Below are 121,896 nucleotides of genomic sequence, written 5' to 3'. Positions count from 1 at the left end.
GGGTTCGATACAATATTTTTTAATTACAACCGTATTGAGAAAAAATATAATTTTTAATCTAAAATTGATTTGAATACTATTAGGTACTCAATTTAATTGACAAGTTAGAGCTATTATGTTGCCGTGTTTGGTATGAGGAAGGTTTTAATTATGATGAATTGCAGTTATAGGAAACGGCTGCAGCACGAGGATAAAACCGATAATTCCGCCACTTTTTTCGATATCACATACCAGAGGAAAGAGTAAAGAGGGTAGTACAGAAAAAGAATTTTTTTTAGTATCGAAAACTTAGTTACTTAACTGTAGGTATATATAACACGGACCTATATTATACTATTAGACAAGGATGAATTGTGTATAACTAATATACACTGACTAATAACTAATAACTAACTATAACTAATATACACTGATGCATTCAAATCTGACAAGTTACACAAAAAATAAAGCAGCTAGCAAAATATAGAATTTTTTTAAATAATCAGATTTATATGAGCTAATATGTAGTGTTAAAAAGAAAACAATTGTAAAATGTTACATCAAACGTTAATAGCAAAAAAAAAAAAACAGCGATACCGCTCTCTGAGGAAAAAACAGTGTAAAAATGGTAAGTAGCTATAGGTATATAATTCTGATAAAATAAAAATAAATGATTTCTAAGTATATGAGTGTAACAGTATAGTCATCATTTTATTATAAAGTATACATTTTGTTATAAACACAAATAATACATTGAACACAAAAATCACTATATAGATCACGACCTATATAAAGTTCGATAGTAATAATAATAATAATAATAATAATACAGCATTATAACGTGATGATTGATCATCGTTTTACTGGTGCAGTCTAGTCAAAATCATCGGCGGCGTCCGCTTCTATAGATCTGCGCCGATGGTCGTACACTCGCTTCATGCACTTCAGTAGGCACTCTAAGTTGACACCGTGCTTGGCGGATATCTCGACGATTTCGTCGTCAGGCAACCGACGCCTGAGCTCGGCCAAGTTGTCTCTGGCGCCGTCCACGTCTACCTTGTTGGCCACGATCAGCTGCGGCCGGTCGAGCACCGTGGCGGAGAAGCACCGGACCTCGTGCCTGAGCACATCCACGTACGTCCATGGCTCGGGCGCGGACAGGTCGACGACCAATAACAGCGCGGTACACCGCTGTACGTGCCGCAGGAACGACACGCCCAAGCCGCGGTCGCGGTGTGAGTCCTCGATGAGCCCGGGCAAATCTGCCACGACCACAGACTCTTGGTCGTCGTACCGGATCACGCCCAAGTGCGGCTGGAGCGTAGTGAATGGGTACGGGGCAACCTTGGGTCGGGCCCTAGTGATGGCTCGGAGCAGAGTGCTTTTGCCCGCGTTAGGAAAGCCCAGCAACCCGAAATCGGCGATGCTGCTCAGCTCTAGCGTGTACCTGAGTACCTCGCCTGCACCGCCCAATTCGGCCACCTCGGGCGCCTGCTCCGTGTCTGTGGCGAAGTAACGGTTACCGTGCCCGCCCGCCCCACCCCTGGCCGCCACGAACATGACACCAGGCCGGCTCAGGTCACCAACCACCCGGCCATCGCCATCCTTGATCACAGTGCCAACCGGCACGTCCACATACTCATGATTTGCGCACTTGCCGTGGCAGTCCTTGCTGTAGCCCCGCTCGCCATCGGCCGCCTTAAGCTCAACGGCTAAGTGCCCTAGCCCGGTTACGTTCTCGGCCGCTCGGAACACCACGTGGCCACCGTTACCTCCGTCCCCGCCGTCTGGGCCTGCATTCTCATTGCCGAAAAGTTTCATGAACGACACGCGCCCGTCACCGCCACGGCCACCGATCGCACGGACAACCCTCTCGTCCACCAGGTGCTTGGGCGGTGCCCGGTCAGATTTTTTCTTGATGCAACGCAATGGCGAGGCCACTGCTCCGTCTGCCGTCGAGGAATACAACTGTAGGTGATGCTGTTGGTGCTGGAGTTGTTGTTGGTGCTGGTGCTGCCGTTGAAGCAGCTGCAGGTGACGGTTGCACATGAACGCAGAGGTCACTTGGCGACCGATCCGGGACGACGTCCACATTGCGATGATGGATGAGCCACTGACGACGACGACCGGTTTCTTCTGAAATCACACGAACACCAATTTGGCGATCAGACACTCGTGCTCAGTTTGGCGGCGTTGGTGGGTATCCGGTCGTCGCGGGAGTCTTAACAATAATAATATCACATACGCAAGTGACGTAGTCGATAAAACTGGGACCATTTCTAATTACGTTTAGGTTTTTGCGATGATTATGACTGATAAAAACGTCGTATTTCCTATATAATATAATATATCAGTCCAATGACGGGAAATTAGCAAAGGCAGAAATTGTGTGTTTACGAGGATAAGTCGAAGGACAGGGACCAAATGAATAGAAAAATTCAAATAATTTAGATCATTATTATGAGCGATTAAACTAAGCTATAAACTTAAATATAACTATAGTAGAGAAACCCCGAGTCCGTATTATATAGTCATGTTTTATTTTAATGGAAATACAGTTTTAAAACAAACGCATACCTATTATTGTTATACGATATGCGTTTTCACATTTTTTTTTTTTTTACAATCGCTTAAAATATATAATAATGTGAACGCGATACAACTGTTTCAATACGTGTATAGGATTAGGTTACATCGGTGCGTTATTAGATAAGTATACTTAAGCCATACATTTACAATTTACATGCTAAGTGTATAATACCTATAGTTGTATTAAATATACTTATCAACATAATATTCTGCATTTTTTCAGTGAATTATAATATATTACTATTATTATTATTTATAGTCATGCCTATATACAATTTGTCGATTAAAATCAAATCGGACGAACGATATATAATTATTATTACAAACATTAAAACTAAATAATAATTCTTATGAGCAACACAATAATATATTATGGTATAAAAATAATAAAATGAATAATTATTAATTTATGACTGAATGTAATAGCAGTATAATAGCTGCATGTTACATATAATACATAATACATAATATCGTATAATTAAGATATTTATAATAAATTACACTATATATATACATATATCTGTGTGAGTTTATACAGGTATATGTATATCATAAGACAATATCACGTGTAAAGAGCCTCCGACGTTCCTCATCTGAAGACTTCCAACCGTGTCCGACTGACACACGGTTCGATGCGTCTGCGAACACTTTCGACTTCTCTAAATAATAAATTCAATATGTGGTCAAGAATTTCTAAATATCCGTCTTATCCTAAACGGTCTTAAGACCTATCTATATGTACTCTCAATAGTATTATATAATTTGAGATTAGTCATTGTAAAACAGCGTTTTACAACCCTTTTCTCTCACGTCATATACTATACCATACTTGGCAGTGGCACTGAGTTACATTTTTGTAATATATATATATATATATATATATATATATATATATATCTTTAATATCAGGACATTAAGCTTTAGTCATATCATTAATACCAAAATAGTTGAATATCAGTAAATTACTGGCAAATAATTTAAAATTGTGTTAATATAGGTTAGGAAAACTCATGTAAAATCATGTTTTAATTTATTACAAATATTAAATAAAAAAAAAAAAAAAAAAAAAAAACAAATATTAAATGTATTTGTATGGAAAAATAGAGACATCACACAACGATTAGGTACATTACGATAACATTAAAAAATTCAGTCGTATATAGTGAAAAATTTGAAAAAGGTTTTAAGTTTCCATCACCCGAAATAGCAATATACATTCAATGCTTTTCTTGAAATTTAATTTAAAAAATATTTTAACTTATCATCGAAATTTTACGTAAGCGTTATTATTAATAATCATGACATTTCGCTGCAAACCTAAAAATACCTATATAATAAGCCTCACGGCACACCACGCACCAGTTAGGATATAACTGTTGTGAACAAATAAAGCTTAATAGAACATTTTCTATAAGAATCTGTTTAAGGAAATAATAAATTTAATATCTAAATTTGTTGTAACCGTCATATTTATGTGGCTTACCGAGAGCACAAAATCATAATATTCAACAACGTGAAGTAGACGTGATTTTATTTTTTTTAGAACTTAAATAAACTTTTTAAATACAATAGTTTAAACATTTACTGCAACTTAATAAGTAGGTACAAATAAACACACGTACATGAAGGTGTATTACAAAACAGAGATACGAAGTTTAACATCTACTTAATATTTAAAGGCACGTATTTTAGGTCAAAAACCAAATAATATATAGGTATTATAGGTATACATATCTGTTTTTCACTGAGCCGTCGATGTTTTCAAACACATAATAGCTATATGCTAACAATTTATTGTAAATGCGGCATGGTAAAAGCAGTACCTAACAAATCCGACTGATTTGGACGAATAAATTTCGCGTTCGTTAAATTTACGGTAATCTATACACAAGATCGTTTGGCGTGAAACGTTGTATATATGACGTATAATTGAACGAAAGCGTAAGCCAGCGAGTAGCGTAAATAACAGTTGTCTGAACATTTTTTAAATAATCGAGGGGAACGTTAGTTTTTCCAGTAACACCAACACACGTGTCGATGAATAACATAATATAATAATGTAACACCATGGTACAAATGCAAACAGATGCTAATTGCGTATTGTATATAATATAAGATACATTATAATATATACGTATATAAAAGTTGGAAATTGTGTGGTCGGAGTTAATTACAGGTATTTATTCACCTGTCGAGCACGACAAAGTAAACGAGAGTGAATGGTACAGAGCGTACGTACTATATATAATAAGACGCCTATATGGCAAGAGGATAAAATATTTCACCTTTATTTAAACGAGACTATTATCCACATCGATTCGAAATGCAATTCCTATTAACTGTATTTATAAAAGAGATGAAAATCCAAAACCTATCTGAATATGCCAATGACCTTACAAATTACAATAATATAATATAATAATTATTAGTTTTAAATAGTTATGCTTAGGTATGACATAAATATTTAAAAAATAATTACAGTATAGGTATTTATATTAACTGTAAGAGAAAAGGAAATCGAATAAAAATACAATAATCGTTCTTTTAAATCATTAGAACAACATATTATATCAAGAAAACTCTGAAAACTAATTAAAAATAATATGAAAATAATTTGAACTATTACTCTTATAAACTCTTAAGACGACGCTACACCAACCTGTTTTGTCTCACTCTTACAAATGTAAAAACAGCAAAAACTGTTTTACGCGAAAAAGAACCACTAAAGCAGTAGACAGTAGACCAAGCTATAAGCAACCAAATTTTCACACTATAAAAAAGAAAACATTTACGTTACATGACAATGTTTTTATTTTTTGATATCAGAATTAAAAAAAATAGTTATTCAAATTTGAAAAACTAAAAAATTGAAAAACAACGTTCCACAGTTAATGTTTTCATCTTTGTAGTATGAAAAATTGGTTGCAGAGCTTGTACTACAGCCTGGTGAGTGGTTCTTTCCCGCGCAAAACAGTTCTTGGTAGCTATTTATACTTGTAAGACGGAGAAAACAAATAACGCCATATTAATAATAATTACTCATCAAATTTCTTCTTCTCGTATTGGTACGAAATAGTCGAGGCGGTGCGCAGTCTTCTTCGAGTTAGAGACGGAATGTTGTAATTTTTGATTTGCATGAAAACAATGATTAATGTTTGTATTCGAAAAATAATTCTTTATGACGAAAAAACCACCCGCTAACATAATGATTTCTTCAAATCTTTAAGTATATTTTCTGAAGTAGGTACTATCACGGGTAGAACGGAGATTAAGTAGTTTCGTGTACCTATACAACATGTATACCTATAGTATTATAGATCAGAAATCGAGTAGGTATATGGATAATATTTTAAAAGGGTAGTTAAATCATGCTCATAATTTATAAATAAGAAGACAAGAAGAAATTTCCGTAAATAAGACCTACGATAATTTTTTTTTAATGTCAACCAAACAAGTAAAATTCTTTACGCTCAGAATCGATTTTTAAATGAGATCATTTTTTACTGTTAACAATAATGTGTAATACGATATATCATGAATATCATGCAATATATTATAAGCGAAACATGCACCAAACATATTCTCGTACCCTAAAGTAAGGCTTTAGGTATTCATATTTTAATTACTTTATTTTAATTTTATCAAATTTGATTACTTATAAGTTATAACTATTATTATGATAGTAGAAAAATTCTTAATTAAAAAGAAAAAAATTGTAAATAAATAGTTTAAATTTTAAATCAAGAAACAAACAATAGAAGTCCCTCCACCAACCACCCACCTCTCCTTAGTAACTATAGAAGTATTGTCTACATTTAAAACCAAGGAAAATATTATAATAAATATTGTCATTGTTCTTATTTTAAATATAATTGTGTAAAAAAAAAATAATAAGCTAATAAAAAACTATAATACGCGTACCTACTATTAACAAATAAACAAAAGTATACAAACAGTGAACAAACACAATGAGTAAGATGTAATTGATGAAGGTTTAATACACATTTCTTGTATCAGGTACAGATATTTTTAAATTAATACATTCTTTAAAATTACGTATTATTTAAATTACTGGCAACAAATTAATATTATTTTGCACGGAATTTTAATTTATAACTGTAGGTAAAGTTGTGAAGATTTTAAACTAAAATGTATTTCATAACTTATAGCTGATGTGAAATTATTAATTTATAAACTTGTAAATATTTCTATATTTCAGAACATTATATAATTTTAAAAAATAAAAATATAATCGCTGCAATTCTTATTCTTCAAACATTTTCGTTTGTCTAAATTTCATAGAATCGTAGGAAAGTTAAAAACACGACAAAAAATAGTCATATAGTATAGTAATTTACTAGACATTTGGAATTATAAAAAATAAATAAGTATTTATGATATATTATATCATAATATAAAATTATTATGATTCAAGCATATTTCGATTTTTTTGAGTTACTGCTACTAATGTAGAAATAAAAAAGGTACTGACATTTAATCAAAATTTACTTAAAGAAAACAAAAACCTTATGAGGTTTTTTTCTTTAAACAATAATAGTGATTTACTCTTAAGCACAATAATACTCGTATGTGGTGTAAATCCAGAAACACAGATACATAACAGAAAATAATGGTTATAGAAATAATCAGAACGGCCGATGAACAAAAGACATTTTTGTGGGATGTTCGACTGAAAATGAAGTACCTACCTTTGTATAAAAAAGGCAAATCAATAACACACTAAACAAAACTTACAAAACAAAGATATTTTGCCTTTAAAAATGCATAATATCAAATAATACACCTACGAGTTAAATTAAAAATAAATAAAAATACAACGTGAGTCTTTTGACATACTTGGAGACGTTTTATTAGGAAATGGCTTTAAACCATTGAAAATACCTATAACTATAGTTATATAACCATCATTGAAATATCATAAGAAAAATTGCCTGCAGTATGCATAAACAAAAATGCAATCTTTCCACGAATAATTACAGGATTAATAGAACATTTTCTGTAAGAATCTGTTTAAGGATATAATAAATTTAATATATAAATTTGTTGTGACCGACATATTTATGTGATGGCTTACCGAGAGCACAAAATCATAATATTCAACAATGTGAAGTGGACGTGATTTTATTTTATTTTTAGAACTTTAACTTTTTTAATACAATAGTTTAAACATTCAATCCGGGAAAATCGTAGATTTTAAGTAGTTATTATAGTATGAGAACTGCAATATGGTATATAATACAGGCCGGCCTTAGGCAGGGACCGGTGGAGCCCCTGCACTAGGCTTCAAAAATGTATACGACATTTTAAAATTACTCCTAGGTGGCTCTGATATAATATTCCTGATAAACGATATTATATACTTATCATATTAAATCATAATCTTTTTCTAATCTATGAACCAAAAGATAATACAAAATAACACATTTGGTAAACATCAATTTTTATTTTATACAGTTACCTATTTATTTAATATTAATAGCAAAGAAATTTTTTTATAATATTGAAGTATCATAATAATAATTAAACGGATGCTAAAAAAAACAAATACCTACCACCGACGATCGACCTCAGTTATATAAGTATATTTTGAATTTAATATACTGGCATTACTAATCAGCTACCTACTGCTCGTATTTAAAAAAAAATTGATATTTAGCAAATTCCATGTTAGCGTCCTCTGCATTCAGTTTTAATTACGATATAAACTCTTTTTTTACTCTACTGAGGCTCGCATCTGTTGATGTTCGCGTTGTTGTGTTGTAGGAATTATATATAACGATAAGGGATACGGCTTTTTGTCTACAATAAACAATGGAATACTTCTGGCCCCTTGGCTTTCGGCCATTTTTGTTGTTAACATTTCTATTTTTTTCTATGTACCTACACACGGATAAATCTTATTATTTCTAGATTTACGGGCGCGTAAATTACGTCAGAAATAAAACTCGGAAATCGTTCGTCGCGAATTTCCCCTCGTTCCAAAATCATTATTTAAATACAAATTAATTTCTACGCATAACAACAGATTTGGCAATTAATTATCGCACACGAATGCCTCAGGAGTTGTCGCATCTGTTCGTCGTTTTTAATAACAACTGTGTGTGCAACCATTCAAGCCCCATAGAAAAACCGCCATGGACGCTTGTAGAATATGATGCCAGAAATATTATTATTATTTCAATAATAGTGGTTGATGAATTATTCAAAAGCATTTAGAGTTTTCTCGATCTAAACTCGAATTCCAGCAGACACTTTGCATTATGTCGCTACAAGCCGCTCCTTTTTATGGGAGTCTTTATGTCGCTTGGAATATTATTAGTTGTTGTACTAGTATTGTTTCAAATTTGAAGTAAGTATGTGCGCTTTGAGACATATTTGAATATTTTTCAATATTTAAACATACGTTTTTAGTTTCAGGAATGAACAACAATTATTAATCGGAATCGTGGCGGAAAACTGTAGTTATGCGGCACGACAAACACATGATGAATGTATAATCGGTTTTTGCGTCATACACAGCAGACCGATCGTGTTCTTCCCGTTCATAATACTCCAACATTTTGTCAGTTTCATTTTCAGATTATTTTGAGAAACATGTATATAGACATTATGATAGATACTAATTTAAACTTTTAATTTGAAATTTCCAAACATCGCTTGTTTTTATAAAATAGACGACGATAAATATATGTTCATGAACACGCCTTCAATTTAGGTCGGTACAACACAGCTGCATTACTTTAAATTGCGAATATTTTAATTATATACGATATAAAAGCAATGCGGTAGGTTTAAGGTGTAAGTACGTTTACTAATTTGTCGAACAATTAATATAATGTTTACACCACGATTTCTTTTCGATATCTAAGCATCCGAATTTGGTATATATATACTCAAGAGTAATTACGCACACAACTTACATTTATAATTTATAGGCGAATAGTTTTCGATATTTAATTAGATGCCAATATAAATTGAAAACCTTTAACACCTTTAATATTGCAGTTGTGCCTTATCTTTAGAGTGTCGCTCACGAACCCAATTGTCCGGTTTCCAGGCTTTCGCTAAATGGCATAACATATATGTTATATTATACTGATATTATACTACTTCCCTTCGGGTTAAACTTGGTCATTTTATATGATATCACGACTACAATTTTTTATATACATAATCCTAAATGTATATATATATACATATCAAAATTAGAAAGTATATCAGCTGAAACCTCGACAGCTGCTGTTATAAGGCAGTCTGGTATGCATTATTTAAACACCTTATCGGCTTATCGGGTACTTCGGTGATCACTCCAAAAACTGACAATACCTAACTGTACGTGGTGTGAACTGTACTTTTATATTGTGTATATATTTATTATAGTGCATCAGTGGCGAAGCGTCATAGGAGACAAAGAGACAACGTCTCCCCACTTAGAAATTAGAACACGGGACAAACAAATAATTATTTTGTTTTATTTAATATTAGAAAATGTGAATTTTATTTTATATTATAAAATATATTATGTATATGTTTCAGTATTGTTAAAATCGGTTTTTCGTTGTAGTGTTGTACAGTTATGGATTTCTTAAAATAGATTAGAAGCGCGCGATACGGCCGTGCGTACGAGCTGGCGATACGGGTCATTCCAAATATGGTATTATATCTAAGAGACGTTGCGACGCAACGTCTCACAAATATGGGCACGCGGGTACAGGGGATTGTCAATCAGAGTGGGGTTTACTATGTACGCTATGAGACATGTCTCGCCGTTCGTAATTACCTCAATCCTTAATATTTATTATTTAATACGTTGCCGTTGCGATTGTCACACTCACGCCGCGCCATCGTAAACTTGTAGTGTTTTATTTTATTGTCATAATGGCTGACGATTTAATTAATGAAATTTTGAACGATGGAGTTAACAACTATTCGTACGAAAAAAAATTTGAACTAAAAAATAAAAAACCGTGTCCCTTATTGAATTTAATGACAGCTGACGGAAAAACAACTAGAAAATTTCAATTCGTGTGGTATTCAAAATATAAATGGCTTACTGGTAGTCAGGTAAGAAATAAACTATATTGTTTTTATTGCTTATTATTAAGAGGAGAGAAAACCTGGAGCAACGAAGGTATGTCAAATATGAAAAATTTCGAACGAAAAGCAAACAAACATGCTATTTCTGAAAGGCATCTCGTTTGTCAGGAACAATTTAAGTTACTTGGTAAAAATATAATTGATCATGCGCTATCAGAAGGGCGACGCTTGCAAGCCATAAAATATAATGAACAAGTTGGCATTAACCGTCGCATATTAGCTCGATTAATCCATGTTGTGTGTTATTTGGGGAAACAAGAGTTAGCTTTCCGGGGACACGATGAACAAAAAAGCTCATTAAGTAAGGGTAATTATTTAGAGCTATTAGAACTCTTATCGCAAGAAGAACAAATACTCAAAGAACATTTTTTGTCCAACTCTTTATTTAAAGGAACGTCTAGTGATGTGCAAAATGATTTAATTGCTTGTATTACAGATGTTGTAAATACTAAAATAATGAACGATTTGAAAAATGCAAAGTTTGTGTCTATACAAGCCGATGAAACCACTGATGTGTCATGCAAATCACAAATGAGTATTATTTTTAGATACGTTGTTGACAACAACGTTGAAGAGAGATTTATTGGTTTTTTTGACGTATCAAAAGATAAAAGTGCTGTTGGGCTCTCAAATATTTTATTGGCAGAAATAACCAAATGGAATATAAACGATAAGATTATCTGTCAGACTTATGATGGTGCAGCCGTCATGGCTGGAAAACAAAATGGAGTCCAAGCCATTATTAAAAAAACCTATCCAAAAGCCCTATTTATTCACTGCTATGCCCATCAACTGAACCTAATTTTTTTACATGGGTCAAAAAATATTAAGTCCGTTCGTATTTTTATAAGTGACCTTACAATGTTTCACACATTTTTCAGTAAATCACCAAAACGAACTGAACTGCTTCGGGACAAAGGTTTTAAGTTGCCAAAAAGTTGCGAAACAAGGTGGAATTACCATTCAAGAGCAGCAGCTACTATAAGTGCACATTTTAAAGAACTACAAAAAGCGATATCGTATGTAACTGAGGGGGAAGACTGGGATCCGATTTCTATAAGTACAGCTTATGGGTTATTGCATAAATTATCAAATCCAAAATTTGTCTATTTATTATGTCTGTTTCATCGAATATTTATATACTCGGATCATGTATTTTTAATACTTCAAAAAAAATCCACTGCGGATGTACAAACTTGCATAAATGAAATAAAAAATTTATCTACGCAATTATCAGCTATGAGAAATGACCAAAATACTATAACCGAGTGTTGCCAATCTGCAATAGAATTGAATAACGAACTTCAATATACAGACAAAGATGTAAATAGCCTGAAAAATCTTACGTATGAAATATTGGACTCAATAATTATCCAAACTGAAGTTCGATTTCAAGATTTTCACGTTTTAAAATTTATTGAGCTTGCAAACAATAATGAGTTTAAAAATTACAAAAAACATTTTCCAATTGAGAAACTAAATCAACTACTAAAAGTTTTCCCTGGAGTATTCGAACAAGAGAGATTACAAAATGAATTGACAATTATTTACAATGATGATAACAAACATCTCCCACCTAAAGAATTGCTGAATTATATTATTAATGGTTGGTACATAATAATATATTAAATTAAGTTGATCATTTTTATTTTTAAAAAACACTGTAGGTATTAAATTATAATATACTTAATCATATTTGTTTTAGCTGAGTTACAAGAAGTGTACGTAGAGCTTACAAAATTGTTACAATTAATTTTGTGTATTCCTGTAACAACGGCTTCTAGTGAAAGAAGTATGAGTACTCTAAAAAGAATCAAGACGTTTCTAAGAAATACAATGACCCACGATAGATTCTCAAATTTGTGTACTATGGCTATCGAGAAGAAAATGTTGAGCGAATTAGCCACTGACCCAACATTTATTGACAATGTCATTGACTTATTTTCTAAGACAAAAAATAGAAAAATAGATTTAATATATAAATTAACGTAAATTTGTTTTTAACTAGGTATTCATATCAATGACTTAATGCGAGTTGCATATATTATGTTTATGTACAATATATTATGTTATATTAAATATTAATTAATATTATCTTTAGTATATATTTTAAGTTTTTAAATATAATTTAATTTTGTTTTTAGTTTTTGAACATTTATTTTTTACCTTATAAGTTATAGATAATGTCCATAATTGCCGGGCTCAAGCACGAAAAAAAAGGGGGGGAGTCTAGGCATATTAGTGCCATTTTTTTTCAGTGTCTCCCCGACCAAAAACCTCAAGCCTCGCTACTGTAGTGCATAGAGTATAACAATAATCACAATTCACGGAAATATTACAAAATAAATTTCTTAAAAATTTAAAAAGGACATTGTACCGCGCATATTATGCTGTCTCAGTTTATATGGTCCAAAATGTCCAGCAGTTTCAATTTTGTATTGTTTGCTTAAATATTAGATTGAATGTTTTAACATTATTATTAAGAGGACGTAGCACCCACGAGTGTTGTCTCTACTTTACTATACAAGTATGACATACCATATTTTCGTCTACCTGTTACAATAGTATGCTAATAGTTTTGATATTAGGGTGAATTGAACTGTTATAAAATTAAAAGGTAAGATTGTTATCCAAGACCTCACGTATAGTCACGTAAGCTTTTATTTACAATATTGTGTTAAAGAAATTATTATGACCTTTTTGAAACTATTATACATTTTAAAATGATCATAACTTACTAAATAAAATTATCATTTAAAATCTACGTATGGTGCCCTAGATAATAATCGTATCTATTAATTATATAAAAGATAAATTCACTCTAACATTAAATCTGACTGCACCAGTGCACACTTTAGAAACTAATTAAAGAAAATTAACGTATACGTGTGTAAGACGGAGACAACACATACGGGTGCGACGTCCTCTTACCATTTACGATGTTGGGAAAAAAATCCTGGTGTTAAAGGTAATATGCATATATTTATATATAATACGCGTACGCTGTAGATCAGAATAAATATCACAAAAACAGACATTAAGGTTAGGTTGAATCGATTGAATCAATAAAATAAAAATATATCTGAATAATTATTTAACACTTTAATTATTTCAAAGTTTATTGTATTCGTTATTCGTATGAAAAATAAAAATGCTTTGATTGAAATTTCATTACAAACAAAGAGTAATAATTATTATTTTAAACACATCAAGTCCTCTCAGGGCGAAAGTATATTACAACCTCATAGCTGCAGTGACCACCCACATTCGATTAATTCAAATACGTGTACTGAAGTAACATGTTAATATCGTGATTCGTACATATGATGAGCAACACACAGCAAATCGGTAATCATAAAATAAATGGGGAAGACAATAACCGCACAGACACGATAATAATTGACACAATCTCAAATCTGCAAAGAGACGCTTCTATTATTATCCATACATTATACTATACAAGTGCAACGTAAGACATCATCGTCTCAGCGCCGGAGTTCCAGGAAGCCGCGTTCGACCATATCCTATCAGGCACTATGGCGACAGACGATTGGAATTCGAAACAGAACCCACAGAGCACAGAACATGGAGTCTATCAAAATTAAGCGTTTTTTTTAATTATTGGACAATAATTAATTTAAGTTCTGAAACAATAAATGGCGTGCTTTATGATGATAGTATAGGACTCGAACTTTAATGTTACCTAATGATATACTAAATAATATATGCAATATATGTATACTTAAAAGCCAAAAATATACGCTCAAAAAACACAAATTATTTCATTATTATTATTACTATCCTGGATCTGCATAGTTTTACGTTCAAAATTTAAATAAGTATATTATATTTTATATTTATTTAATAACTACATTTACAATAAATTTATGATAGGTACAGGCGTATATCATTATCATTATGAAATAAATATGAGCTCCGAAGCAGTGGTGTAACGCAGGTGTAGGGTTCTAACCCTCCCTGAAAACTTTTTCTACAAAAAAAAAAAATTATTTACTACTATAATCAATATACAGAATAGATTAGTTGTTAGTCATTTTTAATAGATAAATAATACATTTTAAAATGGCAATGATATCGATAACCAATACTAAAATCCTGAGTACGCTACTGCTTAGAAATTTAAATAACACACGGTTTGTTGTGGATTTATAACGTAATACGTGCAGCACATAAAATTACTTTACTGCCTTTACTTTCAATTTAGTTCGTTATCAACACTTATATTTCTACATGAATGAGAATTGTTATAATCACCAAATATATCATCGTAAAATTAAAATATCTATAAGCATGCAAAATTATTAATTTTTATGTTGGATTTGTAAATTTGTGAAATTCATTTATAACCCAGTAATAAATCTAATTTATTTAACACAAAATTTTTGTATTTAAATAAAATACTTGAATAAATGCAATAATTTTATAAAAAAGTTAAAAAGATGAGTGAGCATCAGACTTGGTGATATCACCCTGTATGTAATTTATAAAACGTGAAAAAAAGAAAAACACAATTCAAACTTGCAGCTCTAATGCGGTTAATTTTAAGTTTGGTACGTTGATCGTTGTTCGAAATATAGATGGACAATATATAAGTATAGATAGTATATACACAAAATTGTATATCGATATAGTTTTTAAACATAATTCATAAACTATAAGTAGGTCCCACAATTTATTCTGAAACCTTATTAAGACTGTGTGTTTAATATAGATCTCCATTACTTTATACATTTTCTCTTCGAATTATACATAATAAATTACATAGGTAAATCATAAAAAAGTACTTATTTTCTTTTATTAACATGTATCGTGATAATTTCATTAAATAATTGTACTTACAATTTGTTATTTTACTTGAGATAAGTCTTAAATTGTATTGCTTTAATACTTTAAATATGATTATAACTCACCTGAAACAGAAAATTATTTTATTAAACATTAAAGTAGGTATTAAACCTGCAGAATACACGAATACGATTTAACCGATGCAATGGGTTATAAAATGTAACTTTAAATATCAATCAACCAATCAATATAGTTATCGAATACTATTAATTTGTTGGAACAATATACCAAACTCTATAACAATGCAGACGTTTAGTAAAAAAATGAAAATATAATATTAAATTATGATAACAATCGCACGTCTTTTGCAGACTTTAAAGATCGCGGCGTGACTTATGTAATAGCAAGTCTATAGTTTAAGTCCAAATCTTAATATTTATAATATTATCGTCCACCGGTAAAATAAAACAGCTTTATTATAGTTGTATACGCACATATAACAAAAATCAGTATATTATAGTAAAATGGGCAATTTGTGTTTTCTTCTCCGCTTCATTATAATGTTTATACGAACCGCACATAGGTAAACGACGTCGTGTGTCCCATTTTCTACTTACTATTATAATAGTGGTATCTATATAGATGCACTTTATGAATAATAATAATAGTTCTGATTCAAACCGTACACGATTATACAACGCGGTGTTCGCTGCAGCAGCCGCGGGTGCTACCGCATTAGGTTCTTTTACCTGCACACTGCTGTGGCCCACGCGGTATAAATAAAGGGGAAAAAATCGACGATAAATCAATTGGATAAGAGACGAGCCGGGGACAACTACTACAGCCGTCGATCTGCATGCATACGTTTACGTTTTGCATACACCGAATCGTGATAAATAAGAGGTACCCGCCTACGACACCCTACACACCTAAAAATACCTAAATATATTATAAAATGAGCTTTCGAATCCTGGGAATGCCTGCGTGTAAAGCGTTATTGTATTGTGTACATAAGATTCCAACAGCGGCGGATCTGATAGAGCACGACCGCCGGCGTTGTTGTCATCAGCATAGAGAAGTTGCAGGGTAGGCAGATATAGGTATACGACACTATACACTGTACCTATACGTATGGGCGCACAGTTCCGTATTTGTCGAACTCCGCAGGAAATTCAAATTATTTCGTGCGCGAAACGAAACGTGAGTAGGAATAATTCACGAATCAATTCCGATGGCGTGGATAGGATCACTTTGGCAAGCGGGGAAAAAAAAAGTCCGTCGTACACATACAGCTGTGTATATGTAGTATGTACGCATACTAGGTATATACAAAATATCGCGTAATGTCGCCAAGCTGGAGCGAGACGTAATAATATATAACATTATACAGGAAAAGGTCGTCTATACGGGTTGGTTGTGGTGGGAGGGGCGACGTTTAGTTGGTTTGTGGTCGCGAAATAAGCCGCGTGTAACGGTGCGGTAAACGCACCACGTGCAACCCACAACACGCACAAATCGCATTTATTCGAATATTCACAAAAAAATATTACGACGAAACGTCATACGGACTTTGAAACGTGTCATTGACACTATATTATAAATTACAATAGTGCACAGGTGCACTATCCGGAGTATTTCATGACTTCAATTTTTAAAGAACTATATTTTAAAACGACCGATCATCAAATCTTCCAGATACGCCAAAATAATAATGGCCGATATGTTATTTAAATATTTAACTATAATCTTCTATCATTTTTCTCTTTCAGTAGCGATATTAGTATTCAGTTTGAAGTATTTAAGACACTATATGTATATATATTCAGAGCCGTACAGTTAAGATTTGGCACCCAGGGCAAAATTAAAAATATTCGCCCTATTAAAGTTTAAAATATTATTAAAAAAAATTTTGGGCGCCCCTTTAAACGATACACCCGGGGCGTATGCCCCCTTGCCCCCCCCCACGGCACGGCTCTGTATATATTTTTATAATAATTATCTTTATAAAGTATTATCCACAATTTTTTTTTAATTTTTTTTTTAAATATAAACTAGACTTAGTTTTGAAGTGTCTTTATTATTTTGCGTTTAATTTTGTTAAACTCATTGAAATGGTTAGCACATCAATATAAAATACCAGTCAGACACTAGGTACCCAATGTATATCTTAAATTGTCATAGTTAAGAGCTGAATCGTATTGATCTGAATCCTCTTATAGTCTTATAAAAATTATCACTAGTTCAGCAGAAAATTCTTAAACCTGGCTCAGTCTTTGTAAAAAAATACAATATAGAAATACTTATAACAAAATATGGTTTATCCAAATTGATTTACAGTTGGTTTGCAGCATATATATGTCACTATGTTAGAATATACCTAATAGTATCTCTAAGCCACTGTAAGGTCGAACATTTACGTAACATCAATATCAAATACATATATATTGCGCTCAAATGCAGTAGATCGTCATGTCCACGTCGAAAACCGTTAGGCTTATATATAGGTACGGAAACAATGGTACAGTCCGAGTAGTAGCAAACGAATGGAAAAAAACAGCATCGGACTTTTAGATGACCGGCAAATTGAACAACGCCACAATCGATTTATATTTGGATGTGGATATATTATTATATTATGATGTGCTTTTCTTCTACCGGTTTCTGGTACCACCGCCGGTCTGAATAAAGTCATATTATACGGCAAGACGACTTTAAAACACAATCGACGTAAACGATATTATGAATTATTGAAAATGGTTTGGTTATGCCGTATCTCTCTATAGTTGTTATAGTTACCGTATAGTAGGAAATTCCAAAACATATAAGTACCTACATATAATTATACATTATATTTTAGAGCGAAACATAAAATTTTAGCCAATTCAAATAAGAAAACTTAGGCAAGCGGTCAAAACCGGTAAAAAAAAGCCTTGAATCCAACTATAATAATAAGACATGATATAATTTTATAAAAAGTTTTTACAATAAACATTCGTGATAGTTGGTATATCCTGCAGACGGTTATATAAAAAGTAAACATAATATTTTAAATCCACGTTTTTATCTGACTCGATAAGTAACTGTCAATCATTTTAAAGATAATGTAGTCAATTTAGATTACAATAATAAAATGATAAATTTACTCCTGAAAACTGAATTTAAGTATGAGCGGTTATATTTTTAAATAATCAATGTTTTTATAAACTTTATAAAACTTATAATGGTATAGACCCATAACATTAAATTATACACTAAGTACCGCTTGTCCGTTGAGGGTGGGTGAAATTAAATATTTAAGCATTTCTGTGCACATCTGCGCTCCTACTTATATTGTCAAATATCTTAATTATATAATTTCTTTTATCTCAGAATATGCTTCCTTTTGTAAAATATTGTTTATCGTTGTCGACGGTAACTAATACATCGTTTTCGGTGATTCATCGTTCGTGAGACATACCAAATATGGTCGAATATCATTTGTATGTATAGAAAAAATGTCATTGTTAGTTCAGTCACGGACTTGTGAGTTATATCCGTCAAAATGGAAGGGAGGTCGACTCAAGAAACTGAAAAATAGCCAAGTGCACTTCGAAATGCATGCACGATAGTTATGGCTTGCCTAATATTGTTTGAACAGTCCATTTAGAACTTCAAAGCGGTACCTATATGAAAAACTCTGTAAAACATGACGTATTTATAAACGTGACTATAAATATTGTCCAACTGTTTGTTTTTCTGTTGCATAAGTGTTTAAAACCTACAATATAATAATACATTAATTTTACAATCAATCAATGTATAACTAATTATTAAAATTTTCATTTTACTCCAAACCAATAAATGTATAATATTATGAGGTAAATTGTACACGTTTTCAAGCTTATAAAATAATTAATATTTAAATGTTCACACGGAATAAATTTTACTATCAATGCATGATCGTAATAGATGTAGATATATATCAATTGTTATAATTTTGCAGGATGAATGAAAACCATTTTGCTTAATTTTTTGAGATAATTATTAAATATCCTCAAAAAGGACTTAAGGTTTCAAGGTTTTATATTTACTTAGCACATGTACAAAGAAAATGATTAATTATTTAATTCTGAAGTATAAAAACTAATATAATAGGTAGGTGCTATATAGAAGTGCACTACCTACTATATAAAAATAACTTACCAGTAAGTAGCAGTTAGTTGTATCATAAATGTGTTATAAAACTCATTCTATTACCTCGACATAAAATATTTATCTTCATGCATTGGCTACGATATTATATGATCCACCCTCGACTAGATTGTAAACACAATCTTTTCCTACGATTATTATTTATTTATATTTTATGTTATAGAATAACGACTTTAAATATTAAAGATCTCAAGACGTATAATACCTACGTGGTTACGTCCTACATAGTAAATATGATATTTCATTATTAAATTATTTCACACAGGAATTACTCGAGTTATAGCTCATTATAAAGGAAGTTTTTAGTACTTAAACCAATAATGAAGAACATATTTCATAAATTATTTTACCCTTAAATGTTATACTCTGCCATTGTTGTACTAAGAAACGTGACACATAAAATATGCATGTTATTTACTTTCATAAAATAATGAGCGTGTTTATTTCTTTGTGGCTATTATCAAAACAATAAAATGTAAAATATTTTTATTTTACAAATATGACATTATTGTCATTCGCCCTAAGTTCTACATTCTATTATGTAATATTTTTCCAATCCAAAAAAGAATATATAAAATTTTTGAGCAATTTATAAACCTATTTTATGGTATCTCAAAACATACGTATACACATACCTTAACATACATTATGCTACATTTACACAACTGCATAATATAACATAGGTACCTATAACTATTACTTCAATATTACCACGGTATAAATATACATGTCTTGTGTAGGAGTTCAAAGATAATTCAAGTACCAATGGGTAATAAAACTACGAGTAAAGTAAAATAAATGGTTTTGACTTTCAATTATACATCAATATTAATCGATACAACGAACATTATATGAACTGCAAGTGAAGTGGACTATACAATATATCAGATGTTTAATCGTATAAAAAAACAATTCTGGTATACCACATATATATGTGTGGTGCCTACAGAGGTAGACTTTTTTATTTACAGTTTTTATTTTTTATCTTCTATTGCAAATTTAATCACACTTAAGTTAACAAGGTGTTTTTCTTGTTTAATAATGTTTAACATGATATAAACTATAAACGGTTCTTTGCAGGACGGTATAAACAATGTTAAGCTATTATTGTTAAAACATTTTAAAATCGACAACTATTCTTTCCTGAATTAGTAATACAAAAATATTGCATTGCCTAAATAATGTTTTCACATATGATCTCCTACAACACTAAAGACAGAGGACTACACTAAAATATAATCAATATGAGTTTGTCTTTGCCTTATAACAATAAACATAAGTAACGTGTCTAGGTGTACTTATTATCAATAAATTCTAGCGGACGCGCTCGCACATACTGTCGTTATACAATACAATCGTGTCCCTTTATGTCGATTGGGAAATTTACTTTTACTGCTGCCGTTTTATCGTTGCGCACAGCAATCGTTGAGGAAAACCGATGAAAAACGACTGAGTTTATACATATCTATAACAATAATAATAATATTATTATTTGAGTCGTGATAAGACTGATCGAGCATACCAATATAATAGAATACCGCAATACGCCGTTGACGAATGCTTTGGGTTGACACGCAATACAGATACAGGACCATCATCGTTGTCGTCATCATATTATATATTGTAAATTTGTAATGCTATATCATCTGTGTTCAGCACGCGCTCAAGATAAAATGACAATAGAATATGGCGGCAGCGGACGTCCTCTCACGCAGAAAACACCGCACAACCACGGAACCGTCATCGTACAGAACTTACATATTATACAGGATGTACCAAGCAAATATCTGACATATCCAAATGTAATTTCAATCTAAAATCGTCAGACCGTCGTGAGTCGTGACGCTACACCCAGTGTATCACGCTATATGTATATAAATATACATAACGCACAGTTAACACTTTTTGCGACTGATTTTTCGTTAGTTGATTTCATTACCAATATATTTATATGCAATATAAGTATATTTTTTCATCCTTACTGTGTATTGATCCACATAATAAATATTAACAACAAGCAGGTGATAATTTCTCGATGGATTTTTCTGTCTGCGACGAACAACAGATAGAAGTAATGCAATATAATTTTTGTCGGCGGTCCGTGTGCAATATTTATAATAATATAAATCTAGGTGTGGTAGACCCATGGCTGCAACACTACGTTTTGATTCTGTCGTTTTCCGAATTAGTCAACGCCTCAACGACCTAACAACCCACACCCGACCAATCCTATATAGACTCCTACTTTAAAATACAAAAAATGATTAAGTTTAGACAAGATTTTCAAACGCGAGAGTTGCAAAATAAGTTCATATATATAATATATTATTATGATACAACACAAATGCATGAGTCACTGAATGATTTGTCATCATATATGTTTTACACAAAACTGATTGAAATGTTTATTTTCTATGTTTACATAGGTAGAATGTACATTCTGTATTATAACAAATTGAAGAATATCCACTCATATAGTATACCTACATAAAATATTAAAATAATAATTAACATTGTGTTATAATATTATAATTAATATTCTCAAATATACAATATATCGTATCAAATTAATCATAAACGACATTTTTCCTCAACTAATTATAAAATTAGTTGTATATATATTAGGTTTATTACATAATATGAATTAATAAAAATGTTTGTATACCTACTCGGATTAGTTATATTTTTAAGATCAGATAGCGAATTCACATAACATTAACACGTTTGAGATTTTATTTTGTTCAATTAAGATAGTAAAAATAGATTTTATCAATAAATGAAATACGAAAATTTGGAAATAATTAATTAATTTTAATATTATAGGTATTGGTGATAGTTTCTGTAAATTTTATTTTCAAAATTATATTAAATACAATTTTACTCAATGTAAAAATATTAAAAAATAGACTGATGATACCTAAAACCACGGATATTACAAATATATATAAAATGTGCTCTTAATACATACTTAGAACATACTCAGACCTGGATAGGCCAGGCGAGTTACCCAGTTAAACTCGGTGGGCCGCGTAAAATCTAGGTCGATTTTTAAAATGTTCGTTTCAAAATGGATCTTTTAGGGCCGGTAAAAATCCTAAAACTCGGTGGGCCGATCCTTGTCTATCTGGCCGTGAACATGCTATATAATTCTTAACAATTATTGAATTACATGTTATATAAAAATGAAAACTCGACAGTACGTACGTACCTATCTTAGAAGAGGCAATTTCCTCAAAAGTAAAAACAATAATAACAAGAAATGTATATTCAATTATAATTCCATGATCGTGATCAGTGAAATTTCGTGTGGACGATTTGAGATGTCACGGTAGTATGGCACCCGGACAGCATTCACCTAGCTCTCAGATGTAGATCGATTACATAGCAATTGTTTAACTCTATAATCTCCCCCTCCCCCTACAAATTAATTTCTTGCTCATTCTTTGGATATAAATTGTCAAGAAAGCGAAAGTATGTACGTAAAACTTTAAATAAAATAAAAATGGACCAAAATATATAATATAACTTTTTGCTTAGATAAATGAAATGTACATATCTTCATTTTCTACTATAGTCATAGATATAAATAAAAAATATGAAAAAAAAATGTTTTTATGAAGTTAAAGTAAACTAGGTATTGATCGACCGCATCAAATCAATTAACTACAAAATAGTATAGGTGCTAATCACGATATCTGTCAACTTCGATTGGGGTAGCAAAGTTTATGTGCACAGCACGAGGGTAACAAACACAATATTATTAGCTTACGTGAGAGGTACTTTCGGTCAAAGGGGGAGAGTTTAATATTCTTGAGAGCCCAACACGCTGATAATGATGGAACTTGACATATTTTGGGGGGAATAGTAACTACACCCTGACAACGGACTCTCGTGCTAGTTTCAGAACTATACGTTTACTTCTTACGTTTACGCAAAAATGAAAAATTGGCATAGACACGTGTAACACATGAATAAAATAATGTATACAGAATACGGATGTACGAATTCCATTAAAATGCAGGAATCCATTCAATTCTTGGGTTGTTCAAAATTCTATGTATACAATCAATACTTAAATTATAATAAAACTAATGACAGATTTGGTTCTATAAAAATAGTTTTAAGAATTAAAGTATACAAATATCGATGTTTTTATTACTCACAAATTTTTTAATTTAATTTTAAATGTATAATAACTAATAAGAAATAAATCTATAGAAAATGCGTATATGTAATTTGTATTAGTAAAGTCAAAAGTAAATTGTAATACTGATTTCATTATTTAATTTATAAAAATAACTGATTCGAAGTACCATCATAAATTGTAATCATCGTATAAGATACGTATATCGAAAAACAATTTTGCGATAATTTATTGTTATACCAAATATAAAACTTTGTTTTAGGTATCTAAACCCCGTTGTTCTAATAAAATAATCAAAAAATAAAAATTCCTAATTAAAGATAACGAACATTTGTTAGTGAAATGTACACAAACGTAAATAATATGCACCTATTCTGTACAGTTACATAATATTAAAAGCCTAATTGTATATTTTAGTATATAGGTATGCATCTTTTTTATTGCAATTATATCATAATATTTCTGTAATGCCTATATTATAATGAGCGCGCAAAGAACTGATTTTTTAATCACTTCACCTTATCAATATTGATATTAATATTGATTAATGTTATTATTTTACTATATTTTTTTCATAGTTAACGAACTTCTGTCAGTTAAAAAAAAACAACTTTCCACGTAGACTGCCAATAACAAGCAATGTCAATCGGAAGTTTCGATGCACGTAAATATCCAAGGAAATATGACTCGAGTCAACGGGACTTGACCCCGGCGGAGGGTCTCATGATAAAGATACTATCATCTAATACAAGTGTCATAGGTGGAATTTAGGTGAAGAGAGCTAAGGCTTAGCAACTCTTGTAAAAATATATATTTATATTATATTCCATGTGTGGTTAATTAGTTCTTACATTGTCGATTGTATTATTGAAGCCACAATCAAATTTTTGATTAATCAATCGAAAGATGGGGTTACTCATAGCGTAATCTATAATCATAAGACTAACTGAAAAAATAGAAAGTTTCAACAACCCCAGCTTTTTTATCGAATTGCATCTCTAATAATAAGTGTATTGCAATTATTAATTAACTATAATAAGTGACCCACCTATATTATATGCATACCATATAGTTAATATTTTATAATATAACGTACCATATTTACAGTCCGATCGCGGCGGTATGCGTCTTGGTCGTTTCAACTAAAGTATGTCGTTTACGGTTTCATCGAAATTTTTTGGAAAACTAAAACACGTCAACTCGAGTATTGGAACAAAATAAAAAGCGGTCAGGCAGCACTTGTTTTTGTTAATATAATTATCGTCAAAAAAAAAAAATCAATTAAATCGTTCGTACGTGTTTGCTCATAATATTATTATGTATATTTTAGATCAGAACATATTTGTCATTAATCCCGAACGGTCCGGGATCGCGTAACGAACGCGGACGAACACGTGTGCCGCGCGTGAAACCGTATAACACACAGCTCTCGGAACTTTTCTCACAATTTACCGGTCACTGGTCGCGCGGCGCGTCCGTTGACGTCGGCGGAGAGCCGTGAGGGCGCGCGCGCGCTGAACGCTCCTACTATGCGGATTCGTGAACAACGCGACCAACGGACTTTTCCCCGCTCCGCCACCATCATGTCAAACTTGTAACGTACAATATTTGAAATCGTTTGGCGCACGCGCTCACGCTGTAAGGTACACGTTTTTCTTACAAAACAATACTTAAAGCACCGAAAACTTTTTACTCGTGCGTTAGTTTCATATAACCGGGTGATTCTTTTTTTGAACACTCATTATTTCAAAAATTACCAATGTTTTTGAAAACATTTTTTTACATAGTTTCAAGTTGTTCAAAAACCAACGTTTTTATTAAAAAAATTTATTTTAAAATATTTTTTATCCTTATCATTTTTTAAGTGTTTTACTTTTTTGAATGAAAACATATAGAGTTTTAATTTCATATTCCAAAGCAGAATATTTAAGTATACTAAAGTATTTTGATTCATAAAAATCAAATTTAGGACGAGTAGTATATGAGTTATAAGTATTTAAAGTTTAGATTGGCAGAGTGGAGTGCAGGTACGGGTTTACCCCGCAAAATGTTTGTCCATTACTCCGCTTGTCTAAACTTTTAATACTTATAACTCATAAACTACTCGTCTTAAATTTAATTTTTATGGATCAAAATACTTAAAAAATGCTATAGAATATGAAATTAAAACTCTATGTTGTCATTCAAAAAAGTAAAAACTTAAAAAATTATAAGGATAAAAAATATTTAAAAACGTTGGTTTTTTAACAACTAGAAACCATGTAAAATAATATTTTCAAAAACATTAATAATTTTTGAAATAATGAGTGTTCAATGATAAAAGAATCACCCGGTATAATATCAGTTATCACTTATCACTATATTATTAACAAAAATTATCACGCACGCGGTAATCGAATCATTACAATTTATTATAATGATCGTTTGATCGTATAATACGATACTATATATTATGTTATGTGTATCTACACAAAATATCCCACAACTCATAGGCCACAAATAAATAGGTTTCTATAGATGCACCTGCTAAACCAAATTCCAAGGTAATCGTTACTAAACAACTATAACAATATCATATTATATCGCGTATCGAATATAATAATATTATGTAGGTATATCGTATTGTTTATGTTCCGTTTGCGATCAATGGCTGTTAGAAATGCTTATAACACTACGTTTTGCATAGTATTCATTGTTTGAAATTTTAAATTGTTTAACTTGTATCGTTTTATTTTTTATTTTTAAATATCTGAATAAATAGAATTTGATCCACATCAGAGTGGAAATAGATATCCTCGTCATCATATATACTACGCTTCACTCTACTCTCGTAGTTATAATTCGAATTGCTTAAAAATAAAATAGATAATTATTTATTGGTTAGTTATGCTTATAAACATAATTTTATCAATTAACATAATATAAATTATATGTATATATTTTGGTTTATTCGATGACTGCAGTATGCAGACTATTATAAAATTATATCTAATCTATTAACGGCATAATATACAAAAGAGTTTTTATGGCTCAGATATGATTAAATATATTTTTGTATTAGAAATATATATCTCAAAAATTGTACATCATTATTTAGGTCCATACAATAAAATGAATTTATTTCATAATAAATTATAATACTCCTTTTACATATTATAAAACATATACGTTGCGAAAATATAAAATACGAATTTTATCCAAGATAATATTTAAATTACCAAAGAATGTTAAATTAAAAACTACAATGTATACGATATTTCCAGAAACACTTAGATGTTCTTGTATATTTAGAAGAGTGTAAACATTAAAATTTCACCATGTAAGCAGCTTTTTAGCACCATATAAGTTGAAACCTTCCCTCATTGACCTCTTTTATTTTTCAATTCATGAATAAAACGTTGTAGTTTCATTTCTGATCACGAAATATGTAAATTTTAACTTTTAAGTATAATACAGAATGAAAGATGAGGTAAAATATACCTACTTCAGTATATAACACGATCGTTAAGTGAATAATTGTCACGTGACATGTCCATTCAAACTGAAATGATATTTACACCAGATAATTAATTAATGGCGGTAGACATTTATTAACTCTAGAGTGGAAATTCAAATTTCAGTGCAATGATTTAATACATGGTTTAGTCACGTCATATTATAGTTAATTCATTTTAGCACAATAAGTTATATATGGTATATTAAATTACTATTAATTAATTTGTTCGGTTATAATTTTTGTAAATATATTCTTAATACTTCCATAAAATAATGAGTAAGTTTACTAGATATATTATAGGTAATCTATTATATCTGAATATAATATAATATAATAAACATATCGTATCTCACTGAATTTGTACTAAATTTGTGTAGACCTAACCATTTTTCTACTTATAATTTATTGAATATCAACTACGTAGTCAATCTTCTAAAAAATCCACCCGGTTGGATATAGTAAAGAGTAGGTTAGAAAATGTTATATCATAACTATTTATACCTCATGATAGTTGGATTTGCATAATATATTACACTATTACACGATAAAAATAATATTTAGAACTTTAAATCCCATCATCAAATACAATTAGGTGCCTAGATTCTACGACCTAAGAATAACATACTGTAGCACTTTAACGCTGTAGAAGAAATACAGCAGATTTTATGTGTACCTTCTCGATAGTTTAATAGAAAGTAAAAATTGTATAAAAATTGTCGAAAACAATAATATTTATAGGCGTAGTGTTTCAGGTCGTGACAAAAATCATATAGCCGGGGCGACCTATAGTGTAAATAGTTACATAAAACAAAGTATAATAAACTCGTGGGCGAAATGCATAGCTATTCTAATAAACGTCCGGATTTGGCTACGCGCGTCTCGATATTGCTCTGGAAGTGCGTAGGTGTTAGCTTGCGCCATCGAAGTCGAACGATACATCATAGTTTGTTAATAAACCGGGAATGTATCACTACTATACCCGCGGTACACAATACGTATACAGTTGGTTCTATAGATGCGTGATTTTCTCTAGGTCAAAATCCAAACCTTCAGTGTATTTTTCCTAAATAACACTGAAGCTACAACTTATTCTGCGGACAGCATTCGCGTACCGTTTTAATTGATATTTAATGGAGCGTACAATATTTTATACATAATCAAAATTAAATTAAGAAAACCTGGGATAGGCGAAAAAGATGACGCTCTGCATGTATTTTTTTATTTTTTTTTGTAACGATTTCAGTGAAAGCTTAACGCTAATACCTACATGTATGGGATTTACTACAAAAATAAAAAAAAACATAAAGATCTCAGTCTAAACTATTCTAAAATCTTAATTGTTTCGCTTGTTCTATCATAATATTAAATCGGTATTATATGATCCGTTAATTCTTTACTTTCTTCTAACAGTTTTAACGTTATGTGTGTAGTATACATATAATACAATTCAACGCATGTGAATATAAATCACAGGTACTATAGAGAAAGAGTAGTATTTGATCTGATTATCAAATATATAATATATATACATACATGCTCGGCCAACTACAATATCAATGCGTTACACGCGTACACTTAGGCGAGCCTACATTTAAGATAATATTACGTATTATACTACCATATGCATAGTAAATATTTCCCTGTTAACAAGAACTTACTGCAAATAAAAGTATGAGGTAGCCAAACAAGGAATAACTCTATATTGACATCACCAAACCAATACATTATAGTAAGTATATAACAATTTTAGAATATTAAAATTGTTTTTATTTTTTTTGTGGTTAATGTCGAAACAGAAAAATTATAGTCTAATATTATTGTGTACATACACAATACACATACCGTTCTAGGTATAGTTCCTATTTACTAAACTTTTTTACGAAATTAAAAAATAACATAAATTAACGAACTACGGTTTCAACGCTGCAAAAAATATACAAATTATAATATATTATTAATTAATATTTAGAGTATATAAATAATAAACGCTGAAGTCATATTTAAAAATTAAACAAATACCTATATAATAATTATTTCTATTACACTATAATATTGAACCATATCAATGATTTACAGATTATGATTTATGATTTTTAAAAAAAAAACTGTAAAACGTTGATGTACATATAACAAACATAGGCATGCATATAAGTTTTTTATATCACCCTTCCCATTAAAAATAACTGTGTATCCCCCTAAATTTGATTGAGTTCAATAAATGTCATAATTTGTAAAATCTTAATTATAGCCTACACCATAAGTAATGTAAATTTTAAACAAAAATAATTACAAATGAATGATATCTGCACGTCCCTTTCCTAAAATATAGAAATAATCAATGTAAAAACTTCATAATAATTAACCTTAATGATAAGATACTTTATTAAATTTTGTAATAATATACATTTAAAAAAAAACTACAATAATCTCTAACGAACTCCTGTTACTTATTTTTCAAGCTAATGGTATAATACACTTAACATGTATAACAATTTTTCAATATTTATGCAACTCTGTTATAGGTAAACCAAAAAAAGTAATATTTAGTTATAAACCCTGGAGTAAAAGATATTTGAATATAATATCTTAAATATACATTTTACATTTTAAAGAAAATTAGTTTTTGATTTATTAGTTATTTATTTTTAAACATAAACAATACTGAATACACCATATAATAAATTCATAGAATTTAATTAATTCTTTCGATATAACTTTATTATTATTCCATATTATATGCACGTTTACTTCATTCTTTCTTGTATTTCAAATAACTCATAAAATATTTATTTTTTAAATGTAATAATAATTTTAAATAAGTTAGGTTAATTTAAAAATAAGTTTCCAAACAAACTAATTTAAAAATACACTTAAATCTAAATATATTTTTAATTACTTCAAAACACATACTTAAGATATAAAATACGGGATGAATATTAAATTATATTATACTAATAGGTACATATTTCCCTAGTAAATATTTAACTGCATTCTGGTTTTATTTTAAACGAGCTACTCGATCAGTAGTTAAAGTACTATTGGCCACGCAACATCTGTACAATGTAAATGTATACCAAGAGTTAATTGACTACTCCACAAAGTCCGCATAATGTGTTGACCATGGTTTCCGTATTTAAATTCTATAATAAAATGCATTTTCTGTACCATATGAGGGGAACAAGAGAATCGACTTTCTTATTTCCTCGAGGCCCTGCTGGAGATCCGTGGAAGATCAACTGGGTCAATTATCTTTGACACATGCTTACATTGTTTACCAGCATTATCATATATCATTGTTGGAAAAAAATCACAACAAACTTTCTTCTCTATAACAAATATATAAAGCACATAAATACTGGGTATATGTATATATTAAATGCATTGAAAATAAGTCCAAAAACAAACAATAAAGTAAAATTGTATATTTTGAATTATCAGCTAGTATAAGTGAAAATCGAAAGTTAATATATGTATTCTTCTATACTGCAATGAAAACATAACTTTGAGACTAGATAAATAGTTTTTTAACAAGTGACACGTGTTAACTAAAGATATATTTCAAAGGAACGCCCAGTTATAATATGTATATAGCCAAGAATTGTGTCAACTACTTTATCATTTAATTACGCACATTTCTCTATATGATATTCTTTCCATAAGTAATATGATTTATTGTATGTGTCTAAAATACTATTGTTTTTTTTTTTTGCCTGATATGAAAGTATACTACGATTTCTATGTACCTTATAAAATGTTTAAACATATTATATATTAAAGAAGTGTTTAATATTAAAACTAATGTACATAATGCAGAAATATATTCAATATTTTGATCGCAATATATTGTTTAACATTGCATATAACTGCCAATATAAAATTAACCACTGATTTCAATTCATATATAACTATTCAAAAATATTATAAATGACACATGTAAAACGAACCATTGTAAAATAAAAATATCTAATTTATCTTTTTAGCAATAAATACGATTGTCTAAATAATAATTGAACTACTTCGAACGTATTAAATGTACACAGCAGGCAAATTCAAAGCAATTTTAACCTGTACAAGTTTAATTAAAACATTCCATTCAATCAAAATGATAAAAAATAATTGTTTTAAAAACACAAATAGCATTATTATAAATTTTAATTAAATCGCTTTGCGTGAATCTTTTGAAAGCATGTGCTAAAAAAAGTTTATATTTGTAATAATAATAATAAAAAAAAAATTAAAAATATAAAGGTACCATAGCAGAATTCCAAATACCTACTGACTTACGCGTTGTTGAGGGATTTAAGTTTTTCAGAAAACAAAGTCATAAATTTATATCATTCTTATTCCCTAGAGGATATCTTCCTCAAAAGAAAAATTATAACTTACAGACGTGTTTTATTTATTTGAAGATTTTATACCACAGAAGATTTTATAAAACAGCGATCAAAATATAACATCAAAATTATTGAATTATTATCTGAAATAAATCGGTAGATCTTATATTGTTTAAGTAATGTAAAACAAATAAAATATAAATCAGGAGTACAAACGTTAATAGAAATATCTAAAACTATAAATTGTACTTTTTTATAGTTATAACTATAATCTGCAGTATAAAAGCTAGCTATAAACTATAAATATTAAATAGCTATAGCTACTCTTAATTAGTTATTGGTATTCACTATCTTAACAGTCTACACAGACTTTGGATGATTATCATAATAATTTTAATTATAAAATAGTAATTTTGACAATAACAAAGGCTTCACAGATGATTGTTTAAAAAAGCCGGGGTTCTCCTGTATACAAAGAATGTATTTAATTTGAATTCAGTGATTATAATAAACATTGTACACTAATTTAAAGTCTGAACTATGGATATTATCGTGGATATTCTCGTGTACAGAAACTGCAGTCATGAAAGGTACTATTGTACGTCATAATATTATAAAATATAATAAGTATTACTATATTTTGGTACGTTGAACTAATTTTTGTCAAAAATATATTACATACAATTATTATACAAACACTAAAAGCCAACACGCGTACGTACAGAAGAAATTATGTGAATAGGTTCATGGAATAAATAATAAATTTCTTAAAATGAATCTTTGCATTGTAAAAAAAATCCATTGCACATACACGGAAAACAGCAACATAGGGTACGTGAAGTTTAAAAGTTTCAAATTATTTAAATAAATAAATTTATTTTAATTAAATCAAAATAACTAAAACCTATTTAGAAAAAAAAAGTTTTTGACTTAATTATCAAGTTTGGTCAAAATTTTAGTTTCAGAAGGTATGTAAAATGTATATACTGTCAACGTCGGCCAGTGGCCCTCGCTGCCGAGGCTGATTCTAATAAAAAAAAAATGTATATACCTGCAATGAATTATCGATAATTTTAAATGTCTATAACAACAACTTTCAATGTAACTTGATTCTTATATTTTAAGCTTTTTGACGAGGAAACAAAGAATTTATCATGATATAATAATGTTTATTTATATAAATCAAAAAAATAGCCGAACATGTTAAATGTTTATACTAGCTTAAAAAGTCTCGAAAAAGACTAAAAGTTTTAATTTTTTTACAAATCATTGTAAAACCAATAAATTCTAAACTTATAAAAAATGTATTTGTATGAACTATGAAGATAGATAACATTGTTCTTAATAATTATAATTAAGAGTGGAAACCTTTTTTTATTTATATAACATTTCCAATACTAAGCCATTACAGCTCAAGAGTGGGTGTTGTACTTGTACTCATTAATCGTTGTTAATCGTTGTAATAATGAAACATTTGTTCATCAAGATTCTATTGAGTAAATGTATTCAACCTGAAACACCTTCAAAAATATTTTGATAAAATAATTTAATGAATTTAAAATATTTGAACATTTTGTTAAATACAATTTTATCCAAATCAGATCACATTCACATACCTATAATTAATATAATTATGTATGAATAAATACGATGTACTTAAAAGTAGTTTTATTCAACAACTTATAATCCAATAGTTTCGCTAGGTATAATGTTAACTATTAACATAATTACTTGCATACTTAAATTGGTATCTTTACGAAAGGAACACGCATTCCATTTCTATGCCGAGCGGTCATAGTCGATTTAATAACAAACACAATAAATACAAGTAAAAAAAAACCGCAAAAACGTGACTAATAGATTATAATAACTATTAATATTGTCGATATAAAATAAACAATTAATTTATATAATATAATCTAAATAATGATTAACATAAAATTGTAGAGATGATTTATGAATTTATTTTTACATTCTAATAAGCTATACAGAAAACCAAGAATACAAATACAAGTATTAAGTAGGTATGAAATATACTGTTTACTAAAATTTGGTACGCTCAGCAGATCACGGTTAGCTCCGTTAGTGTAAAATTTAGAGTGAATCGACCTCGTACAAAAATTAAAGGTAACATTATTATCGGATTCTCGGAGGCTTTTTATTATATTTTAATTTTAAAACAAGTTATGAGTATTTTAAAATTGTAAATTGTTTGTATATCTTAAAATACTCATTACACGCTTAAACATTAAAATATGATAAAAAGCCCCCGAGAATCCTTCGATAATAATAATACCTTTAATTTTTATACGAGGTCGATTCACTCTAAATTTTACACTAATAGAGCGAACCGTGATCTGCTGAGAGTAACATTTGTTATGTTACGCACTTGTAAGGCGGAGACAACACATGCGGGTGTAGCATCTTTTAAAATGCATTTTAAATACAAATTAGTTATAAGTAGGACCCGGATTTAAATGCTCTTAAACCATACATATATGCTCAAAAATAGCCAAAAACGTCCTTAAAAAATGCATATTCCCTCAAAAAAGACCTTAAAAATACCAATTATATTTTAATTTGGAATTTATTATTAAAATATATTTATTATTTTATATTAAAAAATACATAAAAATTGGAAAAATTGACTTGATGCTGCTATGATGTTGACACGCATATGTTTTAGGACAATATTATCCATTCTAAACAAAGATACTAAAATATTATATTAATATAAATACGTTAAATTTGTATAGAATATTTAACAATAAAAACATTAAAAACCATAAAAATGGCCAATAATACTAAAAATGCTATTAAAATTAAAAAAGCGAGTAAGTCGTGGATGTCGCTCTGCAGTACAGTAGGTTACAAGTGGAATGGATGGAATTAAATTTGAATCCAATGATATTATATCATTGTATACGAAAAACGATTCTGAGCGAAGACAGTTTATCTGTCTAGGATATATTATAGATTATTAAAAATTTTCAAATCTTAGATTTAAAAAGAAAAATGTTTATGAATTTCTAGTTTGAAATAATTAGCGAATTTTCGTGATTTTCGTGACTTTTACATATGTTGTCAAAATTCAAACTTTGAATGCTTGTAAAAAAAAATAGTGAGTATGAATTTATTTTATTTTTCAATGCTATTGTTAAAATGAGTAAGAAGCCTTGTATTAAATTTTCAAGCTTTTCTACCGAACAAATACATTTTTATCAATATTTATAGAAAAAAAAACTAAAAAAGTTGAAAAATTAAAATGCCAGAAAACAGCTCAAAACAAATCTAAATATTTTGAAAATTTTATCAAATATAGAAATTCCTATGTACACATTTAGTGAAAATTTCAAGTATCTGCAGTCATTTGTTTTAGACTTTTAGAGTTACACCAAAATAAGAAAATCACTAAATATGAAATCCAGTGAAAATTGCTAGCTTAAAATAATTTGTGAATTTTCGTGATTTTGACGTATTTTGTCAAAATTCAAACTTTGAATGCTTATAAAAAAGAATTGTGACTATGAATTTATTTTATTTTTCAACTGCTATTGTAACGATATTTTAAGAGCCTTGTATTAAATTTTCAAGCTTTTCCGCCAAACAAATAAATTTTTATCAATATTAATTTTAAAAAAAACTAATTATGATCGAAAATTTCAAATGCCTATGAATAGTTCAACTTAAGTCGAACATTTTTGAAAATTGTATGGTGGATAGAATATACTTATATGAACATTCGGAGAAAATTTCATGTATCTATGGTCATTTGTTTTAAAATTACATCAAAAACCAAAATCGATTTTGTCGAAAAATGAGTGTGCGTAAAATTTCCCGTTTTTCCCTTAATTTTTAGTTTGTTTTTCTCGATTATTTAGAAAAGTATTAAGAATTTTTAACTGTTGACCTCCCAAGTAACAATTAGATTCACTTTCTGATCGAACGAGGTACTATGAAGTCAAAAATCGAAGCACTTTAAGGTGCGATTCCTATGCACGCGTCTAGAGACGCGCGGCTGACGCGGCGCGATTTGAATTTTGGCCGCGCGGTCATTTATTTAGCCGCGCGATCTAATATTAATTCCTATGTACGCGTCAGGAGACGCGCGGCTAGAACACTACGGGACTAGAATTACGCACGTACACGTAGTTGTGTCAAGTCCTCTATTTGAAACGGTTGTACTTGTATACTCATAAAAACGTGTTTTAAAATATTACAATTTTACTAGTTTAACCATGTCCTTAACGAAAAAACAAAAATTGATCTTAAAACTACTTCTTTTACAACAAGTAGAAGAAGAACAAGCTATCATAAAATACGTTGTATCAAAAAATAAAAATGAAGTGCATGAAATGTACTTAGCCAGGGAAGCTGAGGGATTTTTCAGTGTTCTGATTGAAAAACATTTATGGCGAGACGAAACCAAATTCAGGGAATTTTTTAGATTAAGTTGGGATCAATTTAATTATGTATTGAACCTAGTTGAGGAAGACATAAAAACCAACCCAAGCATCAAAATTAGAAAACCAATATCTGCTGCTGAAAAACTAGCAGTCACGTTGAGGTAATGTATAACATAATAATATATGTTTGTAGTATAATTTATATTTTATAGTACCTATACCTAGGTAATACAAATTTTAAATAATGTGTATAAAAACATTTTTATTCTTAATAAATTGTGTATAACTTCTCGTTTAATAAAAAATAATAACGCAGTATAAAAATGAACTTTTAAAAATGCCAATACATCATAATAAATATTATTACAAATAAACATAAATAAAATCAAACATAGTTTTTAAATTGTAAAGATATAATAAAACAAAAAAATTATAATAATAGTAATGAATGATATTACTTTTTCGAACCCCGAATATTATTGTTGTAAAAATATATTTAAAATAAACGAAAAATTCATCCTTTAATAGAATTAATAAATATAAATGTAACTGTATAATAAACCATAAAATAAAAATAGATACCTACTTATTGAAACAACAAATAAAAATACCTTATCATATTTTCCTTATTCGTACTGTCTATCGTCGTACTGAAGTAATTCATAATTATTATCACCGAGCGATTGAGTCCAATTTCCAGGTTGACGATCATTAGTCTCTGGAAAAACATATTGACTTGGACGATCATATGTTGAAAATCCTGAGTTTGACGATGATTGTATGCTAGGATTTGGAGATGAAAATAAGCTACTTGTTGACTGAATATTTCTATTTGATGTCAATGTAGTGCTGTTATTTTCTATTTCCAAATCCGTAATTATGTTGAACACTTCTTTTTTGGCTTTTATTTTCAAATGTTGAGGAAACGATTTTACTGTTAATGCCATTGTTTTAAAAAATGAATCAATGGGATCATCATCTTCCTCAACTTTGTTAATGGCGTTTATAATTTGTTGTCTTTCTTCATTACTTTTTTTGAACAATGACACTAACTCTTCATTTTGTTTTAGTTTTTTAGTAGGCCTTTTTTCTTTCAATAATTTTGTTTTTTTTGTATTCAAATTATTTTCAAGTTCAGTTTCCTGAACTGTAGTGTTTTCTGTTGCAGACTTCTATGAAACATCGTTTTCATCACTTGAATTGTTTTCATCGTCAACCGTTACTTCTAAGTAGCTATCTTCTTCTTCACTATTGTTCATTTCAACCGTAGAATTAAAATTAGTCAGTCCCCTTCAAAATATAATAAATGAACAAAAAATAGTTAGTTCTGTGTTATTTATAATAGATATTTAGTACAAATTATAAAATTGTGAGAAAAAAAATAATTGTACATTTTTAAAGCATATTTGTATTAATTTAAGCGCATAGCCGCATAGGTGCATTAGTTTCGAACCATAATTATTATTAATGGGCAATTTCTATAACTGTAAGATGAATTGGTTTTTAGGTACAATGTATTTAATATATTATTACTCACGTTCGTTCGTAAGAACATACGTCCATAAACGATAGTGTATCTGCCAAGGCCCATTTTGTTTGTTTATTTTTTGTCGATGATCCCGTCCCTAGTTTCCTACTCCTTTTATGTTTATTATACGTATCTTTCATATTTTTCCATCTCTTTTTACAATCATCAACTGAAATAATAATAATTATTCATTTAAATATTACAGTTCATAAAACTATACAGAAATTAGAAATATATTATTACTATTATTATATTATATCTACATGCCAAAATAAAATAAATATCCAATTTATGTCGGATCAACATAGGTCTAATTTTAAATAAAATATTAATATTGTATAATTTGTGCTTCGACAATACCATACACGCACCAACAAGTTTGTCGACAGGTCGGTGGTTGGCATGTTGACGCTTCGCGAGCACGTATCAATCTGTCTGTGCGACCGATAAATCGTTCCGTGTATGGGGGGGGGGCTCTTTATTTGCAACCAGTTTTAATTATTTTAATACTACTTTAGCAGAAATATCGGATTTTATTATAAATAAAATATATTATATATTATAAATTTAAAAAAATGTATTTAACATGTTACGTTTTTTTTTCTTAGATATATGGCAACGGGAGAATCGCTCAGGTCATTGTCTTTTTCATTCAGAATTTCTCAAAGTTATATTACACGTATAATACAATTAGTCTTAAAGAGTTTAAGTACTCGTCTAACACCAGTCTTATTAAAACCTCCATTAAAAGCAGATTTAGTACGTATTGCTCATGACTTTTGGAACAAGTGGAATTTTCCAAATTGTGTTGGTGCCATAGACGGGAAACACATCCGCATATTTTCGCCAAAGAAGAGCGGAAGCTTATATTTTAACTACAAAGATTTTTTTTCCATTGTTCTTCTTGCGATTGTGGACGCTAGTTGTAAATTTATATTTGTGGACATTGGGTTCTATGGTAAAGAAGGGGACAGTGGAATTTTTAATAAATCTAGTATCTCTAAAACAATTTTAACCGGTGAATATTTTCCTTCCCCTGAAAAACTGCCAGATTCCAATGTATCTTAACCGTGTGTACATATTGGGGACGAGGCATTTCGCCTAGACCGACATATGATGCGTCCTTATTCTAGGATTGAGGCTAGAAAAGATTATCAAAAGACCGTATTCAACTACAGACTTTCCCGGGCGAGAAGAACTACGGAGAATAGTTTCGGGCTTCTAAGCCAAATTTTCAGAGTATTCTATACACCAATATCTCTAAAAACAGAAACGGTGGATAATTTAGTCTTGACTGCATGTTGCCTTCACAATTTACTTCGCGATCGTTACTTGGAGAATACGAACAACTATTATTATAACTTCGATGATAACAAACCTCAACCATCTGAAAATATGATGTCATTGGCAAGAGCAGGAGGATATGCAAAGTTTGAGGGTTTTTTCGTGAGGGACGAATTTAAAAAATTTTTCAACAGTCCACAGGGGGCTGTTCCGTGGCAAAATCATCAATCTAATAGATTAGAATAGATATTCCAGTTCCACAATAACATATTCTTTTAGTTATACTTAGCCACGCAGTTGATATATAAATAATATGAAAATAACATCTATTTATAAATGTACTTTTTTTTCATAATGTAATGTTAACATAAATAACTATTATTCAGTGTATGTTGTACGTAAGTAATAATAACTAAAAATAAATAAATACTTGTGCTTACTTTATTTTTCTTGAATGTTGTAAATTGTTCTATTAAATTGTATTAAAATCGTAAATTAATAAAATACAGATTCCAGTGTTGAGTTCAAACACAAAATAAATATCTAGCTAAAATATATCAGATGACTTACTATATTATAATAAATATAATACGATATTATGTGTACATGTACCTTTTCATTTAGGTTAATATGATAATATGAAGATAGAATATTTTATTTTAATTTAGGTAATTATCTACCTACATGTTAATAATTCAAATTGTATAGACACTAACTAGATACCTATTACTTTACGGTCTACACTGACAGGTATTCAACAAATTAACAATTAATTTTGAAATTTCATTAATATGTTGAATAGGTATACTACTTACCACTTTTATTATTCAGGTTATTTGATATAAGCTTCCATACATTGTCCCTTATTTGTTGATCCTTGTAATTGGCATTTTTTAAGTCATACAAACATGGATGTTCTCTTACAGATTCAGCCAATAGTATGTCTTCTTCTATTGTGAACGACACTTTTGAAGACATTTTGTCACACAGTGTTAACGAAATGTCGAACTTTGAAAATTAAAATATGAATAGCCGCGCGGCTCGTGCGATTTGACTGCCCTCGAAGCGGTCGTCGCCGCGCGGCGCTAGACGCGCGCGACCGCCACGCGCGGCGGCCGCGGTCATAGGAATCGGTTATATTTAAAAACAAGTAAAGTAGTACCTGCGCGGCTAAAATTAAATCGCGCCGCGTCAGCCGCGCGTCTCTAGACGCGTGCATAGGAATCGCACCTTTACTGCCCTAAAACGTGATGACAGACAAAAAAAAACACATCATGGTAAAATCAATACATTCATCGCTCCGCTCAGAATCTAAAAAGCCAAAATATGCAAAAAAAAATGCAAATAACGATGATTCAAATGGCGATCGATATAATCTAGTCGCGTTTACGTAATGATTATAACTTTTAACTTATATAATAGTCACAAATAGTATTATTCTCAGTATTGTCCACAAAGTACTATACTTTTGTGCTTTTGAACAAAATAATTTTATTTGAATCGCGATAATGTATTTTTAAGTTTTAAGTAAACTGAGGATACAAACAATTTATGATTATCATAAATGTATTGGCTATTTAAGACCATACCTTATCTTACATGTGCCACAATAACCTCTTAAATATAAGCAATTTAAAAATCAAGAATGATTAACCAATGACGTTGTAAAAACTTTGTAAAACGGTTAAAAAAATGTAAATCGTTTAAAATTATATAAACGTAGTAATTGACATGTCGATAAAACAAGTTGCACGGATTATATTATATTTACCAATGTATTTTAGTAAAAATCATTTAAATTTGAAGTATGTTTGCTTTCTATTCAATATTCATCGATCGTCGTACGGGTAACGTTGTAAAACGTGTTCATTTCCTATTTGGGGTGCTCCCTAGTTTACTGAAACCCAAAGAGGCTCGTTCAAGGTTGCGGTGTTAAGACACCATACATGACTACCTATGAAAGAATATCTAGTCAGAAACGTCAACACGATGAATAACTTATGTAATAAAAACGATAAAAATTTTAAAAAACAATCAGAACTGAAAAAAAATTATAATCACTTTTATAATTAATTCCTGGGCAAGAATATTATCTATAAGGCATTTCGAAGAATTTTGTTGATATTATTGCTAAGGAAGTTATGACCATTTTTAAATTTTTTTTTTTTGTTCATTTTAAAACGATAATAACTTACTTAAAAATAATAATATCAATAAAATCCTATGAGATTCCCTAGATAATATTCTTGCATTGAAATATTATAAAAGGTACATTAAATCAATTTAATAAAATTATAGATTAAAATGTATTATTGTGAACGTTAAATTTGAGATGTTGTACGTTTGTTAAGACGGAAACAACAAAATATGCCCATGTGACGTCCTCCTTATTACGAAACAATTAATACATACAAAATATAATTTATAAGTAGGAATATAATTACGAGATAGTGTATATTTTTCTTCTATTTTTTGATAATATGCTTTGTCCTTATTAGAACAAAATATAACACTAATACAAACACTTGTTTTTACATAACTATACAGAATGTTATAATAATTAATAGCAGAAGTCTATAATTGATGATTACATCATTATGATGTGAGAATGCAGGTGTAATTCATTACAAACGTCAATGATCGGGTTTGCATTGAGGACATTTTATTATTAAGAGGAGAAAGTGATTCCTACAAAATTAAACAAGTGATTCTTCCAGTGTACCTATTATAAAATTAGCCATTAAAAATGATAAACTATACCTTATGAGGCACCTACTCAAAAAGAGTCCCAAGTTCATGGTTTTAAATCATACATACACAATAACAATGTTCTAAGTGACAACAACAATATACAGCGGCATAGTATCACCTATGTGTACAGTTTTAACTTAAATTTTGAAACACAATGTCTATAAAAGAACACAATACAAAACTTTTAGAAAACTCTAATTATACCTAAAAAGTATTAAAAAACAATAGATTACTCATTGACACTTCATCTAAAAATGAATACTAATCTATAGTATCATTAGATAATCTAAAAATTTTAATTTTGGTTTATTTTACCGTTTTTACATGAATAATTAACAAACACATATTATACATTCAACAAGTTATGTCTTACAAACTAATTTTTTAAATAATATAATTAATGCATTTATTTTGTTTTATGCTGGACAGCAGATAGGTAGATGATTAATAATTATGTACCGCTGTTCCCGATTATTTAATGATCGACTAAAATATTTCAACTTAAGAAGACGCCACACCCGCATGTGTTGTCTCCGTCTTACAAACGTATAACATAGCAAAATCTGTTTAGCGCGGGACAACTGTTCTCCCTCGATATTTATAATAGAATTTTCAAAATTTCACAACTCATGGGTAAGAACTTTATCGGTGTCATAGCGTTGTTATTTTTTTGATAACATAAATATAATTAAAGTTATAAGCTTAAGAAAATACATTTATTTTTTATTTTTTCATTAAATTACTTAAAATTATTGGTTTGTGCTATCAAAAAAATAACGACGCTATGACACTGCTAAAGTTTTTACCTATGCGTTGTGAAATTTTGAAAATTCTATTATAAATATTGAGGGAGAATAGTTGTACGCGCTTAACAGATTTTGCTATGTTACGCACTTGTGTGACGTAAACAACACATGCGGGTGTAGCGCCCTCTTAAGAAAATAAGAAAATGTATTTATTTATTACCTAACAATTCGTTAAAAACTAATATACTACATAAACTATAGTTATGATTTCCAAACTGCATACGAAGTCTTACAATTATAAATACACTTCGGGCTTCGATAAGAGGTCTAATACAATAGTACATACAACATTATATTAGTACTTGCAAGTTGCAGGCGGTAGATACATCATAATATCGCCTTTCTCCTATTAAAACTTCCCAATTTAGGAATCGCGAGGACAGCAGCAAGAAGGACAACGCAGTGTGAATAAATTGTAAGATCATACTGAAATTATAAGTAATTACTTTTTCTCCAGATTGTATCCACGAAATATCCGACCATACGATTCGACTTAAAAAACATTTTTTTTTCGGAAATATTATGGTACCTCGGCTATAATACACATGTATGAAAATTAAATATATACCCAACGATAAAAGCCATCATAATGACCTACAATTTACTTCGAGATAACGATACAACATAACAACACAACTATACATGCACTCCTTTTAGGAAAAACTAAAATATATGCAGAATGATTATTTATTAGTATGACAAATCTGTTGACAAAATATTACATAAATTATGTAAATAAACATATTCAATGGAAAATTCAAATATTTTTAGTTTCTAGTTTAGTTTGACCTCTGGCCATCAAACAAATCGGATATCTATAATAATCTATTGGTAGGTCTATGATCTATCTATCAATTTTTTCTATACTAAGGTACTGTTGAAATATTGAATTAAATGAGGTAAAAGAATAGGGAGACATATTATTATAGATATCTCTCGAGATATCTATAAAATAAACTGATTTTATTATAATCAAAATCGTTCCAATTTATTAATTATTATAAGTCAAATCAAGGTTAGGATAATACCACCATAACAGTACCAGACGAGTGTATCATTTTTATTAATTATATAATACATTTTAACAGTATTTGAGAGCACCGCCATCCTGCAGGCGTCCCGCTCGCACAAAATCGTTAATACGAGACGTAACCTATGTAAAGATCGATATTAGTAATATCGCATTCCTATAGGCGTGCAATTTCCACCACATCGCTATTTATCAATATTAAACTAATTTCGAATAATATCTAATAAGGCAATGACTATTCAGCATTTCCTAAAGATTTGTTTACTTGAAATACGTTATTCTAACAAACGACATAACAAATAATTTATGAAATTAGATTAAAAATACATTTTAAAACAATATTTCATATCATATTAATCGCGACTGATATTTTAGTGTTTGTTTATCGATCACCGGAAAGGATCGAGTATGCAACAAAAACAGTCCATGTTTAATACTAAACGGAAACCGCGCCAAAAGCTGTCGCTGCTGACGATACTATAGCGGAAGAGGCGGTGAAGACGTGCGCCGACTCGCAGCACTAGGCTGCCACTTGCGGCGAAATATTCTTATCAGTTAACACACGAAGCGCGCGAAAAGGCCGAATGATAGAACACGTCGTCCTCTGCAGTGGAAACACAGAATAGATTTAATCTTCGATAGATTTGATCTATTTTGTGGTAGAAATCTAAAAACCTAAGGCACCGTGTAACAATGCACCACATATTTAAACCACATAAGTCTAAAATCGACTTAATTTCATGAAATAATTTAACTGATAAAACAAATATTTTTACAGTCTTACTATCAGCATCCAGGGATCCAAGTAAAAATGATAACTCGCCTATGGACACTAGACTATAAAATTTACTATTTACAACATTACAAATACAGTCAGACACTAATTATTGATATCAGTTCGCAGATCAAAAATAATAAATAGACCCAATATTGATAATGCCGTATTAAGGGTTAGTGCATGGCAGTGGTGTTTAGATCTTTCCTAACCAATCAACGGACATTTTGTCATTTGTCATGACACATATTATGGATCATCATCCCGCACTGAAAACATTCAAGATGCGGATTTGCGAAGATACTGTATTTATCGCATTATCGCGCTATCTATACTTCTATCTACTTTTGACTAATGCTATTTATTTTCTAGAAAAATCATTTGAAATATTAGAAATAATTGACATGTTTCGAGGGTCTCGGCTGACGAAGCAGCGCTGAATCATTCGATCGTATTGGCGCCACTACACGTTGGCCGGTCACAATGTATTGTGCGCCGAAATCAACGGACAAAAACATCTCCACACCATATCAAAGACCTTCTGGATGACGGGCTCGAATATACAACACCACGTCGGCGGTCGACAACGATCATACTTTAATATTATTAATTACGGAAGTAAATACGTATTACACACAGCGCGGCGTATGATAAGAAATTACATACCTCTTAACTTGTAGCAGACACTGGCCGTCAGATAAGACGCAGCTCGGCTTCGGTTGTGGATGCAACTCGAAACGAACTCGCTCGCTCAGTTTTTGATCAGACGCGAACCAACGGCACAACGAAAGAATGAAAATTCGTATCAATTATTGTCGCACGATAACACATTACGGTCTATGGAACACACGCTAAATGCGATTAAAAACAACGATATCGCAGCGATCGGACGACAACAGCAATGCTACTGCAGTGATATTAACCCGGTCCGGCACCAGTCTGGGGGAACCATAATTACCGGGCCGGCGGCCATGCTGTGAGAATTCCATTCATCGCAAATGCGACGTTGCCAATACGCCGGCGACGATGATTCACCATTCACCACCGCCGTAACTGTTTTATTACCAAAAACGTATTTAACAGCCCCTTAATATTTTCGAATTTTCGATAATCATTATTTTAATTTTATAATAGTTGTTTACATCACTTATGGCACACGCAAACGCGATCATCACACAAAATATTAATTTTTAGCTACCTGCATGGCTACATCGATTATATTTTAGAAAAGTTAACTCTTAAAATCTAATACGCTAATAATAATAATATAATCTAATAGGTTAGGTACCTACAACTACCTACCACTGTTTCCATATCTATTAGCTAATTGCTATTACACTTCTTATGCTACTGTTACTGCCTATATTATATTGGTAATATTACCATTATTATCAGGAAAACTTCGAAGAAGTACTTACTGGCTACTGCAACCGCATTGAAACCTAAAAAGTAAAATTTAACCCCTCCAACGTTAAATACATTTTTTAAAACGTTTATTATTATAACTCTTTGTATATATTATGATTTTATCAATTCCCTCATAACTTTTAGAAAAATGTTTGTATTTAGTTATTAAAATCTGACGGTGGCATCTAAAATAATGTTTGACTATGACAAATTAACTTATAATTGTTAATATTTACAGGGAAATAATTTGTAGGTAGGTATACATAAAATTACGGACAGATTTTAAAAATAAAAATAAATATAGTCTAAGTCTAATGACAATAATAAACTTACACAATCCATAAACTACAAAATACAAATTATACCTATGATGTATACATGTAATAGTAATCGGAAAGAATCCCTGAAAAAAAATTCTTAAACCAACTCATACTTATAATTTATATACAAATATGCAATAATAGCTAAATAAAAAAATTTCCTAAAATATATTTTAACTACAATAATGTCCTTAAAAATTTGATATTAGGAAAAAAAATTTGACGAAAAAAACCCGGGGAAAAAATAATTTAAATATAGATTATTTATTAGATTAAAATAAAATTATTTAACAAAAATTGTGAAGGTATGAACTATTTAAAAACTGTTTTTCCACCAGAAGCGATGAGTTATACTGGAGTACTTTGATTGTATACAGTATACGTATACATACATCACGGGTACGTACAAAAAGGTTGATTAGGAAAAGTATAAAACTACGTCGTATAAAAGCGTTGTATAATCCACCAGAGGTATAGAACGTGCATGAATCGACGTTAAATGAGGAACATCGAACAAACAATATAATATGTGAGAGGCGAGAGCTGGAAAAATAGATTCAAACATGTAGGGAGGTAAACTATCCTACGATATGCGAGCTAATCGATAAAATGCGACAGGAGATAATAGTGTCGACTATATTCGACATTGCAAAAATAGAATATTAAATGATATTAGGCTAACATCTAAAAGGAAACAAAATACTTTAAAAGACCGTCTTCGAACATTATGTAAAATATCTTCAGATAATGAACCACTAGAATTCTGAAACTGATATTACAAAATATATCACATTCTTTACGAAAAAGAAGAAGGGAGTAGTAACGATAATGGAAATTACATGTACTTATATAGGTACCTAAATATAATAATATTATACATTTGATAGAATTCTGTTCATAATTTCTATTCAAAAAATTTTAAATATGTATGTACTTTTTTTATCGATATATTACACCAACTGCAATATTTTTGTTTCGTTTTCTACTATTTTAAAAATTTTACTTAAAACAATATTTTATAATGCTTCCAAGAAATTTTAATATTTCATCAAAGAGGTACTACGTAAATGAAACAATAGCTAAAGTTTATATCTATCTAGCTGAATTTCAATTTGACCAGATTGAAATAAAATTTTTAGGTGCCTATGTCACATCTGGAATTCTTGAACCAATTAAAGAATGTATCAATTAATTATTTAAATAATTCAACATTAATTTATCCATATTACATTATTTATATTATGTTATTAAAGTTATAATTTTATAAATAATATACAAATAATGTTTTAATATACAAAAAAATAATTAGTATTGGTAAAGTATTTTCAATACTTTTAAAATGTATTTGTATTTACATTAAAATACAAATACTTCAAATGCAAATGAAAAGTATTTAAATACTTATCTATTTTAAATAGTAAATACATTTGAAAATTTGAAAAGTATTCTTGATTGACTACAAGTAAGGTATTTGCAGATATATCGATGAAACACGTTTGCGTCCGATTTACCTGTTTGCCTACACATAACGTGAAAATGTAAATCTTCTTTCAATTTTCTAGCAAACTATTTACAAATACAGTTTGAGTAGAAATTGAAAAAATTGAGGTTGAAATTTCGAGGTTAAGTTGCCCGTAAAGTCGGAATAAAAATTCTAAGGGCTGAAGAATGAGAACAAAATTAAATTGTTGTTTTGGTTAAAGTCTTAAATTAAGTGTTTCTTATTGAGACATTAGTTCACATTAATATTTATATATTATTTAGAACTATAATTTATTCTTTTATTTTTAACATAATAATATTTGTCCAATTATGCACATAAAAATGACAAAAACTACGAATTCAATTTTAGTTCTAATATTAATAATAATATTTGAATTTTCCGCTCTGATTGTGTTTTTAAAAAATGTACTGAAAATTTTTAAACTGTTAGAAGGGCAAGATCTATATTTCATGGAGCGCACACCTAGATAAAAAGGTAAAACGGGCGCAATCGTGTTACAGGTTACAGCCCTTGTATATATACCTACCTATCTATAATAACTTACCAGCTATTCTTAAATATCTCTCATTGTTCAGTTTTAAAATGCTCGGCTTACTAAGCTTTGTACAAAAATTATCCGGCATGTCCCTGCAGCTGGTTATATTTTTTAAAGTCCATTTGTAAGACATTTATTTAGTAAGCATAATGGTGTAGTGTATTGTATTGACTATAAGTATACAAATAAAACAGTCTTATTAGTTATTAAATAGATACATAATGTATTACAGAATGCAGTACCTGTAGAAACCTTGTTAGACGTTTGTTAAGTATAATACTATAATAATACAAACTCGTTTACCATTATACATGAATGAATGAGAAATTGAAAAGTATAATATGCCTTACCTATATTGAATAACACACAAGTTCAGTTCAACGTCCATTATATCAATTGGAAATTTGTCATGGACCATGGGCCTCTGCCTATTAAATTGATATACACATATCAAATATATATTATGTAGGCAGTCACATTCTCACATAAAACATTTTCAATGTTTAATAATGAATAATAAGTACATATCTTATGTGAATCGTGATTCGTGATGTGGATATATTATAGTAGATATTAATACAACCTACTACCTATTATAGCACCAAATTGCAAACACATGAAATATAGCACCTAGCTGTCCTAATCATATTCATATATTCATATGGGTACCTGCAACCTGCTATTTTGTCTCTATAAAATTAACAAATTATAGTTATCTTAGGTACGCCTATAATAACGATCAGACCGATCAGTGATGATGTGCACACGAGTAGAATGGCGGGGTTTGATCTATGATTATGACTATTTTTAACTACATATAAAAAGAAAAAATATTTTTATAAAACAGTTTATTTTATTATTATACCATTATACGTTATATGTAAATATATACGTAAATATATTATTTTATGTATAATACTTATCCTCATCATAATATGCCCCACACATCTATTGGAAGTGTCTATGTACGCTTCTACGGTTACGATAATAATTTATTTTATATTAATACTAGGTAGCTGATCCAGTGGCAAAAAGTTCTTTCAATCTTTCATCCGTCGTCCGCATTTGTTCAAGTTTGATTGTTGTTTTATTAGTTTCTTCAATGTCGTCCAATGATAATTTTGCATAATCCGATGCAATCTCATACTTCGTTTTTCTTATTATAAATGCCCAATTGTGGCAAATTGTTTTACTTTATATTATATAGGTACTATCAAAGCTACACTTTACACCACGCAATTACATAACAATAATATCTTAAACATCATCGTCAAAATGATATAGAAAATGTAATATTTTATTTCAAGGATTTAATTTTTACAGAATACCTACATGGTTGTACAGTACAGTACCATGGGTCCTTCTGACCAAGCCCCCCCCCCCTTGTGGGGCCCTGCATCTGTGGTAGATTGCGGACACTGGAAGGTGCGTTTACTAAGTGTATTATTTCTAACTACTAAGTTTCAAAGTTCTTCGTTTCTACTTAATCTATGTAACCTTGTATGGTGGATTGAGTAGGTATACTGCAATGTACCAACAGGTGGTTTATGATATTATAGTTGTATAACCTGAATTCGTCCGGGAAAAAATGGTAAATTCAAATAAAATACTGCGTTATATACATTTTTGGTGTACCTATCTCTGTTTCGGTGTAACCCAGTTAAGATTGTAATACGCCAGAATGTAATATAAAATGCAAGACATTTCGCGGAAATGAACTCATCAATATCTCAAAATTTCATTAATAACTACAATGAGTTATATATAGGTAAAGATTATAGAATATTACAAATCTTGTCATAATAAAGACGTGTATGGTCACTGTATCAGTATAATAGCTAGACCTTAAGAGTACGTAACAGTGGTATATTTTGTTGTCTCCGTCTCACCAGTGCGTAATAATATAGCAAATTTACGCTCAGCAGAACACTTGTAGCTCTTTTAGTTTAAAAGTTTCAGTGAATCGACCTATTATGAAACTTGATGGTAAGAACATTAACTGTGTTTGTACGTTGGTTTTTTACGATAATTCAATTTTTAAGTGAGTTATGAGCATTTTTAATGTACTGTATATTATATGCTCATAACTCACTTAAAAATTGAATTATCGTAAAAAACCAACGTACAAACACAGTTAATGTTCTTACCATCAAGTTTCATAATAGGTCAATTCACTGAAACTTTTAAACTAAAAGAGCTACAAGTGTTCTGATGAGCGTAAATTTGCTATATTATTACGCACTGGTAAGATGGAGACAACAAATACCATCACTGTTACGTACTCTTTAGCTTATTATTATAGGAAGCTCAATAATATATGAATATAATATGTTGACATTTTAAATAAATTCAGTTCGAAATTTATTTTTTACATATTAATTTTCAAATAAATATTCCTATTGACCCGTAAATAGGGATGAACATTTTAGTTTTGTTTTTTTACGTACCTATCACGGTCATCTACAAGTAAATTGTAGATAACTGAGGTGCCTATATTATATGACTGGTGAATAAGAACAATATTTATAGTTCACCATTTTAATTTACATAATATTTAAGCTTTTATAGTAAATTAAAATGTTTCCAATGTTTAAAAATAAAATAAAATAATATATTAGAATTCCATATTATTATTTTTTTTTTCTTTTAGAGCCATAAGAACAAGGACTACAAATATTTCATGTTTTGGTAAAAAAGTTAAAAAAATAATTTTTATTTAATAATTTTTAAAAAATTTTTAAATATCAATAATGAAGTATATTCTTCTGAACATTTTAATGTTAGAATATTTTATTTTTATTAATCTCACGATTTTTTTTTTTACCATTTTTATAGTTTTAAGAAAATCTGTGTATTTAATATGGTAGTCCATATCAGCTGGTCTCGTTTTATAATAAGATTTGTGCGGACAATTGTTATGGTATTATGTGATATTGAAATAATACAACATTTTTCTTAAATTAGTGAGATTAATGAAAGTAAAATATTTAAATGTCAAAATGTCAAAATGTTCAGAAAAATAATTATTTGGCTATTTAAATTTTTATGAAAATTATTAAATGAAAAATTATTTTTTAAACTTTTTTACCATTACATTAAATTAAATCAAAACATGAAATATTAGTAGTTCTTGTACTTGTAATTCTTAAGCTTTGCAACTTTGATTCTAACATCTCACATTTTTTTATACTTCAATACCAGAATTGGTAAAATAAAACCAAGTATGCTGTCATCCTTAGTATCATTACAATATTTTAAATGATAAGTATTTTTTTTTTTATATATATAATTTAATACAATAATTATTACACTTAATTATTTTATATATATATATATTTTAGAAAATTACATTGATCAAAATATGTAATCAAGTATCTATGCTTTCGCAATATATTATAATATTTAATAACCAAAAACAAACTTATAATAGTTTTTCTTTTTACAAAATAAAATATAAATAAATTGTATTAAAATACTTACAATAGAGTCATTTAGATGTAAATATTAATTTTAGAATCAGTGGTACCAGCATACCAAGTAAAACTAGAGTAATTATTGTATGAGAAGGGAAACAACTTACACAAGATAATTATCTATCTTACTTTATACAGATGAAAACGTACATAATATATTTTAGAAAAAGAGTTTATTTGTTTACAAGTTATTTATTTACCTAAACCACCCATTAAATTACCAAGACCTCCTCCAGCTCCTTGTTGTAACTGTCGCATAACATTTTGCAATCCTGGCATTCCACCTAAAAGTATTATTTATTAGTTAATAAAAATAAATAATTCAAGCCAAATTTTTATAAAGGCTAATAATAAAAAAAATAAATAATAAATAAATAATATTAATAATAAGCTAACATTGGCTTAATAAAAAAATAATGTTACAAATTATAAAAAAAATACCAATTTGTTGCAAAACCCTAGGATCCATCATTTTGGTGATTTGTTGATTAAGCTTGGCCATTTGTGATGGATTGACATTTTTGGACATATCACCACTCTTGAACAATCCCTTGATTCCACCCATTTTTTTTACAACTCCAGCAAACTTTGTATATTGAGATATAAGTTCTCGTACTTCACGTTCTGTAACACCGGCTCCCTGGGAAACTCTAATTATACGTCCTGGTTGTTTTGTAAATAATTTTGCTCCATCTCTATGATCGAGTTCTATCATATAAATATAAGCAAAATGTTTTTCACTGTTCAGTTAATTATAAAGTTTACATTAAATTATATTGAAAATTGAAATAATTCACCTCCATCATTCATACTATCCATAATTGTCATAAGCTTTTTTAATCGAGCCATAGATTCCATTTCACTACCTTTAGATAAAAAGTCTTGACTAAATCCTGGTATCATACCCTATATAAAATAATGGTTAGTCCCTTTAACAATAATTATAACAATAGAAAATCAACAAAAGCTTAACCATGATTTGTGAAAATGGACCCATCTTCATAATGTTTTGGAATTGCTCATACATATCTCTTATTGTGAACTGCCCATGTTTTATTTTTTCAATCAATTCTTCATTATCTTCTAGTTTTAATTCATTAACTTTGTCAATGAGTCCTTCAATATCACCCATACCAAGCAGTTTAGAAACAAATGGCTTAGTTTTGAATGGTTCAAAATCATCTATATGTTCTCCGGTACCAATGAAAATAATTGGACTCTTTGTAGCTGCCACACTAGTTAACAAATTATAAAGCACATTTTATTGGAGCAAAGTCTAATTTATATTTAAACTAAAATGAACTATCAGTAATTGAAACAAAAAGTTTCTAAAATTGAATTTAATATCAAAGAAATCAATAACAAAAAATAAATATATTTCAATTAATTACGCGCTAAGTGCGCCACCTCCTTTTGCATGGCCATCAAGCTTGGTGATTACTACAGAACCAATGTTGACTTTATCTTTAAAAGCTCGAGCCTGTCCTTCACAAGCTTGACCAATTGTTGCATCCATAACAAATACTATGTTATCAGGTTTCTGAAATAGATTAACAATATTACATGAAATTTTAATGAAATATTAGAACATTTTATTTTAAAGTTTTCTCACAATAGTATTTGACACTTGTAACATCTCTTCGAATAAAGAAGCTTCTTGTTTATGTCGTCCACTAGTGTCAACAACAATTATTTCAAAACCTTCTTTTTTAAACATATCTACACCATCTTGAGCTATCACAACAGGATCTACTTCAGTATAACTGAAATAATAATTAACATTTAATAAATGGAAATAATAAAATTTAGATATAAAATAACTTGTATGAATATTTAATATACAGGGTGATTCACCAAGCATCCTCATCCAACATTTTTCCTTTAATATTAAATTTATTCAAATTCTATATGAATTTATATAGAATTTGAATAAATTCTATAAAAAATAATAAATAACTGAGAGCTAAATTATTTAACAAACCTTCCATAAAATGGTATTTGGGCTTTAGTAGCATTTTGTTTCAACTGATCATAAGCTCCAGCACGAAAGGTGTCCGCACACACAAGACAAGTTTTCCAATTTTTTTTTAAATAATAATATGCCAATTTGGTACAAGTTGTTGTTTTACCAGATCCCTGTAGACCGACAAACATAATTATGTTTGGTCGGCCTTTAACTGGTTGGTAAGATTTTACACCAGGATCAACTAACTGCAAACAAATCAGAATTAGTGTGAGATTAAAACAAACTATTGTCGAGTTGCGAGTATGCAATATCATACTTTCACTAATTCTTTGAATACAGCGCTCTGTATCATGCGCCTCTTGTTCAAACCTCCAGCCATCTCGTCAAAATCAATAACATTACGTACATTCTCCCTAAGTTTTTTGACTAGCATAACATTAACGTTGGCTTCCAGTAGCGCCGCACAGATGTCTTTCAGCATAGAATTCAACACCTATGGCAGACATAATTCAAACTTAGTACATTTTAAAAATGCACTGTAAACTATTAACGTACCTCCTCATTGATGACGCTGGCGTTATTCAGACCCCGAAGGGCCGAAGTGATCTTGCGGCCCAAATCGGCCAAAACCATTTTGACGCTGATTTATTCTAAAACAAATATATTATTAAGCATAGTGCATTGCATACCAGCAAATAGCGATGTAGATTTATATTGAAAACTTGTTTTGAAATTTCACTTTTTATCATCAATTTGATAACAACTCAACTACGTACACCACGGACTATCTCTATGGCCAACTGTGTCGTAATTGATACAGTGTTGCCCTACAAGTGCAACAAAATAAAAATCAATCATTTTAGCAGGGACTGTATTATATGTTCCAAAATTAATCATTCCTATAGACGACATTTGTCCGAAAAACATAAATTCCAAAACGTATTTGGAACAAATATAGCATGGAGGTATGTATATCACGGACTAAGATAGTAGATATATCTTAGTCCGTGAGGTATATCCTTTGGAAAATTGGAACTAAAATCATTAAAATAAATGTTTATTAAATTTTAACAAACTGTATCGGAACAGACATATGTGTATTGAAGTAGTGTCACTGGATGCCCCCTTTTATCACGCCCACATGCCTTGTAAATAATGTTATAAAATTAATTATTTTATCAAATGTGTACAGATTGTCAATATATTGTTGTTTTTATTAATTAAAAAAAAAAGTAATTGTTACATCGGTTCAATAAACAGTTAGTTCAAATCTTAAATTGCCTTCATGTTCTAGATGCTTCTAATTTCTCAAGCTTTAAAACTATCAAAAAATAAAAATATGTTTAATAATTTTCATCGAATACCCAGTATTTGAACTGTCATGGATTTTCTTAATCCAACTACAGAATAATTTCATGTTAAATGAATTGAGTATTATAAATTATGATTTCTGTTGATATAAATATTTATTTTAAAAAACATCTACCTAGCTATTGCTATTACAATGATGAGTACCTAATATTGCATCAAATTCAACATTTTCGCTTAATATTATTTGGACTGATTTTTGGAAACATCAAATCATAGTTCAAATAGTTGTGAATAATTTCACTCAAAGAGCAAATCTGAATCTTTTATTTTATACTACACATCCACATATTCATATTTTTATACCCCAACAAATTCTTTATGAATTATGTTCCTAACTCCTAAGGTATTAATATATATGATTTTTATTTTTTTTAACATGGGGGGGGGGGTGGTCCGTATAACTTTTTACTTGCCTCCCTTTTAAATATAGTTCGTCGTCACTGTATTAGACCTATAAAATGGGAGGTGGAAAAAATGGCCACGGAAAAAAAATCCATGGAAAAAAATCCAAAAAAAAAAATCAAGTAAGTGAATGTCACTCTGCTGTGCATAAGGTGGTGGGTTGGACCTCTGACTATGGTAGGTTAGATTTGAATGCAATGATAGGTATCATTGTATACGAAAAACGATTCTGAACGGAGATGATTTGTCAGTCTAGGACAGCGTTTCTTAAACTGTGTTCCGTGGAACCTTGGGGTTCCGCGTAGAACACTTCAGGGTTCCGCGAAGCATAAGTAATTTTTTTTTAAATGTTCAAGAAAATTACTTTAAAATATCCATTATGGAAAATAATACTTGTATATTAAATAATGATGTATAAGCCATATGGAATAATCTATCAGCTAACTCTATATATTCAATAATCTATACTTCTACTTAATATTATAATTTATTTGCAAATAATCCTAAAAAAAACTAAAAAGCTAAAAAGAAGTAGGGGTTCCACGATAAAAGTGGACATTAAAAAGGGTTCCACGGATAAAAAAGTTTAAGAAACGCTGGTCTAGGATATATTATATTTAAATATTGTCATATATTTTATTTTGAAACAAATATTTTATTTTTCAATTACGACGCATTTTGCATAAGGCATGGTTAATCAATTATTCCAAAAACTTTGCATGTAGTTATCATAAATCATAATACCTTATATTATCATAGATATACATATACCTGGTGTGAGGATAAATCGTTATCATTACTCGATTTCATAAAAATTTAAAACTCAAAAGCTCAAAACATTTTTCCTATAATGACGCTTCAAATTTTCTCTGTAGTTATTTGAAGCAAAACTTATGGAAAACTTAGTGTTGAATTTTATATCCTTAGATAAATACAAACAATATTATGAATTTTTAACTACAAAATAATTTGCAAATATTCGTGGTTTTGACGAATTTTTGTCAATATTTGATATTCAAATGCTAATAAAAATTAAATTTGAATTCCGGTGGACATTTTTTTTGTGATAAAGATTGAAAAACTTGTAAGGAGCCTTGTATTAAATTTTCAAATCTTAGAATTAAAAAGAAAAACTTTTATGAATTTCTATCTAAGATAATTTGAACATTGCCGTAATTTTTACGTATTAAGTCAATATTTGAACTTCAAATGCTACTTTTTGAATAATAACAAATATTAAAAATCGTATGAGGATAAATCGTTATCGTTAGGCTATTTCATAAAAATTTAAAATTCAAACGCACTTAAAATTTTTCCTATAATGATGTTTCGAGTTTTCTCTACAGCTACTTGAAGGAAAACTTATGGAAAACTTAGTGTTGTATTTTTAATCCTTAGTTATAAACACAAAAAATTTTATGATTTTGAGTTATTTATAGACCACTGAAATTTTCAATTTTTTTGAGAATTTTTTTTTGAAGTGTCGGTAAAAACATGTTGGACGACCAAAAAAACTTGAAAATTTAATACACGGTTCCTTATGAGTTGTTCTTATTGTAGCTAAAAAAAATTAAATATCGTAAGTCACAATTTTTTTTTATTAAGCGTTTACAGTTCAAAATTTTACGAAATCTATCGAAAACGCGAAAATTTGCAAGTAATTTTGAAGTTGAAAAATCATAAAATTGTTTGTGTTTATAACTAAAGATTAAAAATACAATACTAAGTTTTCCATAAGATTTCCTTCAAGTAGCTATAGAGAAAACTCGAAGCATCATTATAGGAAAAATTTTAAGTGCGTTTGAATTTTAAATTTTTACGAAATAGCGTAACGATAACGATTTATCCTCAAACAATTTTAAACATTTGTTATTATTCAAAAAGTATAAGTCATAGATACTTGAAAAATTTTACCAGTTATTTAGATTGGCATTTTCTTTACATGATTTAATTTTCAAAATATTTTGACTTTTTTTGAGGTATTTATAGACGAATGAAATTTTCAATTTTTCTGAAAATTTTTTTTGGAAGTGTCGATAAAATTTTTATGGCCCTATCAAAATACTTGAAAATTTAATACAAAGTTCCTCATAAGTTATTCTTATAGTGATTAAAAAATTATAAAAATACATAGGCACGATTTTTTTTAATTAGCATTTGAAGTTTAAATATTGACTTAATACGTAAAAATTACGGCAATTTTCAAATTATTTTAGGTCGAAATTCATAAAAAATTTTCTTTTTAATTCTTAGATTTGAGAATTTAATACAAGGCTCATAATATAGTTTTGCAATAGCAGTTGAAAAATAAAAGAAATATATAGCCACATTTTTTTTTTACATGCATTCAAATTTTAATTTTGACAACATACCTAAAAATCACGAAAATTCGTAAATTATTTTATTCTAGAAATTCATAAAAAAATTTCCTTTTATACCTAAGATTTGAGAATTTAATACAAGGCTCCTAAAATATTTTTACAATAGCAGTTGAAAAATACAAGAAATGTATAGTCACATTTCTTTTTTACGAGCATTTAAATTTAAATTTTGACAACATACGTAAAAATCACGAAAATTCGCAAATTATTTTAAGCTAAAAATTCATAAAAAAATTTCTTTTTAAATCTATACGATTTGAAAATTTTGAATAATCTATAATATATCCTAGACAGATAAATCGTCTTCGCTCAGAATCGTTTTTCGTATACAAATATACAATGATACCTATCATTGAATTCAAATTTAACCTACCCTAGTCAGAGGTCCACCCCACCCCCTAATGTACAGCAGAACGATACCCACTTACCCGCTTTTTTTTTTGTTTTTCTCGATTTTGTTTAAAACTGTTGGAAAATGTTTACTTTTGACCTCTATAATGCACCAAGGATATTCACTTTTACATCGGAAACCACCCCCAAAGTTATTTAAGCATTATTTCGACTAGTTATGCGGTACACAGACACAAAAAAAAAAAAAAAAAAAAAAAAAACACTTACATCATTGTAAAATCAATACATTCATCACTTCGTTCAGAATCTAACACACGGAAAAAATACACCCCGGAAAAAACCCACGAAAAAAAAGTCCAAGAAAATAAAAGTGCAATCATTGTAAATTGTAATATTTTATAAAATGTGGTTGATTGTTGACTATACAATGGATTTACAATGGATTTACAATCATATAATATTTTTATTTCTGTGATAGAATAATACATGTTTAACAGAACATAAGAACAAAATATTAAAAATACAAAATATTCACGTTTCTGGACTTGTGGTAACATAATAATAATATAGACTGTATTGTTAACTATCACACGTACAAATCTAGTGTTGAATTAACAACAAAACACTTATTAAGGGTTATAATTAATAATAATTTACTTGGATTAATTTAACTAATTTATTAATACAATTATTACAGTTATATAATAAATATTTAATACAAAATGATTTTGACATTATAGCTATTTGAAATATAACTTATTTAGGTTGAACTATAAAGTTAATTCAGCTACACACTGGAGTTACCTTTCCTAACTACCCAAATCACATGATTTACTTGTAAATTAACTTAACTGTACAATAATGATAATTAACTATAAAAAGTCAAGTTCAAACAATACAAAATTTAACTGAAGTTAAAAAGTTAAAAAAAATTAATTAAATATTATGTATATTATTTAAAATATGTATCTATAAGCAAATGTAAATATATTATATAATATACTATATTTTTTGGGCTTATTTTCCGTGGCCATTTTTTCCGCGATTCTTATAAAATAGTTTCAACTCGATAATCTATGATTATGGAACAAATGTAAAAAGGAACAAAGTTTAATTCCATCAGTGGAATAAGTTGACTTGAAAAAAAAAAATTGTGGATCAAAATGTAGTGATCCATTTTAGTGCACCAAATTTTATCATTGTTGTTATCAAATTTAAATCGTGGAATATTAACTATTACTATGCTCCAAGGTTGGCAAATTTCAAGCCCAACCAGTCGCTACCATACATTTGAATATTTAAATTTTCAGTATTTACAATATTATTTTATAATATTTTCTAAAATCACAATATTATAATCTATATTACTGTATTGGTTTTTTGTTCACTTTGAGATATTTGTACTAAACTACTGAAGTACCGTATTTGGTACTTGATTGCTGCAGAATAAAATGGTACATCACGTAACTTCGTAACACAGTGTTGAAAGGTTTTATATTATACTTGTATTGTTAGTAATGATTTTTAAATATATTTTTCTGTGACGAAATTTGATTCAAATGTCTTCAATGTTTGAAATAACCGATTTACAAAGTATGTGTAAATGCAGTTGTCTTATACAACATCGTATTATGTCTGAATAAAAACATTTCTTTTTTTTTTAACAGAAATCGGAGTCGGCTTAGCTGGTTTTGGAATATCGTTTCTATTCCTGGGAATGTTGTTGTTATTTGACAAAGGACTTTTAGCAATTGGAAATGTGAGTACCTAAACAAATTTATATTAGATGATGACAATGTACTATCCTTAATATTGCTTATTTTAAAGTAAATTTGTGCTACTAAAATTATCTAATTTATTTCAATTAATTATTTATTTATTTAGATATTGTTCATAGTGGGCCTTAGTTGTGTTATTGGTGTACAACGAACTTTAAAGTTCTTTTTCCAGAGGCAAAAAATCAAAGCATCCTTGTCATTTTTTGGCGGGATATCAGTCGTCCTTTTTGGATGGCCAATTGTAGGAATGCTATTAGAAATATATGGATTCATACTTTTGTTCAGGTAAGTACCTAATTAGCTCTTTTGGCCAGAGTTGGATTTTCGATATTTTGAAATCTAACTGTTAATTTGCTTTTTAGTGGATTCTTTCCAGTAGCAATAAATTTTATGCGCCGTGTACCATTATTGGGAACTATACTCAATTTGCCTGGCATAACTGGAGTGAGTAATTAATAATTAAAAACAAAATTTTAATCAGGTGAGATTTAAATATTGCTTATTGATTTTTTTTTAGTTGTTAGATCGAGTGGCGGGTGATACAAGACGAACGATGGTATGAATAACCATTACAAATATTACAAACAAATAAATTACTTCAAAACATTTTGATATGTAATACTTTTTTATTCCAATATATATAATTTTTTTTTATGTAAATAAAAGTAGATTGTTGGAAAATGTATATGTAGTTAAACTTGCAATTTATTAAATAATTATATAATATTTATGAAAGTTGTGAAAAAAAAATATATATATTTTATTCATCTCATCTCTATTATAAGAGTATATTCTATACGTAATACTAGTAAAATGATTTAAATGATTTGTTTGAAACATTATTAAATTTTAAATTTTATTTTTAGGACTTCAGTTGATGTGATACTTAAGTTATAACAAATAATTCCTACTAACTGGATATTCCTGGGCTACTTGCTTCCAGTTACCTATTTTACTATGACTAAATTACATAATACAGTATATTATAAATTATAATATTAGCAATAAAATAAAATAAATTGGTAATTCTTTGTTTTATAAAATTATTTTCATTATATACAAGTAATTTTTAAGTTACCAAATTTGACCTAATGGCACAACATTTGATTTAATACAAATTAATATTATATATTATGATTGTTATTTTATAATATCAGCTGTGTATTAGATGTATAATAATATGATATATTATATAAAACTAAATCATTAATCACTAAAACCCTCATCATTTTTAAGTGAAAGTTACATGAATTTGTTATATCAGTGTGCTCGTAGCTTTGAATGAGCACAAATATGTATATGCTGACTGAATATAATATATGGTCAACATTTTAATAAAGAAGTTTTTTGTTTTTATTTTAACATTATAATTTGTCTTACAAAACCATTTGGAATTACATTACTCTAGGTCAAAATAAACAATATAAACTCATTTAATTCAGGTAAAACATTGGACAATTTTTAAAAGCAATTTATTTTTTTACGATGTGTAGTAATATATATATAAGATATTTGGATTTTGTTGATTAATGTATGTAATTACGTAGTAATATTACTCATTGATGTAAGTTGTTGACACTGTTTATTTATTTATTTTTTAAATACATTTTATCATTGTTTTGGGTGCAGCTATTTAGGAAATACTTAAATACATAGATGTTATATATCCCTGGGGAGATAGTATTTATTATTTTGCCCCCCCCCCCTGTCATAAGTTAAAATTAAATTTATTTCTGTATTATAAACTTATTTTTATTTAGTTAGGACTAACAGTGCTGCAATAACCGGGTGTGTCGAGTAGTGTGTCAAACACACAGGCCAAGGGCTCAACCTATAAAAGTGGGCCCAATGATAATAGTAGAAAAATATGTAGGAAGAAAGAAAATAAAACTATTTAGTTATAATAATTAATAATGATTGAAAAATAGACCGTTTTTATTTTGTACACAACACTATCGTAAATCAACGTTTCTTTTGTGGTCTGTACGACCGAAATTAAAAATAGTTTGGTTTTTAATTATTTATCTATTAAAGCACGTCATGTGAAGGAATGCACATTTTAACCAGCATAGAAAATTACTTACTGAACTCTATTGGCCAAGAGAGACTGTCAAGTATAGCTTTACTCAATATTGAAAGATAACAAACAAACGATTTAAACTTGAAAATATAAATGACCATTTTGCCAACAAAAAGGCAAGAAAAATGGATTTTTTGAAATGAGTACAGTATTATTTATTGTGTAGATTCTAATTGACTGTTAATGTTCAATTTATTTGGTATTTTATAATTAATTATATTAAAATTAATAAAAATGGCTAGAAATATTATTACATTTATTTGTAAATACCTATATGTGTTTTAGATATGTTAACCTTATTTGTATGAGTAAAAACTCATAATTCCCACAAATAATGTTTTCAAACTTGGAAAAATTAATTTTCAAAAGGTTAATTTTTCAATTTTCAAGGGGGGGGGAGGGTCCAAATTAGTATTGTTGCGGCACTGGTACTACTACACTGGTCACTGGTATATACAACGTAGGTACCTGTAAGTTTTTGATTTTAGTAATTTTATACTTTTGGTTTTAATATTGTGTCTGTTTATTACTAATCAGTAATTACATACTAACTATAATAACAATACCTAATAATTTTTTTTTTGGGAAGATTAAGATCACTCATTTTTATACCAACCTTGCAGCTGGTTACCTAGTATCTTGTATACTTAAAGTTTACAAAATGCATCATAACTTGCGATACCTAGCTGATAATTTACAGATTATGATTGTCATGTCGCCAATATCATTAATTGTTGACATCGAATCAGGCTTTTCTTAAAAACCGGGTATCGGGCATCGGTGAACTTGGCATCCACAGACTTCCCTGACAAGAGTTTATGCTGGATTACGCATATAATACAGCATATTATATTCTACATTCGACATTATAAATAGCAAAAACTGTTTCAATCTCTATCTCGAAAAACATCGTTTTAGCAGTTGGTTTATTTGTTTATTAATTACCTAGTTAGCTTGGGTAAGCAAAGGCTTGTGCAGTGAAATGCGAGGTTCGAGTTCCCATTTGTGATTGTGGTTATTAATTATTATAATAAAGCAAATAAATTGTTTCTAAATCTCGTTATCTTTATTTAATAGTCAATATTTTAGTTTTAGTTCAGGTTGGTTTGACGAAGTTAACACTTTGGAGTTTGGTTTCGTATTCCGAAATTTGATTATCTGATTACCCTTTTAGATTTTGAACCGAGATGAATGATGAATGAATTGAATTTACAATGATGTTTTTGTCACTGTCTTTTATTTTTAAAACAGTCATAATGCATAAGAACATAAGAACCTTATTTACTGGTAGGAAAGTGAACATAAATGGTGATTTCGAGACCAAAAGTATAAAATATTCCTAGTTGGCTGGTTTCCCAGTACTTTTTAAAAGTATGTTGAAAAAAATAAAGAAATAGAAAATTAAGGAAAAACTAATTTTGGTATAGGTGACTAAAAAACGTAACAGTAGATATCCATAGAATGGTTATATTGGCAATTTAGACGGACCAAAAACTTATTAAAATATTTTTACTATTTTAGAAATATTTATGGGCAAAAAGAAATTTCAATTTTAATTATGTAGTTTTTTTAAAATTATTGACGGTAAAAAAATGTCTCTTGGTCAAAACACTTATAAAATATGTACCTAATGGCTAATACAACTTTAAAAGATTCCTCATAAGTAGTCGTCTATAGTTGATGCTCAGCAAACACCGTAATGTATATATTAATATATTACTATATTGGACGTTTAATATACCTACTAATCCATCATAAACATAAGGCATGCATGTGATGTAACATGTAAATGTAGATGTCTATGATAAGCTTAAGGTTACTCTATAATCTATATGCGCCACTTTTTTTGTCTATTTGAAGATCCAATTAAAGTATCCATCATTTATCATGTAAAAGAACACATTCAACTATTTTATAACATCTATACAAAGGCATTAATAACCTAACATTATAAGTATAACCATTTAATCTATTCTGTGGTATAACTACCATAGGTAAATATAAAATTTGACGGACGGACGGACTAATGTTAAAATATAAAAATTTAACGCCAGATAAAAAATCTGACACACGTTTTTATATTTTTTGTAGATATAGTATTATTTTAAATTCAAAGTTCGAAGAAAATTTGCGAGACAACTAGATGGAATCTAAAATCTGAATACTTATTCGAAATCTCCTGGACCAGACGAAAAGTTCCATACCATTTAGAGAGTGGCAACGGACTTGTAAGTATTTAAAAAAAATCATGAAAATGATATCTATATAGTATTGGTAAATTGGTAGATTTTACCTTATTCCGTAATACTACGCTATCTACTGGTGAATAACGGTTATGGCTTTCGCTTTATTGTGTTTTGGACACGCTTATCTAATAATGCTAGCGGAATCGTTAAAATTTTTAAAAATATGCTATCATTAATGACTAAACTATTAATTTAATTTTGATCATAGAATTCATTAATTCAAACTTCTTACTTAAACATTATATTTATTTATTGAGTTACATTTAACATTTAAACCCAAAATATTACCCAAAAATGTCTTGGCCAAACGTCACTACAATGACCAAGCAAAACAAATCTTCAATGTACGTCGAATACAGTAACCTGATTAATGAATTAGAACAGTACATGCCGCAATTCAAAGCAACTATCAAAGATCTACAAGAGCCATCTCAATCATTCGTTACAAATTTTTACACAGATGTGTTCAACGAATTCTTTTGCGATGTGAATAATTTGATTGAGGTAATTTTCATTTTCTACATTATATTTAATAAAATGTTTTTTCCATGTATGTAGCTAGAAAAGTGCATATTATTATCTATCCCATGATTATGTGGGAAGTTGTTGTTTCAATATTTTTTTAACATATCTTCAATTGTTACCTGTAGATCCATATCAATCAAAATCTCACATACCATGAAATGTACTGTGAAACTGTACCGATATTGAACATGTGCACAGCTTTGAAATATATTTACTCGAAATTGGGAATTGATGATTTTGGTTTGAATGATATTTGTGATCCAAGTGAGTTGTTGTTATTATTAGTATTATATAAATTGTTTTAAATTGTGTACTACAATATATGTATTATGTGTATATTATGTAAAAAATGAAACATTTTCTGTCACATTTTGTCAGCAAATTGTTAAGTGAATTAAGTAACATTGTATAAAATACACTTAATGTTCATTCAATCTAATCTGATATTTAACATAGGTTTTTGAATTTAATTAATTATAATCAATTGAAATTGGCTATTAAATAGTTATTATTATTTCCTTAAAATTGTAACTACTGAAAAATCTTTAGACAAAGCATTTACTTTAACACCTTAGTTTTTTTTTAATAGACCATGCTTAATTTCTTACATTGAGAAGATTGAACAAAAGAAAATGTATTTTCTTTAAATATTTAAATTATTGATTCAACTAATTACAATATAAAGTTGAAACTAAATTTTATAGGTTCAAAAAGAACCTATCGTTTGCTGCAAACAATGATAAACTTCATAAAATATAGTGATGAAAAAATACACGAAGTTGATGCTAAAATGAAATCTGTTAGAAATATGAAAGATACAATTGATAGATTTAAGAAGGAAAAAGATATAATTTTGAACACAATTAATAAAAAGTCGTTAGACCGTATACAACGAGAAGCTGAATTAAAAATTGTAGGTATATTTAATACATTTTTAATATTTAATTATTAATTTTGTATTTTTGGTTATCATATTATTTTAAGATTGCTGATGAAGTAAAAGATGGAAAGTCTGGATTGGCAAAAATTCAAAAACATCAAGATGATGTACTTAAAGAATTGGAGCAAGTAAAACAAGAACAATACGATATTGAAAAAAAATGTTCAAAGTTGTGTGAAGTAAAAGATAGTGTAATGTATTTTTTCAATTGTTATTGTATTATATCATACACAAATAATTGTGTGTAAAAATAGGTTACTACATTATATTATGTTTTGCTACCAAATTGGTGAAATCAGAAATGACATTCACTTCAACAAATCTATATGTATTAATTTATTATAAATTTTCTGGACAAGCCCTTTGTTTATATTATAAAACACGCATTACTAAACTTACAGATAGATAAAATAATATTGGTATAATATTGGTTCACAATTAACAAAAGATAAAATAATAGGTATTTAGGATTATTTTTGGCCTCTTTGGTCAATTTAATCTTAAGGACTGGTCGTAGTTTATACAATTTGGTCATGGAATGGATAAAAAGCTTAATAGTTTGCATTAGGGACCCTTAACATTGACCTTATAAACAATAGAATAAAATAAAAAATATTGTGATCCATATATTTTTACAAGTCATGTTTGATCAATATTTTGTCAACTTTATTTGGTGGATCATCTGTGTGTTACATGCCTTCTCTTACATCTTTGTCTTTTATAAAATATTAATATATTCTACACATTATGGACATATTATTCATATGTTATAAATCTATCTATTATTGTTTTAGAGCACTTTTTTTTTTTTTTTCCGTTTTAACCGACGACGCCGCGAGATCTGCTTTTGCATTGCTTCCGCGGCGCCGCATTGTTTTAGAGCACTAGAATATCAAAATTAGTTATATCTTTATAGCTATTTACATTATTTTATAATTCTATTTTTTAATGATTTTAGATCGTCAGAGATATAAACGATTTTAGAGCACAAATTGTAGAGGCACCGGATTTATTAAAAGCTGATCATGAACATCTAAAAAGATTGAAAAATGAAATTACAGAAAAGAAATCTGCAATGATGGGGCAAGTCAGTGCTAAAAAACAAACTGTTATAATTCTGGAACAAGAACTAGTTGCACAAGAAAAACGTTTACGTTTGCTAACAGATGTAACTGAAAAAAATGAAAGAATTTCGTAAGTTACATAACATGTTGTATAATCACCCCTTTGAATTAATTTTATTTGAGTAGACTTAAACAAACTAATTTTAGTTCAGTTTGATAGAAATTGTATAGTTATTTGTTTATAAAATGAGAATTATGTATTTATTTTTTAATCAATTGTTCTTCTGTCTTAGTAAATTAATCAATGAAATTGAAACTATGTCACAAACAAAATGTGAACTAGAAGAGTCTTCTGTAAATTTAAAGGAAAGGATTGAAATTCTGGAACGTGAACGAGCTGAAATAAATAACAAAATAAGTTATTTTGCTAAAGAAATGGAGAGAGAACGCAATTCATACAATTCTAAATATGATGCATTAAATAAGTAAAAATACTTTATCAATTTTAGGATTTTTCATTTCACATAATGGCCCATTTACACGATGATAATTTTATTACAATTATGGTAAAACTACACAACATTGTGATAGTAAAAATAAACTATCTAGAATAGTTAGATACTACTGTCATATCATACGCTGGCCCACGAGAGATCATTATTATATCCAAACCGAAATTTGTTCTATTACACTCATTTGACATACACTGAATGGCACTAAATGAAAAATTCCGCAGACTCCTTAACTATCACAATTTACTATGGTCGTATAAATGGGCTTCAAATTTAATTTGAATGTGTACTTATTAACAAGGTTAGCGTTGAATATAATAATATGTATTTAAAGCTTATATTTTTATTATTAAAATATAATGGTTATACATAATTATCTCTCTATAACATTCAAAAAATATTTGTCTATTTGTATTTTTATAACTGTTACATAAATATATTTAAACTTAATTATATTAAAAGTGTACATTTATTGTATAATGTTTTAAGTATGTTTTATTTGTTCATAATATTATGATGTATATGTTTTAGAGAAATTGACAGTATGATAAAACAATCCAGTCATCAATCTGAAACTATAAAATTGTTAGAATTTGAAATCAATAAATGTAATTTACATAAGAAAGAATTGGAGATTGATGTGATTACTATTATGAAGGACTTTGAATTCGCCATGGATGCTTTAAACGAATTAGTAAATAAAATTTTTTTTTTTTTTAAATTATTTTTATCCAAAATTGACATTAATTTATGTTACTGATTTACAGCAAAACAATTTCCATTTAGAAACAATTAAAAATCTAATGCCTGTTGTGCAGAATGAACATTAAGTCTATTAATACATTTTTGTAAATTTTATTCTTTCATGTGTATATATTAATTTTTGTATCAATTGAATCTTTTGTATCTTGTTGTATTTATTAAAAGTATAACTGTGAAAAGTATTTTTTTGAAACTTCTGTGCTTCGTTTGATTTACTTTACTCTTAATGTAGTGTTAAAGAAATCAAAACTTTATTCTAGTGTCTAAATTATGTTATTTTATTTTTGTATTTCATATTTTTATGCAATAAAATATACAAATTTTAAAAGCATATAACTTAAGAGTAGTTTTTTGAAGTATCGGTTTTCATAATATTGCTTTATAAATTTACAACCATTTAACCTCGTGGGCCATAACATCCGTAACATATTAGAAATACAGATTTCTGATTTATGTGTAATCGATGTTAGGCGTACAATAAAAAAATAATAATGCCTTTAGATTTAGCAAGATCAATTTAATAATATTTTTGTATTACTGTACCTATACCTTTGCTTATTGTTTTACACCCAAACCCTAAGATAAGCTAATAGAGTTCTCAGATCTAAAAAATGCATATATATTTAATGAGTAGTTATTTCAACGTCCGGCGAAAATTTCTACCTATATTCTATTTTTATATCCTGCCCCCTGACCGGTCTCAAACTCGTATTATAGTGTTGTATTATTTATGTGGTTATATCACAGTCTCGCAAATTTGCGTTAGGTACCTATATTACAATTTATAGTAATAATGATATTAATTTAATGATAAAATTCGATAATGATCGAACGTAAAAATCATGTACAGTGAAACCTCTAAATACCGGACACTCTCGGTCGCTTAAACGTCGTCCGCTATTAAGAGTGGAAATACATTGAGTACAGATTTCACCGTTCCCAAAATTCCGTCCGTTAAAGGAGGTTCACTGCACTATAATAGTAGTGCAATCACAGGACAGTGGTACTGCAATAATGGTCTAAATTCTAAGGTAGGTAGAAAAGTAACTGCCCACTCCTCACAATTATTATTATTATTATTATACACGCATACGCATTTTAAGTTTGTAATTACTAATTAGTAGGTCTATCAAACAAAAATGTTAATATGCTTTTTCATTTTTTTGGCGTTAACTTTGCCGCGTTTTCATTTAGAAAAACAATTTTGGTGATCTTCTGACAGCTGGTCTTGGCTATGACCTCTACACACGGTTGTTAAAATTTTACTGTGATAACATTTTGGTGATATATGATAAGCATTAGTAATTGAAAAGAATTTGTTATTTAATATTTATTTGCATTTTGCTAGACGACTTGGTATAATTATTATTCATACAGATACAATTATCTCGGATTTGTCCCAGGCACCGTAATTTAAACTGAGAATCCTACAGACAATATAACTTCACTTATATACTTTTGGTTTTTCAGCTGAGAGAGATGTCGTTTTTCAGTCCATTCTTCCGGAACCCAATTACCGATTTAACAGGTCCACTGGTGTCTGCACAGACGGGTTTACGCTGTGCAGATTTTGAAATGAGATTGATGAACTGTTACGAGGCTTACGGCTATCCAAAAGGTATGGAAGTATGTCAAGCGTACTATGACGACTTCAAGGAATGCTGCACTAGAGAAAAACAGGTATGTTCATTGATCTTGTTATTGTGTAGGAGTTACGCTTTTAAACATCAGTTAAACATTTTTGATTGGGTCATAGTTGTTTTAGTAGAATGTCATTTTTTCTAAACTTTTACGAAATGATAGTACTAGTAGTAAAATTAAAAGAAATTATAGCCAAGTGCATGAGTTTACTATGGTCCAAAAATTTTTCTACTTTGTATATAACTACTTATCAAAGCACCCCTAAAATAAATTTAAAAAAAATATAGGTACCTACATTCATTCATATAAACTTCAAATCAAAAATATTAGGATTTGTTTGTCAATCAAAATATGCGTTGTTTCTCATTTTTATGAGTTTCGTTGCTTTATTAAAGGTACTGCACATTTGAGAATATTTTTTAGTAAATTTATTTACATATAATATGAAAAAGCTCTCTAAGTCCTAGGGGTCATTTGTACTATTATGTTTCATGAAAATCTGCCTGGATACTACTCTGAGTACTCTCAAATGTAATTTTATTCCAAAATTAGATTTTAATATGATAACAGTTCCAGTCACCAAATATTTCAAGTTAGGTGCATAATAACTAAAAAGTAAAAAACTGTTGAGAAGACTATAAGTGCTTAACACAAAAAAATTACGCTCAGCAGATCACGCTTTGTTAGCTTATAAATTAGAGCAAATTGGCATATTATGAAACTTAATGTTAAAGAAATAATCTGTTTGTATGTAGGTTTTTTACGATAGCTTAATTTTATATTATACATGCAAAATTTGGTATTATAATGAACTACTGTAAAAAAACCCACTTATAAAACAACTTTGTATGTGTTAACTAGTTTTTATGAAGTGGTTGATTTAATTTCTCATTATTTGATAGTTTTTTACTGAAATGCAGGTATTCACAATTTTTGTGACTATTATTTGTAAATTATATCTTAAAACTTGTTGGAAAAATATAATCACCATGTTTAATGATAATATGATTACTTTAAAATGTCTTGTTTATAGATGACTCGAGTACAATTAATTCAAAATGAACGTGAGCGTCAAGCCAAACCTGAGTATGAAAAACCGCCAGCAATGCACGCGTTTTAGTATATGTGCTTACATAATGTGTTTGTTTAACATGCACATTTTATATAAATAAAACTGTTTTAATAATTATATGTTATCTTTAATTTTAGCTTATAAAGATAAACATGTGTAGGTCCTTATTGTATAAAAAAAAAAATATACACAAATAATTAAATTAATTTCCATTGGCTTTAAATCGCTTATTACTAGAATTATTGCCATCGTCATTTCTCCGTTTGTTATATCTTTTTCCTCCCTTATTCTTGTTCTTTTCCCTTTTCATTTTATCTTTCATGTTGAGAACACCTTTCATTTCCTTGGTCATTTCATTCAACACAGTTTGTTCAACCTCCTCATCAGGTAATGAGAACTTGATTTCCAGATCATTCACTTTTTCAGCAACCTCCTCCAACAGGTCTTTGGCAGCTTTCACGGGCTTCAATCGAATCCACGCTAATTTTTCATTTTCAACTATTTTAACAAAGGCTACTTGCCATTCAAATCCAGTACAAATTGTTTTAATACTGTCAACTGTAACAGATGCATCTACATTGTCAACTTTAAGTAAATAACCTTTTTTAAAATATTTCTCAGTCTCTGCTTTTATTTTCTCATCTTTTTTTGCCAATTTATCTTCATATTCTTTTTTCTTCTCTTCAAGGAAATCTTTTTCCCACTTGCGTTCCAGTTCAACGTCCTTGTATTTAACAGATTCTAGTTTCAAAAACTTCTCAGCTTCTTCTTTGGTGTTGAATGTAAAATAAAGGGTACCTTTAAACTCTTTGGTTTTGAGTCTTCGAGGTGTGACTTTAGTAATGATCTTGTCACCAAAGGTTGAGGCAAATTCCAAAAGTTCATCCATAGTAGCCGTTTTTGGGAATCCTTTGCAGTAGATGGATCGTGCAATCATCTCGTTTAAGAACTCTTGATCGGCGACTGGCACAGCACTGTCTGCCTTGCGTCTAATTTTATCGCCAGACTCCGAGACTTCCAAAATGCTGTCAGAGGCATTTTTGACCGATTGTGCAATCACTGCCGGGTCTTTAGACAGAGATGCTAGTCTTTTGAAAGTCAACAGCACATCGATTTTCACCCAGCCATCATCTTTTTTAATCTCATTTTGTAGGAACTTGTCATAAGGTAGATTGGTATCGCTGAAGTAGAAACTGAGCTGCTTAACAATGTTTCGCTCAAGGTTTGCGGGTATGTTAACAGTTGGCTGTTCTTCTTTGTTGACAACTGCAGTAGGAACCACTGTCTCGTTTTCGGTTTTGATAATTGTAGATTTAGCCGGTGATTCTATTTTAACGTCAACTTCAGTAGGAACCACTGACTCGTTTTGTGATTTTACGTCGGAGGTACTCATCGCTGTCGTGGACGACTGTATATACAATAATAATATACAAACGAAATTAATACTTGCGGCCAGTGGTAGATTATTTATTTGAATGTAATTTAAACGTACCTGCGAAAAACGGTTTAAAAGACGACTGTTGCTTGATACCAAATTAGTTGTTGACGTTGATGTATTCAGAACACGAGGTTATATAGTAAACACCTACTTAAATGTTTTAACTCTATCAGTCCGCGGTACGCTATCATTATTCATCACTATCGTCGATCAGATAACATTTTGTTTGAGGTTAACCGTGACAGTCTCAGTCAGACGAGGCCTAAAACGTTCCAGCGCGACGATCGGTCAAATGGAAAACGTCGCTCGTCAGTCGTCACTCGTCACTACGGTTGTCAGTTTGTCACTTGTCTTAATGTCTAGTAGATAATATACTGGCGGATGACCGCTACGCTCACCTATTATAGACGCATTTCCACCATACACGCGACGTGTGCCGTGTACACATAAAAATATGTTCAGCCATGACCAACGTGGTTAATCATGTGGTTCACATGGTAACGAACGTCGGTACGTCGGACAACAAAATATGTGACAACGTCGGAAAGACGGAATATAGTATATTCATAGATATTAAAATATAAATATAAATAATTTTTTATTATCTATGAGTATATTACACACAATACAAAACACAGTGGTATAAAATATTATACACAAGTACACAACTACACTTGTCACTTGCCCCCAACTCCCACAAAACTTTATATGAAATAATATAAACGGTCTAAAATGATAAATGGCAACACAAAAGATTTGATATTTAATGCCTAGGTAGTATTCGTATCTATTTTATTCATGAACATCCAACGGGCACGGGCAACCACTAAAATATTGGATCTTATAACTATACAACTTTGTGATCCGTAGTATATAACAGAGGTGGCCACAACGAGGCTCGCGAGCCGCATGCGGCTCTTGAACCAAACTTAGACTAAAATTAAAAGTAAATAAATGTTCCTTCATTTGTTTTAAAATGAAAAATGTATCTTTATTTTATAAACATTGCTTTGCAGTGTGAGGCTCACCTCGAATTACCTTTAAAAATTTGCGGCTCCCAAAGTTAAGGTTAGTGGCCACCCCTGGTATATATATATTATGTTACATTTGGTAGTTGATACAAGTCATTGTAGATAAATTATATATTGTGTGTGACTCAGTGACTGTAATTTTCTACAGAAATTTATTTAAAGTTTTACTTTAAATAAAAATAATTTGATTTGCAGTAGGAGTAATAGGACATCCAATATTTTTACAGTATTTACAATTACAATACTTATAACATAACCTATAGGACTATAAATAATTTTAAAATAATTAATTTTTTGTAATTATAAAAACAATAATTTGTACAAAATATATTTTAAATCTGCAGACTTCAGATAATAGGAAAAAAAATTAACTCAACGCAACTATAAATTTAATAAACTGATTATCATGAAATAAATATTAATATATTCAGTTAGAAGTTACTTTTTAGAGGATTAAAGTGCAATATTTGTTTTCTCTCAGATCAACAAGCAATATACATAAAACGTTCTCACTTAAAATCATTTTTGAGTAATCTTAGAGTAAAATTACCAATAACAAAAGTTATAGATAATTGTATTTTCAACTTTTCAAGGGAATATATCAGTTTTAATGTTTTGTAAATTTAAATGATGTTTAAATGGTTTCAAGACAATATAATTTTAGGGCATACTTTCAAAAATATTATTCTCTTCTGTTTTTTAAGGGTATTTGATTACTCAAAAACATTAAAAGAAATTCTGTGAAAATGTGTATTGTCTATATTGAGATTTGAGGATGAGTCAGAGAGAGAAACTAACAGTGCGCAAAATTCTTCTGAAAAAAAAAATTCATTATATGATTTACTAAAAATTAGTTAAAAAATTTGTAATTTTTTTTTCAGTTTTGTATAGTCATTATAAACATAATTATATTGATTTATCTAATCACAAACCAAAAATATTTGATAACAACAGCATAAGGCTAATTTACATAAATGTTACAATTTTTTATCCCTTTCAATCATTTGTTCAAAATATTTAAATAAAATATGTAATTATTAGAATATTATTATTTATTATAAAAAAACATAAGAACAAGAATACATTCATAAAATAATTGTCTGCTTCAAAAATAATCAATAAAAATACAAAAGAAAATTATAATTTTTAAAAGATAATATTAATGTTCACAAACTGCAAACACTTACGCTGTTGGATAAATCCACTTTTCCTTTTAATGTCTTTTTTTGAAGTCTCTGCAACCAATTATTTTTTTACATTTAATTATTTATAATTAGCATTTTATTATAAAGGATTCAAATTGTTTACAAATCAATGTTAAAACAATATTTACCTTGTTAAATATATTTGCCATGATTTTATTTGTTTTATATTCTTCCTTTCGTTTAATTTCTACCTTTTTATTTTTGACTTCAGGACACTTACGATATTTATTTTCAGTCTGTTTCCTCATTTCTCTTTGGCTCATTACACGCTTAACAGCTTAAATATTATAATATCACAATAATCATTAAATTTTATCTTAATTAAAAGCTAATATAACTTACCTAATGGATTAGGTGGAATATTATTTTCATTATTATTTGTTAACAGCATATTTCTTTTTAATTGTTTGCGTTCGTCTCTTAAACATGCTAAATTAGTTAAGATAGTTTTCCTTTCTTCTGCTCGACAAATATAATCAGGACGATTTTCCATCAAATATTCCTAAAAATTTAAAATTTAGCCATATTGAGTGATATTTTTAGTATTGAATACTCAGTATTTCAAAAAGTTTAAATGTCTTAAGTTAATTTTTACATGATTTCTAGCAATTTTTCTAAAAATTTTAATACACAAAAAAGTTAATGTAAGCAGTGTTTTGTAACAAATCGAAACCAAATAAAAATATGTTCAAGTTCAAAAACATTAATACTTTTTGAATATTGAATGATCTATGTTAAATGATTCCCTCTGTATACTATACTACTGTAACCATGACAAAATATAAAGGTATGTCAGCAACAATACGTGTTTGAATCTTGCGTACGCATTCCCACTTTACCCTATGTATTAGGTTCTCCGATCTTCATGCTTTGGTATATGCGACCAATGAGAGGCGGAGAATGTAACACATAGTAAAAAGTGGGAAATATGTGCATGAGAATCTTGCTGACATACCTATTTACTTTGTCATTACTGTAATTATATTATTAAAAATGAATATTTAAACAAATATTAACAGAAAAATACTTGTATTCAATTTATTAGAAGAAAGTATAATTTAATCAATTCAAATTTTTTCAAAACTTATCAGTTATGAATTACTTATAGGTAATAGAATCTCTATAATTAGTTTACAATTATTTAATAAACAAGCAATATTCTTTCCAGCAAGAGAAAATTAGTTCTTCTGCACGTCCATTTGATCGAGATTGTTTATACTAAACCAGAGTCTCAAGATGAAATGTGCAAAATCACTGTGTTCTATTGCTAGACATAATACATGTAGTTATGTATTATGATTAATTACAATTGAAAACAAGTATAGCAGTTAAATTATTTAAATTTGTTAAGTACCTGCAAACTAGATTTAGGCTGGAATGGTATTTCATTTGTTTGACATGCTACAGATATTGAATGTTTTGACTGTTTTAATTGATCATTAACCTAAGAAATAAAAGAATTTAACTACTAAATTTATTTTAATAAATGTTATCATTAATAAGTCCATACAACATTTTTTTCTTTTAAACATCTTGAGGTAGGCTTAAATATTATATCATAACTTATAGAATTTTGACAGCTGATTGGTTTTATTTGGCGGTCAACTGTATAAATAACACCAGACTGAGATTTACACTTTTTATTATTTTTCACTTTAGTCTCATTAGAAGATTCAGTTTGAGACCATGCAGTTTTAAATTGATTAGTGTTTTGATTTTTTTCCTCTTTAATTCTATGAAGAGTCTTCTCACAACATTTTTTCAAAGATTTAGGTTCATCAACAAGAATTCCTTTCTTATAATGAACATGGTCACAAATTGTAGCTGAAGATTCAACATCAGTTTCATTAGATCTTGAAGTAACTGACACCAGTTTAGAAGAAACAGTTGAATCTGTGTATGTTGAAGTAGTAAGATCAGAACTTGAATTTGATGATGGAAATTTGTTACTGTAAAATTAAAAAATTAATAAATACAATTATAAGACAAAATGGCAAAGTGAATCTAATAAAGGTAAATATTCGTAAACTTTAAAAGTATGTTCAATTATTTGAAGTCATTTCAAAAAACTATTTATTTTTCTATTTTTTATCACTTTAACTGTTAGATTCTGAGCCAAGCAAAGAATGCATTGGTTACAATGTTGTGTTTATAATTTATATATCTCCGATTTATAGAAGAAAAAATGCTTTGATATTCAACTTCTATATCTTTTCTAGAAGGAAATTGAATATAGTTAGGAAAAAAACAAAAAGTAAATTTGGAATTTTTTACGCAAAATTAGTTTCATTATAATTTTGTATTTGAGCATCGAATAACAGCAGAAATTTGAAATTGTTGTACAAATTATGTTTATATTTACATTTATTCTATATGCATAATCTTCAAAATAATTTGAATTTTTTTGATGATTCCAACATTTTAGATTCTGAGTGGAGTTTTTAGTTTTTTTTTATAAATGATTATAAAGTTGTAATCATTGTGTAAAAAAGCTTGAAAATTTAATACAAGGCTCCTAATAGATTATCACAATGGTGGTTAAAAAATATTAAAAATAATTAGTGAATATTTTTATAAATAAGCATTTAAAGTTCAAATTTTGACAAAATATGTCAAAATCATGAACATTTGAAACAATGTTCGAAGTAAGTAGTATATTCTGAGGTAATATAATCTAAGAACTATACAAAAACAAGTTTTTGTTTAATAGTTATTTTAAGTTCAAATTTAGATGACATTTTATATTAAATAACCAAGAATAACAGTTTTAATTATATTGTTGTTATTTAAAAGTGTTATTCGTGGATACTTACAATTTTTAGAGTATATTCTATATTCTAACATTAATAGGTAATGCTGATAATGACTTATGTTAATACTTTAAAATAAATTGTATATACTGTGAATGACTAGCTGAGTCATAATGAACTGATTTGATTAATTTGAAATTTATTTTAAGAGTACCTACTTTTTTTTTTAATAATAACAATATAATTAATATAATATAACATATCCTAGACAAACAAATCACCTCTCAGAATCAATTTTTGTATACAATTATATTATATCATTTAATTAAAATTTAATACTATCCATTATAGTAACCCACTTGTAAACTATTATACAGTAGAGTGACAGCCACTTACCCGCTTTTTAAAATTATTTTTCTATAAATAGTATTTTGAAATATAAATTTAATAAATTAATTATAAGTCTTTATGAATAAAAAGTTTAAATAATTAAAATAGTGAACCAACAGTTTGCAGGGTACCTCTTTAGTTTCTTCAACTAAACTTACAAAAATTTGGTTTTGTTACTCCTTCAAATCACACAAAAAAAAAAAAATATATTTTAATATCAATAATAAATAACAGTTTTTGAAATATCCTAATAACTCAATTTATAAATTGAATAATTAGGAATGGTATTTATACTTTTCAATAAACAATAAGACGTAAGAAACCACACTAAAAGCATATTAGATATTGTGTCCAGGACTAGGTAGTCAAATTTAAAATTAACTAATCATTCACACATGAATAATCAAAGTAAATTATTGTAAATTTGTACTTAATTTAAATAAACAATTATTTTTAAAATTCTTAGTTATATTTAGATATTTTTTGTCCATAATTTTATAGTATTAAAATTCTTTAAAGTAGACAAATAATTAATAATAGTGGTTTTCAGTTAAATATGACTATTATTTAGTTTAATATATAAATTCTAACCTTAACTTAGTTTTATTATTTGTTTGTTTTTGCTTATATGTATTCCAATTTTTTTTCAGTTCTTCATGGGTATTCAATAGCCTGATAAAAATAAAAAAGTTCAAATAATATTAAATAGTAATTTCAAATAAAATAGTAAATACAACATAATATAATACATATCAAATTAACCTTATATTTAAAAGAAATTATATTTTTAAAATTTATTATTCTTTTTTCTTAAATTTTTAAATCAATATTTTCAATTATTTCATTATATCTGTTTTAAACTGTATGGAAATATACAGAGTCCTGTGAAGATTTACCTATTGCGATATCTCCTGAAATAATGGTGATATCAAAATTCTAGTTTTGTAATAAGACACACAGGAATAATAACTACAATTAATTCATATTTAAATTTATTTTAATGTTTTGGTAAAAAAATTATGAAAAGAAATCATCTCTTTGAAAATTAATATAGGAAATCTAAATACCTACATTTTCCAAACTACTATGTTACCTAATTTCTAAATTATCATTTCTTGTAAAAAAGTAGAAAATTAAAAACCTACTTTTTCAAATTATTTAAGTGCGATATCTGACTGTTGATCCAAAGCAATTGATTTTCTTTTTCAGTTTTCATGTAGTTTTTGTGAAACCAAATCATTTGTTTATTAAAATCCTTATAAACACCATTGTGATTTGTTTTACCTATTACAAAATATTAAATTAGTTAAAAAAACTACTAAAAATATTCATAAATAAGAAAATGTTAGTAAATCAGTAACTATAAACTTACTATGTTTATCATTTTTTACAATTGATTGACAGTCTTCATTTTTTTTTGTAGATGTAGATGGTTTTATGTTTTCATTCTTATTTACATTTGATAAATTATCTTGAATTGTGCATTGCACACTTTGATCCTTTTGATTCTGTAACCTCATGATATTTAGATAATATTTAAAGTGAATCAAAAATGTAATTATTTCTTTTATTATTTAAACTTAAAAATTATTTACTATACTATCACAGTAAAATTATGATATTTTGAATTAAAAATAAAAAATATTTCCCGAAAGAGAGTTATCTATATAATTATAGATAGTATACAATCTGTAAATGTTTGATAATCACAATTTATTTTTATTTATACATTTTTATCTTTTAAAGTTTCTAACCTGAAAATTCAAAGAAAACTGTTAACTTGTATATTTTTTTTCATTATTATGACTGTTCAATTAGTTGTTAAGTAGTCTCGAAAAGTTATCCTTAAAAAACTGTAAAATTGAATATTTTTACTTTCAAAAATCGTGGTAGGTAGCCTGAATAATAATTTCAAAAAAATAACATTTTAGTTTTCTTTTCCAATTGATATATTTTATATTATGAATGATCAAAAACTAGATAAAAGATTTTTTTATAAATTATAGAATTCTAAATAAAAGTGTTTTTTTTTTATTTCTTAAGCATTTATATGCTTTTATATGCCATACCTAATACTTTCTAAGTTATACATACATTACGTATAAAAACTATTTATATTATATAACTTAAATATATAAATTTAAATAAATATTACACACTTACATTTGTCAGGGAGCATGGTTTTTTTATTTTACACTTTTTTAAGTTGATATGCCGCCCAGAGTCCATAGAAGATTCATCATATTTGGAATCGACATCATCATCATACCTTGAAGAGGTTATTGGTGATGTAAATGTTATTGTGCTGGATTGATTATCTAAAAACTTGTATTTATAAGACAAATGTTAGGATATTTACTATCAATTATTTTACTTGGTGGATTGTTGACAATTGTATTAGCAGTATTAGACATTTGAGAAGTAAAATCATGTTTGACAGGAGTTTGATCAGTATCTGATTGACTTTTTAATGATAAAGTCTTGTCTTTATCTTTCTGGGCATATTTTTTTATAAAACTTTCAATAATTTCTTTAAAAATTTCTTTTCTTTGAAACTCATTTGTTAAACCATTCTGCTTCATTGCCTCAACCAACATTTTAGTGCTTTGTTTAATTTCTTTATCAGAGTAGTCATCTTGTTCATCATTTCTGGTATTATAGTATGCATTGCCTGGTAAATACTCAAAGCTATGCACTCGATCTGAAGTATTATTTATTGAATCGTGAAATTCCTTTGCCACCCAAGATCCAGCGGTGTCAGCACTTCCCAAGGTACTATTAGATTCTTTACTACTCCCAGATGATTTTTGTTCTTTGTTGGATATAATGCTTGAATTCTCAAACCTTTTTTCTTGTTGATTGAAAATCAAACTGACATTTTTGTCAGTTAATTTATTAATACATTCTTTTTTCAAAGACTCTAATTTATGAACAACTGTTGACACTGAAAGTGATGAAGCCATCGGTGATCGGCACTTTGGTAGAGTGTCACTCTTCTCAATTGTAAATTTCAATACGTCTAACGAAGTAAATTTTTTCCCTCTTGATAATTCTAATTCATTCAGATTATCCAATGAATTACTTTTGGTTTTAGTACGGATTCTTGGATTTTCACAACCAATCGGGGTTGAATTTGTGTTATAAACAAGGCTACTTACTGCAATTCGTTCAATTGTGCTCATATCTTGACTCTGGTGTTTAGATGTAATATCATACCCAACATCGGCTCCACTATCCCATTCAAGTGGTCTTGTAGAACAAACACTGGACGGAGAAGAGGCATTAAATTGTTTTGGTACTTCAAGCAGACTGTGATCGCTATCCGTGAGAGACATGTCTTGTTGAGTTGGATCATAGGTGGTTGTACCATGGTCGTTTATTGGGTTTACTACTACATTGTTGGTTTGAGATATTGTGAATCCTGAATTATCATCATTTTCAGTAGCATTTTCATTGTCGAGACTGTTAATGCTACACGGCGAGACAATTACATCTGAAATTATACTTTCAAAATCTGAAGGGTCCGACATTTGTATAAAAAAAATCTATTATCAAAGCTAAGTAAAAATATTATTAAACAACTAACATTTTTAATTTTCACTCACAACGGCAATCTATATAAACATAGACAAATATACTAAAGTATACTACTATACTGTATACACAAAACTTAGTATACTATACAACAATATATACTATATTAGTATAAAGTCAATCCTAGTAAAGTAATAAATAAAAAATTTTAATTATCTTTAATCATTAAATCGCGGTTCCTATTCAGTATTCCAAGTTCCAACCGACTTTTCATTTGTGCAACATTTTTCAAATCATGATAACAAAAATGATAAGCTTTGTTTACACCACGGACTATGAAGATAAAAAAATTAATACATAAGTTTTTTATAAATACTTTCCATAAAAAATGTTCGCTTGCTCAAAAACTTGAAATGTGTACTAGTTTCCCTTTAATTTTTCCTACATTATAAAAAAAAAATTATGTGTGATTATACAACTATAATTTATTATGTACTAATGTACTTATTTATATTTTATAGGTTTATGGCGAATTTTAATTCAACTTGAAGCCGTTAACGTGGTGCGTATACTTGTCTGTATTGTTTAAATTTAAATTAATTTGATAATGACAACGCCATCTACTGCCGTCAAATTATTTTTAACTCTAATGTAATCGCGAAGCACTGACCCCCAGCTGCTCGATTTCCTAGTTAGATAGCACTGCCATTTACGATCATACGAATGATCGTCGATGGAAATAAAGCAAATGAAAGTTGTATTATATAATCAGTTTTTATTCTAGAAAAGCTAAGTTAACAAATTTTCCAAAAATAATGCATTTTGCATTATAATCATAAATGTTATGTTAAGTAATAGATTTGAACTAAGCAGTAAGCATATTAATTATGTTTTCTCGTGTGTATTGCTATTTCTCACACTGTTAAATCTCTAGGACCACTAGGACCTAGGGATGTACTTTATAAAAGTGGGATAGTATATAGATATTTAGCTAACAACTTCTTGTGAGCATAAAGCAGTGGTTCTTATTATTTAAGGTGAAATAAAATATGTACCTATAGGGAATACAAAAAAAATTGTGAGAGTTATTAATTTCATTAAATCATATTATTGCCAACGCCATAATATAATCACCAAAATTTCAGAACATAATAAAAACAAAATATTTTTCATAATAATTCATTATTAGTTTGTTAATTTAAAGGGTCAATGTTTATTGAACCCTGCAAATCAAATACAGTGTGCAATTATTATTTTCCATACTGTATCTTATGTGATAAAATTAAAAGCTCTCATATTTTTTTTATGTAACTTGAATTGTTTAATTTATTGATGTTAGGCCAACACAGTATTAGGTGCTTGTGACTAAGGGTGATATAAAATAAAAGCAGTAGAGAACAGTTGGTGTAGAGAATTATGAAAAAATGATGTACTGCTACACGGATCTTCACCAAAGATCACTTGATTGTAAACACTTGTGCTCTTGAAACAGATATCATTTATTCTGTTTGTAGAACGAAGCGAGTTGGTTATAAAAAATATATGTATATATAAGCCAAAGAATTGCAACTTGTGTCAAAAACAAAAAAATCAATGTAATATTTGGTAACGTAAATATCAACAAATGAGAAGGGTGGTATATGAAATGTATTTACTATATTTTTTTTTTACACTTAATGTAACATCTTAAATAGATACTTTAAAGGAAATTAAAAAAATTCTTTTATAAAAAATAAAAATTGTTGTATGTTTAATGTATCAAACTAATTGTATTACATCAGTTAAAATAAATAATCAATATTCATATTTTGGATGATAATAAGAATTTAAGAGTAAAAAACTAAAAACATTAAATTATAAGTCTAAGAAATTAAAATAGTCATACAAAATTAAAAAAAAACATAAATAGTAATCACATTACTATTACAAATAGTAATCAAACACAAGTTTATTTTCTTTTATCAATTTTTGATATTTAAATACCAAATAAGGTTTGACATTAAACAAAATAAACTATTATAAAAATATTGATGACTACAATATAATATGAAGGTGAAAATTCAATAACCACTAAAACTTTTGAGGCATAATAAAATATATTAGCAATATTAAATTTATTGTATTAAATTATCATAAAAAAAATTAGCTGTACAGTAAATTTTCTTATTAAGTTCAAAATATATATAAATATACATTATCATATGATACATCACAATTTAGGTTGAGAATCAGGCGGTTTAGGTTCATTGTTGTCAGTTCTATCTCTTTTATGTCGCTTTTCTTTTTTGTATTGTGCCTTCTTAATAAATTTTTCCCAATTTCTATGATTAAGTTTAGTAAAATCATCAACTTTGGCAATTTCATATAAATACACAGACAAATGCAATAACTCTTTGTCCATTTCCCAATTCAGATGGGCCTCTCTAAATGGACGAATTTTCAGACCATTTTTTGGGTTCATCAAAAAATTTCGACGAATATCATCAAACATTATTGTATTATGTTTATTATAGTTTTCTGGAAACTTACCCCATATTACACCTAATGGTTTTACCTTGAATGTTACAAAAATATACAAGTTAATAAAATAGTAATTTTAAATTACATTATATTAACTCACAGACACCACTCCATACTTAGGAGTATGAACAGTAATCATTGCAGCATTATCTAAGTAGAACATTATTTTGTATGCAGCATTGTTGGCTACATTTAGAACAGCCATTTTACGTTCTATCCAACGCATATCAGTTGCTGACCAAATTACAATATCATATTGCTGCATAAATCAAATTGGTGTTCAGTCTCAAATAATTGTACATAAGTCAGGGAATAATTAAAAAGTAAAAACAAAATAACTTACTTCATAGGCAGATTCTAAAAAATCATGTAAATATGGTCTCATAAGTTCTATTCCACTTTCTGCTGCTGATCTGTGGTCAAACAGAGTATAATCAATATCAAGTACCAAAAGTTTTTTGCCAGGTCTAGGATCATTGAGCATTTTAATCTGGTAAAAAAAAAAGTAATTTTGTAAAATCCTTGATTAAAATTAAATAAGATTACCTCATAATTATCAACCCTATTTTGAACTTTAGCTAAATGTATTTCCATTTTATCAACACGTTCTTCATCAAACTCTTCTGAATCGTAACTTTTACACTTTTTGCCTTTTTCTCTTTTTGGAGGAACCACACTAGCTTCTGCAATATCTTCTTCTTTTGAACCAACCATCATAATTTTAGTACCTGATTTAATATTTATTTCATTTAATAAACATTCATCTGGAGCCATTTTACCTAAAACCAAATGATATTTATTTACTTTATGCTTAGAAAATATCTAATAAAAAAACTGTTAATATAAATAAATAATAAAATATAACATTTGTTTTACAATTGAAATTCATTATTCATAAAGTATTGTTAATTGGTATTCATACAAGTTACAAATATAATCATAAAATATTAAATTAACTTTTTTTTAAATTTAATTTTAATTCTATGCAAATATTTTTAAAAATATTGATGTCAATAAACTTTGAACAATATGCAATTAATGTTAAAATGAAATATTAGAGGTATATAACAATACGCTAATTAAATAACTAGGATATGGACTTTTAGGATTGCTTTAAAAAAGTCGTATTAAGATGCTAATATTCTTCAGTTTTTAAATTCTCAGATTTCAGTAAAGTATGGTTCTGTTATTAAAAAGTAACAACACACAAAAGATTTACCCTATTTTTAAAAAGCCCAGTTTATAGCTTATTTTAGTATTATATTGGAGGTCTTTTTGATTATTATGATGGAAAAATAAAATAACTTGACTACTTAGTGATATATGTTGTCTGTAATTATATACAATATATAAATATATTATATATGCATGAGAATTGATGATAACTGCATATATTTAAAAAAAAATATATATATAACTTTTAAACCAATTTCTAATTCCTTTGCTTTAACTAAGTAGTCTGGAAAATGCAACAAAAAAAGTAAAATCCCTTGCATTAAATTTATATAAAAAAAGCTCCCTAATAAGAACCATTAAAAAAAAATAAATATAGAGTACTTATCTCAGTTAAAATTGTTAAAATAATAACAAGGAATTTTCCTATTTAAAACGATAAGAAAACACATATAAACGTCTCAATTAATGATGATACCCTCAACTATGAAACATTCAAATGGTTACCAATATATACATTAGTAATAAATTGAAAATTTCAATTATTGAAGAAAAATACTAAGGAATTTTTCTATGACATAAAAAAAAGTATACATTTACCCGAAATTCTTAAGTTAATAAGTTTTTGCCTTTCTGGTCTCACGCCAGTACATTTAAATATCTCTTCTTTCAACGTTTTCACATCGCTGTTTGTATTCACATTTTTTACATCGTAATCGTTACCATTCCATTTTATTATAATGTCCAACGAACTGGTCGCAGACTGCTCTTCACATTCCATATTTTTAACTATGGTGCCCAGCAACTTTGAAAATTATAGTCCACGAGATTTCTTTCGGAGAGTGATTTTTGTTACTTCAAATCATTTTGTTTAAGTAAACCTCCGGACAAATAGATGCCAAGAATGAATACACAACAACAACAAATTTTTAAAAGCAAAACACAACACAAATACAGAATTAATATGAATTCTGAATATTGTTATTGTGATTTGTGATAACTTTATTACAATATTAATGTTAAATGCAGGCAGCAGCAGCTGCAGGTAAGTACACATGATAGTGTACAGTGTAGGCATTTAGCGATATTTTATATTCAGGAAAAAAAACACCAATTGTCCAGAAGTCAAATACATGAATAATTATACAAAATATTGAATAAAAAAATAAATAATAATAATCCTTGCTTATATTTTTTTTTACATATTTATAAAATCGAAGGAATATTGGAATCAAAAATAAAATATGCCCATATAAATGTGTATTCTTAGGTGGTATCCACTGTACGATCATTTTGATAAAGGCCTTGTACACTTATTATAGTAATTACTTATTACCATATTAAACAGCTGACTTTATTATGGGCGAAAATCTCATGTCGCAGCATTCGACAGACGACGATCGACATCAACGATTCATATCTTTAGAACGATTTTGGTTCTTAGTTGTTTTCACTTGTTTTTCCAAACTTTTGGATCGTAACTGATGACATTTGATACGATGAACCCACTTCAAGCTCATAAGGAACATGTGTTGGCTGTTTCGAGGGATTTTATTTCACAGCCAAGGCTCAGTAAGTATATAATATGTATAACCTGGCCGATTAAATTAGGGCGTGTCTGTTTCAAATATTTAAAATCCACACTAAAATAAATTAATAAATTTGTCATTTCCTTAAAACTCTAGTTTAGTTCAAAATAACCCTAGAGCAATCAAGGCAGAACCTATAATATATTAACTGTTAATACTACATTTTTAGATGATAAAAATGTGTGGTAACTTTGTAAGCGAATCGTCAGTATGTCAATTAAATATCTTTGTTAATTTATTTGTTTTTTGTTTCTACTTATACTGAATTTAGAAACATTAATATACTATACAACCTTAGCTGAAAAATTTTTTCTCGTGTTAAAATAAATTGATGGTTTTTAAAATTTTCTTATAATTTATTATAAACTTAGGCTTGTAGTATAGTCATGTTTTAATGTTAATTTAAATATGCTTATTTTTGAATTGAAATTTTGTTTTATCACTGTTTAAGGTTTTTATTAAAACATTGTAGTTTTTTAAGATAATACACTGTTCAATATAATAGCCACCTTTAGTGGGCGTGGTTTTTTATATTATAAGTTTTTTTAAATTGAATTAATAAAAAATTTAGCGTACAAAACCGTTTCTGGTGTAAATGGACCTTTGGTGATCTTGGATGATGTTAAGTTTCCTAAGTATGCTGAAATCGTTCAATTGAGATTACACGATGGTACACTTCGATCTGGAAAAGTCCTTGAGGTGTCTGGTTCTAAAGCTGTGGTCCAGGTACACATAATATTTACTCGAAAATATTCATTCTAGAGCAAATTAATTGCTAAAACTTATGATTTTAGGTATTTGAAGGTACATCAGGTATTGATGCTAAGCATACTCTTTGTGAGTTTACCGGAGATATTTTGCGCACACCAGTATCTGAAGACATGTTGGGCCGTGTTTTCAATGGCAGTGGTAAACCAATAGATAAAGGACCTCCTATTTTGGCTGAAGATTATTTGGACATTGAAGGCCAACCTATTAATCCATACTCCAGAACATATCCTCAAGAAATGATTCAAACTGGTATTTCAGCTATTGACATTATGAACTCTATTGCTCGTGGACAAAAAATTCCAATATTTTCAGCTGCAGGTTTACCACATAATGAGGTATACATACTATATTTAAGTACTTATTATTTGAATAAGATGTTACTTTTTTTACTTTTTATATACTTCTAGATTGCTGCTCAAATTTGTAGACAAGCTGGTCTTGTTAAACAACCTGGTAAATCAGTTCTTGATGACCACGAAGATAATTTTGCTATTGTATTTGCTGCTATGGGTGTTAATATGGAAACTGCCAGATTCTTTAAACAAGATTTTGAGGTAAAACTGTTTAAACATTTAAACGTGTTTTAGTGTACCTTTAATGTTATAATAATAATTAAGTTTACCTCAAAGTTAGAACTTCATAACTTCATAACTATTTAAATTATGTATTACCTACATAAGTTTTAAAATTAAACAAGACATCAAAATGTATTTAGTTCCTTGTAGTATATTTGAAGTATTTATGCTCCTTAACTTAAAATATAAATTCAATTATTATTTTTTTTATTACTTTTTATACAGATTATTGTCTATAACTGTTTATTATTTCATGTTGATTAATATAAATAAAACTTATATAACTATAACAGGAATGTAATATAAATATATATGGGGTTTTCTACCCTCTTAAGTAAGATTCCACTTGTATTATTATTAATATTTAATGGATATAATTTTTTTTTTCTAGGAAAATGGTTCAATGGAGAATGTTTGTTTGTTCTTAAATTTAGCTAATGATCCTACTATTGAACGTATCATTACACCTCGTCTTGCTCTAACTGCTGCTGAATTTTTGGCTTATCAATGTGAAAAGCATGTCTTAGTTATTTTAACTGACATGAGTTCATATGCTGAAGCTTTAAGAGAAGTTTCTGCTGCTCGTGAAGAAGTACCTGGGCGCCGTGGTTTCCCTGGTTACATGTACACTGATTTAGCTACAATTTATGAACGTGCTGGGCGTGTGGAAGGAAGAAATGGTTCCATCACACAAATACCTATTTTAACTATGCCTAACGATGGTGAAATAACAATTCATAACATTTATAAAATTTATAACCTTAAAATTTATGTCTCAAAAATTATTATTAGATATTACTCATCCAATTCCTGATTTAACGGGATACATCACTGAAGGTCAAATTTATGTTGATCGTCAGTTGCATAATCGTCAAATCTATCCACCAATAAATGTATTGCCATCCCTTAGTAGGTTAATGAAATCTGCTATTGGTGAAGGAATGACTCGCAAAGATCATTCTGATGTGTCAAATCAGTTGGTAATTTCATCACTCATACATAAGTCATAAATTATAATTTGATTATATTTTCATATATAAATTTGTAATATGTATAATTTTTTTAGTATGCCTGTTATGCAATTGGTAAAGATGTACAAGCAATGAAAGCTGTTGTAGGTGAGGAGGCATTAACACCAGATGATCTTCTTTACCTTGAATTTTTAACTAAATTTGAAAAAAATTTCATTACCCAAGGTAAGCAGTTGAACTATGAATAAACTTTATAGACAATTATGATAATAATATACCATTTTTCTTCTATTAGGAAACTATGAAAATCGTACAGTATTTGAATCTTTGGACGTTGGATGGCAGTTATTACGTATTTTCCCTAAGGAAATGTTGAAGAGAGTTCCAGCAGCCACGTTAGCTGAGTTTTACCCAAGGGATTCTCGTCCAAAATAAAAATCTGTGTAAGTATATAAATAAGTATGTTAATGCAATTTTTAAAAAAAAATGTTTTATTACTAATAAATTATATATTGTTGGCCTAATTTGTAAAGTAACTAATTATAATATATTTACATTCTTAAGAGAATTTATAGTGTATTGTACGTTTTATTAAAGAAAAGTATATTATGTCTAAAAATGATGATGTGACTAAATAAAACTATATTTTTTAATAAAAATAATTAGAATTAATACAATTTTCATTTGAAAGATTTAATGCCAACAATATATGATGACCTATGATATGGTTATTTAATTAAAATTAACAAAACTTAAATATGTTACAGATGAATATTTTACCCGTAGATTATCCAAAATCTTCTATGTTCATTCTTCATTGGTTCACCTTGTACATTCCATTATGAATAAAAATAATAATTACTGTATTTTTTTTTTTTTAAATATGGTAAACAAATTTAGAAAATAGTTGTTCAATTCCCATTAAATTAAAGTCCTGTAAACATTTTAATAAGTAGAAATAGTATTTATTATTTTATTATAAACATTATTTATAGATATAATATTATTATTATCTTATTTCAAAATGGGAATCCAAGTATATTAGATTAAAAGCATAATAATTTGTAAAAGAATGATGTTAATTTCGTTGAGGTGTTTTACCTTTTTATTTTCGTTGTTGTGAAATTATTATATTCTATTGATTAAAATTGGTTTAAAAAATTATTTATTTTTTTGTTTTATTAATTAATACTATTTTATTTATTATTGGGGTTTTAGACTTGATAAATTTCTGCTAAAAAATTCTGATATTAATGCTTTAAAACCATTGTTTTTATTAGTTTCTTCTTCAAATATTGGCATTAAATTGAAAATATTATAATACTAGACATATTATGTGCAGACCTTTATATATTTAATATTTAATGATATCCACATTAAAAAAATTGGAATATTGATTATTAGATAAATATTTCTGATAACACATTTATAATCTTATCTCAAATTTGTTTTAATTATTGTGCATATCCCATAGACATAATAAGATCTTATTATGTCTATGGCATATCCTATCAATTTTTCATCAAAATTACCTCTGTGACTTATAGAACCTTTAATAATTTGATTTAGAAAATGAAAAAAATATTTGCATCATTAGGAACAGATATTCAATATTTTTAATAGTTATAAATTTATAACAGTAAAATATTTCATGAACCCAAGTCATCCTGAAGTCTCCTTTTGAATTTTTAGAACTATTATCGATTGGTGTTATACTAACTTGGCAAGAAATGCGATAATAACCTGCTGTTAGTTGTAAAATAAAATAAAATGAAAACATTAAGTATGCTGGATACACAACTACCCAAGTTCTATCTTTTTTAATTTGATTTTTAATCTGACACAAAAACATCTATATTTATATGTGTATATATATATACATATATATATATAACAATGTAACAAATATAAATGTTTGCAGGTATGGGAAATGATGTTTTAAATATAATGTTTGACTAATATTTTACAAAAACAAATGGATGAAAAATATGCAATGATGATTCTACTGATTTGTGTCAAAAATGAAATGTTAAAAAAATTAATGATTTTTTTGCAGCAGAAGATTTAGTAACTACTAAAGAATATTTTCTAACAAATGCATAGATACTGGAAAAATATGATGAAATAAGATCCTGTAAATATAAAAAAATTTAATGTGTAGCTTACTTAAAGAGAAATCTACTACGAGTACTATGAGTATCTTCACTGGTTTGAATAAATAAATTACCTTTATAAAATTAAAACAGTTAGCTGGAAAAGAAAAAGTTAGTAGATAATCCAAACATTTTTACTGTTCTAAAATGTTTTTTTTTCCCAATGACTGAAAAATCGGTTATTGAATTTTCTTTATTAATCACTCAAAATTACCAACTAGATCCAATCTGCTACCATAAACCACCACTCTAGTTGAAAAGCAATGCATTTTTTTTACTAATTTTTGAATACCTACATGCACACAAATATTTATAAACATAATCATCATTATAAAAGCGATACATTTGTAGACTTGTTTTTATACCCAGAATGTTAAAAATAAAAATAAAATAGTTGGTACCATATACATAAATATTAAAATGTATGTAAGTTATAAGTAGGATAGCTTTCTTCCAAGAACTGTGTAAAATAAAATAATGTTGATGTAATATTATTTATATAAATATAAAACAATTAAATAGATTGTTCGTATTATATTAACTATACGAGCATTTTAGACTCTAAAGGAAGCAATGAATTTATTGATATTACGATGTGTTTTTTTTTTTCTGTAATCAGTTAGGGCTTAGAAATTATAGGAGCTAAAAAGAAAATATATGCAAGAAAAAATTTTAAAATATGCATGGAAAATGTACAAATATACAAAAAAAAATACAAATACAAATATTCAAGTAAAAATATTTTATTATTTACAGTTAAAAAAATCTTTTCACATTTATCTAGAGGAGTGGAATGTCACTTCCTTGCATTAGGAACTAAAATTGTATGTAGTACGATACACTTTAAATAGTCTGAAATGCCAAGTGGGGACAAATGGTTCAGGTGTGTTTAACCTGCGGCCTGTGTTTGATTTTGATGAGGCCTTCACTTAATTTAAAAACTATTAGTTAATTAGGTATAATATATTAATATTCCGAGAAAAAATGTATATATAAAAATATTTCTGCTTATTATTCGCTAATGTAAAATTATCAAAAAATGTATTGTATTATAGAATATAATTTGATTATTCAATTTGAATATATTATTATTAAAAAAAAAGGATGTGGCCACAGCAACTTCTACTCATATGATATGGTTCAGTCTTCACAAAAAGTTGGACACCCCTGTTGTAATACATTAATATGAAATTTATTTAAAGTGTATAATGGCCTGTACCTAATAACTAGTTACTTTTTTTTTAAGCTTTTTGTCAATGAATGGACGATACGTAATATTTTCAAGACGATACCATTTTATTGTAATGTAGTTTGTACTCTGTAGATGAAGAAACTTCGGGAGGGGGAGGCTGATCTAAGTTTTATATAAAGAGTGATAATTTGAAAAAATTAATATATTTTAGCTTCTTCTAGTTATTCAAACTCCCAGTGTTGAATCCAGACAATTTTTCGGGGCCCCCGGGGGCTCACTTTTTTCATTGGTGAATGGTGATACGTCATTTTAGTATTATGAATTATATCTATTAATAAATAATAGGTAGTTATTCTAATTACAATTTATAATTTAGACATTTCAAACTTATATAAAACTACAAAACAAATTTTTATTTTTTATTTTTAAATCAATCTAAGGTTGTCACACATTATTATTAATCATCGTATTACCTATTATTATTATTTATTGCAATTCAGAAATTATAAATATTCAAAAAGTTATAAAACAAATTATTACAAAACACCTAATAAACACTAACCTTGATAAAACCTGCCATCAAGAATGGAGATCAGTACGAAACAACTAGCTAAGAGAAATAAAATCATCCACCCTCCCTTGGTAGCCGACACATCACTCACTCGCGGCCTCGCAGACATCAAATCGTACTCAACAGATTACGAATTGGCCACACACTTTACACTCATGAACATCTAATGAGCAAAAAGGAACAACGTATAATATGCACCTCATGCAACTCCGCAATTACTGTTAAGCACCTTCTAACTGAATACCTCCTCACAATAAAAGATGCCAGAGACAAACTTATGCTCCCCAACAACCTTTGTGAACTACTAGCACCGAACACGGAAAGAACATCTTCACTCCTAGAACTTCTCAAAGAGACGAATCTGCTGCAAAAAATATAACATACCTAAATACTTAACATACCACATACAATTAATATTATTATTATTATATCTATTTGTATCATATTAATTATCTTATATACATCTTTTTTGTTTTTTCTTTATTATGCTTTATAATCCTTATGTAAATTAAAATTAAATTACACTAGGTATATCTAAAAATTCTAAAACGTCAATAACCCTGACAGTTGAGACGTATTTCTATAATCTAAAGTCGTCACATATTATAAATTGTATTATTATAATTTATAACAATTCAGAAATTGTAAAAATTGAAAAAATTACAAAAAAAACCTATTAATTATTTATTTTTAAATTAATCTCATGCGACGAGTTTTTTTCTTGTATATAAATCAATTGTTTCTTCAATGAACTCCTGAGGTGGGTCTTCTTCGCCTTCAATACTTATTTTCATACAATATTCCAATAATACGGTATAAAAACATTGATATGAATAAATTATATTTTATTGAATGCCATCATTAGGTGCGGTAATCGTAACGTGTATTGTGCATTTAATAAATAGATACATTTTGTTGAAAGTCAGAAAGTTGTATTTGTCAGGGGGTGAAAAAAATTTAAGTGGGGGCATTCGCCCCCCCCCCTGAAGTATACCTGGGTTCAACACTGCTAACGATCCGTAGCTTCAGTGTAAGTATTATCACCGATAATAGGTACAACAAGTTCATTGTCGCAGAAGGCGCGCAGCGTGCTGTAGGTATTCAAATTATTCCGCTCGCAGTTTTCAACTCGTTACACGATCAAGCCCACTGCGCCCGCCGCGCCACCCTCCGCTCTTCAAATTGCGCTATTGCTGATTTGCACATAATGGATGGATAAATCACGCTATGGACCCGAGCCTTCGAACCTTGCCAACGTGCCAAAGTACACAAACACAAGACGTCATCACACCGAGTTGATTTGGCCGCTTGGTATTATACCGTCCAGCGGATACATTAATTATACCTATTCACGCGCTGGCCGATCGAATTTATATGTTGGCCTATACGCATTCGCGCAGCTCTTAACAACGAACTGAATTGCGCGGTTCAACCGACGTCAACCGACCAAGGCTGACCATTCGAGATTCGAGTAGAATCTGTTCAAATCACTATTAACCACCTTCGGCATTCAGCACATTCGAACATAGCCATATCACTCACAGGCCAACGAGATGGTAGAACGTTTTATCCATCATACGCGCTACACGAATCGCATCGCCGCAGTGGTCAGCCAATAAGCTGCTTATCGAACAACTCGCGCTGCGCAACACAGTCAAAGCGGGCATCGAACAAGCTTTGAGTTGGTACACGGTACCAGACGAGTACTTTCGCCCAGCTCAACCCGATCTACGACTGTCCGAGCTGTCAGCTACGTTGCGAGACTTCACAATACGCAGCTCTGAATTGACGCAACTAGAGGAGGGGTATTCTGGGTTCTTTACACCCCCTAAGACAAAATTAGCATCCTAAGAAATTGTATATAAAAATTAAGGTCCCATTAAGTCACCAAAAAAACCTTGAGTTAAAGCACCCCCTTAACCAAACGTCTAGTTGCACCGATGGATCCACACTACTCGACAGTCGACGCACATTTGTTTACATTAATATTTAATTTTGTTTTCTTAAATATTTAAATATTTAAATATTTGTTTTAACACATTAACGTTTGGCCATATTTTTAACATAATAACATATGAGTAGGTATAGGTACCATATAATAGTATAGGACACTATAGGTACCATATACTAACATATAGAGCCGATAGAGGTACATATTGGCTCAATTTTGATAAAAAAAAAACCAAGGGTGCTTAAGCTATATGATGCATTTTCTCATTTTAGTTTTTTTTTTTTTGTTAAAAGAAGTTTTTGATACATAAACACGTACATTATTTGGGGATGCTAATACCCCCTAAGCCCCTCTATTTGCATCTATTCATTGGTACAATCCAAAACATAATTTTTCTTATGTGGCTATAAGTAACTATATTTATATCTAAATAGCTAAACACTGCAAATTTTAGATCGCATGCCTGTATAAAAGTATTTAATAAATAATATCTAAATTATTATCATGTATAGTCGTATATATTATGTTAACTTATCTTGCAGGAATAGCATCGATTAAAAAACATTGATGAAGAAGTACCTAGATCATGATCTAAATGTACACGTGCACGTAATCTAAATAGAAACGAAGGTAATAATTAGGTAATAATTATTATTATTCTTATCAGTTATATTACATATAGATATTACTATTATACATATTATATTACTATATATTGGTATATTTTAGATTCTGAACGAAATGAGAATGTATTGATTTTAATTTTAAATTCTAAAATTTTAATTTTTAATTTAATTGTAATGATGTATAATATGTTTTCATTGTCTGTCATCTTGTTTTTGAATAAAAATAATATTTTGATTTTTGACTTTGGCCCCCCTTTAAAAAGGAAAATGTATTTAGTTGGTACTTTGGACTTTTGGAGGGTCAAAAGTAAAAAATGTACAATAGTTTTTTAAAGCGTCTGGAAAACCCCTAAAAAAGTAACGGGAGTTTTTAGTTTTTTACGCATAATCAGTTTTCGCAAAATCAATATTGAAGTTATTTAATTATAGTTATATTACCTATTTATTATTTATATCACAGTTTTATACCAAAATTCATTACAACTATTTATATGACATAAGTTATAAATATTTTTTAAGTAAATTTTTAATTTTACTTCAGTTTTTCAAGTAAGGAACCTTTGATGTATCCAAATAATAATTGAAACTACCTACATAGTAGTTTTTAAGTTATGTAACCTCAGAATAGATGAAATCTATTCTGTAATGTAACTTTGTACCTTAAACATAATATATGTATATATTATATATCTATGGTAATGGGTAAGATATATAGACATAGAGCTTGGACGATTGTAAAAAGTAATAATGATTATAATTATTGTACATATATTTTTGAGTTATAATAAGATGTTATGTAGTTTATCATTTTGATGGGCCACATTTTACTGAGGAAAAAACTGTGTGTCAACTAACCCCCCCCCCCCCAAATCCCTGCCTAGGTCCGCTCGACCTTGGGGGTTGGCCGCTTAGACCTTAGCTCTGCTGTACGCCAGTTGTTAATATTAGGTACCTACTACCTTATATCATTTTAATGGATGGATTACATTTGAAATCAATGATAAATCATTGACCATTATACCTATACATAAAATGATTATGAACGAAGACGATCACCGCGAAAGACATAAGCGCCAAAACGAAATAAGAAAAAAAAAGTAGTACCTATCGTACAAAATCATAAAAATCCTAAGTACCTGCGTGTCATGGTGAATGGATATTAAACAACAGGTATAAATTTAGAACTAATCGATTTATTAAATTTATATATTGATTTGCGTGACGTATATTATTATCATTCAACAATTTATTACTAAATATTATAATATAACAATAACATATTATGTAATGCAATTGTTTATAAAATAGTAATTTAAAAAAGAAAAAGAAAATAAAATATTAGTTTTGGCACGAATGATATGTTATTTTTGCGCTTATTAATTCATACAGCAGACGATGGTTAGCCTACTATTTAAGTACTTTTTAATAATACTGTAATTTTAGTAATAATAAATTACAAATTTAAACTTCAAAAGTTCATAAAAAGTGTACCTAATTAAGTTTCCGACAATATATCGATAAACCTTGTATAATATTTTCAAATCTTGAGTATAAAAAGAAAAATTTTTATGATTTCCTACAAAAATTTTCAAAATCAGGACAGTATTTATAAATTGTTTAATTTTCGTAGCCAAGGATAAAATATTTTAAACTCGGTTTCTCAAACCTATTTTATGCCGTATACGTCATAGAGTATAAATAATACATTTTAACATTTTTCAATCAGTATTTAAAATTTAAAATGATTAGCTAAAAATATTGAGTTTATCTCATTTTTGAGTTTAGACTATAGTTTTAACCATTATATTTGCTTTACTTATGTATACTAGTATACTACTTAGTATAGTAATAGAAATTTAAAATATGAATAGAAATCTATAGAAGTATAGAAATGTAGAGCCAATGTAGTTAAAATTCAGGTTGAATGACTAATATAGTATTATGGCTAACAGCCATCATAAATCGGTAAGTAATTAATATATTAATAATTATTAATTAATCAAAAAATAATTTGTTGGCACTAATATCATTACTATTAGGTATTTAAAATATAGGTAGCGTAGATCATAGACAAGTAAGAAATCAATAGGTGTATGGTTGTTAGATGGTACTGATGGTAGGTATTTTAGTTATTTTAGATATCCGAATGCCATCAATTAGGTAAATACCCACATATTTTAAACTGATATCAGCTGTTGAAGAGTTGACTGGATTTTGAATGCAAAATGGGAAAGTAATTGTTTATTTAATTGTATTAAATTCCAAATATTTTCGTTCGAATAATATCAACTTTCTAATTCTAGGTTTTGAACAAAGCTATGAATGATTTTTATGTTTTTTTTTTTTTTGTCATCTGCAGTTATCTCTTATAGGTATTATGGAATTTTTCACAGAAACAATGTTTTTTTTTTTTTAATAATTCAAAATAAAGAACTTTATAAACCGTAACTTTTCATGAAGTGTTTATATAATGTACAAATATAGAACATAGAATTTTAAAAATATTTTGAAAACATAACCATGTGAGATATTAGATTCTGAACGAAGTGATGGATGTATTGATTTATGTGTTTTTTTTTGTTTCTGTCTTCTGTGTACAGCATCACTGGTCGAAATAATGCTTCAATTTCAAACTTTGGGAGTGGTTTCCGATGTAAAAGTGAATATCCTTGGTGCATTGTATAGGTCAAAAGTTAACATTTTCAAACAGTTTTCAAAAAAATCGAGAAAAACAAAAAAAAATGACAGAAAAACGGGAATTTTTACGCAAAACCAGTTTTCGACCAAATCGATTTTTTTATATGGTTGTAATTCAAAAACTAATCACTGTAAATACTTGAAATTTTCACAAAATGTTTTGACTTTTTTTGAGTTATTTATAGACCACTGAAATTTTCAATTTTTCAAAAAAATTTTTTTTGAAGTATCAATAACATTTTTTTGGCCCAATCAAAATACTTGAAAATGTAATACAAAGTTCCTCATAAGTTATTCTTATAGTTATTAAAAAATTATAAGAATACATAAGCACAATTTTTTTTGTTAGCATTTGAAGTTCAAATATTGACTTAATATGTAAAAATTACGGCAATGTTCAAATTATCTTAGATAGAAATTCATAAAAGTTTTTCTTTTTAAATCTAAGATTTGAAAATTTAATACAAGGCTCCTATCATATTTTTACAATAGCAGTTGAAAAATAAAAGAAATATATATATGAATAATTTTTTTTAAAAGCATTCAAAATTTGAATTTTGACAAAATACATAAAAATCACGAAAATTCGCAAATTATTTTAAACTAGAAATTCATAAAATATTTTCCTTTTATATCTAAGATTTGAAAATTTAATACAAGGCTCCTACATATTTTTACAATAGCATTTGAAAAATAAAAGAAATATATAGTCACAAATTATTTTATAAGTGTTTAAACTTCAAATTCTGACTAAATACATAAAAATTAGCATTTGAAGTTCAAATATTGACTTAATATGTAAAAATTACGGCAATGTTCAAATTATCTTAGATAGAAATTCATAAATGTTTTTCTTTTTAAATCTAAGATTTGAAAATTAAATACAAAGCTCCTAACATATTGTAACAATAGCAGTTAAAATATTAAAAATATATAGCCACAAATTTTTTTTACAAGCATTCAAATTTTAATTTTGACAACATACGTAAAAATCACGAAAATTCGCAAATTATTTTTAAGCTAGAAATTCATAAAAATTTTCTTTTTAAACCTAAGATTTGAAAATTTTTGATAATCTATAATATATCCTAGACAGATAAACCGTCTCCGTTCAGAATCGTTTTTCGTATACTGCAATGATACCTATCATTGCATTCAAATTTAACCTATCCTAGTCAGAGGTCCACCCCACTCCACCCACCCCTCTAATGTATAGCAGAGCGATACCCACTTACCTGCTTTTTTTTTAATTTTTAATTGTGACAATGTTAAATCTAATACAAGGTTCCTTTTAAATTGTTAATAATGTAATTTAAAAAAGTTGAGTCAAACCCATAATCGTTTTTAAAATCTTTAGGTTAGTACCTATACTTATGGTTAAAAGCAAAAAAAAAAATTTTTTAATTATTTTGATCTAAATTAAAAAAAACAAAATATATTTTTTTTTAACAGGCTTCACGTAATAATATCAGTTTTTCTTTACTTTTTGTTGTTTTTTTTTCAAGCTTTTAACAACTATTGGGATTTTTTTATTTTTGACAAAGTACAGGTTAGATTAATTTTCTTAGAATTTTTACTATCCAAAAGCAAAAAATCAAACATTATTGTAAAATAGATCTGTCATCGATCCGCTTACAATCTAAAAAGACGTATAAATATTGGAAAAGGAATATAGTTTGACAGGTACCTATAATTTTTTTATTAGGTTTATGTATATATAGGTACCGAATAACAATATACATTGGTGCATAGGTCTAGTTAATTATCTCTTGACTCTTCACATTTTTTTTTAAAATTAAATTGCATTTTTGATTTTCCATATATCTAACCTATATCTTAAGTTTTTTTTGTCTGGACAGTGCCTAATAACCACTGTTGTGATTTATGGAGTCTTATCATCCAAAAGTACAACTTCAATTTCAAATTGAATGGCGTTTCTGGCTCACAATCTTATAAAATTTGTTATTTATATAAGTATCTACGTCAGTTTTATTATTCGTCTGCTCGATGTTAATATATCACTATATTAGCCTGCAGTAGGTAGTGTACTTTCATAGTTTCATGCCCCTAACTGCACTGGAACTTTAAAGGAATTCCCGAGGAACCTCTGATGGAACCTAACTACCTAAAGGAATATTAAAGGAACTCCTTTTTTTAAGACTTCTTATGTATTCCAAATGTCCGCACCACGGGAATTCCATATGTAAGTGCCTTTAGTTCCTAAGGAATTCCATATGGAAGTACCTAACGTACATTCCAAATTTCAAGTAGAATAAGAGGTGAAAGGTGGAATTTTTCGAAATTTAAATGAATTATTGTATTCCCTTGGCTGTATGTCGCATTTTTGTATGTAGTAGGTACCTATAAAATAAATAATAAGCATGTATTTGATTAAAATTATTAAATTGTACTTATATTTTTGTATATTTTCGATAATAAAATAAAAATATTGTTTTGTATTAGGTACCTATATTATTTTATATTTAACTAAAAATCGACTCATTAAAAGCTTATCAAATTTAACAACTATTTAAATACTAATGTAACGTCTGCTTTTTTTCCTATTACTAATATTATTAGCTTTGACACTTTGATGTGTTCACGTATTATATAGTATACAATATATATATCAATACTATTATTAACTACAGGAATCCTTTTAATCAGTCACCCAATAGTCTATATTGTAATAACGAACGAAGTATCAACTTTTAAGCATTCAGATACTAATAACTATCGAGTCAAAACATAATTATAATTATTGTTTAATATTATGTCCATTACATAATATTACATAGGTACAGTAATGAGTAAGTAAAGTAAGTAACATAGGTAAGTTGTGCATACATAGTTGAAATACTTCAACCACGGATAAATCAACATAGGTAATTTTATATATATAATAATAATAATATTGCGTAAGTATCAATAGTACATTTTTAATACATTTATTTTGAATTAGGTATTATGGGTCAATGGATTATGGATGGTGGACTGCCAGTGGTGAGTGGATCTAATTTCTATTCTATGATCAGTGGCCATTGCTTAATGTTGGGTGGCCACTGGGGTATTAGCAGACAGCTGCTAGACGCTTGGCCATGGATTCGTATTCCGTAATCCGTTGCTCAGAAATGCTGTATTTATTTTATTTTTTTAATCAAACTATGGTCAAAAAATATTAATATACAAAGTACATTCTATTACCTAAATAGAAATAGTAAGACAGTAAGTACTAATCACGTTTGTTTAAGAATAATACAATATATAAATATATTATATTACTATAATATTATTCAAAATACATACTATATTGTTATGTGGTATTATATAGGTACGCGACGACGTCGCTGGTTCATGGAATAATCAAAAATTAATTTGGAACCCGAACCGTGGTTTGTTTACAATTTAACCTTAACACGTGAAGAAGGTGCCATTTCAACATTTTTTTTATCTCCCACTCAGCTTCGTATTTCAAGATTTAAATTCTAACAAATAAACGTCATTGTGAAGTTCAAACTCTAAATTGTTATTCTTAAGTAAATACAATGTAATCGATATTAATTACATTTTGTTTTCAAGTACCTGCTAGTTGCAACATTTCTACATTTATATAAATCTGTTATTATCTCGTCTCAGTTCACTTACGACTGTTAAGTAATTAGGTCTTTAACTAGTACTCTCTGTACTCTGATTTACTATTCATTGTTTTTCTAATAAGGTAAAACATTTATTTTTAATTACAATAAAATAATATATTAATTTGTATACACAATCAATTTTAACAGGAACACAGAAAATATTTTAAAATGAGTTTAAGAACAAATACTAGTGATCAACGGTTAAAAACCGGTGGAGAAGATCACTTACTTCTGCAAGAGAATGTAGTAAAAAATGGCAATACTTTACTATCCATAAACTCGACCATGAATTCAAAAGGTTAATATGATTTTTACAGTTTTATATTTTTGTCTGTTAATGTATTTTTTTGTGGGTACACTAAATAGAAGTAAATCATTTTTATAAAAAGCTATATAATTCATATTTTGTTCTAGTAAGTAATAACATAGTCTTGGAATTCTTAAGATTTGCATACATTTCTTTATGCTCTCCAGTTTCTATTTTTAGCAAATTAATTTCATATATGTATCACTTTAAGTTTATTAATAGGTACAATATTACATGTATTTCATATTTTTGCAAAATTATTTTTAAGGCTATTAATTTAAACATAAACATTTAAGTAGTTAAAAGACTACTAGTTTAAATTTTGAATTGGGTACATATTAAACAGGGTACAATATTTGGGATATTTAACAATTGTCTCACATATAGTACTATAGTAGCTCCTATATGATATAAGTATTATGTAACATAACATTTTATATTATTATTGGTACCTACACACAGTTAATTTTTAAACTATTTATCATTTTATTTTTCATATGACATAAACAAGTTTTCCACAAAAAAGAATCTTAATTATAAATTGTTTTTAGAATTGTATTAAAATAAACAATTTGGTATGAATAAATAGTTTTAAGCACTTTATGGGAGGTTTAAATTTTAGTTAATTATTTATTTCCTCCCCCCTCCTACCCAATACTTTATTTTTACCCAGTTACAAAAGTAGTATAATTATTTAGGTAATAAATACTCGACGATTAAATCTCTGAAATATTTAAAAAATATATATATATATGTAGTAATTGTTAAGTATCACATATATCACTACATGCATTTATTAGATAAATGTTAAAACATGTAAATTGCAAATTGAATTTATCATTTTCATAAAAAAATAATTATGTAACTTATGATAAGTTTTGAAGGTAAAAATTATAGAGATAAGAAATAACTAGTACATTCTTTACAGTAGTAGGTAAAACAAGTATTCAATTTATTAAATATTTAGTTGCAAATGTGCTGTCTTAAAAATTATATTAGTTAAAAACAAAAATTGCACACAGTACTGAAAATATGTTTTGTAAATATACGAATGTTAGGTTGGTAGATGTTCCAACAATATTCATTTATTGACCTTACTAAATCTTAATAAAATACTAATTGATAGTAAGTACAATATGAAATAACTCACCAGAAAAAAAATTTTTCATTTTTCAATACAAACATTTATCACACCTTATTATTGATTAATATATAACTTTCCTTAAATGTTTGTTTAGAGTGATTTTACTGTGAAATTATGTAAGATAGATATTATCAAATATTATAAACCATCTGATAGAAGCTGATAGATTAGCTAAACTTTTAAAGTAGTGTATCTTGTTGCAGTATTATCATTGATTTAGTATACTTAATGTATACTTTATGTATCATATGGTGATGTGATTAATGTGAATCAATAATTATGATTAGTGATTACTGATTACTAAATAATACTTAAATGCATTGTAGTGATAATATTTTTGGTATCAAAACACTTTATGGTACTAAATTATTGTTGTAAATGTGTGTGTTTCAAAGAGTAAACATTTTTAAGAGGACGTCATATCCATATATATTTATAATGTCTTACTGAAGAATAATATTGCATTCCTTTACCTAATATAAAATAATTATATTAAGAAGACACTAGACCTGCAAGTGTTGTCTCCTTACATAAAACATAACAAATTGTATGTTCACAGTAATATATTTTACTCTGTTATCGACCTGTCATAAAATTTGAAAATGACATTATTATTTGGAGCATCTTTGAGGCATTCATAGATATTTTTATTAAAAAGCCAAGTTATGACCTTTTTGAAACTGTATTTTTATTTTTAAAAGAAATTTACAATCTATACCTTAGGCACAATGAGTAAATGTGAAACAGAAAATATATAAGGTATCAAAACAATTAATATTAATAATAAAAAGAGTTTACAATAAATTATATAGTACATGTTACGTTTGATGAGAGCAGCCACCATTAATGACACTCTGACACTCTCGCTCGTTTTTTTTTTTTTTTTTAGTATACTTAATTATTTAGTACTTGATTTATATAAGCAAGTCACGGCACCATTTACGTTTTAACTTTCTTGGAGGGTTTCCGGGGATAGTTGGGGTAGAGAGATTTCTAACGAGGGGATTGGGGTGAGATAATAAGTGGTGGTGGAAACGTTTATAATAAATTTTTGCTTCATCATGCACTAGAGGCATTTTTTAATCTGAATGAGTAGTATGATTAGATACATAGGGAGGTGCATTTAATAATTTACGAAGCGCTAGATTTTGGAAAGTTTGTATTTTGTTTAGATTGGACTTTTTGCGTTTCCCCATAATTGCAGTCCATATACATTTTAAAATGACCATAACTTATTCAAAAATATTAATATCAATAAAATTTTCCAAGGTGCACTAGATAAATCTCTTACCTTAAATGGTATTGTTTGTTTATATTCACACTAGTTTTAAAAATAACAGGTAAATTAATTATTGTTAAATTACATAAATTGAATAACAGAACATAAAAATGATTGATTCTTGGTGTTTAAATTTAAATTGGTTTACGTCTGAATTTCAAATTCATGAAACTTCCTATAAAATCTTCATAATTTATATTTCGTAAAATATCATATTCAATGCTAAGTAAAGCTAACAGGTTGAAATTATTTTCTATCATGGATAAAGTTACCTCAATATTAGAAAAATAATCTATGACGTTTTATTCTAGGAACAGTTTATATGTATTTCCTGTAATTTTTTCATTTTCTTTGTATATTTTTGAAACTCAAATAAAAAGTCTTGAATTGAATCAATTAATTTCTCAATTTTTCATATTAGTAATTAATTCTTATATGTTTCTGCTTAGTTTTAAGTTAGTACAATATTATGATTTCATCATAAAGCATATTATCTAACTTGTTGAAATTCATGAAATGTTTATCAATTAGTTTATGCGCCTTAAGCTTCTGTCACAATGAAGATTCAAGTTGGTCTATTAGGGTAACTATCTGGAGAGTACTGTACACTGTGTGTATGAATATATTATATATGATAGAGGACTAATCCATTTTATACATTTTATTAGTTCACAATTTTTATACACATTTGAAGACAAATGTTGACAATATTGGATATTTAAGCAAAAAATATTAACCCTAGAGACTTAAACACTATTACTTGGTAAATTACAATAAATTAAATAACTGATCTCTCAAATAGTCTCAAATATATTGGTTTTACTAAACCTAAATCAGCTAAATCTATACCTTGTTCCAAAAGAGAAGACACCAGGCGGCTATAGGTAAACCGGTTTTGCTACGTAAATCTGGTGTCTTCATTTTTGGAACAAGGTATATATTGTAAAAATTTTGTTTTAACTGCATTTGCAGCTACTCGTGGATGGCTGTGTTTTCAGTCGCGGATAAAAATGTAGCAGATCATAAAGGTCACGTATAAGCTTCTTGAATATACAACAATAAATATAGAATCTAACCCTAACGGAAAACGCTATGACGTACGAACACGTCAGAAAGTCTTGAATATCCCACGGCCCTTATGGTTGACGTACCCCTACATAAATGATGTTTAACCAGTTTAATCATTATTTTAGATCTAGAATTTATATGTTTTTTTCCTTGATTCTAAATAAATTGGTTGTTAGATATGTTAACGGTTTGTAATTTTGTATTATCCTCGATTAAGTTGAATAATATTTTTGACATGATGCATATAATAAATTCAAGATTCAATTTTGGATGATCTTATGAATTTGAAATTTTATTTATTTGATTAATGTCTTTAATTATTGGGTTCTTTGTAGAATTATCGTAAATTTACTATCTTATCGTACCTCTATCTTGGTCAGATGACCGATAAGATTACCCATACGGCTATACATTTTTTTTTGTTTTTCATTAGTACGATAAACTTTAGTCAATATAAATATATTCGCATTTACATTGTCAGTCATTCGTATTTCAAAATACGGAAGAACATATTATATATATATTAATATTATTAATATTATTTCATCGTAGCAATATTCTCTATAATAATAACTACTTATAATAAATAATAACTCTATATAAAAAATAAACGCTAGAGCTCTAATTAGAAGGTAATTTTTGATTTGTATGGAAAAAATATTAAATTTTACATAGAAATGAATAAAATATACATTTTACCATATTTTATTGCATATAAATACTAACACTAATTAGTCACTTCTACATATGGATCCGGGACTTGCATCAAGTCAATATTTTAACTTCAAATGCTAATAAAAAAAATTGTGCCTATGTATTTTTATAATTTTTAATTACTATAAGAATAACTTATGAGGAACTTTTATGAGGTATTAAATTTTCAAGTATTTTGATAGGGCCAAAAAAATTTGATCGACACTTCAAAAGAAAATTTTCAGAAAATTGAAAATTTCAGTTGTCTATAAATATCTCAAAAAAGTCAAAATATTTTGAAAATTAAACCATGTAGAGAAAATATTCTTTTAGCCTTAAGTTTAGATGACCAATTGTCAGGAAAACTTTATAAATAAAAAATATAAAAAAAAAAAAACCATGTAAAGAAAATAAAATCTAAATAACTTGTGAAATTTTCAAGTATCTACGACTTATACTTTTTGAATAATTACAAATATTTAAAATCGTTTGAGGATAAATCGTTATCGTTACGCTATTTCGTAAAAATTTAAAATTCAAACGCATTTAACATTTTTCCTATAATGATGTATCGAGTTTTCTCTATAGCTACTTGAAGGAAAACTAATAGAAAACTTAGTGTTTTATTTTTAATCCTTAGTTATAAACACAAAACATTTTATGATTTTTCAACTTCAAAATTACTTGCAAACTCTCGCGTTTTCGACAGATTTCGTAAAAATTTGAACTATAAACGCTTATAAAAAAAAATTGTGACTTACGATTTTTAATTTTTTTTAGCTACAATAAGAACAATTCATAAAGAAGTATTAAATTTTCAAGTTTTTTTGGTCGTCCAACATTTTTTTACCGGCACTTCAAAAAAATTCTCAGAAAAATTGAAAATTTCAGTGGTCTATAAAGAACACAAAAAAATTAAATCGTATATAGATATCACTAACATTAACATTTGGTGAAAATTTCAAGTATTTACAATGATTAGTTTTTGAATTGCAGCCATATAAAAAAATCGATTTGGTCGAAAACTGGCTTTGCGTAAAAATTCCCGTTTTTCTGTCATTTTTTTTTTGTTTTTCTCGATTTTTTTTTAAACTGTCGGAAAATGTTTACTTTTAACCTCTATAATGCATCAAGGATATTCACTTTTACATCGGAAACCACCCCCAAAGTTTGAAATTTAAGCTAATGCTTAAAATAAAGTCGAAATAATTTCGACTAGTTATGCTGTACACAGACACAAAAAAAAACACACCTCATTGTAAAATCAATACATTCATCACTTCGTTCAGAATCTAAAATTCTTAATACTTTTCTAAATAATCGAGAAAAACAAACTAAAAATTAAGGGGAAAACGGGAAATTTTACGCAGACTCATTTTTGGACAAAATCGATTTTGATTTTTGATGTAACTTAAAAACAAATTACCATAGAGATACATGAAATTTTCACCGAATGTTTGTATAAGTATATTTTATCCACCATGTAATTTTCAAAAATTTTCGACTTAAGTTGAACTATTCATAGGCATTTGAAATTTTCGATCATTATTAGTTTTTTTTTAACTAATATCGATAAAAATGTATTTGTTTGGCAGAAAAGCTTGAAAATTTAATACAAGGCTCTTAACATATTGTTACAATAGCAGTTGAAAAATAAAAATAAATTCATAGTCACAATTTTTTTTTGTAAGCATTCAAAGTTTAAATTTTGACAAAAGATATAAAAATTACGAAAATTTACAAATTATTTTAAGCTAGAAATTCATAAAAGTTTTTCTTTTTAAATCTAAGATTTGAAAATTTAATACAAGGCTCCTATCATATTTTTACAATAGCAGTTGAAAAATAAAAGAAATATATATGAATAATTTTTTTTTTAAAGCATTCAAAATTTGAATTTTGACAAAATACATAAAAATCACGAAAATTCGCAAATTATTTTAAACTAGAAATTCATAAAGTATTTTCCTTTTACATCTAAGATTTAAAAATTTAATACAAGGCTCCTAACATATTTTTACAATAGCAGTTGAAAAATAAAAGAAATGCATAGTCACATTTTTTTTTTTTACAAGCATTTAAATTTTAATTTTGATAAAAAATCTTATAGGATTTTAAACTACCGTAATATTTACAACATTTTCCTACTTATTATGTTTAGTTTAGATAAATCGTAAATATACATGTATCTTATTTATTAATATAAATCCCAGACGAAAATTCGCAGAATCGTTTTTTTTTTATTTTCAGATAAAGTCAATAAATACAAAATTTGATTATACCTTTCGATTATTAATAAATTATGATCACATGTATATGTGATATATTATTTTAGTATACACTATAAAGGGTGATAATCAAGCCTGCTTACCCCTTTTTTTTCTTAATGAATTTATTCAAAATCTGTTTTTTTGAATTTTTAAATATACTCGAAGACTATATATATTTTCAAATTCTTGAGTTTTTTTTTTTATCAATTAAGGAGTGCCTTGTGGCAATACAAACCTTTGTTTTTCAAATGAGAACCCCAATTTTTTACTACCTATAAGTTATTTAAGGGTTTTTTTTTTGAGAATTTTGATGTATTGAAATAAAAATTCTTATGAATAGTTTTTGAGTTATTAAACTTAGTGTTCTAAGGATAAAAGGTCAATGGTTTAGGTTTATAAGATATGTGGCTATTATGGTGAAATATTAGTCATTAATATTAATCTATCATCTATCAACATACATAATTTGTAAAAACAACCTAAGTATCATAAATACTATAATAGTTATAATAAAACGTGTATTTTATACTTTTGTAAAACGATTTTTAAGGACTATTATCCTTAATACAAACATTTTAATAACTAGAAAACTACTCATTCGAATTTTGATTTCGATACATTAAAATTCTCAAAAAAAATTAACCGTTTAATAATTTACATTAAAAAAGAAGAGTTCTCATTTGGAAAACAAACGTTTGTATTGCCACAGTACAAAAAATCTCATGAATTTGAAAATATGGTCTTTGAGTATACTTAAAGATTCCAAAACTCAAATTATGAATAACTTCATTACTAAAGAAAAAAAGGGGTGAGCATGCTTAGGTATATAATTAATATTCATTTAAAAATATTATATATCTATACAAACATCAATCACATTAAAGTCGACTATTTTTTAAATGTTTTTTAAATGCCATTAAAAAAAAATATATATATATTTTTTAAACTTTTTTTGTATCAGTAAAAGCCCAAAGGTTTATATTATTTCATATATATTTTTGAATAATAAGTATATGGAATATTAATCAAATATAACAAAATATCTATATTTAAAAAAAGAAAATAAATTAAATTTTTTAAATGAATATTTTACATATACCTATATTATTTTATTAATTATTAATATAATTATGAATGAAAATTTAATAGAATATTTTGTATTTTTGGACTTTTTGGAGTAGCAATAAAAATGTGCCAGGAAATTTTCGTCCCAACGGTAAAAAAAATGAGTCCAAGTTTTTTGTCCGTGGACTCCCGAACTTTTTCACTAATTACCATTTATGTATACGATTGTACGATGTATCAATTACGAAATATGACCCATCATCATATTATGTAATATGAGTATTATTCAAACAGTTATCGATCGTAAAGAAACTATTGTTATAAAACACAAAATTATTTCTTACCCAAGTTGAGGTACTCTTCAATAATTCTCGATGAATAAGATGAACTTTAAATTATAGAACCAGTTCTAAAGTATATAAATTTAAATTCCGATATTCTTTTTTATTCAATATACAAGTTGTGTGTATAGAAATTTTAATTTTAGAGTAAGCGATTATGACCGTGGACGTGTGACAATAGGTACAGCTGTTTTTTAAATATAACTTTTAATTTTACACATTATTTATTTATTTATTATGCGCATTATACACATTTCACTTGCTTAGAGTTATTTTTTTTATTTAAATAATACAAACAATTTTAAGTATATTGAAATGTCTTGCCGTGTTTAGTATAATGATAAATTGATTTGAAGCAATATTACTTTAAAACATTTGCGATGAGACCAATAATAATGATGACTAATGACGAACTAAATTAGTAAAATAAATTGTACGTACATGATCTACATTTTAAAGACGTATAAATATTAAACATTATGGATGTATTATGTAGATCATATAATCCATAAAACGATTGCTCTGATATAGAATAATGGCAAGTGTATTTCAGTAATTGATACATTATTGTTTTTCGGTATTGTATGGTTCATTTTATTTTCATTAAAATGTTTGTTCTTCGAATAAAATCTGTAGATCAAAAAAGATAAATCATGATAATTCACTTTATAAATCACTTACTCCAAACAATCCAATACATAGGTATATACAATATTGTAAGGGTTCAGGGGTATCAATTATTTTTATTATTATTAAGTACATTATTTATCGTCAAAATTATTTTATGATGCATATACATATGTGATATATTATGTACACCATAGGACATATTGTATATGTATATATAATTATTTTTCAGCAATTAGTTGTGTCTTAGAGGACGCTACACACATCTGTTGTTTCCGTCTTTCAAGTACGTAACATAGCGAATTTACGCTTAGCAGATCACTTATGACTCCAAAAATTAGAGTAAATTGACCTATTATGAAACTTAATGGCAAGACGTACGTATTTGTATGTGGATTTTTTACAATGACTTAGTTTTTAAGTGAATTATGAGCATTTTTAATTTACACTTTTTTGTAAATGCATAATTTGTTACAAAATTGAATTATTGTAAAAAAACCACAATCAAACATAGATCATGTTCTTAACATCAAGTTTCGTAATAGGTCGATTCACTAAAATTTTTAAACTAACGGAGTTAAACGTGATCTGCTGAGCGTAAATTTGGTATGTTATATTGTTATGTATCCACTTGTAAGACAAAGACAACAAATGGATGCGTATCGTCCTTTTAAGAGGACGCCACACCCGCATGTGTTGTCTCCGTCTTACAAACGTATAACATAGCAAAATCTGTTTAGCGCAGGACAACTTTTTTCCCTCAAAATTATTTATAATAGAATTTTCAAAATTTCACAACGCATAGGTAAGAACTTTTTCTGTGTCATAGCGTCGTTATTTTTTTGATAGCACAAACCAATAATTTTAAGTAATTTAATGAAAAAATAAATGTATTTTCTTAAGCTTATAACTTTAATTATATTTATGTTATCAAAAAAATAACGACGCTATGACACAGATAAAGTTCTTACCTATGCGTTGTGGAATTTTGGAAATTCTACTATAAATACAAAGGGAGTAAAGTTGTCCCGCACCTAACAGATTTTTCTATGTTATACGTTTGTAAGACGAAGACAACACATGTGGGTGTGGCGTCCTCTTAATGTTAATTGAAACCCTTGCCTAGCTATTATTTTTGCAATACACGTGTATGGCATTGCAAATACAAAATAAATATTATTTTCTTATCTAGATTGGAGAGAAACCGGATTCTTCGTTATATCACTTTATATTCGAGGTTGATAATGCAGTTTTTATGTTTCTATGTTACCTTCCTATTTAGAATTCCAGTCATTATCAAGGTTGACAATCGTTAACTACACTAATAAAGTGTCTAAATTACATTTTACTGAGAAGTATACCAACTCTTTCTTTTCATCAATCAAATTGTTCGTGTTCTTCTGTTTATTTAAAAATAATATAACGTATTTAGGTAGGTAAATAGTTAATTTTTTATTTACCTTGTGTTAAGTAGTTCCTAAATTCCTGGAGTGTTTTGATTGTGGTATTTAAAAAATAAATATAATATACTGGTTAGTGGTTGCAGCATTTATTGGTAATGGAATTACAAGTTGTTTGGTGATAATCATTATTCTTCACTGCTTTCTACAAGTCAGCTGTGTAAGTGTGTAAATGATCAATTCATGTATAATACTATATAGTATAATATAATTTATACTTATAAAACAAATCAGTGTATTTTTAGTTTTATGTTTTGAATAAAAACTTGTGAATTTTTCTAAAATATATTATCTAAAATTAATTCATATAAATGTTTTTAATAAAATGAATATAATATGTTAAACAAGATGTCCATTAAGGTAACGAGGTATTTATAACATTTATAGTCTAGCTTTATAACTGACGAAATTAAAGCATGGTTATACTAAAAATTACATTATGGGGTAGGAGATCCATTTTATGTTAGACCCTCATTATTATTAAATGATTTTTACGTTTTTTGAAAGTATTTATTCTTACTTAAATTAGTTTAAAAACAAATAACAATAATAAATAAATATATATTTATATATATTTTAAATCTTAGAAATATAAATTAAATGTGTAATTATTATATTATTTAAATTCTAAAAAAATGAACAATTTATTTTGAAATAAAATATTATGTAGATTCTTTATGTCTTTAATATTATTTTTATAACAACGGGAATTTGTAGGTATTTAAATCAAGCCAAGCATTAAAGTTCTTATGAAATTAAAAACCTCAGGAATACGTTTAGGTCAATCCAATTAGGTATTAAATCAAATATATGAGAATATTACTCTATATTTTGTATGAGCAATATAAATTAAGAGTTTCATCGTGATGGTAATTTTCACATAAAATTATTTTACTCTATATTATGTAATACTAATGAAAATTGATACTCGTTTATTTATTTATCAATAATTAGCTACGTATTTATAAATTATAAATTATATTATTTTCTTTTTGTGTATTAGCAATAGTTACATGTTTGTAGAGGCGGCAGACGGTTCACAATATATTAAATTATATCTTTATCAACGCTTGCAGTAATATATAATATATTAAAAAATAAATGCCGCCTACTACTTATTAGCCAAATACAATTGCGGTCGAGTTAGTTTAGTTTCATTTGCTGTAACGTTAGATACACGTGGAATCTGGCACTATAATCTATTTATCCATTTCGGTTTAAGATAGTTCTGCGTTTTGTTTATTTTTAAATTTAATGTTAATGCTGTTTTTTTTAAACTTAAGTTAAAAATAAATATACTGTGAGTAACTTATGTATTAATTTTTAGTTAGTTATGAATAGTATTAATATATACTTTACTGGTTAATTATTTTTAACAGTTAACACAAATTATTTGTCGACGCTTTTGAAAATATTATTATTTTTTCATTCTTTAGTCATTATAAAACATTTTTGAAAAAAAAATATATATGTATATTGATTATTCTATCTTTTTATTTTTCTAATTTTTAATTGACAAACAAATTTGCAATTTCATATTCAAAAATAGAAAATATATATACCTATAAATCGGACATAAGTAACTATTTATATATATAATATGTATTTAAATTTTAAAATGTTGGTTGTGGAGTGGCATAGGAACCTCGCGAAATGTTAATCCCCTAAAGAAGTGTTTACCAAAACTTTTAATATTTATAAATTGTTAACTAACTATTAGTTTTATAAATCTAAATTGTCTAAAAATATTCTGCTAAAGTATATTAAATCAAAAATGTGTGTTGTCATTCTAAAAAGTACACACCTTAAAAATGAGAAAATTTTTGTTGAACGTTAATATTTATCAAGAATTGGTAACGCGTGTTTACTATTTGAAAAAATCGCCTTATATATACACCCTACAAATTACAATACCAGTTCAAATCTAGTATTAAAATTATCTATCGTACTATGTGATATGTGAACTATTATTATTATTGCTACAAATATAAATTTCATTCGTTTAAAATAGTATTTCATAATTTGTAAGTATTCATCTAAGAATGTAATATTATATTGCTTAGATCATGATAAAAATATTTAGGTATGCCTGTAATGTAATCAGTGTTATTACGTTTTTTGCAAATCTGGTACAAATATGAATGCGTTTTTTATAGTTGTCTAATGGGACTTGCACGTGCGTAAGCCGGCTTACAAAAAATGTGCGTTGATTTCCTTACATTTCTTCAGTTATTATTTAGTAATAATTTAACTAAATTTTTAAAAATATCATTATGTTAAAATAACCAGTATAATTTAGTAGTTGAAATACAAGCAGTACATTTTGAGTTACTATCTAGAAAATTCGGAACGATTTTTGCCTCTCGAAAAAATCTAAAGTGAATCAAAATCTTTTATTGAGTTATAATTAGATACGAAAATTAATCCTAATTATTGTTTTTAACCATAATAAATTAATTTTTGAATTTTAAATAGATAAAAACAAGGCAAATACCTAATTGTATCTTAATAAACTGTGTAACAGGTAAAAACCTTTGTATAGTTATTATTACCTACTAACTTAATTTTATACATTATCTAGTTTATTGGAATGTTTTTAAAACTTATTATTATCTAGCAGTTGGTTATATTTTAATATAAAAATATAACGAACGTGTATTAATCGTTTGAATAAAATGTGATGATAATTCGAATTGGAGTGCTTAACAATGTGAAGCGCTGTGGTTTTATGAAACTATGTAATTGAGAACCAGATTGACCCTTAATTGAATTCCACATTCCAGACAATATCCCTCCTCAATAAATTCTTTTCAAGTGTCATGACCTTCAACATATAGCTTTATACTCATTTTGTATTTGGTTGTAATATTTTTGATTCAACACTATGGCCCTATAGTTGCGTTTTGTTCGATTCAGTGTTATTATTTGTTGTAAGTATAAACATTTTTTATAACAATAATAACGTATTAATGTTTGTAGTTTTAAAATGTATTTAGCTTAAATATTATGATTTGGCAAAGATATAATATTATTTTAAAGTCGTTTCATATTTTGGCAGTTTAAAAATCGACTAAAATTAATGCCACAACACCAACAACACCAATAAACTAACATTAACATTATTTATTTCTCCTTAGTATTCAGTTGTAATTTAAAATCATTTTTATGGTTCCCAAACTAATATTAACAAATAATTGTGTAATTTGTTTCATAGTGTCATAGTGAAATACAACATAATTAATAATTATACATTTTGTTTTTTGAGTTTGTTTAAGGATATTCCCAAGTAATCTTTTGTGTCTTAATTCCATTAGTAACATGGTTCTTAACTTCATAATAATACATGACATAACATTAATTAAAATATTAAATTCATAAAATGGCCTATATGTTGTTATTTGTGAGATTGTTTAATATTGTGTTCTTTCAAAAATAAAAATAAATAAATAATTTTAAATGACTATGCCCAAAAAATTAATTAGACATACAAAAATAGACCTATTTTGGAAATCACTTTATTATTTTTATACTATAATATTTATTTTTATTCTCATAGTTTATTTTAAATTATTGAAATTAACGTAAATACTTAGTAATATTAAATGCATAGTATATAGTTAGTAAAAATTTTTAATCAGTAAAGCATTAATAACCAGGTATTTTTATTTATATTTATTAAGTAAATATCTCATTTACTTATGAAAATTGTTTGTTGTGTTTTTTAGTTCAACCAACTAAACATAATTCATTTACAAGTGTTGCTTCTGAGCAAGTACCAGTACGTTTGACTCCAGCTTGGGAAGAAAATAATTTACCAAACGACGAACTTAACTTTAAAACATTAAGCATGGATGATGCTGTATTAGAGACTGACCCTCCAAAAGACAGGTAAGTTAAAATTAATATATACTTGTGATATTACTATTTAGATACATCATTGAGACATTGATTATGATGTAATTTACTGTTAATCACCTTAAATTACAAACACTTATGACACTTCCTATCCTAAGTTTATTTATAGAAACTTTTTATTTTTGATTCTGACTTAACTTAATACTAATGTTAAAATTCTAGTGATAAATAAACATTTTAAAATTACATTTATGACAATTCTGTTGTTTTTTTTTTAAGTTGAGAAGATTATGTACAAATAATATTTTAAATTAATAATAATAATATTAATTTTTTATTGTTCTAGATGGAATATTGTGTATTTGATCTTAGTTCTTCATGGAATTGGAATATTAATGCCTTGGAATATGTTTATAAATGCTAAATCTGTAAGTGGAAATTTAATGCTAAAATTGAAAGTGTATTTATTACTATATTCAAAAAATTTAAATACTTATACTTATTTGTTCTCAAAATGTGATTAATGTAACTGTTAAGGGACTTAAATTATTTGAGGGTGTTCAAAACATTTATTAGAATTGTTAGTAACCCAATTATATTTTATTTAAAATATTTTTTTAAACTCTTATTTTCGATTACATAAACATTTATCATAGGATTTCAATATTATTTAAAAAAATGTATGTACTCTACTATAAAGCAGTTTTAAGAATTACTTTTGATAAAAATGTTTAAATTATTAATACGTTTGTTTTTTTTAGTATTTTGTGGATTACAAGTTGGGTAACGATTATTTAGGTCAAGATTTGCATTATGCATCCATTTTCATGGCTTACTTGACTATTGGCTCACAGCTACCTAGTCTTCTATTCAATTGGCTCAACATATTTTGTCCAATAGGGTAAGATTAAATGTAAATATAAATATTGTTATGTCAGAGGTACTAATAAATAGTATTATAAATTATAAATATGGTACTATTGATGATTATGTTTGTATGTGTAATGTAGTCAGCAAATGGCCAGAGGTTATCATTTTGTGTTATTTAAAAGCATTTAATACAGATAAAAGATATTGTTAAAAAAATTAATTAATTAAATTAAACATGGTTCAACATACAATCAAATCTTAGATATAACTTTTAATTAAAATATTTAAAATGTCTATACACTTATGTATTGTTATAGTAATTTAACAAATTAAATTAATTGTTTGATAATAATAATAGTTATTATAAACATAAAAAGAAGGTTAAACAGCCATCAGGTATGACCAGTGGCAATATCTTAGATACAAGTTCTAATGTTCTATAAATCTATATGACCCTCCCTATCCACCATATAGTCTATACTTCATTCTCCAATAATTTGCCTTTTTCAATATACATTTTGTAATTCATTGTTTTTGTTTATACTTAAAATATTGCTAACTCATAGAAGATCATTTTCAATAGATGTATTCACCAACTTAGGCCAGCTAAACAAGAAAGATTAATATAATACAATTAACAGTGTCACCCAAACAGGTTAACAAGTACTGCAACTACATGTGCTTTTGAGGGGGGATTGACATAAATTACTAGTGTTACAGGAAAATGTATACATTGAAAAAATAAGCTATAGTAATAAATTAATAAAAATTAATTTCCATTAACTACAGTAATTAATAAGTGAATATAATTGAGTAATAATACTTTTTTTAAACAAAAAAATGAGTGTTTAAGTTTTTAACTGCATTGCTCTCAAAATATCCTGTGTGCCACTGAAAATGTATGTAATATACTAAAGTATAAGTAATTAAAAATAATATTATGAAAGTGAAAATCAGAAATTATAAAATTTGATCAAATTTTTGTGCAACTAAACTTCTCAAAAAATTCAAGATTCCTTGATGCAAATCAAATATTTATTATGTAAATAATTTTATTTTCAGCGGAAAATTGACAACTCGAATTGTATGGTCTATTCTTACTGAAGTACTTTGTTTTGTTTTTACTGTTGCGTTGGTCATGATTAATACCTCTCAAATACCAGCTCTATTTTTCTGGTCAACTTTAGGCAGTATAGTGTTGTTAAACATGGCAAATGGTATTTACAACAATTCTGTTTTTGGTATGGCCGCTAAGCTCCCTACAAAATATATTGGTGCTGTGGTTCTTGGTACAAATTTAAGTGGTACCTTTACATCTATTGCTAACATTGCATCAATTTCAATTACTCCAGATGCTCGAACTGCTGCTATATATTATTTTACCACAGCACTATTTGTGTTGCTTGCCTGTTTTGATACATATTTTGCATTGCCATTAAATGTAAGTAATTAATACTTTTGAGTATAAATATGCCAAAAAATACATGTATTTATTTATGTATGCATGCTTATAGAGATTTTATAAGTATCATGAACTCATTTATCAACGACAAATTGAAAATCAAGGTTCTAAACAAGGCGAAGAAAATGATAAAGTTCCTTATTGGCGTATTTTTAAACAAGCTAGTCCACAATTATTTAATGTATTTTTTGTATTCTTTGTAACACTATCAATATTTCCAGCAGTTCATTCAGGTATAACATATTTTGTTAAACAAACCATAGTATATAATAACTTATATTTTTGTAACTATGTTATAGATATTAAAACATCAAATAAAGATTTTATTTTTGGAGATACATATTATACCAGTGTATTGTGTTTTTTGACATTCAATGTATGCGCACTTATTGGAACATATCTTTCTACATTGGTTTCGTGGGTAATTATTAATATTCATTAAATTTTTTATTCTAAATACAGTACTCTCTCGTTAACACGAACTCGGTTAACACAAATTATTGGATAACGCGAACAGATTTTTCGGTCCCGAGAAAGATCTTTATACTATAAGATACAGTTTTTTTTATTTCCTCGGTTTATATGAATTATTTCGGTTAACACAAAACTCGAACAAATTTTAGGTACTATATTGTCGTTTTGTTGATTAACACAAACAGAAAAATGTCAATCTGTACATATGTATGTATCTATTTTTGTTTTATTACTCGTATAGTCGTTAGTAATTTAATCTTTATAACACAGTTTTATCGATATCTTATCTTATCCCTACTATGTATGTACATATTCTCTATTGTAGGTACATACATATGTATACATGTGTAAATTTGTATGTGTGCAATCTAGTTCGGCGATAATCGCTCTCGTTTAAACTAATAATTGCTCTATCGATCAGTTGGTCAATTGACTTTTTGGTGTCGTTAGTGATTGACCAAAAATAGTTTGAAAAGGAAGCAAATGTCTATAGATCTAAAAACTAAACAACTCATTTTAGTAGAAGTCGAAAAAGGTACACTGCCTAAAACCAAAATCGCGGAAAAATTTATATTTTGAAGATTACTTAATAAAAAAAAAAAATTTATTTGAGTGTAAAATAACGTATTAGATTTAATCTTCTCTGATAACACAAACAAATTCGTGTTAAACCTATTGGTTTACACAAATTCTTTTAACACGAACAGGTTATTTTGTGGTCCCGTCGTGTTCGTGTTAATGATGGAGTACTGCAGGTAATTTAACTAAATGTAATGTTATTAATTTATTTTTTAGCCAAAGCCGAAATGGCTTTTTGTTCCTGTGATACTAAGAGTTGTTCTTATTCCATTATTTTTGATTTGTAATTACCAGCCGATTGGTGTTACAAGAGTAATGCCTGTACTAATAGAAAACGATTATATATTCTGGGCATTAGGAGCAATCCTTGGATTATCTAGTGGTTATTACAGTTCTGTAGCGATGATGTATGCTCCAAGGTAAAAATAATTGCTTTAATTGCTTAACTATGTTTAAAATTAAATCATATGTGTATTTTAGTATTGACTAAATTCCAATTAATTTAAAATATTATTATCTAATAATACAATTTCAGGTATAGGTAATTTTTTTTTTAAAGTGTTCAAATGTGGCATATTAGATTCTCAATTCTCAGATGTGACAAGTGTCTAGTGCTACTATCTACAGTTGTTGTCAATCACTTGTTTCTATATTAATTTCATAAATCTGAAATAACAACTGATGGATGATTAAATAACAATTTCTTATACCTTATGTTAGTGGTTCTCAACCAGTGTATCGCAGCACAATATTATGTCACAAGATCGATTAAGTGTGCTGCTAGAAATGTCTGATATTTGTAATTATACTGTAAAAAATATTGAAAATAGTACATTTCATTACATTTATTTTGAGTGTGCTACAAAAACTAGTTATGTATAATAGGGTGCGGTGAACTAAAAAAGCTTGAGAACCACTGCCTTATAGTATTTTCTTGATTTCCTCGCTTAGCTATATAGTAGCTCATTTTTAAACACTTATCTTATTTTAATATAACTCCCATTAAAAGTTCTATCATCATGTATATAATAATTGTATACTAATATAATATGATTACTTTTAGTTGTGTTGAACCAAGATACAGTGGCATTGCAGGTATGTTTGGAGCTGCTATGTTGCTTACTGGAATTTGTAGTGGAATACTCTTTGGAATGATAACACCATTTATTGTAGAACACGTATCTATATAGAAATATATTAAAATGTAAAAAAAACTTTTTCATGTTTAAAATCAGAACTATTATTATCCATATTGTATTTTAACTTATTAGACATTGATTATAAGTACTATATAGATACAGGCGCAGATCAAAATATTTTCTATAGGAAGGGAGTCAAAATGTAAAACCCAATATTATTTACCTGACTTATGTACTTTTCTTATCATAATTTTAAATGTTTAAATAATAATGTTTGATCATAGTTTTTTTTAGAGGGGAGAATTGTCATAATTTTACAGATATGCGCCTGTATACAGTTGTCACAGAAATATGAATTGAGTGAAAAATTAAAGATTTAACGTGAAGTTATGTTATATGGTAAATCTCTAATTTCTTGTTCATCACATTTTTCTGGAATAACCTGTATTAGTTGCTCAATTATTTTACATTAAATATCATATTTCATTTATAACCTAATCTAAGATTCAAACAATGAAATTGTAATGATTATATTATAAAAGTATTTTAATTAAAAAAAACTTAGAACTAGAATTTACACCTACATGAGACTTAAAAATAAATGTTTGTATTAAGAGTGAAATATTTTCTATTTAGATTTTAATATTAAAATCTTACATTTTTTTTTTTTTATCAATTCTTTATTTTAATTAAAGTATTCTATAATTGTATATTTATTATTATGAAGTAACATCAATTATTATAAATTACATATGAAGAATTAAAAAAAAAAATTTATAAATGTATTTTAATTTTAAATACCATAATGAAGTATTTTGTATTAATTTGAATAAGTTTTTTTTTTTTTATAAAATTTGTACATACATTAAATTATTACCTATTGGAATAATTACTATTTATCATTTTCATTGACTACATAAATTATAATAAAGTTGTTTAGTTATTTATTCATAATGAATATTTTTGTAAGTATTATAAACATTAAAAATCTTAATTATTGTAAGATTTTGCATTTTTTTATGCAAATTAGTTTATCATTATTATTATACAATAATATGTTGTAACTGATTTATAAATAACAACACCAAATTGTGTTAACTTCATTTTTAATAATATTAAGTTTTATGTTAAAATTATGAGTTTAATTTATGTGCTGTATTAGAAATTAGTTTTGCTTAAACCAATGGGTTGTAAACGTAATATTAGTATCAAATACTTATAATTGAATACATTTAGTGTTTGTCTAATTGTATATTATCATGATGATATCATAATAATGATCCTATATACCAAAAAAAAAAAATAAAAATAAAATAGAAAACAATTACTTAAGCCCATTGTGATTCATATTGTATTGCATGAATAAAATATTATAACATTTCTTAAATTACTTAAAATGTATTGTGTTTTAAATTGTTATTAATAATTGAAGGTTGGGTAGTATGTTTTATATACTTCTTAAATCCAATTGTATCTAACGGCATTGAGTATAGATAGTATATATACTATCTATACTCAATGCTAACGGTGTTTCAGAATAAAGAGCTTTAGGGTATTCTCTATTATTTATACAACGGTGTTATGGATATTGTTATTTTATAAGCAAACTTTTCATATTCAACCATTCAAAAAGCTGCTCAGTTTACTCGTGAACATTTATTTTACAAAGATCTTACGGGATGCAGTTATAAATTCACAAACTTTACAAATAAATACATTTTTTTATCCAGTTTTGTACATTTTCTTTATTTAGCTAAGTTTATAAAAACTATTTCATGTTATTTTGAAAAGAGGCGATTCATTAATAAGTTCAACAATAATTATTTTTAAATAATTTCTTACAATTTCAACAAAATATATGCTGTTATTTAAAAAAAAAAAAGATAATCATTCATTATTGCTAAACAGTAAATACCTACTA

At 27.9% G+C, this 121,896-nt stretch overlaps 11 protein-coding genes, 1 long non-coding RNA gene and 1 pseudogene across 21 annotated transcripts; 7 read left to right on the top strand and 6 right to left on the bottom strand.

Annotated features, from left to right (window-relative positions):
- Positions 1 to 663: 663 nt before the first annotated feature.
- Positions 664 to 45,170, bottom strand: LOC107165966 (mitochondrial ribosome-associated GTPase 2). Of its 2 annotated transcripts, none has more exons than XM_015514427.2 (2): positions 44,904 to 45,170; positions 664 to 2,115 (listed from the first exon to the last, which is right to left on the bottom strand). In XM_015514427.2, the coding sequence occupies exon 2, from the start codon at positions 2,071 to 2,073 to the stop codon at positions 853 to 855; it is 1,221 nt and encodes a 406-aa protein (XP_015369913.2). In that variant the 5' UTR covers positions 2,074 to 2,115; positions 44,904 to 45,170; the 3' UTR covers positions 664 to 852. The 2 variants fall into 2 exon arrangements, with proteins under 2 accessions (XP_015369913.2, XP_015369911.2); XM_015514425.2 differs by lacking the exon at positions 44,904 to 45,170 and adding an exon at positions 24,924 to 25,312.
- Positions 9,981 to 12,715, top strand: LOC107172878 (zinc finger MYM-type protein 1-like). The gene is made up of 2 exons (XM_089224730.1): positions 9,981 to 12,292; positions 12,392 to 12,715. The coding sequence occupies exons 1-2, from the start codon at positions 10,468 to 10,470 to the stop codon at positions 12,676 to 12,678; spliced, it is 2,112 nt and encodes a 703-aa protein (XP_089080856.1). The 5' UTR covers positions 9,981 to 10,467; the 3' UTR covers positions 12,679 to 12,715.
- Positions 33,311 to 40,107, bottom strand: LOC149057580 (uncharacterized; annotated as a pseudogene). Its single transcript, XR_016190824.1, has 3 exons — positions 39,691 to 40,107; positions 37,601 to 37,760; positions 33,311 to 37,353 (listed from the first exon to the last, which is right to left on the bottom strand). The product of XR_016190824.1 is annotated as an uncharacterized LOC149057580 (transcript).
- A 6,148-nt stretch (positions 45,171 to 51,318) lies between the features above and the next one.
- On the bottom strand, positions 51,319 to 54,170 carry Srp54k (signal recognition particle 54k). The gene is made up of 9 exons (XM_089224169.1): positions 53,998 to 54,170; positions 53,759 to 53,935; positions 53,458 to 53,687; positions 53,089 to 53,239; positions 52,868 to 53,016; positions 52,450 to 52,711; positions 52,274 to 52,382; positions 51,918 to 52,184; positions 51,319 to 51,760 (listed from the first exon to the last, which is right to left on the bottom strand). The coding sequence occupies exons 1-9, from the start codon at positions 54,073 to 54,075 to the stop codon at positions 51,669 to 51,671; spliced, it is 1,515 nt and encodes a 504-aa protein (XP_089080295.1). The 5' UTR covers positions 54,076 to 54,170; the 3' UTR covers positions 51,319 to 51,668.
- Positions 54,171 to 59,185: 5,015 nt separating this feature from the next.
- Positions 59,186 to 61,067, top strand: LOC107172103 (vesicle transport protein GOT1B). Of its 2 annotated transcripts, none has more exons than XM_089224522.1 (6): positions 59,186 to 59,540; positions 59,615 to 59,706; positions 59,832 to 60,010; positions 60,088 to 60,169; positions 60,243 to 60,281; positions 60,592 to 61,067. In XM_089224522.1, exons 1-6 carry the CDS (start codon positions 59,507 to 59,509, stop codon positions 60,601 to 60,603), a joined length of 438 nt encoding a protein of 145 aa, XP_089080648.1. In that variant the 5' UTR covers positions 59,186 to 59,506; the 3' UTR covers positions 60,604 to 61,067. The 2 variants fall into 2 exon arrangements, 1 of the variants encoding a protein (XP_089080648.1); XR_016191141.1 differs by having other exon boundaries at positions 59,187 to 59,540; positions 60,243 to 60,340.
- Positions 61,068 to 64,198: 3,131 nt separating this feature from the next.
- On the top strand, positions 64,199 to 68,036 carry LOC107165984 (uncharacterized). The gene is made up of 8 exons (XM_015514451.2): positions 64,199 to 64,555; positions 64,702 to 64,840; positions 65,281 to 65,489; positions 65,561 to 65,707; positions 66,475 to 66,710; positions 66,874 to 67,065; positions 67,624 to 67,786; positions 67,860 to 68,036. Exons 1-8 carry the CDS (start codon positions 64,346 to 64,348, stop codon positions 67,920 to 67,922), a joined length of 1,359 nt encoding a protein of 452 aa, XP_015369937.2. The 5' UTR covers positions 64,199 to 64,345; the 3' UTR covers positions 67,923 to 68,036.
- A 1,064-nt stretch (positions 68,037 to 69,100) lies between these two features.
- Positions 69,101 to 70,773, top strand: ND-15 (NADH dehydrogenase (ubiquinone) 15 kDa subunit). Of its 2 annotated transcripts, none has more exons than XM_015514454.2 (3): positions 69,101 to 69,262; positions 69,325 to 69,534; positions 70,529 to 70,773. In XM_015514454.2, exons 2-3 carry the CDS (start codon positions 69,334 to 69,336, stop codon positions 70,613 to 70,615), a joined length of 288 nt encoding a protein of 95 aa, XP_015369940.1. In that variant the 5' UTR covers positions 69,101 to 69,262; positions 69,325 to 69,333; the 3' UTR covers positions 70,616 to 70,773. The 2 variants fall into 2 exon arrangements, with proteins under 2 accessions (XP_015369940.1, XP_015369941.1); XM_015514455.2 differs by having other exon boundaries at positions 69,118 to 69,268.
- Positions 70,673 to 72,375, bottom strand: LOC107165986 (la protein homolog). Its single transcript, XM_015514453.2, has 2 exons — positions 72,060 to 72,375; positions 70,673 to 71,975 (listed from the first exon to the last, which is right to left on the bottom strand). Exon 2 carries the CDS (start codon positions 71,958 to 71,960, stop codon positions 70,770 to 70,772), a length of 1,191 nt encoding a protein of 396 aa, XP_015369939.2. The 5' UTR covers positions 71,961 to 71,975; positions 72,060 to 72,375; the 3' UTR covers positions 70,673 to 70,769.
- A 1,695-nt stretch (positions 72,376 to 74,070) lies between these two features.
- On the bottom strand, positions 74,071 to 81,401 carry LOC107165979 (uncharacterized). 2 transcript variants are annotated; one of them, XM_089224305.1, is made up of 11 exons: positions 79,756 to 81,401; positions 79,545 to 79,699; positions 78,754 to 78,889; positions 78,527 to 78,665; positions 77,973 to 78,053; positions 77,540 to 77,560; positions 75,752 to 76,190; positions 75,596 to 75,685; positions 74,584 to 74,743; positions 74,370 to 74,518; positions 74,071 to 74,271 (listed from the first exon to the last, which is right to left on the bottom strand). In XM_089224305.1, the coding sequence occupies exons 1-11, from the start codon at positions 80,909 to 80,911 to the stop codon at positions 74,203 to 74,205; spliced, it is 2,595 nt and encodes an 864-aa protein (XP_089080431.1). In that variant the 5' UTR covers positions 80,912 to 81,401; the 3' UTR covers positions 74,071 to 74,202. The 2 variants fall into 2 exon arrangements, with proteins under 2 accessions (XP_089080431.1, XP_015369928.2); XM_015514442.2 differs by lacking the exon at positions 77,540 to 77,560 and having other exon boundaries at positions 79,756 to 81,348.
- LOC149057579 (uncharacterized) lies at positions 79,035 to 81,505 on the top strand. Its single transcript, XR_016191116.1, has 2 exons — positions 79,035 to 79,270; positions 81,437 to 81,505. It is a non-coding gene; the product is annotated as an uncharacterized LOC149057579 (long non-coding RNA).
- Positions 81,506 to 82,821: 1,316 nt separating this feature from the next.
- On the bottom strand, positions 82,822 to 85,595 carry Ublcp1 (Ubiquitin-like domain-containing C-terminal domain phosphatase 1). The gene is made up of 5 exons (XM_015514445.2): positions 85,209 to 85,595; positions 83,982 to 84,214; positions 83,779 to 83,925; positions 83,536 to 83,694; positions 82,822 to 83,469 (listed from the first exon to the last, which is right to left on the bottom strand). Exons 1-5 carry the CDS (start codon positions 85,387 to 85,389, stop codon positions 83,125 to 83,127), a joined length of 1,065 nt encoding a protein of 354 aa, XP_015369931.1. The 5' UTR covers positions 85,390 to 85,595; the 3' UTR covers positions 82,822 to 83,124.
- Positions 85,596 to 85,972: 377 nt separating this feature from the next.
- Positions 85,973 to 89,678, top strand: Vha55 (V-type proton ATPase subunit Vha55). The gene is made up of 9 exons (XM_015514443.2): positions 85,973 to 86,180; positions 86,769 to 86,923; positions 86,992 to 87,303; positions 87,376 to 87,522; positions 87,935 to 88,265; positions 88,336 to 88,523; positions 88,610 to 88,739; positions 88,810 to 88,957; positions 89,282 to 89,678. Exons 1-8 carry the CDS (start codon positions 86,093 to 86,095, stop codon positions 88,947 to 88,949), a joined length of 1,491 nt encoding a protein of 496 aa, XP_015369929.1. The 5' UTR covers positions 85,973 to 86,092; the 3' UTR covers positions 88,950 to 88,957; positions 89,282 to 89,678.
- Positions 89,679 to 101,167: 11,489 nt separating this feature from the next.
- Positions 101,168 to 121,372, top strand: Ent2 (Equilibrative nucleoside transporter 2). Of its 5 annotated transcripts, XM_089222801.1 has the most exons (10): positions 101,168 to 101,422; positions 101,490 to 101,640; positions 115,322 to 115,484; positions 115,798 to 115,879; positions 116,213 to 116,352; positions 117,384 to 117,762; positions 117,836 to 118,016; positions 118,083 to 118,204; positions 119,053 to 119,255; positions 119,900 to 121,372. In XM_089222801.1, exons 2-10 carry the CDS (start codon positions 101,511 to 101,513, stop codon positions 120,024 to 120,026), a joined length of 1,527 nt encoding a protein of 508 aa, XP_089078927.1. In that variant the 5' UTR covers positions 101,168 to 101,422; positions 101,490 to 101,510; the 3' UTR covers positions 120,027 to 121,372. The 5 variants fall into 5 exon arrangements, with proteins under 5 accessions (XP_089078927.1, XP_089078926.1, XP_089078930.1 ...); XM_089222800.1 differs by lacking the exons at positions 101,168 to 101,422; positions 101,490 to 101,640 and adding an exon at positions 111,385 to 111,568; XM_089222804.1 differs by lacking the exons at positions 101,168 to 101,422; positions 101,490 to 101,640 and adding an exon at positions 111,678 to 111,756.
- The last annotated feature ends 524 nt before the right edge of the window (positions 121,373 to 121,896 follow it).

Source organism: Diuraphis noxia, unplaced genomic scaffold, assembly GCF_037042655.1.
Source record: "Diuraphis noxia isolate RWA-SAM2 unplaced genomic scaffold, SU_Dnox_SAM2 contig0003, whole genome shotgun sequence".
Classification (NCBI taxonomy): Eukaryota; Metazoa; Arthropoda; class Insecta; order Hemiptera; family Aphididae; genus Diuraphis; species Diuraphis noxia.
The sequence above is the reverse complement of the archived record's forward strand: the minus strand, read 5'-3'. Positions and strand labels throughout refer to the sequence as shown.

What these genes read in the sequence shown, in the direction of transcription:
- LOC107172878 (XM_089224730.1), top strand. Translation starts at nt 10,468, where the DNA reads ATGGCTGACGATTTAATTAATGAAATTTTGAACGATGGAGTTAACAAC. An exon ending in GCTGAATTATATTATTAATG is followed by an intron (nt 12,293 to 12,391) that starts GTTGGTACATAA and finishes TATTTGTTTTAG; the next exon opens with CTGAGTTACAAGAAGTGTAC.
- Srp54k (XM_089224169.1), bottom strand. Translation starts at nt 54,075, where the DNA reads ATGGTTTTGGCCGATTTGGGCCGCAAGATCACTTCGGCCCTTCGGGGT. An exon ending in CAAATACCATTTTATGGAAG is followed by an intron (nt 53,240 to 53,457) that starts GTTTGTTAAATA and finishes TTATTATTTCAG; the next exon opens with TTATACTGAAGTAGATCCTG. An exon ending in TACAAGTGTCAAATACTATT is followed by an intron (nt 53,017 to 53,088) that starts GTGAGAAAACTT and finishes AATCTATTTCAG; the next exon opens with AAACCTGATAACATAGTATT.
- LOC107172103 (XM_089224522.1), top strand. Translation starts at nt 59,507, where the DNA reads ATGTCTTCAATGTTTGAAATAACCGATTTACAAA. An exon ending in GACTTTTAGCAATTGGAAAT is followed by an intron (nt 59,707 to 59,831) that starts GTGAGTACCTAA and finishes TTATTTATTTAG; the next exon opens with ATATTGTTCATAGTGGGCCT. An exon ending in GGATTCATACTTTTGTTCAG is followed by an intron (nt 60,011 to 60,087) that starts GTAAGTACCTAA and finishes TTTGCTTTTTAG; the next exon opens with TGGATTCTTTCCAGTAGCAA.
- LOC107165984 (XM_015514451.2), top strand. Translation starts at nt 64,346, where the DNA reads ATGTCTTGGCCAAACGTCACTACAATGACCAAGCAAAACAAATCTTCA. An exon ending in TGTGTGAAGTAAAAGATAGT is followed by an intron (nt 65,708 to 66,474) that starts GTAATGTATTTT and finishes TAATGATTTTAG; the next exon opens with ATCGTCAGAGATATAAACGA. An exon ending in GAAAAAAATGAAAGAATTTC is followed by an intron (nt 66,711 to 66,873) that starts GTAAGTTACATA and finishes CTTCTGTCTTAG; the next exon opens with TAAATTAATCAATGAAATTG.
- ND-15 (XM_015514454.2), top strand. Translation starts at nt 69,334, where the DNA reads ATGTCGTTTTTCAGTCCATTCTTCCGGAACCCAATTACCGATTTAACA. An exon ending in GCTGCACTAGAGAAAAACAG is followed by an intron (nt 69,535 to 70,528) that starts GTATGTTCATTG and finishes TCTTGTTTATAG; the next exon opens with ATGACTCGAGTACAATTAAT.
- LOC107165986 (XM_015514453.2), bottom strand. Translation starts at nt 71,960, where the DNA reads ATGAGTACCTCCGACGTAAAATCACAAAACGAGTCAGTGGTTCCTACT.
- LOC107165979 (XM_089224305.1), bottom strand. Translation starts at nt 80,911, where the DNA reads ATGTCGGACCCTTCAGATTTTGAAAGTATAATTTCAGATGTAATTGTC. An exon ending in AATTGTCAACAATCCACCAA is followed by an intron (nt 79,700 to 79,755) that starts GTAAAATAATTG and finishes ACAAGTTTTTAG; the next exon opens with ATAATCAATCCAGCACAATA. An exon ending in TATTCCACCTAATCCATTAG is followed by an intron (nt 74,519 to 74,583) that starts GTAAGTTATATT and finishes ATAATATTTAAG; the next exon opens with CTGTTAAGCGTGTAATGAGC.
- Ublcp1 (XM_015514445.2), bottom strand. Translation starts at nt 85,389, where the DNA reads ATGGAATGTGAAGAGCAGTCTGCGACCAGTTCGTTGGACATTATAATA. An exon ending in TATTAACTTAAGAATTTCGG is followed by an intron (nt 84,215 to 85,208) that starts GTAAATGTATAC and finishes ATTTGGTTTTAG; the next exon opens with GTAAAATGGCTCCAGATGAA. An exon ending in ATAGGGTTGATAATTATGAG is followed by an intron (nt 83,926 to 83,981) that starts GTAATCTTATTT and finishes TTTTTTTACCAG; the next exon opens with ATTAAAATGCTCAATGATCC.
- Vha55 (XM_015514443.2), top strand. Translation starts at nt 86,093, where the DNA reads ATGACATTTGATACGATGAACCCACTTCAAGCTCATAAGGAACATGTG. An exon ending in GTTCTAAAGCTGTGGTCCAG is followed by an intron (nt 86,924 to 86,991) that starts GTACACATAATA and finishes TTATGATTTTAG; the next exon opens with GTATTTGAAGGTACATCAGG. An exon ending in TCTTTAAACAAGATTTTGAG is followed by an intron (nt 87,523 to 87,934) that starts GTAAAACTGTTT and finishes TTTTTTTTCTAG; the next exon opens with GAAAATGGTTCAATGGAGAA.
- Ent2 (XM_089222800.1), top strand. Translation starts at nt 111,400, where the DNA reads ATGTTACCTTCCTATTTAGAATTCCAGTCATTATCAAGGTTGACAATC. An exon ending in TGTTTATAAATGCTAAATCT is followed by an intron (nt 115,880 to 116,212) that starts GTAAGTGGAAAT and finishes TGTTTTTTTTAG; the next exon opens with TATTTTGTGGATTACAAGTT. An exon ending in TTTCTACATTGGTTTCGTGG is followed by an intron (nt 118,205 to 119,052) that starts GTAATTATTAAT and finishes TTTATTTTTTAG; the next exon opens with CCAAAGCCGAAATGGCTTTT.